Source organism: Cupressus sempervirens, chromosome 6, assembly GCF_028749045.1.
Source record: "Cupressus sempervirens isolate cs-2001-9-10 chromosome 6, ASM2874904v1, whole genome shotgun sequence".
In the NCBI taxonomy this organism is placed as follows: Eukaryota; Viridiplantae; Streptophyta; class Pinopsida; order Cupressales; family Cupressaceae; genus Cupressus; species Cupressus sempervirens.
This window is the reverse complement of record NC_143123.1, coordinates 201517217-201661395: the sequence shown is the minus strand read 5'-3', so window position 1 is coordinate 201661395 and position 144179 is coordinate 201517217. Positions and strand designations below refer to the sequence as shown.

Sequence of the window (144179 nt, the reverse complement as noted above, 5' to 3'; positions counted from 1 at the left end):
TTTTAGTTCTCAATTTAACTTTTAGTTGATTGTTCTTAGATCACAAATTTGCAATCTCTTCCACCTTCTTAGTAATATCATGATTGGCACTTAATAATTGATTGAACATGTCAAATTGATTGTGAGTCAGCCTTTATACTTCATTAATCCTTTCATCAAGACTTTTAGCCATTTACTTTTTATCTTCATAAACTATGACCTTGTCTTCTTCAACCTTTTTCTTTTGTTCAGTAACTTTACAAAGCCAATTGACTATGTTTCATGTTCTCTTTTTAGTGCTCTTACCTCTTCATTTAGGATGTTGTTCTTCTCTAATACATCTTCTATTATTGCATCGGTTTTACTAGATCTGTCTTCATCACAGAGGTCTTCAATACTTTCTTCTTTGTATTGTGTGTTATTTTGTTGGATTGCCATCTCCTTCCATCTATTTAAAGATTTCTCTCGTTCCTCCTTTGCATCCTTGACCTTCTCAAATGCAAGCTGCAAATCAAGCTTTTGATTTTCAATAACCTTTCCCAGTTTGTAGGCTTCCATCTCCAAGATCTTTGACTCTCAATTGGTCTTCTTTGTGCTTTTAGTTATTTAACAAGTTGTCTCATAGCCTCTTCTAGTCTATTCATCCTTTCAATGATCTCCTCTTTATTTCTCAATCCAATTTTTAGTTGATTGTTCTCAAATCGTATATTTGCAATCTCTTTCACCTTATTAGTAATATCATGATTGACACTTGATAATTAATTGACGATGTCAAATTGATTGTGAGTCAGCCTTTATACTTCATTAATCCTTCCATCAAGACTTGTAGCCATTTGCCTTTTATCTTCACAAACCATTACCTTCAACCTTTTTCTTTTGTTCAATAACTTGACATAGCCTTATTGACTATATTTCATGTTCTCTTTTTAGTGCTCTTACCTCTTTATTTAGGACGTTTTTCTTCTCCAATAAATTTACTATTGTTGCATCAATTTCACTAGATCTGTCTTCATCACATAAGTCTTCAGTACTTTCTTCTTTGTACTGAGTGGCATTTTGTTGGATTGCCATCTCCTTCCGCCTATTTAAGGATTTCTCCAGTTCCTCCTTTGCAGCCTTGACCTTCTCAAATGCAAGTTGAAAATCAAGAATTTTGATTTTCAATAACCTTCCTAGTTTGTAGGCTTCCATCTCCAAGATCTTTGACTCTCAAGTGGTTAGACTTATTGCATAAAGAAAACTACTTTGATACTAATTGTTGGAAATCTAGTGGAAAAGTAAGATACTGAGAGTGGGGGATGAATCAGGATCTATAAAACTTTTACCACTTCAAACACAAGCCATGTTCATACTTAATTCATGACACACATCTTTGCCTTAGCCTCAACATGCAACATCATATATAAATATGTAATATCAAATCTAACATCTAATAACATGAATAAAACATATAAGTAATAGATCAACACATGACACTAAATATGGTAACACAAAAACCCTCCAAGGTGAAGGCAAAGTTGCGGTGGGGATGACACCCACAAAGTCTTCACTATTGTGGCAATAAAGTGTGCCTGTTAGGGCTACAAATTTTGATCACTTCCCATGATCTACCCTATGAGGGGTCTATCTTATCAAGATCTTACAAGATTGTTAAGTCTACCTTGATTAAGTGTTTAGACTACACAATTACGTGAGCACTCTGTTAGGAGATTTACATAGGCCTGTTAGGACCACCTTGTTAAGAGATTCACCTTGATACACCTATTGAAATATAACATTATCTTGATCCTTCAGTTTGCACTTGAATGCTGATGATAAATCACCTCTTTCCAATATGTAATCACCTCTCTACGATAGATCTACAATAATTATTCTCTACACTGCTCGATCATCTCCCTTCACAACTTGCTAATTCACCTTAGCTTCACACATGCAATCCTTCAATTCTTAACAACAAAATACTGGCTTGAAATCGTGCTTAAATAGCCATCTTAGAAGTTTTTAGATCTCAAGCAATGGTTCAGATTCATCCTTTTTGTCATTTAGTCCTTCCAATTTTCTAATTGGTTGATCTTATTACATAGAGATTAATGATGCATAATTACAGGCATAGTTACCTCATTGATTAACTCCTCGATCATAAAAACATGCTTCCAACTCGACAAAATTGGTTTACATAATATTTTGTGTCATTCCAAACATATATACAAAAACTGTTTAACTCAACATATGTACCTTCCCAATGCTCGATCATGCTCAGTCTTCATGCTGTCCCTCGACACATATTGTCTTGCTCGACATCTATAGCACTTCGCTCATGTGTTGCCTCATGTAAAGCTCAACAACCATTGTATAGTCATCAACACTTGGTTTGCTCGATAGTCACAACTAATCAGCAACAACTGAATATATACACTTCTTCTTTACATAGCTTAGCCTGTATAGAGTGGCTCAGTCATAGTGTTGACTGACCCACTCTACCTTGTAAATGACTAAGTGTTTTTTGCTAACTCACTTTACTATCATTGCCTTTAGGGTCAACATATGTATGTGTACTTGTGTGTGTGTGTGTGTGTGTGTGTGTGTGTGCGCGCGTGTGTGTTTATGTAGGTATGTATGTATATATGTATGTATCTATATATACATGTATGTATATATACATACATATATGTATATGTATATATACATATATACATACACACATATACATATATACATGTATATACATATACATGTATATATGTATATGTATCTAAAAGTGTGTATGTACACACACACACACACACACACACACACACACACACACACACACACACACACACACACACACACACACACACACATACTAGAAATCATCAACTTTCTTTTTGTGAAAATATGAAATATTATATAATATCTAATGCTCTTTTTTCCTCTTGCTAACACATTCTTTTCCTTTTTTCAAAAAAATGTTAACAAACTTTAAGCAAATTTCAAATTTCAAATAAATATATCATGTATAATGCGCTCCAACTTTAATACCATTTCCAAATAGTTTTACTTAATGCATTATACAATTTTTTAAGGGCAACACACTTTTATTTTCAAGCATATTTAACTATTGCATGTAAATGATAGAAGTGAGACAAAACTTCCTTCTTTCAAATCTGAAACTAATTTTCACATGTATAAGTTTAAAATGCTTTCCTTTGTCAACATTCAAATTTAATACAACCAACAAAACTCATACCAACTCTTAATGGAGATATCATTACACTTAGATGATTTATAGAAAACTAACATTCAATCTTATCATACAAGATTATCTCTCTCTCTCTCTCACACACACACACAAACAAACAAAGAGGTAACTAATAGGATACTCGCCTATTTTAATTGTTCGTTTTGAGAAAAATTTAGTAACTTGGAAACATGATAAAAATGTCCTCCTTTTTCCTTCCTTTCCAACATGAGCCTAATGTACAAACTTGCATAAAAAAAATCAACACAACCATGGAGTGCTCACCTCCCAACCTAGGCCTCTAGGAGGTCACCCTCAACATAGGTTCAGTTCTAGAAGCCTATTCTTCTGCTTGTATCATTTCTTCTTCATTGTCTTTCCCATTTGGATCTTTAGAAACTTTCTCTATCGGTTGTACATGTACAATCCCTTTGTAGCCTTTTGATTCATTCTTCTTGGATTCATCATTCTATTAGAGAATTCATCAACTCTCACATTTGCACTCTATACTATATTGTTGGTTCTCTTGTTTAGACACTTATATCTCTTTCTTCTTGTAGACTATCCCCAAATTATCCCTTCATCACTCTTAGGATCAAAATTGTATGTACTCTCATCTTCTTTAATGTAGTCTACTCCCAAACACTTTGAAATAATTCACATTGGGTGAATCACCATACCACAACTCATAAGAACTTTTCTTTGGACCTTTATTTATCTGTACCCACTTTAGTGTGTACACTATAGTACTCACAACTTCTCTCCAAAATATTTGAGCCACACATTTTTCTTCATTAAATTCTTTGCGCACTCAACAACTAATTTGTTCAATTTTTCTGCAATATCGTCCTATCGTGGAGTCCTACGTATAGACATTTGCCTTTTGACCCCTTACTCTTCATATTGTGCAAAGAATGCATGTGAATTAAATTCACCTCTTTTTTTTGATCTCAAACACTTTAGATTCTTGCCACTCTCCTTCTCTACTCTTTCTTTATATATCTTGAAAATATGAAAAAATTCAAATCTATCCTTATGAAACACAAACCACATCATTCTAGAAAAGTCATTAATAAATAACATAAAATGTTTATCAACATGATAGCTTCGAGTTTTCATAGGACCATACAAATTAGTGTGTACTAGATCTAAATTACCTCCAAAAGAATATAATTTACTGATGAAACTAGAACTAGTTAACTTGCCCAACTGACAATCCTTACACATCACATAGCCTAGTTTGATTAAATATGGAAATCCCCTTACAAATTTCATCTTACTCACTTTAATCATAGCATGAAAGTTAATATGACATAAAAGCTTGTGTTATATCTAACTATCCTCAACCTTAGTAACTAGAAAACTTCTAATGACAATGTTAAGATGGAAGAAGTTACCTTTAGTTTGTCACTAGTAGCAATCAAATTTGCTAAGAATCTTGCACACACCTCTATTGAACTCTAGTGCATATCCTTTATTATTCAACTATGCAACATTCAACAAATCACTTCATACCTTCAACCCAATAAACATCTTTGTCTTTTTATTTAGTGCAATAGAACCCTTACCTTTTACCATATAGGGAACATTGTTACCAAATCTTATTGATCCTCCATCACGTTCCTCTATTTTAATGAACTTGATCTTGTCACTTGTTATGTGATGAGAACAACCACTATCAATTATCCAATCTCCACTATGATTCATGTTGGAAACTAAAGATTTCTCATCAATTGCAAAGGCATCCTCCTTACCTGGAAGAAACATAATCTCTTCTTCATCCTTACTATCAATCTCTTCATCAAGATCACCTTCTTCAACTAGATACAGTATCTTCTTGACCTTTTCTTTGTATTTATTTGGTTTATCTTTCTTGTTATTGTCAAGATGTCGTGAAGGAATAGGACCAATCTTTCTACATGAAAAACATTTCAAAGGTAGTTTACCCTTGTATTTCATCAAGGCAACCTTCTAGGAAGAGATGCATCCATCTCTTATTTTTCCTTTTCCTTAGACAAAATAGATTCATAATCATTAGAATAGTGTATCATTTTAGGAGAAATCACAACATCTCTTCCTTTCCTTGATAGAGAAAGAGTCAGTGATGACTCAAATGCATCTTCAACCTTAGACATATAATTTTCAAAATTGCTTAGCTCAAATGCATTCAACTTTCCCATCAATATATTGAGAATAACAACACCAGTTTCTAAAGATATGACTTCCTAAATAATTAAAACCCTAATAGTATACCAATGTAGCAAAGTTATTACATTTTTTCTTACCAAATTTTCTTCTTCAAGAGTTCCCCAGATCCTCTAATAGATACAACCACATCCTTGATCCTTTGACTATATTGCTCAATGTTCTCATTTTCCATCATCCTCATGCCATCCAAATTTATTTTCAACCTATCCATCTTAGCATTCTACACATGTGAATCACCATTGTAGATCATAAGAAAAATCCACATCTTGAACATTGATAAACTATTCTATAGAAAGAGTAATTAAAATGGATTCCATGGTAGAAGCATGCTCTTGTTGTATCCTCAGTTGACCAGTAGAGGGTTCATGTAGGGGAAACATATCTTATAAAAAAATGATTCTAATATTGCTCTCCCATACCTTTGAGATATATTTTCATCCTTCACACCATATTGGATAGTTCTCCCTTGTGAAATTAGTATCTTCCTTTCACGTCATCTTCGGTCTTTTAGTCAAGTTGTTAACCTTCACCGCCATAGAGGACCTATGATTTGATACCAATTATTATCCCTAAGGGATCAAATTATAGAGAGGGGGTGAATAAGTAATCAATAGATTAATCAACTTCTCAACCTCTTAAATGCTTATTATAATAATAACTTAATAACAAAAAATGAAAGCATCAAACACATCCATAAGATAATGGAACATTAACATAGACATTTTGGTCTTGTAGAAACCCAACTTGGAACATTGACGTAGACATTTTGGTCTCGTGGAAACCCAACTTGGGTGAAAACCATGGTGGGAATTAGTATTCACAAATTGTGCACTCTTCTAAAGTACACAATGTTAGGATGTTAACCTTGTTAAGAGTTTAAAAATACACTATTAGGTGCCACTTGGTCAAGGGATTTACCTCTAGCACTGTAAGGAGCTTTACCATGTCAAGAGTAACCTTATTAGAGGACTTATAATACTAATTAAAGTGCCACCCTATTAAAATATTTACAATAAAGGACCTGTTAAGATCCACTTGATTAAGGGATTTTAATATTATAACTGATAGGGAACAACATGTAAACTGATCTATAGAACATGACCTCCTTTGCATGATCAAATCCAATGTAGCACACATAAACACTTCACTTCGTGGCCAACTATCTTCAGGCTTGATTGTACCTTCACACTTAAAACCACCACATCATTGACACACAATTATTTCAACTTTATCAAATATATACTCTTCTTAAAACCCCAAAACGTTCCACCACCTTGAACTTTCTTTAACACATTTCACTTTTAATTTTAAACCTGTCAATCGCATACCATGTGCTCAAATACATGTCTCCATTCACAATTTTTTTTTACCTACACTGTGTCGTCCAATAATTAACTTTACATTCAAATTCATGAATGTTGGTCAAACATAATTTGACCAAACAAACTCTTCTTCTAGAATCTTAATGACACACTTGCATCGATAACTGGAATGTCAGATCATCACCTCTAATCATTAAGACATGTCACCACATCATGTCCATCTTGATCAAGTTCGCCACATTATCCATATTAGTCACTGATCCTCAATCTACCATCACTTACTCAAGAACACAAATACTTTGTCCAAAAAAATTGCTTATTACTACAATGCTTGCTTGCGGGTCATCTAGATGAGTTATGATAATGAAAACAACATCTACAAACCATGTTACACCTTCACTTCTAACCAATCTACTCAACTCTTCACATATTTGAAAATAAAAAATTAAATCATCTATCACTTGTCACTAATTATTCTAGCAGTTGCACTATCAATCCTTCATCCGATAAAAAAATATCAAACCTTTACATCAAGAGTAGCGATAATTTATTTGACTTACAAAGACACCCCTAGGTCTCCTATAAGGATAGAAACCACCGAGGCTCACTGTAACATCTTATTCATCACATTTATACTCAACAACATGCTAGGAACACCAGGTCAATACTTGACATCAATGTCAAAATAATAAATAATCATTATGTAAACAAATTTGTATCATGATAGCTCCACATATCTCCCACCGCAACTGTATCAGTTATGCTAACATAGGTTATGTCCTTGATCACCACCTATTCTTAATTGGTAAAAACTATGTTAATTATAAACATTTCCCCTTACTATGTGATTTAAAGTCTAACATACTTCATCCAGGGATTCATATTCCATCTAGACATAGGAGGCTAATAGGTGCATTCTTGTTCTCCCCAACTCTTATGTCTTGAATTTTTTTATCTTTCTTCTGAGACTCCTCTTGAAGGTAGATGTCTTGTCAACAAGTTCTCTCCCTTTCAAAGGTCTATTCTCATAAGTGACATATCCTTTCATAGTTGTCTTTTTTCTTTGCTTACAAAGAGTGATCGCTCTTCACTAAGTTTTTGACATACATTATTGCTTTGTAATATCTCCTTGTTACTAGTAGTTATCATTGATTCTCTTCCTTGAGATGTTTATGGTTTCATAGTAATCATAAGGAGGGAGACATACATACACCCTCCTTGTACTATATTTTATTTTTTATGCACTCGCACATTTATATTGCAACATGCCATTTAGTAACATGTATAAGAGACCCTTGTCCATAATAGGGAAATGCATTTACACACACAAACACATCTCTATGGATAATGAACCCTAGTCCATCCACAAAAAGAACTTACATATTTACACTATCTGGTGATACCAAGAAATTGATCCACGGGTGTCACATACATACACATATTTGCAAAAGACACCAATGAGTGCACAATACTGACTATCAAGAATACAAACATGCTAGACCATTCAATCCTATCTTTTTTCTTTTTGTGATTCATAATAAGGCACGCAAACCTTGTTGGAAAGATAACCACATCTCTCTCTCTCTCTCTCTCTCACACACACACACACACACACACACACACACATCAATCAAGAATTTTTTTTGAGGCATACATCAAAAATTCATCAAGATCTAGCGATTCCTTCTTGTGTCAAGCTTCTTCCATCAAGGTGGTAGAGGAGCTTGGATTCTAGGGAGGAGATCTTCCATTTATTCATTCAACTTCTCCCATTTTTCATCAATGCAAATCACAAGCATTCTCATTCATGAGGCTTTGACTTTTATAGTTTCCTTTTGTTTTTTATGTTGAGTCAGGGCTATTACATTAACATATTTGATTGCATACTAAATTCAAACAAAGGTAATTAGATCTCTCATTGTTAGATTCAATTCTACTACTTTCTAGCATTTCCTTTATCATTATCATCTCAATTTCAAGGTTTATTCCTAAATCTAGGGCTTGACAAAGGTAAGCCCTTCTCCCCAGTAAAAAAAAAAATTTCTTGTGCATAGGAACAAGTTATTAGAATTGCAAATTTAGATTTCGAAACCTATAGTCAAAAGCTTTTGGGAGACCTAAGGCCGACTATGTTTCTACCCTCCAAAAACACATCGATTTGGTACAACATATACTGATATAGGTAAACTATGCTGACCTATTCTTGAAGATTATATACTTCACATAGATTTATGGGTTTTCTATGCTGATTCTAAATCTGCTAGCAATTTTTGTTTTATGATTTCCCGTCATTAGTTTTCTAAGCAAAAAGTTGTCTCAAATATCATTTATTGCTTTATTTGGTTTGTACACATGTTTGAATCAATTAACCTTCGACAAGTTAATCAATTTAGCGCTTAATCAATCAATTCGATTTAGTCACATTACAAATTTAAAGGTTAATGAACATTATGTGAAAGAGGACTTGCTTACCTACTTCCTTGATATATTTTGGGTTTAGCATTGTCATCCATTCATCTTACTTGGGTTTTGCTAATCTAGCTTAAGTCATATTTAGAGTTATGTTTGGAAGCCCCTCTTTCTCTTGCATTGAATGACTTAGGGTGGAGATGTTTGACTAATAATCTCCTCTCATCTAATTTACATTAACAAATTCATGGCTTCCATTTCCCCCCTAAACAAACCAATTCTCAAATTTGGGGTTACTTGTAAGTGGCCTCTTATTTACTTTTTCATTTAGATCTCTTACTTAAAGAACACTTGACATTTTGTTCAATTTTTTCTAACAATTTTTTTTTCTTGTTTACCTGTTTATCTTATTGATGGATGACAAAATTTTAATCTTAAAAATTAATGCAAAACAAAGGTCACACAATTGAATCTCAAAATGCCACACTAATTATTATGGAAACGAAAAATAGACCCTTTTATAGTAATACATGATGACACATTCTCCTTGTGGGAGTCCACTAATTGTGCTACAAATGAGGTGTACACCACTTGCCTCCTTTAAGATTTGCATTTGTGACCTCGTTCATGACATTTTGATGTACTTAAGTCAATTCAAAACTTTGTTCATCGAGCAACTTTACCTATCTTGTCAAATTTGGAAGTTCTAATAGGTACACGAAGGTGGAATCGTATAATAGCCTATATAACAAATGATCTAAAATATAGATACAAATCATTATGGTAAAAACCATGATAAGAATAGAAATTCTCCACAACTAAACCAATTCGATGTTAAAATCTTTTATCTTTAGCAAATTGAAACTTTAAGTAATAATTGACTTATTTATCCTTTAAATGCTATATGGATTGTTTGAAAACAATTAAATTTTTTAAGCATGGAGTCTTACTGTAGTTGGCCATGTGACTACCCTAAAATGTTTAAACTTTCTCATTGAGATGTGCACCTAATGAGATGTTTGGAGACATGTTGTACAAGCAACGCTTTTAACTGTTATTTAAAGGTGTTTTAGGAGTTGTAATGGAGATTACTAAGCTGACCAGGGTGGTCTTCAAGGGGGAACATCTTTCCCCATAAAATCCCTCCTCCCAAAGAACACAAACCTAAAAGTCCTGTAAACCTCACAACTTAAAAACACTCTTTTACTCATATTCTTGTATTGGGTGCGAAATGTTGACTTCTTTGCCGGCGAAAAACACGCCTGCCCACCGGCGACCTTTTGTCGGGAAGAATTTCCCGACCGTCGCTTTTTCAAGTCCATATTTCATGAAAATAATAATTAGGTAGACTGGGCACATAAAATTTGTTCGAAAATCGCTCTCTGTAGAGTTGGGCTAGTCACTGCAGGTCTTGGGAAGTGTGAAAACCCACCCCATCGTACGGCGTAAGTGTGATTTAAATTGTTGGGTCGTTTGCCATACGTACGATCAGCGTAACATGCACGCGATTTAATCGTTTCGCTCGCTGGACTCTGCTTTGTTTTTTTCGTTTTTTGTTTTCCCGAGGTATAGAGGGGCAGAGAATAGGAGAACATGTACAGATGCTAAAATTCCTCTGCGATGATCTCTGACCCATCTGAATCTCTGCCCAAACAAGAATAAGAGACTCTGAGCATTTTGAGCTCCTGAATGCCTTTTATGGTGTAAAACTCAGAAGGATACTCTGCATTTTTCTGAAAGGTGGGGATGGGTTTCATCCCCTGAGTTTTTCTCTTCATTGTTATACAAAACCCGTTTACACTCTCACCTGGAATTTCGGCTAAGTGGTAGAAGAAACTGTAATGGAAAAGAAGAAGAAGCGGGAGAAGCCTTCATTGAACAATACTGCTGAGACCGAGGCTCCGGATAATCAGGTATTGTAACAGAAGCATTTCTAACATTTCTATTCAGCAACCAGCTTTGCTTTTTCCCATTTTGAAAAACGAGTGTGGGTTTGCACTGTTTGTAATGGGGTTATACATGAACAGTCTCTTGAGAGCCATGTTTTCTATCTGCAGGGTTTTTTTTAGAAGGAATTACAAGCGTTTGTTTTTTTGCCGCCTTTTGCAAAATGTTTGGGGAATAGCAGTTTGGACGTTTTCTGCATAGAACTGCTCTGCTACTCTCACTCATTTATTTGCTTTCTCTTTCTGAGAGATGGTTTTGAATAATATAACATTCCCAAATACAATTTTTTTAAAACCCACTACCCGATTATGCAGTTATAGTGTTGTTCTTGGTAGGTAAAGCTAGTCGAAAGTCACAGGGGAAGTACTACAACAATCGTTCTGGCGGATACAACCTGTTCAAAACTGGTTTCTTATGAGTTTCTGTCTATTTTATGTTAGTAGTCAGTTTAAACTGCATTCTATCTTTTTAATGAAGATGCAATGGGCAGTCCCTTTGCGTAGTTTTTCAGGCTTGTGCCCGACTTTAGTCGCATTGGGTACTCTTTAATGTTAAATAAATAAAAATCAAGTTTTGTTTTTGAGCCGAGCCATTTGAGCTAGGATGGAAATGAATGAGTTCATGTAAAATATTTGAAAAGATTGACTAGTATTGCTCTGTCTTATTGTTGAATGCTTATGCTGTAAGCCGCAAGTTTAATGATTTTGCAGTCTTGCTTGACTTCTCTGTTTATGAATGTAATGAAAATTATAACAAATTTTAGCGTTGAGAAATTTGGGCGGCAATTCGCCCTTCTCCTAAAAAAATGCATAATGTGAAAAAAGCGTATATTGTAATAATGAGGATAGGGCCGATAGGCTGACTTGTGGCAACGGTTATGGGCATCGCTATGGGCCAGGTTAGGGGTATTTTGATTAGCAATGTTATATCTATGTTTGGATTGAATCAAGCCAAGACAGGTTTCTGGGTCTGGATAAAATCAACAGTAAAAAACCCCTTATATTTTTTAAGTGCACATGACAATATAAATGGTTTTGTTAATGTTCATAAAATATATCCATATGTCATTATAATGTTGGAGACTATTTATTGCTTTGAACAGAAAACCAAATACCGTCTATATTTCTAATACATTTTATGCTGGACAATCGATCTGCTCTGACAAGATTGAACGTAAAAACAAAGTTAAAACTTGTTTTATTGAATTTTCTCAGTGTTGAATTGTTGGGATTATTAAACTGTGATAAGGTTTGTTTACAAATTTTAGACATTTTCGCACCTTAAGTAATGGCAGATGATACCCATATGTTTGTAAACTTTGAGATCTAGGGTCAAATAAGCTGAAATGGTTCATGGTTTAATGCATTGCGAACCAAATTAGCAAAGTGAGTTCACAAGGTGCTGTATATAGTTTACTTGAGTTCTGGAATCTGCAAACAGAGAATGTGTGGTTTTTTGTTCCTCGAGCGATTGGACGATTGATACTTTGCCCATTTCCTTGAAATAATTGTCATCCAACAGATTATATGAACAGTGGCCAAGACAGTGGGATAAAGGTTGCTTTCTCTTGTAGATAAGTGACAAAAGAAGCATGATTGTTGCTAGTTCTTGAAACATTAGGTCTCTGATGAATTCAAATAAATAATTTTGGAGATTTGGTTGTGGAAATAATTAGTTTAGTGCTTTTCATATTTTTATCAACAGCAAAAAGAAGGAGAAGGTGGAGTAACAGTTGCAAAAAGGTTTTATAGGGTGGAAAGTCCCATGCAAGAGAATGCTACAGGTGTACACCATCAAAGTCCTCAAATTTTACAGTGGCCATACACACCGCAGGTCCAACCAGAGCATTCCTTGCAATTCCCTGTTCATTCCTCTCAGGCACAGCAACCTCACCCTCTAGCTCGACATCAACCTCAGCTTCAACATCAACAGCAACAGCAAGTTCATGGACATCAGGGTGCATTGACCCAAGGGCAGCCGCAGCTGCAACCACAGGCACAGGCACAGGCACAGGCACAGGCACAGGCGCAGGCGCAGGCCCAGGCACAGGCACAACAGCAATCAGGACCATTTTGGCCACTTACAGAATATCCAGCAATAGCCCCACCACCGGGCCCGTTCTATCCTTTTCCTCCAGGATCCAATGATTCCAACTGGCAAACCACTGGATTTACGGGAGCTCATCCTGCAAATGACCATGGTGCACCATATGGCTACCAAGGTGGCTATGCTTATCCTGTAGGATATCCAGGTAATGTTAAATGGGATCTTTGTAGATTATAGCTTCTCATTTGAGCATTTTTTGAATTGGTTGTTTAATATGGACTGTTCCTTGTTTCCATTGCTCATTCTTTTTTTCTCTCAGAAAGTGCTAAGGATTCTTACCTAAATATTACACTCATTTTAGCTGTAGATGTACCACAAAAAGCATATATGGATCTTATTTTTATTGTTCTTCCAGTTAGATTTATGGTTGATTCTCACTGCAGGACCTTGGGATCCAGCGGCATGGTGGGCTCATTCACACCACCAGGCTCCATATCCCTATCCCTATCCACCATTTTCTGGTGGCTATGGATATATGGCACCCCCAGCTCCTCCTGCAGCAGGGATTGCTTCAGGTGGAGCCTATCAGAGAGGAATTATTAGGCCGCCAGCAGGACTTTCTCAGAAGCACCAACGACTTTGGGAAGCACAAGTGAGAAATTCCATAAAAATAAAAAGCAAAGTTGATTTTTTCTTTATTTTTTGACTTTTCATTTGGCAAGTATCCTTGAAATTGATCTTATGTTTTGTCATTACAATCCCCACGGGATTGCAGTCAATGGAAAATGTGCAACTTTGGGGTGCATTGGCTAGGGCAGAGTCAGAGATTGCTGCATATCGTGGTAAGCTTATGAAACTGGAGTCCGATCTTTTTGCAATTAAAACACAACATGATGCTGCTGTAGAAGGTTCTCCTGTAGTAAATGCTGTTCCACAGAATGCCAGGAAAGGTAGAAACAAAAGAGCCACTGTTATGACAACCTCTGCTTTACCTTCATCTGACAATGTCCAACCCAGATCTCGGGGAAGAAAGGTTGCAGCTTATAAGGCAGTAATTGAAGAGAAGGAGAAGAATGATGGTGATGAGAAAGAGAGCAAGCTTGAAGAAAAGGAGAAGATTAGTGCTTCTATAACAGTAGCCCCCCAACACATTCCTGCCCCTGAAGAGGAGCGAGAGAAGGTTGCACCCGTATTGATAAATTCCAATGAGTTTGAACTTGAGAAAAATAAATCTCGGCTTAGTTCAGATTTCCCAACTGCAGTGATATGCCCCAATCATGTTTTCTCAAGTGATACTGATAATCTACAATATAACAGTATGAACCAGATGAGCAGTTTTGGAACATCTCTTCCTCTCACAGGAAGAAAAGAAAATGGGAATGACCACACTACAGAGAGAAAAAGTCCTCTTGTAGGATCTACACAAAATCTCAATTTCATGGAAAGCAAAGCTTCAGAATCTGGTGAAGATGGTTCTGGCTCTTACAGAGGTGTCAATAATAGGATAAATGGATGGCCAGCTCCTCCTGCTGCAGGTGATAGTGTGAGGAACATGATGCTTGAGGGTCGAATGCACACTTTCTATGAACATGGAACCACCATGAGATCAGATCCAGTGCGTTCAGGGAAGCTTCTCTCTCCTTGGGGATATGTTTGTGAGGATGCCTCTGAGGACCAAGACGATGTAGTTCCCTCGGGAAAAGAGGAAGATGATGAGGAAATGGATGAGGATGCTGATTCAGCACTAGATGAAGTAAGGAGGCAGAAAGGAGAAAATATTCTAAGATTGGATTCATCCTCTGGGATCCCAAAAAGTTTGGCTCCAATGAATAGATGGTAGACCTGTGGGAATTGATTGCCTCTAGAGTTTGCCTGTCCTTCCTCCAACCACTTTTTGATCTGGTAGGATTACATGTATTCTTTCATTCACTCACCTGCATGCTCTGAACTTTCATCATTTCTTGGAAATAACTTCTCAGGAAGTCTGCCTCAAAATGCTGTATATGGAAGATATAGTTGATGTACTGTCCATAAAGTACTCAAGAGATTACTGACTGCAGAAATTGCTTCTTTGAGGTGGGCATAGCCTATTTTGACCTCTTTTGATATAGTAAACATACTTAGTTAACTGCCTTGACTTCTAATTTGAGGCCCCTTTTGGAAGATAGGAAGCAGTTGCCACTGAAGAATTTAAGACTATGGGGGTAATTCCTTTTTTGTCCTTACCCCTTTAGGTATTATTAGGAACACTTAGGGGCAAAGTTTTTGTCACTTACTGATACTGTACATTTGGATAACTATTCTATCTCTACAAATCAATTCAGTGCCTTTTTTCACTTGACAAAAATTCAGAGATGAAAGCAATACGGAAGACAGCGTTTTCAGTTTGTAATGGATTTTTAGGTACATAGTTTGGCTTTTATTATGATGACATGGGATTTCAACTTTTTATTCTCAAAATTTAGGGGCTTGTTATATGTTCAATAGACCCATAAAGTATCCAGATATTATTGGGTTTAAAAACCATACATTAAGAACTGTAAACAGTTATCCAACTAATAATGAAGTTTTGTTAAATCATGTCAACATTTTACCAACAGTATTCCCAAGAATTTAAAATGGGACTCTGAGATCCCACGGACATTCCAGATTTGACTACACACGAGACTTTAGATTAAAAAAAATGACAAGATAGTAATGATTAGTTGATACTTCTACTCTAATAAAATTAATTTCATAATGACTGAGTTTCTTAAGAGTGGATATGGTTTATTTGAATTAGACATGTTCTTTATTTGTTCAAATGCTAAACCATTTGGTGAATGTGCGTGCATGCTACGGGTAATTCCACAGAAAGATTCTATAAACGATGTACACACCAAGTTGGCGCAACTTGCTTGTGACAATTTCAACTTTGCATCGTATGCGAAATTTTAAAGAAAGTTGTCCACTAGAATAAACTTAATTGTTATGAACTTTTTGTATTCCTATTAATTCCAGATACACACACAGATTCATGCACAAGAGAAAGTCAATACTGAAAACTCGATTCAAATTGCAATCGGTCTGTCTTCTCTACACTCTTTAATATGAACACCAACCGTGTGCAGCCTGATGTTTGCAAGTGTCTTAAAATCATGTATACCTATATAAACCCAATTTGGGAAAATGAACAAAGCGAATCAGCTTTTCCGTCGAGGAAACCTGAAAGCTGATTAGCCCTAATATAAAATTGTAAGAATCAGACGATAAGCAAACCTTGACAGAAGGTGAGATTTTGCCGTATAATACTCTAATTTGATCATCGAATCAGAGGCACCTTCCCTAATCATGCACGCTAGACATAAAAACTACATTGAGTGCATACAATCTGACACCAAGATGCCTGTTTAAAACTTAATTTGACATATATGACGTGACGCACCTTTTGGATGAATACACACCCGAGGATGAGTCCTCAGAGCGTAGATGCCTACAAAATTTAAGGAGGCTGCCACGATTTAATATTAAAATAGGACGGCGCGCAGAACTGGCAATTGAAGAGTTATATGAAGTCTGACGATGTGACAGGGTTGGCGAAGATCACTTGAGATGTTAGGGCAGCTGGATTAGGTATGCCCGTTGGCCAAAAACCCCAATGACCTTTCCTTGAGAACTATGCTTATGACTGGTCATAATTGACTTACCCTTCTCGAGTACCTACAGTATACGAGCTCTATGATCCCACACCATCATGATGGCATTCAAAAACTGGTTGTGGTGATGCGGATTCCAAAATTTGGTCCTGAGGGTCTCAGGAGGGGGCTCTGTTTGATTTTTTTTTTTTGGGAAGAGAGGTCCAAGTATTTAGAATCTTTTCGGTCTTTGTTTTTTAGCCTTCTTGATTTGAGTGGGTGAAAAAGAGGGGGGCTAGAAAGAGCCCACCGCCTTGGAAAAAGTTCTGCCACATAATGATTGCTCGGTTTTTCCTATCTGATTTAAAAAAAAAAAGAAAATTGGTTTTAAATTTTTTTTTAAAAATATTGTAAAATTTGGAAATCTCCTTTACATCTATAAATTTAGATTTTTTATTTTTTGAATTGATCTATTAGATTCATACAACGATCATAGTATACCCATATCAGATGTTAAGTGGGTAGTGCTAAACATCCCTAGCATGATTCATGAGACCACTCACCTTTAAATATTCTTAAAAAATTCCAAGTGGCCATTCCTCTCCATGGGACCCCAACCTAAGCTTATTTTGGTAGTGTTCAAAATTTTAGTAGTTATTTGTGAGTTGGTGGTTATATGCGTATGACTTTTGATTTTTTTTTAATCGGTCATCTAAAAAATTATTTTAAAATAAAATCATTAATAAAAAAAGATTTAGAAAAAAAATGGAGACAAATAAAAGGAAGGAAAACAATTTGTGAAGCCACATGTTTTTTGTAATTAGTAGTAATTGCATATTTACAACCCCTTTTTTTTCCAATGCTTATTCTCATTTTGCAAACAACTGTTGCTCCACCAAAATAGGATAAGATTATGTTTTATCTTTTTCCTACCATTTAAAATATGCATGGGGATGCTATAGCTGGTTAAAACTAATTAGAAACTGGAGTGACACAGTTGCATGGGAACATGGGATTAGAGATTGTCAGAGATTGTCAGAGAAAAAAAGATTTCCATTTAAAAAATAATGCAACCACCACTTTTAAATTGCAAAGTCTATAGTAGGCAAGCAATTAGGACAAGGTGATAACAAAGGTAAAAATAAGGGTTCAAGCTATGCTCTCAAACATAATGCCCCATAATATAAAAATATTTGATATATTTTTCTTGAGAGATGTGAAAGCCTTACCATCTTTTTACAAAGTTTGTGTTGTTTTCTACCATGAATCCTATAGATCATGAAGAATTCATTCTAAAAAATTGATAAAAATTCTACATGTTTTCTGAAATTTGAAAATTAGTCAATTGTACATTTTGTCGAAACCAAAAAGAAGAGGTTTTTTTAATTTCGAAAGGTTTCTATGGCAAGGGAAAGCAAAATCAAAGTCATCGTTTCAGACAATGTAAAAGAGGAAGGGTTTTAAGACAATAAAGACCCATACAACCTCATGACATTCCATTGTAGTAATCAAAGCTTTTATGTTATGTAAATGAACTCATGAGCATGAAAAAGGAGGATCAAATATATAGAAGCAAAGGGACAACATGAAGATGTTAGGCTAAAGAAAATTATAATAACTAGAATCTTGAATGAGAAAATAAGTCGCTCAGAGAACAAATAAGAAGCTTAGTAGTATGGGAGAGGAAAAATGAATTGGTCAATCTGAAGCATAGATTAGGAGAAATAGGAAAAACAACAAAGAGATATTTGAATAAACTTATAGAGGACAATTAATGTTTTGAAGGGAAGGGCAACTTGCTCTTTCGATAAGATGGGTTGACCAATAGAAAGTATGAGTTAGAATAAACAAAAGCAATGGAAAACAAAAAGGAGAAGAGACATTGAAAATAAGTGGTACTATATAGTTAGAAGATATCATAAAAAACAATTGGAGCATGGAGAGGAGGGGAAAAAAACTGACTCAATAGAAGATGCTAAACTTTGTGCACAAGTTGTAGATGGGCTATCAATTGAGCTGAAGGAAATTATAAAGAAAAAAATCAAGAGGGTAAACAAGAGAAGAAAAGGATAATGAATACAAAGCTATGAATATCATCATTAAAGGTTAGAAGGAGTATGCAACGAAATAGAGAATCAATATTTTAACAAGAGATTTCTTTAAGTATTGTTTGATGTTGACAAGTTGTATTAAAAAAAGAAAACAATATTGGAAAGAAAACAAGAGGAGTAAGGAATAGATATGTATGTCACAAGAAACGTGGAAAAAGAGCATGTGATCCTAAAAACTAGGTGAATGCTTTAAGGTATTAATATTTACTTTGATAAAGACTAGACACTTTTCCAACAAGAAGAGCAATGAAAGGGGTGGAAGAAAGTAAAAGCAACAAGAGAACTAGGAAAGTGGGCATGGTTGAAAAGTGGGAATGCTCAAATCAATAAGTATTTATCACACAATAAATAGAAATACTTTAAGTAATAAGTATTGTATTCCTTGGTCAAACTAGAGGACTTACGTCAAGATTGCATTACTTTGCTCCAAAAATCTCACATTTCTACAAGAAGAGAAACATAGATAGTGAAGGCTTATGTGTGGCTTGGAAAAAGACATTTACAATTTAAACACCTTCGGATAAATAGTTTACATAGACAACTTCAGTAAGTGTGATCCCATGGTCACAAGGGTCCTCTGATCATCATCCAAACATCGCACCAATCTTAATCCTACTACCTCATGAGCCCTAATGAGCAATCCCATAATACCATCTGCATAACCAAAACACACCTATATGTTAGTACCTGTCACGATGAGGACCAAAGCAAGACTACAAATATCTCTAATCTGCTACCCAAGTGGGAAAACTGAGCAACGATGCAACTCTAGTTTATACATGCAAAATTGGCTGAACAAGTGTCATACGATATTTTCTCCAATAGATGACCAAGTATCGTATGATACTTTTTGGTTTATATATGAAATTTGGAGTATATTTGATGTTGACCTTGACTTGATTTTATGTTGTGTCTCGATTTTAAGCAACTTAAGACATCTTTGTCAAACGATTATCAAAGACAATACATATTGAGATTATTGACATATTGTTTGTAGGTTGCCAGTATATTACAAGAAAACATTTTGTCTTTTTTCATGCTTTAATTTCTAGGAACTTTAATAACTTGTTGATCATACTTCATTTATTGTGAGGTGATTATGGTTTTGGCCATCTTGGTCCAATCACAAACCCAAGAATAGTAAATCAAGTGTATAAGGAGAAATTCAACTATTCACTATATATATTAGTTTGGCGTGTTTGGGAAGATTCTAAGGATAGGAGAGTATGCTCTTGGCTTTCTTGATCTAATCAGAAATCCAGACCTCTGCAAGTTTTTCGAGTCTTGTGAGTCTCAATTAGTGGGCCTACTGATGAAAAAAATCTCACGGGAATGACCCAAGTGGAAACAAGTGAACTTGGCTAATCTGACCCACTATAAAAATACAACAATGTTTGAGACTAAAGCCTCAGGTGACATAAATTTTTTTCTTCTGCTTACTCTAGTGAATGTGTGGGGTCTTCAAGCTGTAATCTCAATTGTGAAACCACCGCCATCCTTGTACTCATAGGAAACTTTGGTGAAATACAATGAAATGCACCATTATTTGTGTGATGGCTAGCACTCTTAATATTGTTTGCAAGGCCACCTTATATTTGAGTTCTTGTGGGTGTATGAAAACCCTTCATCCTGCTAATGGGACCACGTAAGGTGATTGCAAACAAAACACTAATTAAAAACTCTAGAATATAAGATATCCACATCACCTTTAAAAGTTTCATAATCTATGTGCAAGAAGGATCCAGTGGATTACCCGAATCCTCCAAAGATTATTTAAACTCAACACCTATAGACCATGATACACAAACATGCATGGGGAATCTTTGGACCCGAGGGCCACTCATTCTCCAACATGTTAGTATTTGTGATTTACTTAGTGTGAGCAACTGTTTTGAGTCTATGCCAAATTGTCCTCAAGTATCTATTCTTGAAGTGTCTTCACTATTGTATAGTTGTGGAAATGATCTAGAAAATACATGGTTAAGTACCATCAGTCCTCAAGTTAGAATCCTCATATTTTAGTTCCATGAGATTGCTTTGTCTTTTGTGGAATTGCTTATGATTGTAATCACCCAAAAAATGGTCGCTTGGACTATAATCTTCCTTTCTAGCATTTTTGCTAAATTTATTAAATCACTTATCTTGATCAAATCTTCAAAAAATAATTTATTTGATTTTATCCTATAGTTTGATCACTATATCCTAAGTCATTATTTAATTGAAAGGAACTTGTCCCCTTTTAATTAAATAAAAGACCCCATTCCCCACTCATCCTAAGTTGTGCACACATAAAGTATTATTCTTACTTTAAAAATAAAGGAAAGGCCTTTTTTGTCTCACATGGAGCCCAAAAGTCAACCCTTGATTACAATTGGTGAAAACACTTGTGCACATGGATCACTTCACTTTCATCCTCCACCTTTGATTAGATCCACTTGCCTCATGATCTCCACTATTCGTTATTCTTTAAAAGGGAGAGCTCTTTCCTCATCTCACACCCACTCATTTTTGTACTAAACTTATGTTGTAGGAATTCTAGGTACTCTTGGGAGCTTTTGAAGACTTGTTGCATCACCTTATCTCTTGTATATCATAGTAGCATTAGCATAACTTCTTTTCTCATGCATTAGAATAATACATCTAGCTCAAATGGGAGGATTGTAATACTTCATACTTGCTAGTTAATCTTGCATTTCTCCTTTCCTTATTTTAGCTTCATTTGCATTGCATAGCATCTTTGGTTCTTGGACATTTTCACTCTTGCTCTTGTTCTTGAATCTCCCATTTCATGGTGCACCTTGCAAGGGGATGCATATCTAAGCTCATTTGAAGGCCACAACACTCCACTTGCACCCTTTGCATGTCATGGCTAGGGAGCTCTAGGTCAACATTCAAGCTTCTCAATCTATGAGATTCCTTGGATAGAAGGACTTAGAGAAGTATACATATTTTTGGTATACAATGACTACTACTATTCACCAATTTGTTGTTAAAGCTTTGTCCTAAACATTTGAGAACCAAAATTTCAAAGTTATGCTATCAATACTTGCATAAATTTTTGTCAAAGCTATCAAAATATATGAATCTATTTGTCATCCTATTTGCTGAAAAAATTCATATAAGTCAGAATATTAGGACTTGTCCTTATTTTAACATGTGGCGACCCCTGCATTATCATCTAGCAACTAGATATATGTCATATGAGTCAACACTAAAACCTATCAAAATATAAGAAACCTACAATTTGTCATCCCGTTCGTTGAGAAATTCCATACTAGTCAAGATTTTAGGACACTTTGTCTTTATTTTGTCATTTGGTGAGCCTTGTATTGTCACCTAACAACTAGATATATGTCATATGAGTTAACACTAAAAATTGCCAAAAATCTATCAAATTTTGCAATCTATAATCTGATATCATGTTTAGTCATATGGGCATGCATCGTGTCATATGAGTTGAGCATTTTGTCAGTTGGAAGAGCATTCTGTCATACAAGTTTGAAATAAAATTTAAAAAGAGTCAAAATTCAATAGTTTGGTCCTCTTTCTAACCTGACAACTTTTTGGATACTATATGTGCTATGTTGCATCTTGAACAACTATATCTGGATCTAAAACTATCAATTAAAAGTTGGTTTTTTATTTTGATTTGTGCAAAAACTTGTCTCATATCTTCAAGCCATCTGCTACTATCTACTATGTTGTCACACTTGTCATTGCAAGAGTCACCATCTAGGCTATTTATCCATTATTTTGACAACTCGTACCTTGTTGTTCTTTGCTCCATTGTTACCTTCATTCAAACTAAGATGAATCTGAAATGTGATCTTGATCCAAACTTATCATACTGCTATCAAACATCTTGAAACCTAACAATAACAATTAACCTTTTCAATGTATTCATAGTTTCCATATGGTCTACATAGCTAGGCAATGCAATAGACAAAGCATTATTTGTAATATGGTCTCATATCATTGGATTAACAACATATGAGACATGATGTATTGTACATTACTAGTTCTTGTGTACCATTTCTCACAACATACAGTAAACATAGAAAATATGCAAATGTCTACTAAGAGTTTCAATAACTATTTGTTAATCAATTTTGCCTGACACCTAAAATGACATGTATTCAATAATGTTGACATCATATTGCTTATGACAATCTTCATAATTTCTAACATTGGTAAATGAAATCTAAACTATATGTTCACAACAAAAACTATCTTTTCTATGGTGTCAAAAGGATAGAAATGTACCAATCAACACCAAAACCTCCATCTCCTTTCAGGTGCATCCATCAACAATAACACTATCCTTATCTCCACAAGCACAATGACCTAGGTGAGCCCAACCAACTTAAAGAATGTTTTTGGGCCAAGTGGGGATTTGAAACTGTGTTGCACCATTAAGAATGCAACCATGACACCACTATACCACAAGTTGTTCCTCATTCCACAAGCATTCTTGGGATAGATCTTTAACGCAAAATAAAAGAGTATTTATATTCCCATAATATCACATTATATTTTAGAGTCTATTTCCACTTGAAAAAATCATCAAAAAGATTACATTGGGGTCAATATCTCTTGGAGAGACAAAATTATCATTGCTTAGTTAAAGACAAGCTCTTGTCTACTCCGTTGTAAAAACCAGACATTAGAAACGACCAAAAGAAGTTTGGGAAGAGAGCATTTTCGATACTTCAAGTAAAGTAGAAACATGGAAAACATTTTATCTTAAAATGTGACGCATTCAAGGACACTAACTATTTTACTACTCTATTGACTATGAACTCTTAGATTAATCTTTTCATTAAGAAGATTATTAAGAGACAATCATCTTCAAGATACACAAAAAGAGTAGAAATGCAAAAATAAGTGTGTGAAATGTTAAAACTAATTTCTTTCTTTCTTACTACATTATGAAAGAATGTTATTAATTTTTTATAAAATAAAAATAAATTGATTCTAACAACTTTTAAGAGTTTTATCAATTTTCAAATGCATTTTGATATTAGCTCTTCTAATAAAAATAAGTACATTAAAAAATGCAGAGTAAAATTTATATAGAAAAATGTTATATGTAAGTTGAAGGGAGTTCTAATATTAATCATTATAAATTACTTATTCAATGACATTTCACAATAGAGTTTTCAACTTGCTAAAAAAAAATCTCCTTATGACCTTTTATTTATTCATTTATTAAGATCTATTTTTTCAAACTAAATCTAAATTGTAAGTTGTCAACAAAAGTTGTGCTTTTTTGTGAGCAGAAAAGGATGAAAGTATACCAGCCAATTCTCAATTGTTTTTGAGATGTTATTTCAATCTCACGACCCTCAATGTCTCTTTCACAACCTCTGCAATTGAAAAAAATAATAGAAGACAACAATTAATTAGATACTTCAAAAAATGATTCCTTACAAATCTATTACAATTTTTTTGATAAAGATTAATGAACCAAAAATTGTACAAAATATAAACAATAAGAAAATTTATATAAAGTATTCAATTATGGAATGCATTATACAATATGTGAAAATGAAGAGGAATATGTATTAAATAATATTAAATAAAGAACTAAAAAATCGTTGAAATATGGTTCATATTTCTTTACTAATATTCATTTGAAATGTTATACATGCCTGGTTTCTTTTTAATTTTTTCCTGACCATGCATCTCTTTATATTAAATTAAATTGTATCAAGTTGTGGATGTGCTTTTGTCAAATTTTAAATTATTTTAGTTTATGACTTATACATTGTGATAATCAAAATGAAAATAAACACTATGCATCGAAAACAAAATAATTATACGTATTTCTGTTGCGAAGGTTATGAAACATTTTTATTTATCCATTGCATATGTTCTTTACCATGTACATATATGTATAATATGCTCATCCATTTTAATTCACTATTGAAGAATATCTAATAGGTTATATAACATCCCCAGCAAGTGGAACTTTTGTTGAGCAAATGGTGCTTACATAAGACGAAAATACAGGAGGAGAAATATGTAGTTACAGAAGTATCATTGCATTTCAAACATCTGAGATTCTTGATGTGCTAAGCTCACAAAAATGACTTCAGTAAGCAAGTAATGCATGGTCCACCAGAGGTTTGTACTTACTACTTATTGCAATTTTCAAGGAATAATAGACACAAGTCGTAACATCACAAGAGCTCAAAGATTCAAGAGAGAACAAGCTGCCTATGAGGCTAGTACTCATCTCTATAACGTATGCATTAATGTATGCATCATAGTCCTCAATAGGTTTAAAGCATGGCTTCACATATACATTTTTTGGTTGCTTTACAATTTCATAATTTTCTAAAAGGTCCATACAATTAGTGATGAATTTAGAAACAATGTCTGCATAAACTATTGACCGAGATTTATTTTCCAAGAATTCTTCACCAAGTACATTGTGCAATGCTTTCTCAACATTTATGAATTCTATGACAAATACATGCTCCAAAGTTGTAGTTTCAATTGCACCAATGATTGGACAATCCCACTAAGGACTTGGACTTGGAATATAAATTCGTTCACACATTCTGCTAACACAATATCTATCACATATTCAAAATGAATAAATATTTTTTTTAAAAAGCCACAAGGCTGACCTAAAAGTTTAAAATTAAAACATAATTGTAAAATGTACCAAAGAACTGGTTAATATCGGTAGTCAAACAAACTAGTGATTAATTACAACTATTGTTGTTCAACTTGAAAGAAATGTCAACTTTTTGTCTCTTTTGTTATTGTTTTTGTCCCAAGTCAAGCATCCACTTTGATGGTATTCCCCGTTGCCTCATTGTATGTTCTCCTTGACAATTCAATTCAAGGTAGGCTAGTTTTAGTTTTAAACATTTTAATTTTTAAGGCATGACGAGGAGGATGGGAGAAGAGGGTTAAAAGCATGTCCATCAAATGCTACCTAATTGCTTTAAGGATTCTTTGTTTCCACTGCCGTGAGTTCATGTAGAACTTCAAATTGGAAGGATTAAAAATAAAAGTCCTATGCCTCTATATAATTTCGTCAATAGTGAGCGAACTCTCTATTTCATTATGAGATCTTCAGGCTCCCTTTAGAAGGGCTAGTTCTAATTTACATTAGAGTTTCATTGCATATCTTCGTTATACTGGAATATAAGGGATTTGTTGGATGGAATTTAAATAAGGTCTATTGAAGTTTATATGAATGGGTAAGTCTTTATAGTAATGATTCTATGGACATACAATATCAACCAAAACATCAAACTTTAACAAAACATTCTTATATTAAAGACCAACATGGAGGACGCATATCAATTAAATGGTGAAGACAAATAACACCAATGACAAATAAATTGAAACAATCTACTAGTAGAATTCAACATCACAATTCAATGACAATTATCAAGAAATACTAGACAATTTGAAAATCAATACTTTATGAATTCTTTATAAACAACAAGTTACCCAAATTTCCAACCACACCAACCAAAGTTTTGATTAGTGGAAAAGGCCACATACATATAAGAACTATTCTACTTGATCATTATTCACAAAGAATACTAAATGACAACAAGGATAAAGGACAAAACCATCAAAAGAAGCATAGTGGAACAAATTTGGGAGTTGAAGGCATCATACCACACAAAGCTATCAACAGGAACATGATTACAAAAGAGTAGATCACACAATTTCTATTCAAAGTTGTTGAAGTGCTACACAACAAAATCTAAAGAAAAGAGGCGATTCATAGGATAAATCCAATAAGAGCAAAAGGTACGTTCAAGAATGACTAAATACAAAGTACGTTCTTTTCAAGACTCTCCCAACTTTCTTTCCATAAGGTACATTCCACTCAAACAATAAGAATTAAATAATAGTTTTAAATATGCTCATCCTATGAAAGTGAAAAAGAAAATTGTATCTAGATCCTACGTTATAATGCACTTCTTCTTTTTGGGTTAAATAATGTTTTCTTCTCTATATTGTAAGAAGCATCCAAGTTCATGATTCTTCCTAATCCATGAATCTAGAGTAACTAAATCCACCCTTTTGGATACCATAAAAAAGCCAAAAAGATTGTAATGGGCATAGTGTGTTTGCCTTTCATTAATGAACAAGTCACTAGTTAACTAAAGAAAAAATTACATACATAATCCTCAAAGTTCATTTGCATACATAGAAGTCAGCCATAACATAGAGGGAATCACTGTAACTTGTTATGCCCATTACAATCTTTTTGATTTTTTTTCCCTTATTGATTTGACACTAAAATGGTATTCAAAGGGTTGCTGCGATTTTTTTTCCCTTATTGATTTGATGCTGAAATGGTATTCAAAAGGGCCACTTTGGTTTTTTTCCCTTATTGATTTGACACTAAAATGGTATTCAAAAGGGCCACTTTAGTTACCGTGGATTCATGGATCAGGAATAATCATGCCGTAGTGATTTTCAAAATCTAGTACAAGTTCATCAAGGCATTGTTTTTGAAAATCTCCTACAAGATTGTCAAGGCCTAATGGATATTTTGCAACATATAAACATCATTTTCTTTGTACTTTTTTTTATCTACTGCTACCACTATGGTTTTGTAATCTAACGAGATTTAGATGGGTGTAAGAAAGTTAAAAATAGCCCCTAAAAGCCCAACTTCAAGTAAGTTGGTGCACAGGCTAATATAATATTTTTCTTTTTAAAAACAAGGCATATAAAGTATTCGACACATAGTAAATTCATTAGTTCAGTTCCAAATATCATTTCCTCAAAAGTTAAAAATAAATTTCAGGTAAATTGTAACATCCCAATTTCTCGGGTCTTATTTAACAACTAACATCTCCAAGAAATACAATTATTACTTCAATTTCATAGGAAGACAGTTATAATAGTCATGCTCATGTGAAAGAGATTTACTATTAAAAATAGTTAAATTTTTTTTCTTAACTTAAAACATCATTAATGAATTTACTATAGAAAATAAAATCCACATACCATGGAATTCAAACCAAGAAATCATTGTAGGGATGCTTCTGCAACCACCCAAGTTAGTCCACATATACCACTATAACAATATCAAACAACAAATATCATTCAATACTACTATATCGAAATTTAATGATGATTACCATTAAATACCACTATATAAGATTAGGGCATCACATACCATTGTATCAATTAGGACTTCGATTACCATTGGATCATTTAGCGCTTCTGATACCATTGTATCAATTAGGGCTTTCGATACCATTGATTCAATCAGGGCTTTTGATACCACTGATTCGATTAGGGCTTCTGATACACTATATCATTTAGGGTTCCAGATATCACTGATTTAATTAAGACTTCTAATACCACTGTATCATTTAGGGTTCCAGATACCACTAAATCAAATTAGGGCTTCAGATACCACCATATCATTCCTTTTCTTCTGATTAGTTTAATGTGGCAATAACTCAAGATTAGAAAATATGCTCATATTCAATATTCATATAAATGAAAAACAATCCATAAATCTATCTCTCGCATCTAGGTGTAAAATATCTGTAATGATGAAATAACTCAACTAATCTTACCTTCTCATATATAAAAGAGATGATACCTATTTCCGACAAATATTTGAATGCATAACTTATCTTTGTTTGTTGCACGTTCGATAACTTGTGGAGAGGTGAGACATTGTCAGGGGCTTAACCACCCAACCTTAGACCTTAACTTTATCCTCACACAATCTCTAACGAGAAAAGGCCCTCCCTACCTGGAATAGACAGGGATCATCTAGTCATCTTCTGAGCATCTTGGTATTAACCACACCTCTCGACTTGACAGCAGGAGATGCATTAAACAGGATCTTGCATGAGCTATTAAATGTTTCCTTTAAAAAAATATTAAATCTTGTTATGTCATAACTGATACTGATTCATATTATTGTAGATTCCTTTCTCTCACTTGATCACCCATTTCCTTGGCTACACAATCGGGTGAGTCCCAGGTGGTCATAATTCTCAGCACAACCTGCTCTTTTGGTTGATTTCCCAACTTTTAACATATATTCCAACATATCACAATTTGTGATTACATGATAATGTTCTATCATAATTGGTTGTTTAATTCTAATATCCAATGACTAAAAGATTTATGGATCCATACTATGGATACTTGGCTTTCACTTACCAAGAACAAGGTTAAATTTAAAAAAAAAGTCAATCTGTAAATTCAAACAAGATATCATCACGTTAAATGTTGAGAATGTTGCTAAGAAATTTGATGTTATTGTACTTTTAATTTAGGTTTATTACATTGGAAAACTCTCCCATGAGAGATACTATTTGACTCCTTTTATGATGAATCATGAAAACTATGAAGTAAGAAGACTATTCATTAATCATATCATGGATTATTCAGCAAGCTTATAATGAAATCATGGGTAAGAAAGATAATCTTGAGCCTACTCGACTGCTATAGAAATAAATAAACACTATGGAATGATAATCCCATGACCTGATAGGAATTCAAAGTTGCTTGAGAATTTGCCAATTGAATGGATTCAGTTTTCCTCCATTCGCCTAAAGATGTCACTAAAGTGAATATGATCTTTTATCCTCAGCAAGTATACCTATACGACAGTTAGCTTTAACAAAAAATTACAAACTTATTGCAGGATGTCGTCACAAATAAAACTATGAAATCGATGTACCGAAGGCTAAAGTATCGAATGGCAAGGTTGTAAATCATTACAGGCAGAAAGTCAAGTATATGGAAAAGATTTAAAAGATGGCTCCCTCTCTCGAATCAAAATAACACTTGGGGGTCACAATAAAACCAAGACCTGGAGATACAAATGGAAGGCCATCCATTAAGAAAATACTAAATGTCAAACGCCATGTAAAAATATAAAACTCGAATGTCTAAAAAATTATATAAATCAAGTGTCAGGAAACAATAGAAGTAAGATATGAGAGTTTCTTGCATCTTCTAATCTCCATCTAACTCAAGATATAAAAAGGTCTTAAAAAAGCTCTTTGGCTTCCGTCGGTTTCAAAAGATTATAACCGATTCAAAATTCCAAATATAAAATTGAGTAAAAAAAGAAAATTTAAATGGTCGGAAGATAAAGTTGGAAGATCATAAGACTTTTTGAATTGCCAAATATTAAATTGATTTATCATGCCAAGTGTTAATCGATTAAAAAAAAGAATATTAAAATGGAAAGAATAGAATTGGAAGTTTATAGTTTGAATATTACAATAATTCGAATGTTATTATAATTTAAATATCATTATGATCTTATATTTATATATGTGCATGCAAACATCTCTTTATATTAAATTATTAAAATAAAATGGTGCCAAATCATTTTTATATCTATATGCACGTATATAGACATATAATATGATGAAAGATTATTTTAACTTCTTTTGAGGTATGTTTTATAATTCAATTATTTTGATTAAATTATTTATTTAAATAGCTCATGTGGGTCCCAGAGATGTATCATGTTTTTGAGTTGCTAGGTCCTCAACCCATTTGCTTAGTGATGGTGATGCTCCTGCCTAATTCTTTTCTGGCAATGCTTCCACCCCTTTGACATGCTTCCTACAAGGAAATTCTCCATAGTTAAATTATATTATCATAATAAATTATTTAATTAGAAATAACCACAACGGTTAACCATCTTCTCAATTCTATGAATTCATGATTAACGATCAACTAGCATGTTATCTTCACATAAAATCATAACGACTAACTATCTTACCATCTTGCCAAATTATAGCAATTTAAAATACCAATTGACTTCATGTGAACCTCAATGGCTATAGTTCAAATTAGGTCAAAAATTGGGATGTAACATTCCATTCCCCTTATGGTTCATCATCCTCAATGAACTTGTAATGAACATTAAAAGGAGTGTTTTAAAATTGGAATGTAAAGTACCATTCTCCTTTGTGTTTCATTGCCCTCGATGATCACTACAAATTAATCACTAAACGAATATTCCAAATACAAGATCTATATATAGCATCATGATCATCAAAATCATAATCAAAACTCAAGATTGATTTTTACTTCAAAGTTTCCAGAAAGATACTTGCATGGTAACATAAAATTAAACAGGTACTCACCTAAGTTCACTTTACCATACTTGTGGTCATCTTAGCATCAATTGAGTTGATTCTATTTCATATTCTTGTCATGCTCATGTAGACACTCACCATATCATTAGTTTGATCCCATATTGATATCTTTATTAAGAGATTTTCAAGGTTCAATAACTGAGAGTAAGATAAGTATTGAAATTCTTCAACTAGCAGGTTCTAGATCATAACTTGATCATAATTTAAATCACTTACACGTACCATTTGGCATATGGCACTCATTAATGGGTAGACCATCCTTGCAAACATACAGATCACCTGGAAAAGGTTAATAGATCCATGTTTTTTTCTTGTTTATGTAACCTTGGCCTCCTTGCCCATCTTGATCACAATGACATTTCATTAGAGTAATCATCTCATGATAGAATATACGCCTCATATCCAAAACAATATACAATAGTTCAACATGTAAAATCAACATCGCATTTGTATGATACATATATAGTAGTGTGTCAAAGGGTAAAAACATGATATACTATGCAAGATCATCATACATTCAACCAAGATCATAAGCATCTGAAACAATTCATAAGATTCTTGTTGAGTGGTTCATCATTCATATGTATTATCTAGAAGTTTATCTTTTCCATTTGTGTGACCTAGGCTTTCATGCCCATCTTGTTAGTGTAACTATTTAAAGGAATAACTTATGCCAATCAAAAGTTTACATCTGCAAACAAGCATTGATAGTTTCAATTATGCAAGTGTGTTTACTCCATACCAGAGAACAAAATGATCAACATCAAGAAAGGATCATGGTTCGCAGTTTTGTTTTCCTTCAATTCAAGTAAACAAATTAAAAAAAGGTAACAATTTATTTCTACCATTTCATAAGAATAGGAATTTAATTGCATAAAGTAAATTCTGGAAACACTCAATTAAAAGGTATTATTTGGCCATCATCAAGGATTTTGATAATATTTTATCAAGATTATAGAAACTATTTTGGATTGCGCAAGCCTCAGCTTTGGACCATGCTTATCCCTCCACATTCTAACATATTAGAATGGCTTCCGTAGGATGTTCATCAGTCCAACCATTCAAGCTACCCAATGGTATGAGTGCCCCATTAATTATACATATAGAACTGGCATTTATGGAGAAACAAAATGATCTCATGATTGGCAACATATGCCTATAAATTACCTTGGCCAAGGATTTCCCAATGGGTTCAACGACCCGATCACCACCATTTGACTTGCCAATCATTTCATCTTTTTAATTCTGTTTTATCTTTATGATTTTACAGTTTATACATTTGTCCATTTTATATCAGCTTAGCCCTCCCAAGCTATTTTGAGTGATTTTCCAGTTTTGATTGCAATATCCAGTTATGCAAAATAAATCTTTTTCGACATTTACATTTTTAGTTTCTCAAAAATAGTGTTGGACCTAAAGTTTCAGCGTTGAACCCATTGCTTTGATACCATATGTAACATCCTAATTTCCTAGGTCTTATTTAACAACTAACACCTCCAAGAAATATAGTTATTATTTCAATTTCATACGAAGATAGTTATAATAGTCATGTTCATCTGAAAGAGATTTACTGTTAAAAATAGTTAAACAACATTTCTTAACTTAAAACATCATCAATGAATTTGCTATAGAAAATAAAATCCACATACCATGGAATTCAAACCAAGAAATCATTGTAGGGATGCTTTTGCAACCACCCAAGTTAGTCCACATATACCACTATAATAATTTCAAATAACAAATACCATTCAATATCGCCATATCAAAATTAAACGACGATTACAATTAAATACCACTATATAAAATTAGGGATCACATACCATTGTATCAATTAGGACATCGATTACCATTGGATCATTTAGGGCTTCTAATACCACTATATCAATTAGGGCTTTCGATACCACTGATTCAATTAGGGCTTTCAATACCACTGATTCAATTAGGCCTTCTGATACCACTATATCATTTAGGGTTCCCGATACCACTGATTCAATTATGGCTTCTGATACCACTATATTATTTAGGGTTCTAGATGCCATCGAATCAAATTAGGGTTTCAGATACCACCGTATCATTCCTTTCCTTCCGATTAGTTTAACTATGGTAATAACTCAAGATTAGAAAATATGCTGATATTCAATATTCATATAAATGAAAAACAATCCATAAATCTATCTCTTGCATCTAGGTGTAAAATATCTGTAATGATGAAATAACTCAACTAATTTTACTTTCTCATATATAAAAGAGATGATACCTATTTCCGAAAAATGTTTGAATGCATAACTTATCTTTGTTTGTTGCACGTTCCATAACTTGTGGAGAGGTGAGACATTGTCAGGGGCTTAACCACCCAACCTCAGACCTTAACTTTATCCCCACACAATCTCTAATGAGAAAGGCACTCCCTACCTGGAATAGACAGGGATCATCTAGTTATCCTTTGAGCATCCTAGCAATAACCACACCTCTTGACTTGATAGCAGGAGATACATTAAACAAGATCTTGCATGAGCTATTAAATGTTTCCTTTTTAAAAATATTAAATCTCGTTATGTCATAACTGATACTGATTCATATTATTGCAAATTCCTTTCTCTCACCTCATCACCCATTTCCTTAGCTACACAGTTGGGTAAGTCCCAAGCGTTCAGAATTCTTAGAACAACTTGCTCTTTTGGTTGATTTCTCAACTGTTAACATATATCACAATCTGTGATTAGATGATTATGTTCTATCAGAATTGGTTGTTTAATTCTAATATCCAGTGACTGAAAGGTTTATGGATCCATACTATGGATACTTGGTTTTCACCTACCAAGAACAAGGTTAAATTTTAAAAAAAGTCAATCTGTAGATTCAAACAAGATATCATCACGTTAAATGCTAAGAATTGCTGCTAAGAAATTTGATGTTATTGCACTTTTAATTTAGGTTTCTTGCATTGGAAAACTCTCCCATGAGAGATACTATTTGACTCCTTTTTTGATGAATTAGGAAAACTATGAAGTGAGAAGAAGATTCATTAATGATATCATGGATTATTCAAAAGCTTATAATGAAATCATGGGTAAGAAAGATAATCTTGATTCTAGTCGGTTGCTATAGAAATAAATAAACAATATGGAATGATAATTCTATGACCTGATAAGAATTCAAAGTTGCTTGAGAATTTGTCAATTGAATGGATTCAGTTTTCCTCCATTTGCTTGAAGATGTCACCACAATGAATAGGAGCTTTTATCCTCAACAAGTATACCTGTACGACAGTTAGCTTTAACAAAACTTTACAAACATTATTGCAGGATTTCATCACAAATAAAACTATGAAATCAATGTGCTGAAGGCTAGAGTATTGAATGGCAAGGTTGTAAATCATTACAGGCAGGAAGTCAAGTATATGAAAAAGATTTAAACGATGGCTCCCTCTCTTGAATCAAAATAACACCTGGGGGTCATAATAAAACCAAGACCTGGCAATACAAATGGAAGGTCGTACATCAAGAAAATACTAAATTTTAGACACCATGTAAAAATATAAAACTCGGATGTCTGCAAAATTATATAAATTAGGTGTTAGGAACCAATAGAAGTTGGATATGAGAGTTTCTTGCATCTTTTAATCTCCATCCGATTTAAGATATAAAAAGGTCTTAAAAAGACTCTTTGGCTTCCATCAGTTTCAAAAAATTATAACCGATTCAAAATTCCAAATAAAAAAATTGAGTAAAACAAAGAAAATTTAAATGGTTGGAAGATAAAGTTGGAAGATCATAAGACAATTCGAATTGCCAAATATTAAATTGATTTATCATGCCAAGTGTTAATCGATTAAAAGAAAGAATATTAAAATGGAAAGAATAGAACTGGAAGTTTATAGTTTGAATATTACAATAATTTGAATGTTTTTGAATTAATAGCAGGCAAAACAAGGGGGCTAGCCGACAGTAGAAAAACTGGTCAACTACTAGTGGAAAACCATCAAAGCTAAACTAACCCCTATTGCTACTAGAAACAAAACAAAGTTCGCAACCATAATTAAGAGAGTATCAATAGGCTTAAACAAAATGCTTGTTATCAAACTTAAGAGACTAAAGAAAAATATTAACAAAGGCATAACAACCTTGCAAACTAATAAGTCTGATAACCAGCAGATTAACAACATTAAAAAGAAAAAGGAGGGAGCCCTTAAGATTTCTTGGCCTCTTTACTCCCCAAGAGGATGTTCACCTAGTCTTCTGCTAGGAAGTCAAATAACATCTTAGAGTCCTCTTTAGATAGGTCCCCTTTAGCATCCTTGAGCAGGCATAGAGTGGTAACAACCGCATGTGTCACTTTTACCGTGAACTTGGTCAGTAGGTGCATTCTCTCCTCTAGCGCATGAATTCTCTCCCAACGCCTCATTACCAGCCTTATGCAAACCACCCAGATGGCCATTAGTACTAGTCTTTGTAGTATCCTTCACAAATAGGGGGTTAGTAGCATTTTTAGAAACAACCTTAACAGGTGAGGAAATCGTTATGGGGGAAGGCATCTTGTCCACTGTATTAGGGAACTAAACCTTTGTTAGCTCCACACACCCCAAATCAACTATCAAAAAAACATGCAACACATCCTTATTCTCCTTTCCATCACTTGAATTTGACCTAGAGGAGTTCGAAGCCTCCTCCTCCCCAAAGTTAATTGCTTTTTCTTTCCTCCTCCATTTGGGGCAACCCAAATCCTCTGAATCCAACTCCTCCTCCTGCGAGGCTCCCTTCTTCAACTTCCTCTTAGCATTAGATTTGCTAACCTCCCTGACCTCCTCCTACCCCCTCTCCCCTTATCCTCTGACTCCACCACCTCCTTCTCCTTCCATTTATCCTGCTTCCCTCTTTTCCTCATGGGGGAGGGATTCACCAGGGACCCATTAGGTGAAGGTTGTGGAGTAGGGGCTCTGGGACCCATAATCCTAAGGGGAAGCATTTGGGGCCGGGGGTTCGGATGGGCAGGAATGTCAATTTCCACAATAATTTGAATGTTATTATAATTCAAATATTATTATGATCTTATATTTATATATGTGCATGCAAACATCACTTTATATTAAATTATTAAAATATAATGGTGCCAAATTATTTTTATATCTATATGCACGTATATAGACATATAATATGATGAAAGATTATTTAACTTCTTTTCTTTTCAAAGAGGGGTAAACGCTTTGACCTAGAGCTATGAACCAGTGAGGCCACAAACGGGGGACCTCATCCCCATGATATTTGAACCTTGATGGCAAGGATAACAACACAACAACTTAACCATCATAATATGCCACTATTGGCAATTTAACTTCTTTTGAGGTACATTTTATAATTCAATTATTTTGATTAAGTTATTTATTTAAATAGCTCATGCGGGTCCCACAGATGTATCTTTTTTTTTGAGTTGCTAGGTCCTCAACCCATTTGCTTAGTGATGATGATGCTCCTACCTAATTCTTTTCTGACAATGCTTCCACCCCTTCAACATGCTTCCTACAAGGAAATTCTCCAAAGTTAAATTATATTATCATTAAAAATTATTTAATTATAAATAACCACAATTGTTAACCATCTTCTCAATTCCATGAATTTGTGATTAACGATCAACTAGCATGTTATCTTCACTTAAAATCATAACAACTAACTATCTTACCATCTCGCCAGATTATAGCAATTTAAACTGCCAACCGACTTCATGTGAACCTCAACGACTATATTTCAAATTAGGTCAAAAATTGAGATGTAACATAAATGTACTCCCTAAGTATTGGGGCTCAGACCTTAGCTATGTTAAGTGCTCAACAAAATAAATGTTGCCATTTAAAGTGTTGATTATTTGCTAGTTGGCCTGAAAATGACAGACATGGTTCCACATGCCTTTAATTTTTGTTTGTGGTTAAAATGCCCACATGCCCTAGCTTTGCGTCCACAATTGTGCACAAAACCTTTAATGTCTCATTAACATGCTACATGACCTTTTTACCACTTGCCACCTCTAATAAATAACACTTCACTTTGAGACAAATCATAAACAAATACCAAAATTTGCAAACATATACATATGTGTGAGGGAAAAATCAATAAACAACAATTTTGTTAGTCCCCAAACTTTGTGCAAACATCCTACAATAACTCGTCATTGGTGAGCATCAAACAATGCCCTAGGGAAACTTAGCCCATGTGTCCTCTCAATTCATTGAGCAAAATCCATTTGGAGGAGAATTCGTTTCAGTATTGTTCTTGTTAGCTACCTCCCATTCAAACAAAATCCTCTAGGAACCAAGCCAGATATAACAGAACTAGAGAAGACTAGATTAGATCAATTTATATGTATAATTTTCAATCACAACATTGGAATCAACAAAACTAGATGCTTGCAAATTGGCATCATATAGGGTTTCTGCAAGGTACGTTAAGAGAGAATCAATTCAGGATTTCTAAATAATTGAAAAATAAATTTGTAGCATCAGAGGGCTCCGTTGAGGATTTAATTTGGCAATGTTTTTGAACTAGGAATAAATAATGTTCTAGTTACGATGAATTAGTGCAGATTTGGATTCTGTTGTGGTTGATTTTAGAGCATTCTTCAAGCTAGAAGGGAAAATTAGAGTTATTAGGGTTACTAGTCAAGCTGGAGCAGTTAAAGACAATAGGACGGGAGCTCGCTATGGGCTCCTAGGGCAGATGGGGATAGTCAAAGGAGTCTTTAGACCTAGTGAAGGCAATCAAAGAGGCTTGATCTAAAGTAGAGGAAGAAGGAAATATTTTGCGCTAGATTGAGACCCTCAATAAAAGGATAAATGAACCCGACGTGCTAGTGGATCCACTAACATAGCTGTTATTTGGGCAGCTTTAGAGGTAATGCTTAGATCTGACTCCTTATCATTTGGGTTAATTTTTTGGTTATGCAATCAAATTGACTAATCAATTTTCTATTGTAGGCTGCGTTAAATTTTTGGTTATGCAATCAAATTAATTAATCAATCTTCTATTGTAGGCTACGCTTTGGGATAAAAAATCAATCATGAAACGTGTGTTTATTTAAGCGGACATTGTTATTCTTCAAACTATATGTACAGAAGGCTGTCTTTTTGGACACAAATAAAAATCTATTTCTATTAGCCTCACACAAGCATTCTACTATGCATCCATAAATATATATACTTTCCTAAATGAAAGTCCTGGTTAGATAAATGAAGGAAAGATATTCCATGTGCAAGCAAACTCTTGTTTCTTTATAAAAAAAGCCAAACTTTCGAGCAGTTGCACAAAAGCGATCTTCTGAAAAATGGACTATAAAAAAGGAGCTAATTGGAATATTTAGAAAAGTCACATACAAAATGAAGCACTTAAAGAAGTAACAAATTCATAAGTTAAATTCATGGAAAAAATAAAGTATTACAGATTATTTTTAAAAAAGTGCAAAGGTGTGTCAAAGAGTCATCATAAGATAATTTAAACACAAGAGAGAAATCGTGAAGGTAAAATGCACAAAAATTTAAAAACTTATCAAAATAGATCATAACAATTTTGGGCTTCCTCGTTGCAACAACACTAAAAATCAGGGAAGAAACCACACAAACAATTAGCAAAAACAATTTTCTACGAAACACAATAGGTGAATTTAAACATTAAAAAAATTAACAATGTAAAAAAAAGAAGAATGAAATACCTATAGATCAATAAGATCAACAAACATAGTATGATGAAATCTCACAAGCACAAAGAAACAAGTTTGCAATTTTCCCACTACCTTCGAAAAAAAGAACTAATAAATAGAAATTGTCCTTGAGAAGATTTCAACATAACAATTCAATGCAATCGACAGACAACGATAAACACTCCCTAACATGATAAGTAAAAGACAAGTAGAAGAATTCAAACCACAATTTCTTCCTAAAGTGTCTTGTCCTTGACAACAACACAACGAAAGTTATAAATTCAGATTAGGATATGGTAGATTTTGGAAAGATACAGTGTAAATTATAAATCTAGATCATAATACAGTAGATTTTGGAAAGATTTTTCATTTGCAATTTTCATCGAGACATAGCAATTGATAAGACAAATGAGGAAAAAACAACCAAAGCATTAAAAAGGTAGCTCGCATACAACAATTATTGTATGGAAAAGACTGTGCATATTGTTCTAAATCAGCTGCATTAAAAACCATACAATAATTCAAATTTATAATAGTCATAACAAATAGTAAACAAAAAAACAAAAAAAAATCAATACAAGAAAACAAGGGAACCCTACTGTAGCTAACACCACCCAATTAGAATTAAGAAATTTTAAATTTTATAAAAATCAAAAAGTATGTTTTATTTTAAAGCCATATGATAAATAGTACAATTTGCAAAAATAAAAGTTTTCCATTCGATGAAACTAAAATCTTAAATTTTATAAAAATTAAAAAATATGTTTTATTTTAAAGCCATATATTACAAACAGTACAATTTACAAAAAATAAAATTTTCTTATTGGATGAAACTAAACTCTGTAAGGGCCCATTTGGCAGCCGAAAACAAGTGGAATAGGCATAGTAAATTTTTAAAATTTTGAAATCTTCGTTTGGATGCACTAAATCAGAATTGGAATACAAAATAAAATAAGAATATGTATTCCAATTTTGGCCCAAAAATGAGATTTTGCAATTCCACCTAAATAGGTGGAATTCGAATAAGTATTCCTATTCTAGTTTTATTTATTTTAGAAAACACAAATTTTTGGATCTATGAATTCCCTATCAAATTCTGGCTGAACCAAAAGAGAATAGGAATATGTATCCTCATTTTCTATAGAATAACTATTCCTATTCTCCTATTTCTATTCCCGCAGCGAAATGAACCCTAAAATCATTTCCTATTCTCCTATTCCTATTCCCGCAGCGAAATGAACCCTAAAATCATTTCCTATTCTCCTATTCCTATTCCCGCAGCGAAATGAACCCTAAAATCATCCATAAGAAGGCTATAGTATCCTGCAAGAACTAACAATACATTATACATTGTACTTGGCCATCTTTTGAAACCTGATATATACAAATAGTTTTCGATTAAAACTGTCCAAAACCCTCCTGATATTCACTACTGCTAGAACACCTCAAAATAAAAGCCAGTCCAAAATGCATCGTATCTAGCCCCTTTTTAGAATATCCTTTTGAGTTATTCTTTAAATAATTAATTTCTTCCGAAAGAGCGTGATTTTTGCATGTCGAAGAGATTGTGTTTCAGAACTGCTAGTGAACATGGGAGGCCAACCAGAAACCAAGTTAGATTTTGAGGAGAGCCGAATAGCACAAGAGAAGTTAGTTGAAGGTCATCAATTCCCAAAGGTGCTGCTTCCTGCTCGGTCTCAATCCTTCTCCTCAGCTGCTCAGGTGGGTGAGGCCATAAGAAGACATAAAACGTGGCTGGATTCTCTTCTCCATTCAAGTGGGTCTCTCTTACTCAGAGGTTTTCCAATCCACTCACCTGCGGACTTCAATCACGTGGTAGAAGCATTTGGGTATGAGGAATTGCCTTATGTTGGGGGAGCTGCTCCCAGAACAAATGTTACTGGAAGAGTTTTCACTGCAAATGAATCTCCTCCGGATCAAAAAATTCCATTCCATCATGAAATGGCTCAGGTTATCTTCACTTCATTTTTTAAATATTTACTTTCAATGAAGAATAGAGAAAATTAATTTTATAAATTTGTGGATCGATGCTATTTAATCCATTGATTTCTGGCATCCCTGTTTCATGAGTGTAGGTTGATCAGATCCCTATCAGAAGTTTGAGTTCTGATCAGTATCACTTCTAGTCTCTAATAACTTGGTAGTGAGCACTCCGTAGGTCCAGTTTGCAGATAAGTTCAAATGGTTAACAATTCATTAATCCTTTCCTCTGATTAGTGTTTAGAACTTTATACATTCTTTCTGGTAAGCTTGAGTAAACTGGAAATCTTTGAGACTCATTTTCAATCCAGTCAATGAGATGGTATATAGATGATTAGATTCGTTTTGGGCTGGCGAGGATCGGGGAAAAACACCTGCCCATGTTTATTTGGATCCTTGACGTTCTAATTGCATATGGATAAATTCTCTTACAGTGGATATGGACAGGTCACCCGAGGCCAAACCAATTCATTGTCTCTGAGATTGTACCCATTGGCAGAAACAATTAACTGTCCTATGAATGGAAAACTTCAGATTTTCCCTCTGCATACACAAATGGCACTATAATCAGGCGTATTCCTCCAAATATTTCCATTCTTTTAATCGGTAAATAGTAGCTAGACGTTGCACCCTTTGTATTGATAATAGAAAAGTATCACACAAGTGCATAATTCTGTTTGCATTTCCATCCTATACAATAACCAATCCATCCCACTACAACCAACCCAGACGGTCAACCTGTTAAATAAACCCACAAAAAGTCTGTGAGAGGAAATTGAAGACCGAAGAAAACCACAACGTCTATACCAGTTAGCTATGAGCAGTAGCAATATGCTATTGATATAACTATTATATATAAAAAGCAAGGAATGACAGAACACTGGAGCTCACTTGCCTGACTGTGCCCCTGTCAGAGATTGATTATTAACAAATAAGGGAAACGTTCTTATAGAGTGTACAAACAAGTTGTTTCTAAAAATAAACTGTCGTGAAATAGAAAGAACTTATTCACAAGGTAATCAAAAATCTAGAGTGGCCATTAATATAGAAACTAACTGAAGGAGAGATTTATTCTAATACACTCCCTTAATGGTCAATCGATTAACTAAACCAGAATATCAGAAGGTGTAAAAGGCAGACTTGCTTTGGTCAGTATGCTCTGCAGCTTGTGCTGTTGGCTGTGAAGCACTTTGCTTAGCATTGGCAGCCAAACGTTTCTGATGCTCGAATTTCAAATGGCCAAACTTGTGACAGTAATTGCACTGCACAACTTTTTTCTTCGAACCATCCGAGGACTGAGTAGGAGGTTGCTGCTGGAAAGGTTGAGAAGGCTGAGAGTTGCCTTCATCTTGTTGAAAGGATTTGGCTGCAAAGGCTTTCTCTGAGGAGGACGAGGTGGCACTGCTACCAAACTATTGTTTCCAACGATCCTGTTGCAGAAGTTTGGTGCACAACTTTGGAAATTTTAGATCAACATTAGTGGAAGTAATGTTGGTGGTCTCTATAAAGTTCTAATAAGATTTAGGTAGATTCTTCAAGGTGATGACCATATCTTCTTCCTCCATTTTCTGACCAATAGCTTCAAGTTGATCTTGAATGTCTTTAATCTTCGTGATATGTTCCTGTAAGCACGTGTTCATTCATTCTGATAGAGAACAACTAGTTCTTCATAAAGAATGCTTGATTCTTGTTGGAAGTCTCATCCTCATGCAACTCCTTCAGATGCTACCAGATGTCTGTTACAGACTTGTCAGAGGGAATCTAAGGTGGCTGATCATCTATGACAGAGAGCTTGAGAAGCATGATTGCTTCTCGATTTCAATAGTCAAACTTGTCTACATTTGTCTGTTTTGTAGTAGGACGAGTCTATGTGCCCAAAACAATTGTCTCAAGGTGATGATATTCAATGATTGTCAGCATGTGCTGCTTCCAAGTTTTATAATTCTTATCCTTAAATCTTTGATTTCCCTCCAACATTAAGTTGGTCAATAACGCCATCTTGCATGTTTCCCAATGCACAAAAAATGATAACTAAAGAAGAGCCAATAGCACATATTAAAAAATGCAAATCCCAATGCAAAAATTAGAGGCAATGTAGGTATATTCTTCAAAAAATGATGCTGTATGACTGGCATAGATTTCAAGAAAACTTTCTGGCTGACCTAGAAAATCCGATGAAGGTCTAGATGAGATTTAAAAAACTAGAAAGAATATGAAATTAGAATAAAATTCTGACAACTAGAATTTGAGCCATGGAAATCGAGGTACCCAAAAAAAATCTAATAATGACCCAGTCTTGCTCTCAGAAAACCCATCATGAAATTGAGATTTTTTTTTGAAACCAGCACATAAAACAAGTGTTTCGAAAGAAACTATAGTCGATTGAAGAAATGTTCAAAAAATGGTGGATTGTTGCTTGAAACTGCAAAAGAATAACAAAAGGATCCCAAAAAAGATGCCAAGCCAAAAAAACGAGCAAATGTATAGAAGAAAATGTCACAGGTTTGAGAAAAATGAGCACAGAAAGCGTTGAACTCTGAAAACGAGTCAGCAATTGAAGGAATACCCTTTATTTTTCTGCAAAAAAAAAGCAACTGAAACCCTATAGGGATGTTGATAAAACAAATTTGACAGATTTGCAGTTGTGAAAACCCTAAAACAAAACAAATTTCTCAAAAAGAAATTTGAAGATCCCACAGAAAAATAATTTTGAAAATATTTAGTGCTCAGATAATTTCGAAATGAAATTATAATTTTTTTCAAAAATAATTAAAAACTTAGCTTTGATACCATATTACACAAGCCACATGATAGAATAATGGGATGATTATTAACAAAGAATGAAAAGTTCTTCTAGAATGTACAAATAAGATGTTTCTAAAAAGAAACATTCGAGGAATAGAAAGAACATATTTACAAGATATTAACGACATCTAGAGTGACCACTAAAATATAAACTAACTGAAGGAGACATTTGTTCTAATAGTTTTCACTAGGCAATCCAATCCACATTTAGCATGTGCCACTAATTCAGGCACTTCAAAATCTGCACTTTCAGAGCCCATGTCTTATTCACTAATGCCCATGCCACATTCTTCATCCTCCTCTTCATCACTCACTAGCCCTTTAGACTTCAAGTAATTCTGCAGCCATACGACACTAAACCACTAGTTTCCTATGAGGGAGAAGAGAAGGCTTTGGAGAATGAATTAGAGGGAACTCCCCTCTGCCCCATTGCTGAAGAAAATAATAATCCTTTGGCAATAGCACCTCTTTATTTCAGTTTATACATTTTCTAGCATTATCTTCCAGCTCTCCCAAGTGGCATCTCCACTTTAGTTTCTGGCGCATAGTCTTTTTTGTGGCCTTTGATTCCCCAATGCATAATAATTAAGCATGCAAGAGACATCTGCATTGACTTTACATCTACGATCCATCTTAATAAAACTCATCTTTGAGAATCACCTTAACAAAATGTATGATAAGACCATGATTTGTTTTTAAAATGCAATTCAGATGCTTCTTTAGCACTTTTCCCAAGAAGAGATTTGACTTCTCCTACTTACCATTTGCAAGGGCGAGGCCATGGCTGTGACTCTTGCACTTTCTCCTAAACTTTGAGAATGCTGACTCATAACCTATTGGTGGATAAAATGAATAAAAACTTACAACTTGTCCTATTGCCTTTTACACACTCCACTCTCAAAAAAATCACACCCTTTATCCTCGTTGTATCATACCTCCCTGTATCTAAGGATGATAGAGTTTTAGATTTTGATGCAATTGTTCTTAGTTACCACCGCAAGTTTCCTATCAAAATGTTTTGGCCAGAGATTTGGGCAACATAGACTAGTCACCAATGATTTGGGCCAACAATCCCTTTTGCAAAACTTATTCAATTGGTTTCGTTACTATCATAAATGATTTGGATAATGCAAAATCAATTACAATAGTACATTGTCTAGTCTATTTGTGGCCTCAAATATAGATTACACACACAAGTTTGAGGATTCACACATCCATCTCATTTAACAAAACACCCTTGTTTCATCACTATTATCTGTTTTGAGCGAAAGAAATCTATGATCTCTTCTCGGGAAGAAATAATAGGACTAGGCAAGGATAATTTACCCCACTACCAACTTGGCTAGGTTATCTCCAAACATGTTTTTCTCTTGATACACATGGGATCTCCCATATAGGCTTGAGCAACTTTTAAGTTTCCAATTGGGGGTTGCATTTTGTTGAATTGCATTTTTATAATAGGGGAGTGAGCTTCCAAGTGTAGGCTATTTGCTTTCAACTCTAGACCGCATTTTACACCTAACAGGACAATATGAAATTTGGCAAGTTTATTTGTCGTTACACTTAACAAATCTGATTTCTCACTAAGAATAACACCATTATGGTCTCTCACCACACAACCTGCACCACTCAGACTTGTGTTACCTTTTGATACCCCATCAAAGTTGACCTTTACTAAACGCATGTCAGGTACCTTCTAGACTACTCCACTATGTTGATTGCTAGGAAGATCGACCTTGCAAGCTCCATCAATAGGGAAAATATTTCCAAATTTAACTAGTGGGGAATAATTTGAATAAATTTACTAAATATCTTAAGGTACTTCAAAGGAGATCTAAATGACATGTTCTACTCGAATGAATTTTGAGTTCTTTCAAGAGGCTGAATGGAAGATTTGTATGCAAAATGTGATAAGTTGGATTATATAATCTTGTTAGTTCCTGGAAAGTGGTTATCAATAAAATAAAAAGTATGTATTGAAGAGAGAGATGATAGACATAGATACACATATAAGAGTTCTAAGGATCAAGAATAGGAAAAAGAGATAATAAATGGTTGGCTAAATGAAAATATCTACTTTCCTCTCTGATTGAGTGGTATTACTAAATTAACTTATTGCTATCTTTGTTGTTTCTTTAAACACAAAATAATCAGAAACACAAAAGTCTTTCTAACAAGCACAAATTTCTTAATTGAAGCTGCAGCACAAAAATTACATTTTGCAGGCCATATTGTCAATGGCACAATAAGGCAGTTTTTAGAGAAGTTGCGGCCTCATGACATATATCATATCAACTGAATGAAATTAGAACATGTGATGCAGGAGCATCCTAGGGTAGTTATTAATCCTGCATGTTTGAGGGGGATTTGGAGTTGAGGACTCGGTAACCAAAGGAGTGGTGCTCGATCGTTACTGAGGGTATTGTTGGCCAAGGAGCTTGGTCGCTATGTTGCTCGACATTCACTGCAGTGCTTGGCATGTGTTGGTTGTTCATCACCTGGGAACTTGGCAATGCTTGTGAGAGCTCAACGATGCTTGTGGTTTTTGCTGATGCTCGACGGTGTGGCTTGCAGGATGGAGTTCTTGCGAATTCGCTTGGCTAACTTGGTGCATTTAATGCACATAGCATGTGATCGTGATGTGGAGTGATCGTGGGAGTTTGTGTGGACCTATTTGGGTCTTGGTTATATGTCATAGGTATATTTAATGGGTGTTGTAAGCCTTTTAAGACATCTGGTATCTAATATCTCTTGTAGGCCGACTTGAGGCTTAATTTGGTATTTAATATATGGGTTTATTTAATTTGTAACTTGCTAGGCCGACTTGTGGCTTAGTTGGGTATAAGTAGAGGGTCTTGTGGAGTCTTGAATCATTGTCATTCATCATGGAGGAAGTTAGCTAGAGAGGAGTAGCTAAGAGGAGCGAAGTTTGTTAGTAGAGCTAGTAGCTTCGACTTGGGAAACAAGAAGGTTTCTTGGTGACTTGTGAGCACAAGTTTAGATTCTTCTTGGGGTTTCTACCAGATTGTGGATCTGGTCTACCTAGGGTTTGGATCTTGCGAGATCTTGCAAAGTTGTTGCTGTATTTGCTTATGTATTTGGCCATAACTTGGAAGGCCTTATAGCCAAGCATCTTGGATGTAAATCTTATGATTATATAATGAGAATTGACATTATTTTGGATCTAAATCTCTACATTATTGTTATTCTTCCATTGTGTGGTTATTTACTTGGGGCTAGGACATCTCCTTTGGGGATTCTCCTACCTTGCATTGTATCAAGTGGTATTAGAGCAAGTTTCCTAGAGCATGTAGACAGATCACCGAAGTTGAGGTAGTTTGCACTAGGACCTGGGGTAAAGATTATCAGAGCGAAGGTTTGATTTGGTTGGAGATTTGTTACAAAGGGTTTGCGAAGAGCTTGAAAGATGCCTTCAAGAAGATTGGACCCTAGGGTGATTGAAGATCTCTGTGATGCTGTGGAAGCAAGGATCTTAGAGAAGGTCAAAACAAATTTCAGATCTAAGATGGAGTTGAAGAATGAGATCATGAGGGCCATAGCTGGTGTACCTTGGCATGTGGGTACTGAAGATGGTTATGAGGAAGTCACTGAGGACTTTGAGGTTTGCTAGATTGAGTGGTGAGGATAGAACTATTGTAGACGGTTTGCGAAGATCTTGAAAGATGCCTCCAAGAAGTTTGGACCCTAGGGCGATTGAAGATCTCTGTGATGCTGTGGAAGTGAGGATCTTAGCGAAGGTCCAAACAAATTTTAGATCTGAGATGGAGTTGATGAAGAATGAGATCATGAGGGTCATAGCTGGTGTACCTCGGCATGTGGGTACTGAAGATGGTTGTGAGGAAGTCACTGAGGACTTTGAGGTTGCCGGATCGAGTGGTGAGGATAGAACTGATCGTGTGGAGAGATCTATGGAAGAAAGAGTTGATCAGCCGGATAGATCTAAGACTCAGTTGAAGTTGAAGCACAAGATGGATGTTTCTAATTTCTCAGGTACTTTGAATCCTGAAGACCTGATTGATTGGATTGGTGAATTGGAAGACTACTTTGAGTTAGAGAGTATTAGTGATTTGCTTAGAGTGAGGTTGGCATAGACTAAGTTGAAAGGACATGCTGCTCTTTGGTGGAAAGAATTGCAAAGAGATAGAGAAGAGGAAGGTGAAAAGAAGATCACTTGTTGGAGATTGATGGTAACTAAGTTGAAGGCTAAGTTCATTCCTGTTGCTTATGAACTTGAATTGTTTAAGACGTTGCAAAATTTGAAACAAAAGGATTTGTCTGTGAAGGATTATACTGAGGAGTTCTACAAGTTGACTATTCGGTCTGGACATCGAGATTTGTCTAAGGAGAAGGTGGCTCGGTACATTAATGGTATGAGATTCAATATTAAGATGAGATTGGCATGTTGAATATTGTTTCTATTGAGGATGCTTATTAGTATGCTCCAAGGGCAGAAGAGAAATTGAAGAGAAGAAATCAAGGTAGTTCCCATGGAAAGGAGAAGCAAGATCACTCGACAAAGGATAAACCAAGTGTGGAAGGTGAACAAAAACCTATTGAATAGAGGAAGAGGACCGAAAGCCGTGAATTTAAGGGTACTTGCTACAGACGTGGTGAAGAGTGTCATAGATCTTTTGAGTGTTCACAAAAGGTTGGTGATAGGAGAATTACTATTGTGAATGAAGCTGAAGGTTCGGTCAATGAACCTGAGCAGGAAGAGAGCTTGCTAGCTCAGCAAGTACTATTTGGTAAGAAGGCACTGGAACCTTGTCAATGGAGTAATTTGTTCAGGTCTCGTTGTAATTCTGGAGGTAAACTTTGCAATGTGATTGTGTATGGTGGTAGTATAGATAACTTTGTTGCTAAGGAGATGGTTCAAAAGCTTAGTTTGAAGAGAATGAGCCATCCTTATCCTTATAGGATTGGTTGGATACAAGATGAACATGCTTTGGAAGTGAGGGAACAATGTCTTGTTGATTTTCAAATTGGGCAGCATAAGGATCACATATTGTGTGATATTGTAAACATGAATAATTGTCACATATTGCTTGGGAGACCTTGGCAGTATGATTGTAGGGCTATCCATGATTGTGTCAAGAATGTGATTACTGTTGAAAAAGGTGGCAGGAAGCATTCCTTGGTTCCTTTGCAAAATGAAGGACTTGGTAGAAGGAACCTGAGTGTTGGTAGCCGAGTTGAGATGAAGGATTCTAAGAGGGTTAGAGATTAGCGTAGAAAGCAAACCTGTAGCACATCGAGGATGGATCTGAAGAAGCAAGAGTGGAACAAGGGAAAGAGCATGCAAGTTGAAGACTTAGAGGATATGTATGCGAAGAACTAGTTCGGGATTTGTGTTGAATCCTAGAAGATGTTCTTCCAACTACTAAGAACATCTTTTCAGACCTGGGGTGTTTAATGTAGGAGCATCCTAGGGTAGTCATCAATCCTACATGTTGGAGGGATTTTGGCTTTGGAGTTGAGGACTCGGTCACCAAAGGAGTGGTGCTCGGTCATTATTGGCGGTATTGTTGGCCGAGGAGTTTGGTCACTATGTTACTCAACACTCACTGCAATGCTTAGCCTGTGTTGATTGTTTGACACTTGTGGAACTCGGCAATGCTTGTGGAAGCTCGACGATGCTTGTGGTTTGTGTTGACGCTCGGCAGTGTGGCTTGTGGGATGGAGTTCTTGTGGATTTGCTTGGCTAACTTGGTGCATTTAATGCACGTAGCATGTGATCGTGACGCGGAGCAGTTGTGGGAGTTTCTGTGGACCTATTTGGGTCTTGGTGATTTTTCCTAGGTGTATTTAATGGGTGTTGTAAGCCTTTTAAGGCATCCGGTATTCAATATCTGTTGTAGGCCGACTTGTGGCTTAATTTGGTATTTAATATAAGGGTTTATGTAATTTGTAACTTGCTAGGCCAACTTGTGGCTTAATTGGGTATAAGTAGAGGGTCTTGTGGAGTCTTGAATCATCGTCATTCAACATGGAGGAAGTCTACTAGAGAGGAGTAGTTAAGAGGAGCAAAGTTTGTTACTAGTAGCATCTGCTTGAGAAACAAGAAGGTTTCTTGGTGCCTTGTGAGCACAAGTTTATATTCTTCTTGGGGTTTCTACTAGATTATGGATCTAGGCTAGCTAGGGTTTGGATCTTGCGAGATCTTGCAGAGTTCTATTTGCTTATGTATTTGGCCATAACTAGTAAGGCCTTACAGTCAGGCATGTTGGATGTAAATCTTATGATTATATTATGAGAATTGATATTATTTTGGATCTAAATCTCTATGTTATCTTTATTCTTCCATTGTGTGGTTATTTGCTGGGGGTTAGGACATCTTCTCTGGGGATTCTCCTGCTTTGTACTGCATCAACATGCATTACTCCCACAACATGAAGACAGTCAGATCACTAAATCTAAATTGGTTGTCATAGCACGCATGGCTGTGAACATGAAAGCTAAGCTATTTGAATGGTCTTGTGCATGGAGATCTTTGACTGAAAGAATTAAATGAACAGAACTAGAAGGATTGTTGGGGGGCTGTTTTACTTACTTTTAAGCTTAGAAATTCACCAGGAATGAAACATGAGTAGTTAAAAAAAAAAATCAAGTTGAATCAATCTCCAACTTTTCACCTCAAATAAACAACTTACCTAATCCAACTTGTCATATATTCTTTTTGAAATAGGAGTAAATAATAAACAATAATAATTAAATATAAAATATAAAAGAATAATATTAAAAAATAATTAAATTTTAATCATGTTAAATGAAAGGTTAAAATGCATGAATGGAAAGTTGTCTCTCCCTCAATGAGTGGTCTAAAAGGGAGAGATGAGAACTTCATTGAAGGGAATGAGGAAGAAAGAGTAAAGCATAAGAATTAAGGAGGTATTAAGGGAAAAGAAATGGAAGAAAATAAGGAAGTGGGTTTCAAAAGCAAAGAGTTGTGACTCTTAGAATGGATTGTGATTATGAAGGGTTTTGACTCTTTATAAGGGTTGTAATTATGTAGGTTTGTGGATTTTCAAAAGGGTTGTAATAATGAAGGTTGTGACTCTTTGCAAGGGTTATGATTATGAAGCGTTGTGACTATTCTAAAGAGGAGAAATTATGAAGGGTCACAACTCTTGTCAAAAGGTAGACACATTAAAATGTATGACCTTTCCCTCACATTGGAGGATATAAAGGAGAAGAAAGATCAAATGGTATGGGAGAAAAAAGGAGTAGAGGAGATCTAGAGCTGATTAAGAGGAGAAGTGTAAGGAGGGATTTGAAATAAGAACTGAGAAGGAAAGAAGAATATAAGAAGAGGACATGTAGATCTTGAATGGGACATGCAGATTTGCAAAGTAGTAAAGATAGATTTGATAAATGAGAGATGAGTGAATGATTAAACAAGTGAGAGGCAATAGTTGTTATCAAATAGATGTATCTTTTCATAATCAAAGGGTTTGACCCTTTCCTAAGCACATTAGCAAATACAAGGGTGGGACGCCCTACAGTCAAAGGAGATATTAAAGAGGAGAAGGTTTTGAAAAAGAAATAAAAAAGGAGAGAACAATTGGGAGAATAATATATTATTTTCAAAGGCAACAATGAAAAGTCATATTAATACCTCTCAAGATAGGAAAGTCGTGGAGTGGATCATGCTACATCAACAAAGATAATAGATAAGACCTATAGTAGAATGGGCATGGATTATATCATACGATGGCACTATTTGTGAAGGATAGTCTTGAAAAGTGGTATTAATGGCTCACAAGATAGGTAAGCCCTATGGTGGACATAATACAATAATAGGGGGAGACCAAACAACACAAAGATAAAAAAGAAGTCAAAGTACAATTGGTTGAGTTTGAATTCGCCATTAAAGTAAGTGCCAAGACCAAGGTATGTGCTAAAAGTTAGATAAAATCCTAATTGATAGCATGGTGCCATGAATATTGGGATAGCTATAAATATAGGTTGAGTATATATTTATATGACAATACATTAAGAGATCAACATGAATTAAGATAATCGGTTTGATAAATAGATTTGTATAGACATACACACATTATATTTTTAAATGAGGGATAAATGACTACATTAAAAATAAGATAAAGAATATGTTTTAGATAGTTCAATTATAGATCATAGAACCTACCTCTTACCTATTATCGTATCCTAGCATAAAGAGTTTCTAGAAGGGACAGGGGGAGTAATTTCGGGCACATGATGGTTGTCACAATACTAGGGCTATGCCTTAAGGGAGACTTCTTGTAGTCTATTTCATGTGCCCTTGGTACAGTAAGTCTTCCACCTTATGATGGCATTGATAAGGAAAAGAGAGAATTCTTGCTATCCAAATGAAGAGATCCTCAAATATTAAATCTAGACTATGTTCATTAGTTTATGAATAATGATGGTTAATATGGAGTAAAATGCATACTTGATTAATAAGAATGATTCCCTAATTCAATAATCCTAACTTGCACTATTTATTGAATATAGATCAAGTGGTAGAAAAGGGGTCATTGTACATCTCATAATGACGTTCACCATAGCTACTCCTAGAGGGCAGAATGAGGGCTTTTACCTCAAACTTCTATCTCTCAAAGAAGAATGCATTAACAAGGGATTGCACCTCAAAATTCTCGGTCTCAAAGAAAAATGCTACAAGGGCTTTCACCTCAAATTTCTCTGTCTAAGAGAAAAATGTATTATAGTACATCTCAAGGAATCACTGATGCTAAGACTTCATTTCACCAAGGGCTTCATTCTCCACAATTCCAAGCTTGTCTTGAAGATGCACAAACTTTACTTTGGCAAGGGACTTATTGAGAATATTGACCATCTAATAATTAGTGCTAATCTACCTTAATTGAATGCCATATCTTTAATATAGTTATATTTGATCTCCATATGCTTTGACCTGTCATGAGATACAAGGTTTGGAGTCTGCATCATTCTTGATGAATCCCAAACTCATCAAGTAATATCACAACCAAGGTGTTAGCATAATGGCCTTCCATCCTACACACATGGAACTCTATCCCATGAATCATAGTCCTTTGACTGCTACAGTTTCCTGATCACCAGAGAAACCATCTCACTATGGTCTACTCCCTTTGAATGAATATGACCAAGATCCTCAGATGTCTACTGAAGCTGCTCCCTTTGACATGGAAGCATATCTTACTCCAAGAATGCAATCAGGTTTGAGTTGTCTCTAATGCCACTGCTTCTATAGAGAGTAACAATTTTCCTCATCATAGACACATGTTTATTACAATAAGTTATAATTTACTCTAATGACCAACAAGGAGCTTTTGAAGCCACACTACTTTACGAGCTTGTTGATCCTCAATAAAGGACTAAATCTGAAGCTCTTAACTCATGTCATGATTTCTTGGACTAAATAACTCCCTGTGAATGCAATCCCTTATCATTCTTATGCTTCTCTATTCTCCTGGAAGCATTTTAGAGAGATTACTAATTTACTCAACCTATGTCTTCACTAATGCTTGAAGCATACATGATTCACTATTTTGTATGTTATAGCATGAATTAATTGCAGAAAATGCATGATCAATATTCAAAGTTATAATCATAAAAGACTAATTCCTTGTAGTCAAAGGGTAAATTCCTCCAAGTGATACTTGAACCCCTTGAGAAATAGAGTCTTCAATTAAAATTGGGCTAGTCTTCTTGAAGATTAGAGAGTAGAGAGTCTTCCTTCACAATTTTGGTTTTGACCAAGAAATCGTCTCCCCCAATGTGAGGTTCCTCTCTCTCCCGCTCTATTCCATAATGTCACAAGCGACGCCACAGAGATGCAACGTTAGAAGCAATAAACCACTACAATAGTGTATTGATAGTAATATTAATGTCAAGTCTACTCACAAAACAAAAACGACAACCAAGACCATGATTCTACCAAATCAATGTTTGCATCTTTCCAATAATAGCCACTATTCCCAATGGCTCCTACCATTATCTAGTTGGCTGCCTGACTAAATAGTTGTGGCAATATATGCATTGATTCCATGGAACCATCCATCTTAACCACTACCGAAAGAAGGCAACATGACCCTAGACCAGCCGCAAAAAAAAAGAGTTGTGCTCAAAGGAATCCAAGGAGCATTTGCACCTGCAATGTCAGAGACCATTCATTCACAACATTCACACATCATTACAAGAATTCTTGGCCAAATATTATCTGCCCCTTATAATAGAACTCTTCCACCAAACTTGTTTTCCCAAATCTCGTAGTTCCCACAATTTGAACACAACCTTCACTTTGTTTGCCACACTAGAATTTGAATTTCTCGATCGCATTTTCCAATCCCACCAAAGCCTTATCAATAATGTTCAACCACTCTATCTGAACATTCTTTATAATATTTAGTACAATACTTTCCACGGGCTTTTGTTGGGCCACATTAAGTCTTTGAATTCAACTCCATCCCTAAAATATTGCACGCTTTTTGAGGAGCTTCTCTCCACTACACTACGGTGCGATGATCATATTTTCTTTTATTGTCATCTTCTTTAATAATTAATTTCCTCAATTCCTTGGCATAAATTCCCATACTAGTGTGCTGGTTGTTAGTATAATGTATTACATTGTTAAAAAATGTATTACATTAATTGCTCGGACAATTTTTTAAATTATTTTTCCCATCTCCACCATTTTATAAAATGGCTATCAAATGTAACATCTAATGACTCTGAAATAAAAGAATACTCAACATATTCTCTTAGCACTGATATCAGAGTAGAATGCAATTTAATGCATTGAAAAGGATATCGATCTGACAGTCACAACACAAACATGAAAAATGTTTTGGAATAAATTCATATGCCCATGATTGGTTGATATTGCATTATTCCTGTCAGCGCAACTAGATAAGGATGGCGATCTCTACGATAGGATGGATGCAAAGAAGGATAAGAAGTTGCTTGCGTTGACGCATGAGAACCCATTTAAAAAAATATTTGCATCTTTAAGTTTTTTTTATTGTCTACCATTAAGCGGCTAAATTGTTTATAACAGACATTCTAGTTTTCAAGTCTCCCAAATGGAGAAGAGTGAAGAATGTTTTCTATGAATGAAAATGTATAAGTGCCACTTTCAGCAGAACCACGAAAGAATTCAATTTTAAATAATTAAATTAAATCAAAGTTGGGAGATATATATTTTTATGCTGCTTTGACATTCTTCCTAGAAGGTATTCTCTTGGTTAAGATCCATGTGCCTGTACGAAGCAGAGTTGTTTTGATTTAGATTTTGGAAGTGCACAACTATGTGGTAGATCTCTTTCCTTTGATTGTATTCCTCAGACAAATTTGAACCATTTCTATTTCAACATTAGGAGATGCCTATTTCTGTAGATACATTAACATTCTTCACAAATGGATCTTAGGAATCTTGTGAGATCAGAAAGTTGTTGCGATTCTCCAAAATGGATCTCTAGGTTTTAGCAATGCATATATAGATAGAAGGTTTGGAAACTCTTGTGAAAAGGATTGATGTCGAAATCTTTGTTATGGGGACCCATTTTAAGGTTATTTTGTTTGATGATCTTGCAAAGGAACCTGTATAAAAGTGTTTCAATTGGATTCTCAGGGGTTCTATTATTTTCTCTAGTGCTGCTTTTAGAGAGTAATATATAACCTACATTTATTGGAGGTTGGTGACACATGAGGATGGAGGAATTCCATCATCTCAAGTTAGCTTCTCGCTTTGAGATGAGGTTTGATATGAGAAGCATTTTTGCTTTAACTTTGTGTTTTGTTCTTGGTAACATTTAAATCACATATGTTGTGAAGTTTGATTTGTGGAGGCAAGTAAGGGGTTTTGTGTAGAGTTTGAGATGGATGGTTGTTCATTAGCTTACTAGGCTGTGATTGGGGAGTTATGGAGGGAGAATTTGAGAATCTCAGATAGGGGCTACACCTTCTCGAGGCTTACGAGACAACTTGATGGAGCTCCACTTGATTTAGGGTCTATTTCTTCGGGAGAGTTTTTCACAAAGATGGTTTTACATCTTGTATTCAAAAAATTTCAAAATGTAAATCTTAAGGCGGGGTTTCTCAAAATACAAATATTAAAATGTAAACTTTTGGGGCGGGTGGGGTTGTGTTCTCAAAAGATGATCTCTATGGTTTTTATGAATATAGTTGTAGGAACAATGTAATAAGAAAGGATGATTACTATAATGGGTTACATTAATTATGATAGACAGTTAGAGAGTAGTTTCTACTCGATTAAATTATTTAACTATTTTTCCCATCCCCGCCATTTTATAAAATGGCTATCACATGTAACATCTAATGACATTGAAATAATAAAATGCATAATGTATTTTATTAACATAGGTATCTCCAATAAGGTGAAATCACTTTGTGATGTTATCAAACTAATCGAAGCTATCATGTTTGTAGATCTTCAACAACGATACATTGAGAATTACATCATCGTTGTCTTCAACCATCGATACTTGGAGATTAATCTCACTGGAAGCTTCAAGAGTGATTGTATCAGCAATTTGAAGTGGATGACATTCTGCTTGAAGACAGTTTATCCAATCTGTTGCAACTATCTTCCATATATTGCAACAAATTACCATCTGAAAATACTGTCATCAACGACAAATGACACCTCTCGTTGAGGAGTGATTGGTCTATATTCTCAATTTGGAAACAATGATATCCGCTTCCTGACGTCGTCATTATTGTTCATAAGGGAATCCATAAAATGTCTTGTTCATCACATGTAAGGCTTTATTGATTCCAATGTAAAATTGTTCCATTATTGTGAATGCAGATCATCAATTTCTATTTAATTTGATAACTACTCCAATCTTGGGTTATTTTTTTGGGTGATAATAAGTGTTGGACTTATGGATTCTTCTCTTGTATATATCAATAAACCTCAATACTTGTTTGTAGTCTTCCCTCTGTACCCCCGGTGACTTCATCAAGCAAAGAGTGACATACAATTTTGTCTTCTATAGTTGATCACCTATATGCTCTTTCACTATAATATGTGTTTTTCTAATCCTTTCAAAAACTTCTCGTCACCTCAGACTCTCCATTCTTATTGTGTTTTCTATTTCGTCATATGTTACATTGGGAGATATTCCTCCCTTCACGATCCTTTCACTATCTCCATCCCCATAACTATTCTCAAGACTCAGGAACGACTGGGAGCATCCCTTGGCCATCTTTATTTTGTAAGATTTTTTGGTATGTTCTCAATATGCCATTCAATAACTTGAAATCCTGCTAGGATCTTTCATTGTTTAGTCATCCTTAGAATAGTTAGAGATGTCTAAGACATCCCTGACCATCTTAGGGACATCTAGGCATTCTTGATACCAATTATTTTAATGTTTAATAAAATAAAATTTGAGACTTGGTTTATAGTTATAGTTTAAAGAAATGATCTTCCCATCAGATTAAGAGGGACCACTATATCATTATATTGGTATCCATAGCAAATAAGCATTGGAATTACAAGATTGGATTTTAAGGGCAGGGTCACATGAAAGATCCCAAAAGGATCCTTTCATTGAACTTTTGTAAATTTTAATTAAAATAACAAATTTTCCTGTACTTTCCTTGTGGCCTTAGAGAATTAGACAGAAGTTGCAAAAAAAGATCGTTTCTTCTTTTTTTGTATTTTCTTGATATAAGTAAAACAATAATAAAAATCAACAGTAGATAATATAATATTTAATCAACCAGAATAACTACAAATTGTACCAGGCAAGATGTGTAATCAGTATGTCAGCAAAGGTGTTTACAAACAAAGAATGATGATGCCAGCTACAAGAATGGACCAGTCACGCACCAAAAGGGTAGAGATGGCTGATGTAATCCAACCAACAAACCACGTGCCGGCTGAAAGGCAGCTGTATGACTGTTAACAAACAAAGAATGATGATGCCAGCTACAAGAATGGACCAGTCACGCACCAAAAGGGTAGAGATGGCTGATGTAATCCAACCAACAAACCACGTGCCGGCTGAAAGGCAGCTGTATGACTGTTAACAAACAAAGAATGATGATGCCAGCTACAAGAATGGACCAGTCACGCACCAAAAGGGTAGAGATGGCTGATGTAATCCAACCAACAAACCACGTGCCGGCTGAAAGGCAGCTGTATGACTGTTATAGTCATGCCAAGGCAACAAGAAGATCCCAACGTGCCAAACAAGACCCCCAACGTGCAATGCACAAGCACCCTCAATGCTGAACTTAACAATCTTTATCAATTGCTGAAACAATACTGTAGAATATTGCTGAAACCACCTATTGGGGTTTGTGTTTCAATAGCCAGGCTCTAGGGTTTGCATCCCAGACCTCTAGAATCACTCCTTAGTGAAAAATTGCAAATACCAAGAATGAAGATGTAAAATATGATCAAAGAATGAGCCAACATATCCTTTTATCTCCCTCTCAAAGCCAATCGAACCCTAAAGGGAGAATATGTCTTTCCCTTAATTATAAAATGGTATCTTCTTAATTAAAAGGCCTTTATGTATAGGAAAAACACCCCTTTCCTCAAATAACATAATTCTAGATGCCCGAAGGTCTCTAGATGGTGAAAATAAATATAGTCCTTCCCCTAAACTTGAGGAAGACCTGTAATGAAGTCCATAGATATCCCTATCCACTTTTGCTTCGGTATAGGTAGATGTCGCAACAATGCAATCAGAAAAGTATGCTCTGACTTGTTATGCTGACAAGTCATGCATTCACGAGCATGGCGTAAGACATCATCCACGAGCACGTGGTTTGTTGGTTGGATTACGTCAGCCATCTCTACCCTTTTGGTGCATGGCAGGGTCTACCTTGTTCCTGAATCACAATTTAAGGAGCACGTTTTTCATGGTTACCATGATACTCCTATAGCAGGATATTCGGGTTATGGTAAGACCTATACAGCAGTATGAGAGAGATTTTCTTGGAAGGGTCTCAAGGATGATGTCTTACGCCATGCTCGTGAATGCATGACTTGTCAGCATAACAAGTCAGAGCATACTTTTCTGATTGCATTGTTGCGACATCTACCTATACCGAAGCAAAAGTGGATAGGGATATCTATGGACTTCATTACAGGTCTTCCTCAAGTTTAGGGGAAGGACCACGTGCCATTTGAAAGGCAGCTGTGCTGCTATAATCACGCCAAGGCAGCAAGAAGATCCTAACGTGCCAAACAAGAGCCCCAACATGCAATGCACAAGCACCCTCAACACGGATCTTAACAATCTTTGTCAACTGCTGAAACAATACTGTAGAATGCTACTAAAACCACCTATTGGGGTTTGTGTCCCAATAGCCAGGCTCTAGGGTTTGTGTCCCAGATCTCTAGAATCGCTCCTTAGAGGAAAATTGCAAATACCAAGAATGATGATGTAAAAGATAATCAATGAATGAGCCAACATCTCCTTTTATCTCCCTCTCAAAGCCAATTGAACCCTAAAGGGAGAATATGCCTTTCCCTTTATTATAAAATGACATCTTGTCTATTAAAAGACCTTTATGTATAGGAAAAACACCTCTTTCCTCAAATAACATAAACTCTAGGTGTCTGAAGGTCTCCGGATGATGAAAATAAGTTATAATAATTCAAGACCTTTCCAACGAGCTATAACACTTAGGCATGCCTGACTAGATGAAGCCAAAAGTCCCCTTATTACTCCAATTAGCTATATAAATAGCTTTATTTTAATTTATTTAAACGCAAACTTAGGAAATATTAAAAATATTTCCTTTTATTCAACTGAAAAACCAAACCAACCAAATAATCAATGAACGGGTCCTGTCACCTACCTGTGACTGATGTTGGGCAATGTGGGCCAACTGGTAGTCCCATCCCTAAAAACTAGGGATGTCCTAAAAACTGGGGAATACACCCTATCACCCTGAAACTGAAACCGTATACTGGTCCCAAGGAGCCTCAAATCTGATCACTGCTGCAACCTCCTAAATTTTACGAAAATCCCTAAAATTAAGGAACTGCCCCAACTGGCTCTCAAAGTAACTGTAGAACCAACTTTGGTCACTAAGTATCCAGTATGAGTCTCTATCCACCACTGCTAGCCTACGAGACTCCAATAATAGGCCAACTCTCATGACTTTGCTAGTCAGATTAGAGAGGGAGCATGACATCACATGCAAAATAATTGGAGGGTAGTTGGGCATGTCTTGGAATTCCAAGCCACGACTGTTCTGTTTGACATTGTTTTTGGTTTTAATGACATATTAAGCAATTTTATTGCATTGCCCCTTCATCTCTTCTCAACAGTGAGCTGTTTCAGAATTATCCATTGAAGTTCCATTTATAACATGGATTTTGGTGAACATTACACATAAAATGGTAAGGTTGCAGAAAAAGATGAAGATGGGATCCATGGCCAGTAGGAATCGAAATTCAAAATTTGAACTTCAAAATTATGGATTTTTTTTTTCACAAGAACAAGTTTACTTAGAAAAAATGGGCTGAAGTAAATGGGAGAAAGATATTGAGTAGTAGTTCTGTCTATAAGCTATGTACTGCAGGTTGCTAAGGGATGGGGACAGGTTTCCGGGATGAATTTGTTTTCCTGGAGCAAGGGACAGCAGGGGAGAGCCATATTAGTTATAGGGAAAATTTAAAATATGGATGGAAATTTCAAATAACCACATGAAGACATGGATAAAGCATGATAGAACCTTAATATATAACATTTGTGTCAAATAATTTAAATTGAGAGTTCACATGTGAGTGGAAGTCAAACAAATTATCAAAACTCAAACAATAATTTTATGGGACAGCCAAAGGATGGGTTTCTGAAATTTTCTGAGCTTCCGGGATAGGTCAAATTATGCCACAGATGCTTCCCTAGGTAACACTGGATTTAAGTAAATGTGAATGTTCTCAATGACAATGTCAACAGAAGGAAGGCATTGGTTGCCTAATTTGTAGAGTAAATGGCTGTTGTTCTGTAAGGACTTTGAGCTAAGTTATAGCATACATACCTGTCATTCTGAGTTCCAAAACAGTCACATTCATATTTCTCGCCTCTTGTATCGAATTCCAGCATTTCAAATGCATTCCTCCACTGCAAGTGTAAATTGATTGGAAGCTGGAATATTACATCGGACGTTTCTGTGAATCACTGGCTATAATCCCATCTCAATTTCTAGCCATCCTTCTTCAGATGCAAGGAAGGCAAATCCTTGGGTAGTTTCATACAGAATTGATTGTGGATCTTAATTACACTTGCAAATAGCATGATTAGTTTCTAGGTTTTAATTAGTAAGCTCATTATCCTCATTGCCTCAGACTGTCCATTTATAACTTAGATAATGGCTGCGGTCCTATGATGTAGACATGCTATTGGTCATGTTGAGTTTCTTGATCAGGCACAAGAATTGTTAATGTGTCAAGCTGTTTTGGTAGTCAAATCGCCTGCATTTATTTATTAATTTGTGTGTGGAGTTATTAAAGTATGATTTGTCTCTCTGTATTTAAACATTATTAGAATAAGCTACCAGCTTGTGTATGCATTAAGAACATATTTATAAAGAAATATAATACAAACCCTCTTTCTATCTGATCAAAAGAATTTAAGAAAACTAAAAGTAATTTAAATGAATTTATGCTACAGAGATTTCTAATTAAGTTGTTTTTTTTCATCTCCATCCTTTACCACAACTTTCTTAGTTTAAATCCTATAATTTATTCGGTCTGGCTTCAATTGCTATTCACATTGAACATTACCAATTATTGTTGTCTTCTACAGGTACCAGAATATCCTGCAAAATTATTTTTCTATTGTGAAGTGGAGCCTGCAACTGGTGGAGAAACTCCAATTGTTCTGAGCCATCTTGTTTATAAAAAAATGGCATATCAATTCCCCGATTTTGTCAGGAAGTTGGAGGAGCATGGTTTGCTTTACATTCGTGTTTTAGGAGAAAGTGACGATCCCTCATCTCCAATTGGTCGTGGTTGGCATTCTACTTTTTTGACAAAGGACAAGGAAGAAGCTGAAAAAAGGTTTGAAATGCTATAATCCTCCCAGTATTTAATTTTTTGTCCATTGTGAATGTCTGTGAAGCAAGGTAAGAAGTAAGTTGCATCCTACCTTTCGAATTTGAACTGTCGCTTGCTATATTTAAACATATATGATCCGAATTACATCATAAAATACTGAAGCTATTGATAATCAGCTACACCACCATTGACATCCATTTAGTCAAAATGACTAAGATGTAACCTGCAATACTCTAACACAGTTACAAAATTCAGATTCAGCAGAAACGTGGTGGCTGATTTTGAACTCTGATTTGAACTTGGCATAAAAATCTGACCAACAGGGAAATTTGAATAAAAGACAAGTTAGAAATCTGGAGCTTAGCATTCTTTTAGTTCATGTTTGAGGAGAAGGTGATGATGCTCACCTTGAATTTTCTGTGGTTGTCATTCAATTTTTTTATACGAGGATAAGGATGAAACTGGCAGAGCCCAAAATCTCTGCAAGCCTGACTTGGCTCGGGATTCACAGAGTCATGTAACTATGGTTCTAATCCCCCCATTATTAATTTTTTGTTGCTTTAAAATGTTCGTTGAGCTAGTTTATAAGAAAGAAACAAATTCCATTTATAAAAGAACCATCAAATATGAACTATTATTTGTTATAGGAAGACTTGATATGATCCTAATTGGGTCACTGAATTCAGTAAAACCGTTAGGCTTTAATTCACATCCGGTCAGTCATTATGACAAAGGCGTAACTTGCAATAGTCTCTGGCATAGTTAGCAGACTTAGACTTGGAAGAACTGGGTGGCTGATTCTGGACTTGGACTCAACAGAGACTCGAAAATTTGAAAGAAAAAATGATACTAATTTTTCTCTAAATCAAATTTGAAGACAAAAAAAATTAATCAATCACAACCAACTTTGCTCAGTTTCTTTATTTTACATCAAACAAATGTGCACAAAAGGGAATTTTAGTCAAAGAAGCTTTCAAATATATAAAAATTATTCAGAAGTGCTTTTTATGTACAAAGCTCATTGACTAGGTTATCCACAGAAACAACAAAAATAACATCATTGAACTAAGAACTATATTAGAGAGGAGCACATGTCACCTAGCTATTACTGTATTGCTACAATTACCTTTAGTTCAAGATTAATTTGATAAAATCATGCATATTCATCCTTGGTAATTTTGGAGGTTCATCGTTGGTAATCAAATATGATAGTGGATCAACCTCCTCTGATTCAATGCGAGAGAAACAAAAGAATGTGTTTTTTCTCTGATGGAGGCAAAGGCTGTATTTAAACATAAACAAGGTAGTTCAACCTTTGCACCATTAGTCTATTGCTCTTCTTGAAGCGTATGAGCCCAAATGTACTCCAATTGTGATTGCATCCTTGAGTAGTGAATTGTTGGCTCAAGACTTATTTGACAATCCTCAAATGGTTTTTCACCTTAGCATCATACCTCTCTCAGCATGACTATGAAAAGAGACAAAAGGGTGAAACATAATTCAATCTCATTATTTAGCATTAATCTGAGAAATCTACATCTACTTGTACAACCTTAATAAACAATGTCACTAGAGTTTGTGTTACATGTATCTCATGAAGAGATCTATTTGAGCAAGTTTGAAGATCTTGAAATTTGAAAAGAATTGAAATGTTGGACTAAGAAAATACCTTGCCATATTAATGAACTACAAAGCTATTGGTGCCATCCTTGATTAATGACTTCTTATATGGGATGACATTTATTGTTACCCCCACCATAGATGACTCTAATGGCCACATTGACGTCCTCATACATCTAACAGCTTCTCCCTGTTAGCAACACAAAGGGGCCTGAGGGATAACTAAAGACTTTGTGGTTGAAAAAATTAACACAAATAAGTTAATAATTGATAGGATTCTGTAATGTCCCTGTTTAGGATATACAGAAATCTTGGGACATTTACTTTAATTCCTTAGAATTACAATATCTGATTTTGTAATAAACTAATGTAATTGATAATATGGATACACATATAGATTAAATGATAATAATTCAATCACTTGCTATCTCTGATTGGTAAAATTAAGAGTGTGCCTAAGTGAATCAATTATCTGCATTAAGTACAATGTATCACCTAGGATCTCTTTTCTGTCTGATGTAAACCTTTGAGGATAGGCAATGAGATATAATATGATATTGCTTATAGAAATATGGATTGATGTCTCTGATGTAATAACCTGTCAGGGATTCTTGTTTCAGGGTTTTAACTATTTTTTTCCCAAAAAAAGATGTTTATTAATCTTCAAATCACCATACCTTGCAATTTGGTTTGAGGTGTCGTACTCATCTGTAAAAGTTTGTCGGGTTTGCCAATTTTTTCTCAAAACCTTGGCGGTTGCTCTCAGTATGTGTCTTTGTCTAGAAGGAAGGACACTTGTTATCCGTCATCAAGTTGGATGTTTTGTGATGATTTCTCATCAGAGGTTTTGTAGATTCTAGGAGGCCTAGTGGTAGACTTATCTTAGTGGCAGAATCACTGGCAAGCTCTTGTCTCCTATTGTAGACCATCATGGAGAAGGGGACAACCTTCTTTCTTTTTCTAGGCTACTCTTTTAAATTGCCATTTTGCAAATCTAGGGAGGGTTTTAGTAGTAATGTAATGTTCCCATTTTGGACGAGTTAATTATTTATAAAGTTATCAAATTAAAAATATATATTACAAGGTAACTTCATATTTAATTAATTTAATAAAGTGATATATTTTATAAAGTCATTTAATAAAATAATGTTCTAGAGGTTGCTGGAAGAAGCGGAGAAAAAACTAAAAAGGAGGCTGACCTATCGAGGAAAAAAGAATAAATAGGCATTGAGGGCTTATTGTATATCATCCAAATTTATTGTTGATTGTTGATGTGCATTGTGGAGCCTAGGGTTTCTGCAAGTAGTCACCATTGGCCATTGAGAACGAAAACTCTCAATTGGTACGCAATTTTGAGGGTGTGAAAGATCACTTGAATTATTGCAAAGTTGAGGAAGTTGCTTCAGACTTTCTAGTTGTACTGTAAAGCAAAACATTGTGGTGGTATCAATTGGATGAATTGTTGGGGATATTTGTGTGATCAAAGTTTTCATCTACTGGCAATGTTAGGGTTTGATTTGCAGCATTCTTCATTTCCAGAGTCTTGGCTATTTGAAATCAGCATTTTGAGGTCAAATTTGAGTAGGTTCATTATAGTGGTATCAGAGCGGTTTCCTGCCAGCTTGACAGGGTTACCCAGCCACCATTTAATTTAGTTTACAAAAGAAAAAAAATCAAAAGGGCTCTATTTACACAGGGAACCAACATAACTGAAAACATGGCTGAAAGACATTCTCAAAGCCCACCCAGAATTATGCGAGATGATGAGACTTTACAGCATCAGGAGAGGCTTCTACAATCAATAGAGGCAAGTACGTAGGCAATGATGGTTATGATGCAACATTTGATTGGGAAAAATAGGAGAAATAATCATAATAATGACCAGGATGACAGGAGCATAGCAGGACCACAACATAGGACACAGTCTGGAACAGTTGATAGACCCACACGTCCTACATTCAGGGAAGAAACTCTAGCACGCACACCTGATGCTATGGTAACATATATTGTAGATGAACAACAAGCGAGGAATGAGTGGGATTCATTACCAGCATATGTACAGGATGGATGGACATTTGACAGGTACCTGAACTACAGAGCTGCCAGGCAGAAGCAGGCAGATAAACACAATGAGGTGCAACAGGTCACCAAAAAGTTGGTATTACCCACATTTGATGGCAGTGGAAAAATGACTGCTTGTGCTTGGATTCATAAGGTGGATACTTTCCTATCTCTGAAGACTATGACAGAATTGGAAGCACTCAAGTATGCCACTTTACACTTAGATGGGGCAGCACATGATTGGTGGACACATGGCATGATCACATTGCAACACAATCAGGTAACCACTTATCAGGAGTTCGAGGATAGATTGATAGAAAGGTTTGATAAAATAAATCCTGAAGTTTATTTTCGAGAGTTAGCCCAATTGAGACAGTCAGGAGGCTTAGAACAATTTATCAATGACTTCCAGAAGCTTGCAGTGATGGTGCCTGACATTTCAGAACGGAGGGATTAACTGAACCACTCAAGGGGTGGGTAAAGGCCTTTGATCCTCCTACATTACAGGAAGCCATGAAGAAAGCCCGCAGTATGGAACTTGCAGCTCCAGCAAACCGATTTAGTTCGAAGGGTTCATCATTTAGAGATAACAAAGGGGAATTCAGCAAGGGTAAAGAGAAGGTTAGTGACTCAAAAGGCAAGTCAGCTGCACCTTGGGATAAGGAAATGCTTAATGACTTGCGTAGGAAGAAGCTATGCTTCTTTTGCAAAGGTCCCTATGAGTTTGGTCATGATTTTCCTATGAGGCCTAAGGGGAAGGCTAACCGGGTGATGTGGGCTTATTACGAGGGTTCAGATTTAGATAGCTCAGAGCACCATGATGAGGATCCTGACGAGGCAAAGGGTGAACAGGAGGTAAATAGTGCTGAGAAAAAAGAGGCTCTAGAGCTACATTTACAGGAGGCACGTCTATCTAGTATTCAAAGAGAGGGATCTTTCAGACTTCGGGGAGTCTTGGTAGGACAGAAGGTTATTACTCTGTTGGATACAGGTGCCACGCATAATTTCATTGATGCACGATTTGTGGAGAGGTATGGACTCATTACTGAGGAGTTCGAGGGACTGAGAGTCAAGGTAGCTGATGGATATACTCTTCGTTGTGACAGGATGGTGTGAGACCTACCTTTGCGCCTGAACAACTATGAGTTTAAGGCGGACTATCATGTGGTCAACATGGGTGACATGGACATAGTACTTGGGATGCAGTGGCTACATTCTTTGAAGGAGGTTACCCTGAGACTGGAGGATATGGAGATATGATTTGAGTTGGATGGCAGGACTCATGTGCTGAAGGCTATCCGTAATGGTGATGTCAGGACTATCTCATTTAGGCGGTTGGAGAGATTAGCCAGGCATAATAATATAGAGTGGGCGGCAATATGCGCCTTGATGCCTACCCAGGAGGAGCAACATAAGATTGAATATCATCCAGATATTTAGAAATTGAGAATCAAGTATGAGAAGGTATTTAGTGAGATTCCACCAGGTAGGCCACCAGATAGAGGTATTGAGCACATTATCGAGCTAGAGGAAGGCACTAAGCCTGTCATGATCACACCATACCGGCACCCAAAATGACTCAAGGATGAGATCGAGAGGACCATCGAGGAATTGCTAGCAATGGGACACATCCGACTAAGTAAGTCACCTTTTGCATCTTCTGTTGTCTTGGTAAAAAAGGATGGTACTCTACGGATGTGTATTGATTATAGGGTGTTGAATAAGAGAACTATATAGAACAGGTATCCCATCCCACACATTGATGAGCTGATAGACGAATTGCATAGGGCTTGTTATTTCACAAAAAATGATTTGAGAACAGGCTATCACTAGATTAGAGTTCGAGAGCAGGATATTGAAAAAACTGCTTTCAAATGTCATTGTGGGCATTTCGAGTTTGTAGTCATGCCTTTTAGTTTGACTAATGCACCTGCCACTTTTTAGTCCACTATGAACAAGGTCTTCCACCATCAGTTGAGAAAATTTGTGCTGGTGTTCTTTGATGATATTTTGATCTATAGCAGGACATGGCAGGAACATTTAGAGCACTTGGAGACAGTATTGAGCATTTTACAAAGGGAGTCCTTGTATGCCAAAGAGTCCAAATTTGATTTGGGGATGATAGAACTGTTGTATCTTGGACACATCATTAGTGCAAAAGGAGTGCGAATGGATCCTGAAAAGATCCGTGCTATTGTTGATTGGCGACCACCAGAGAACCTTACACAGTTAAGGGGGTTCCTTGGTCTATGTGGATTCTATTGCAGGTTTGTTAGTGGCTACTCATTACATGCAGCACCCATGACAAATTTGCTGAAGGGGGATTTGTGTGGACTCGGAGGCACAAGACTGTTTTATGCGGTTCAAGGAAATAATGACTACATGCCTAGAATTAGCATTGCCTGATTTCACGAAGCCATTTGAGCTTCAGTGTGATGCTTCTGGAGAGGGAGTTGGTGTTGTACTCATGCAAGACAAGCATCCTATAGCTTATGAGAGCAGGAAACTTAGAGGGCCCGAGAGATCATTCAGCATATATGATAAGGAGATGTTGGCCATCATGCATGCCTTGGCCAAATTCAGATAGTATCTTGTGGGTAGCAAATTTTGTATTAAAACTGATCATAATAGTTTGAGGCACTTTTTGGGACAGGGAGACCTGAATGATCGTCAGCAAAAGTGGGTGAGTAAGTTACAGGCCCATGATTTTGATATCACCTATGTTAAGAGGACATAGAATATTGTTGTAGATGCCTTATCCTGTAGGCCACACCTCACTTCTATGATTCAGATATTAGAGGATTAGCGACACTTGATTGTAGTAGAATATGCCAGAGACACATGGGCCTCTAATATAGTGGAGGGAAAAGCGATCCACACCAGGTACACTCTCGTAGATGATTTGATCATTTACAAGAACAGGATTTACTTAGTCCCAGGATTGAAAGTGAAGCAGTTGATTTTGAGAGCACTCCATAATTCACCTACAACAGGCCATCCTGGGTATTTTAAGACTTACAGGTTAGTACGAGAGCGATTCACTTGGAAGGGGCTTAAGGCTGATGTTTTGCAGTATGTGCATGAGTGTCTTGTTTGCCAGCAAAACAAACAAGAGCACACTTATCCAATAGGGCTCCTACAGCCACTTCCTATTCCTGACAAGAAGTGGGAGTGCATCTCTATGGATTTTATCACGGGCTTGCCCAGGGCCCAGGGGCGCGATTGTATCTATGTGGTGGTGGATAGGTTGACAAATATGCTCACTTCTTCCCTATCGTTACTACATACTCAGCAACTCAGGTGGCAGAGGTCTTCTTCAAGGATGTTTTCAAATTACATGGTTTACCTCGGAGCATTGTGAGTGATAGGGACAGTGGCTTCATGAGTCACTTTTGGCAGGAGGTATTTCGGTTGTGTGGCACTAAGCTTACACCTAGCACTAGATATCACCCACAGATCGATGGTCAAACAGAGATTGTAAACAAATGGGTGGAAGGGTATTTGAGGAATTATGTGGCAGATCAACAGTGAGCTTGGGTCAGATGGATATATCTTTGTGAGTATTGTTACAATACTACATACCATATGACTATACAAATGGCACCCTTCATGGCACTTTATGGCTATGAGGCACCTAGTTTCTTAGATTTGTTGTTGGGAGATAGTTAGGTACCTCATGCAGGTGAGCTATTACAGGAGAGTAAGGATATAGTTGCTAGTCTCAGGGACAACATTGCTAGAGCTCAGAACCAACAAAAGCAGTATGCAGACAAGAAGAGGACTGAGCGTAGTTTTGAGGTAAATGATATGGTTTACCTCATGTTGCAGCTATATAGGGAGACCACTCTCAAGAAGAGTGGTGCAGAGAAACTCAAGCCACGCTATTATGGACCATTTAGGATCGTCAAGCGAGTTGGTGAGGTGGCTTATGAGTTGGGGCTTCCCACAGACAGTAGAGTGCATAATGTGTTTCATGTATGACGCCTCAAAAAGGCGTTGGGTCAGAATGTGATGCCTTCTGCAGTATTACCTCCCTTGGATGATGAGGGGAAATTGATCTTAGTGCCAGAATCCATTCTGGATAGTAGAGAGAAGCAGCTTCGCAGGAGAGTAATCAGAGAGTATCTGGTTAAGTGGAAAGATTTATCTGTTGAAGATGCTACTTGGGAGGGAGAAGTGATTTTGCAGCATCCAGCATTAAGATTGCTTGAGGCCAAGCAATTTTAGGAGGGGCGAACCTGTAATGTTCCCATTTTGGACGAGTTAATTATTTATAAAGTTATCAAATTAAAAATATATATTACAAGGTAACTTTATATTTAATTAATTTAATAAAGCGATATATTTTATAAAGTCATTTAATAAAATAATGTTCTAGAGGTTGCTGGAAGAAGCAGAGAAAAAACTAAAAAGGAGGCCGACCTATCGAGGAAAAAAGAATAAATAGGCATTGAGGACTCATTGTATATCATCCAAATTTATTGTTGATAATTGTTGATGTGCATTGTGGAGCCTAGGGTTTCTGCAAGTAGTCACCATTGGCCATTGAGAACAAAAACTCTCAATTGGTATGCAATTTTGAGGGTATGAAAGATCACTTGAATTATTGCAAAGTTGAGGAAGTTGCTTCAGACTTTCTACTTGTACTGTAAAGCAAAACATTGTGGTGGTATCAATTGGATGAATTGTCGGGGACATTTGTGTGATCAAAGTTTTCATCTATTGGCAATATTAGGATTTGATTTGCAGCATTCTTCATTTCCAGAGTCTTGGCTATTTGAAATCAACATTTTGAGGTCAGATTTGAGCAGGTTCATTATAAGTAACAAAATGTTTTGAATGCTTTATGACCATAAGACATATAGAGTCTTTTGTAAGGTAGTTGATTGAATGACCATTAAGGGAGGGTATTAGACTATTTTTAGTATCTTAGGTTCTTGCTATATTTAGCTTGTTATTCCAGAATCTTGGTTAATGGTCATTTAGGCTTTATTTTTAGTTGTTTTAATTTGTTCTATTTTTAGATGTATTTATTTAGATAACTTTTCTTTTTAGTTTATGCTTTTTATAACATTTCTAAGCTCTATTTATTTGTGTATTGTTTATGCAATTTTCCATTGTTTTACAATTTCATCTTTCTCATGCTTAATCACACCATTCCATAACAAGTATTAAGCATTAACTTAACAAAAGAATACCAAAACTAGTTGAACCTATTGGATGAAATGAATATGGCAGCTTTGCAAAATACAAAGTTAATTTAGAAACAAAGGAAAGCATAGCATGATAAAAACATAGTGAAAAAATAGTTCAAAAGAAGAAGATTGGGCATTGTTGTCCTGCATTTTGTCACCACAAAATGTAGGTAACAGTACGAAACTTTTTCAAATTAGTTTCACATTTTTCTGAGTTTATTTCATTATTTAATTGGTTAGTATTGATCAACCAATCGATACCAATTGATACAATGAATCTTTTTATTGAAGGCCTTCATCAAGTTTTTTTTGTTTTGCTTTTTGTTTAGCCTTTGCTTGATTTTTGAAGCCTTCAAAGTCTTTTTTTGCTTTTGAGTTTGTGTTTGTTTGTTTTTGGTCTTTTGAATTTTCTCATGTCATGCCTTTCATTTTTCTCTTCGATTCGGTCTAACCTAGAGGTCAATCAGAGTTGTTAGTCAAGAGATATGGTTATTTTAGTGCTTCAAAAGTGGACATTTTAGGTGCAACATCATGAATTAAAAATATGATGTTATATTTTCATTTTGACATTCACTTTTTGAAAATATAACATTTTATTCATTTTTTGTTATGTTTTGAAGTTTTGCACTTTATTTTATAATTTTAAGTTGAGTTACTTTTTAATTTTTCACTTAAAGTGACTATAGAACTATATAGTTACTTTTTAAATTTTTGATTTTTAAATCAAATACTTATATAAATGTCACTTTAATATAATGTTTATGTATTATATTGGTTAATATGATGCATAAATGTTATTTTTCACCAATATTGATGACATTTTTATAAAATTAAGTGAAATACATAATTTAAATGCCTCAAAATGGACTTTTTATGTGCAAATGCATATAAAAATCTATGAAAAGTGGAAACTTTTCATGCTAATGCATATACAAATTCATTTTGAGGACCTTTTTCATGCCATTACATCAAAAGCTTGTAAAAGTGGACCTTTTTGATGCAATGACATGAAAAGTTGAGTTTTCATGCTTGTGCACGAAAAAGGTGAGATATGTTTATAAAATATGAAGTGACTCCAAAAAGTGAGATTTTGTAGACTTGCACATTTTAAAATATGTGATGGGCTTCAAAAAGTGAAATTATATCTCAAGATATATTTTAAAACATGCAATTGCATCAAAAAGGTCCTATTTTGCCTTCTTACATGTTTTAAAATATGTAATGAACATAAAAATATCCTATTATGTGAAGAAAACATGTTCTTGCTCCAAAAATCTCTTATTTTGATCATAACTTTTGATTTTCTCCATGGATTTGAATGAAATAAGTTGCATTCATCATGTTTTGGAGAGGTGATCATTTTGCCCTTATCAAAAATTAAGTTATTGCACCCAAAAACGTGTTTGAAACTCTTAAGCTAGGGCACGTTGTTTGTATAAAACTCCATAAATCTTCAAAGTTTGATCACATTTTTGTATGGAATCAAATCGTTTTGGCCCTATTTGTTGATTACATCACATAGTGATCACCATTTTTGTGTTTAAACATCAAATCGTTTTGTTTGGAAGATCACGTTTTTTGCTTGGAGAAACACGTTTTTGCTTAAAATGCCCGAAAAATTGGAGTTTTAATCCACTTTTATGTGTTTTAAAGCAACTTTTTTGCATTTGGATCCATGTATATGCATTTGGGGAAGTCGTTTTTGCATTCACAAGTCAAAAATGACTTTAAAACATGCATTTTCTAGTCACGTTTTTGCAAAAACGGCCCAGATTTTTGAATAAAAAAATCATATTTTTGTTCAAAAAACTCAAAAAATTGCATTTTCAGCCCATACATTTGATCAAAAGGGATTGTTTTTGAGTTTTAAATGCATGATATTGTTTTTGGAGACCATTTATTTGGCACTTTCATGTCAAATCCGACCATTGAATGTCCATTACATGCAAGTGCGGAAAAAGTCAAAAGGTTGTTTGAAAATTCGGATTTAAAGGAGAATTGGTCTTAAGACTATAAAACTTGCTATTTTAGCTCTTTCTCCTTCATTTTTGGCACATATTCTTCATGTAAGTGGACCTCTTCTTTCATGTATTTTAATTCGTGCTTATCCTTGCTGATTTTATGCATGAAATCGTTGAATGGATGCCATTTGTAAGAATCTTTGTCTTTTAAAGTGCATTTTTCCTTTAAATATGAAGTTTTCCTTCATTTTGATGTTTTTGGTTCTTCCCCAAGTTCCAAATTCAAATTTCATCTTTGGAGTGCATTGCATCTTGACATGTTTTGAGTTGTTTTCAAAGGTATGTTTTTTTTTTGTTTTGGTTTTGTGTGCTTATTGCCGGTTTTTCTCCATTTTGGAGAAGTTGCAAATTTTTTCCCAAAAACCTGTTTTTCCTTCACTACATGCGAAAGCATTATCATGTCATCATTTTTCACATTCCATTTCCATGTCATTACATCTCACATCTCATCCGACAAATGCGATTATATGTTTTTCACCATCATTCGCCATTCACATATGCATGTAATTCCATTTTCCACTTCCGTTTTCACCCATCTCACGTTTCATTTCCATTCGCACGCACGATTACACTAAATGCTTTACATGTAATTGCATCCAAAAGGTCCAATTTTGACTAAAAGTCACTTTTTGTAAAGTCAAAAAGATGTCATTTTCTCCTCTCCATATGCATTCACACCTCCATGAGCAAATACATGTTTTTTTATCTTTCCATGCTTTCCATCTTAGCTTTCATTCGCATATGCATGTAAAGTGTATCTTTCACTCACACTTGCATCTCATTTCACCGTCCACTTTCCGTTACATGTTGCATTTACATGTAACCCATTTTCCATGCAGTGACATCTTGAAAGCCCAAGTCACTTTTTGAAAATCAGCAATTTCCATTTACACACATTCCCATGCGCCAAACACTTTACTTCAAAAAAAAAAAAAAAGAGTTAAAGGTGCTGATGGAAAGTTGTTCCAAGTGTACATCCGAACATTGTCAAGAAGGTTTTCAAAGTGTCAAAGACCTCAGTTTGTGCCGATCTACAAAGGAGAATTCACGACAACTTGAGCGAGAAAAGATGGATCACATCAAGTTTTCACATGATAATGGACAATTCATCAAAGAGAGCTAGAGGTTGTCAAAAGACGCAACACTATGGTTATCAATGTGAATGCAGCAGTACAAGGTACAGGAACTCCCAATCCTGTTATCATCTAGGATTGCATCGTCAAGTACAAGGCCTTTCAAAATTGTTCTTTTCTCTTCCGTCTTCTTTCTTCTTCTTTCATGTTTGTAGTTGGAGAAGATCCATTACATGAAAAAGTGTAATTACATGTAATGCGAGTTACATGTGTATGTAAACAATGTAATGTGAGTTGCACGTACAGTTGCATGTAATCCTTTAGTTTTTGGAGTTAGACTTGGTCAAAGTTGGTTGAGTTGCTTCCACTTTTTCCTCCCCCTTTTCTCAACTTCTTTGCCTATATAAAGGAGTACCCCCCTCATTGTAAAATCATCATTATCTTTATACAAGAGAGCTCTGGAGAAATTGTGTCAGCAGAACTTTGTTTGTGTAGCACTATTTTGAGAGAAAGTGAATACAAAGGAGCATTTGAGACTTAACTTTGGTTAAGTGAAATTGTTATTTGTGTGAATTGTAAGCTGTGTCTATAATTCATTCAAGTTACCTTTGATTCATACTAGCTTTTGTTATTGATATTGTATCTTGTGATTGATAGAAAAGAGTTAAGAAACAATTGAATCCTGAGCTTTGACCAAGAACAACTGTGAAAATCCATAGCTAGAAGCTTTGTCTGTAGCTTGTATTTTCGTCTTAATTCGCAAAATAGTTAGATTGTTATTACTTTTAGGAGCCTTCGTGCCCTAATTGTAAAGATTTTACCACATAGAAGTACAACAGGACTTAGAGCCAAACTGGTACATTTTGGCTAGCCTTTGAGTTAGTTAAAATTTATCGGTATCACTGTTTCTAGCTCATGATAGAAGTGTAATTAGAGATTCACCTTGCCCATTATTCGCCTTACGAATAAGTGGATCCTTTCTTGAAAGTTAAGAAGAAAGGATAATAGTAACACCCAGTTTATAAATCTCTCAATTTCTTGCTTACCTTGAGTTGATCCAAGGAACAGTGAGAAGGGGGAGCCTTCCCTTTAAGGTAGGAGAGACTCTGTCTCATACGCTGTGGCTGGTCATCTTATTTTGCGACTGAATTTTTACCCAAAATTGTCGGTTGCAAAATATCCACCCAACTTGCATTATTGTTCAACTCCAGATTCCAAGAATTTAAAGAAAAATTTCATACAAGATGGTTAGGACCTTATGAATTGAACAAGTTTTTGATAATGGAGCTATACTGTTAATACCAATTGATGGAGAAAAGAGAACTATGCCAGTCAATGATCATCGTCTAAAGTTATATCATAAATCAGTATCAAAAGAAGTATTTCTTAAAGATTTGTCAAAAATAATAGTCCCCAAATAACAGAGCAAGAACAAAGATGTAGCTCTGTTTTGCCCAACAAAGGGGAATGCACATCGAAATCAAACAAATGGAGACACTAACAGAATGACTGGAGACATGCAAAATTCATTCTTGCTTTCCTATTAAACTCTGAAAATAAACGATTACAAATCTGAAAACTTCTTCTACAACTTCATAAAAATAAAACTAAAAACTATTACTGATGTTCACAAACTAACAAACTTAGGGTTACATACAAACTTAGTGCTGCTCACAGCTTACACAAAATATCCGGAGCAATCACTGCTCACCCAGGCAAACATACAGGTGCTGCTGCAATAAAAATCTATGCAACATACAGAGAATAAAATCTGAAACTTTCCTTTTGCTGCTGCTCACAAACTAACTGACAGGAAGAATGAAAAAACATTCCCTCCTTTTTGTCTTTCTGCTGTCCACAAATCTTTCCCATAAAAATTCCAATTTCAAACTCACCTACCAGAAATAAATGCATATGGTTGTTATTGCCTGCACTTTCCTTGGAATGTGAGAAGCCAGTTGTATAACCCAAAAAATTAGCAAAATGTAAATTTTTACTTCTGACAGTCCGCAAAAATAGATATACATTGGGGGCTCAAGGACAAGAATATTTAATTTTAAAATTCCAACACTGCCCTTGTCTTGAGCCAATAAACAAGATCACTGTTGCTCCAAATCAATTACACCTAAATTTTTTACTAGGCGTACAAAACTCCCTATGCAAATGAGTTGGTGAATATGTCTGCTAGCTGCTACTCAGACTTGCAATACCCTATTTTAATTTTACCATTTTCAACCAGCTCTCTAATGAAATGATACCTTATTTCAATGTGCTTGCATCTTCCATGAAACACTAGATTCTTTGTCAAAGCTATTGAGGAAATATTGTCACAATAAATTGTGGTTCCATCCTCTTGTTCTGCCTTCAAATCTACCAAGATTCTTCTTAGTCAAATAGTTTGACATGTTGCTATATATTCAACCTCTATTGTAGATTGAACGACGAGTTGTTGCTTCTTAGATGCCCATAAGATTGCCTCCGAATCCATATGAAATACATAACTAGAAGTGCTCTTCCTATCATCCAAACTTCCAGTCCAATCACTTTTCGTGTAACCAATCAGCCCAAAATCATTTTTAGCAGTATACAAATACCAAATCCTTTGGTACCAATCACATACCTTAGGATCTTCTTTCCCGCTTGCCAATGGGAGTCTTTTGAAATTTTCATAAATCTGGAAATCAAACTTATTGCATGCATTATATCAGGCTGAGTTGCTGTCAAATACATCAGACTTCCAACCAAACTTTTGTGCAATGTTGGATTTACATTGCTACTGCAATCTTCCTTACTCAACTTCAAACCTACTGTTGCTGGTGTTGGGGCTGCCTTCTTTTTTTCATATTTAATCTCTCTAAGATTTGATTTGGATACTTATCTTGAAAGATAAAAATACCATCATGCATTTGTTTTACTTCTATGCCTAGAAAATACTTCAAGAGACCCAAGTCTGTCATTTCAAACTCACTTTTCATGGCTTTTTTGAAATCAGCAATAAGAAAATCATCACTCTCAATAAAAATTAAATCATCTACATACAAGACAACAATTAAAACTTTACCATCAGCGGCCTTAATGTAAAGAGTGGGCTCACCATTGCTTTTTAAATATGAGTCAATCTTGTTGTACTATGCCCATGGATCTTATTTCAGCCCATAAAGAGCTATTTTCAGCCTATACACTTTGTTTCTTCACCCGGAACTTCATAACAAGGTGGTTGCTCTACATCACCTCTTTCTTCACACTCCATTCAAGAAGGCAGAGTACACATCTATTTGAAATACTTTTAATTTTTGGTGGGATGCAATTGCTATGACAGCACACACGGTTTCCATTCTTGCAACAGGGGTATATGTCTCATCATAGTCTCTACCATACTGTTGTTTGTACCCCTTGACCACCAATCGTGCCTTATGCCTATCAATTTTTCCTTGAGGATTGCACTTGGTCTTATAAACCTATTTTATTCTAATAACTTGTATTTTGGGAGGTAAATCAATGAGCTCCCGTGTTTCATTTCTCTCTATTGCATCTATTTCCTCATCCACGGCCTTATACAATTTTTCTTCTTTCACAACTTCAACAAAATAAATTGGATCACTATGAGAAAATAATGTAAAATTTACACTCATCAAAATCTTCTCCTTTACCTTTCATCTTGGTATATTTCCCTTAAACTTTTGGTATTTCTTGGCAATAGGAAGGCAAGAATAGGATCTGAACTCTCACTACTATTGTTGTTGTTCTGTCCAAGCTGTACACCAATCCAAAGTTGTGGGGAGCTTCCAGGAACTGATTCTCTGGTTGTCTATGGTTGCTTTCCTTTCTACTTGTTTTTGTCAAGAGCTACCCGGAGCTGTCTGGAGCTATCTATATTTGTTGCTCCTTCATCTTGCTGATCGCCAACCTCCTCTTATTCATCAATAATGGGCACTTTACTTGAAGTGCTTGAAGATTTATCCACTGAACCATCTCATGACTCATTTTCGATGAACTCTACATCTCTTGAAATGATGATCTTCTTGGTGAGCGGGTTATACAATCTATATGTCTTTGATTTTGAACTATAATCAGTGAAGATGCACTTCACACCCTTGTCATCTAGCTTTTTCCTTTGCTCCTTTGGCACGTGTGCATATGCTACACACTTAAACACTCTCAAGTGTCCAACCGTCCATTTATGTTTTGACCATGCCTCAAGAGGAATCTTGTCTCAGACTGCTTTTGTTGGACACCTATTTGTCATGTCCCCGAATTATGGAAATAGAGATAAATAGATATATGAGGTAAAATACTTATAACAATTATTTTAATGAATATACAAAGAGATTCTATATCTAATTATATACTAAATTTTAGTAGGAATGAATTACTATACATAAATCATATTATAAGTTCATTGTCAATAAATATAATTATTCCAATAAAGAATAATATATAAATAATATGATCTAATAAATAATATACTAAGGTTGATAATTTATAATAGTAAGAAAAGATAAAATATAGTAAAGATTACCATTATTGTCCATATGGTAATAATATTTAAATCTTATTAAAAGAACCATATATTAATATAGTAAATAAACTTAATTGATAATAAGTATAGTGTCAAAGATACTAATTAAATCACGAGGAGTCATGATTCGTGGGGTTGAAAAATATAAGTACCAGGAGTAGATTACACATTAGGATGAAAAGGAGGAAAAAGGAAAAATTTTAAGTAGGAAAGACATGAAGGCAAAAATAAAATAAAATCTTTTCAAGTCCAGATCCAATCAACATCATAGATATACAGATTCAAATGAGAAGACATATTCATGAATTCATTATAAAATGACTGTTTGAGTAAGAAGAAGAAATCCAAATTAACTAGGGACATTACAGTGGTATCAAAGCTGTGATCTTGCCATCCTATAGGGTAAGAACAACAAGAATAATATGAAGCAAACAATAAGAAGGTTACATAGACAGTAGACCATCGATCGACCAAGGAATCAGTAAAAGTGCCAAAGAAGGGATATACAATGATAAATATTAGGCATGGACGGTTCTGTAGTAGTGTCAAAGGAAGAAAAATATCACATAGTATAGAGCATCATGAACAGGTCAGAATTTATAAAGAGAAGATTAAAAGAAGAGGCGGTCATTCCACTTGGCTCGACCCGTTAACCAAAACCATATAAAACACAAATGAAAAAAAACATATACATCGAAGAGGTCAGACAAAGTCAGAAACACAATGTCAAAACAAGGAGAACGAACTAGAAGCTCAATCGATCCTGAACACCTGTGATTCTAATTTACAAACAAAAGATTGGCATTGGTATTCAAAGTTTGTTTTACAGAAGTCGTTTAAGCTTTCTTGATAATCAACATTTTGTATTTAGAAATATGTTGGACACAAAATGCGTACAGAGGGAATTGACCCAAATACAGAAAGATGATGAGAGTTCATCAAGAATAAGTATTGAAGTTCGTGATGAGAATGATATCTGACATTTGTATGGAACAATTGCAAGTCCCATGGACAACTCATACGAAGATGGTTCCTTCCAAATTGACATCCGTTTGCTAGATGGGTATCCATTTGATCCTCCCAAAATGAAATTCAAAACAAAAGTGTGGCATCCAAATATCAACAGCCAAAATAGTGCAATATGTTTGGATATCTTGAAGAACTAGTGGACCCCTGCTCTCTCCTTGAAAACCACGTTAATCTCTTTGCAAGCCTTGATGTCGACACCGGAGCTCCGTGATCCTCAGGATGCCATTGTAGCAAAGCAGTACTTGAATGACTACCCTACATTCCTCCTCACTGCGCGCCATTGGACACGGTCTTTTGCAAAGAGGTTAGAGCTTTTGATGGAAGAAAAGGGGGTAATTCTAACATTGAATCATTCTAGATTCCATTCATCACAAGATTCATCTTTCTGACTCGCCACTTTGCACTCAAATAAAACTGTAGGGTTTGAACAATCCTCAGGATATTCCCCAAAATGGTGGCTGCCGCCTCTCGTTATTGAAATCCAGCCATATTGCCTACTACTTTAATCTCTTCATCAAATATCTTCTCACACCACATCTTTAGAAATAATGGCGACTGTTGAATTGTAGCACAGGCACTGTATTAGTATAATATTAACATGGACAACAAGTAATATCTCATCAAAAGGCGACAATACCAATATTGCAGTCATTGACAAATCACAAACAAACAATATAGAGATATATGCAGATAGAGCTCAAAAACAGACAATAAGGCAAAGATGTGATTAGAAGTGATGAGGAAGACCTATCACATATCCAACATGGACAGTAGATAATGGAAAATATAGAGATTACTAACAATTGCAGCCTTAGATGAGGTGCCAATATTAGGAAAACACTCCCACCGTAGATATGGATATTTAGATTGTGGAAGAGCATTTTTGATCCGTGCATTCTTAGTAGGTAGAGCATTGTCTAGGATTTGGAAGAAGGGAAGTGACTTCTCCTCAACCATTACGTATGCCACAAGGTGGATATATAGAAAAGTACAACATCAACGTTGCATTCTAATAAACAATAAGACAAAGAAACAACGAATGAGATCAATTCACACCATATTAGAAACGCTGCAGCCAAAGGGCCAAAATATGACGTGGAAAAAGGTTTATATATCCATCCCGCACATTATTTAAAGATCCAAACTAATGTGGAAAATGATATAAGATAGAAAGGGCAGTGATCATTAATAATGGTCATTGATAATCATTCAATATAAGCTGGTAACGATAAACCATTTTTAATATGTATAACAATCGATACAAAACCTATTAAATACGCATATGGAAGAAGCATAAAAATAGATTGGAAGACAAGGAGTACCATCCTTAATAAGGGTGAATCCCCATTGGCCATCACTTCTATGAATGCCCATGTCATTAGTTAAAGAAGTCAACAAAGAATGTAGCATGAGGTAGGTAAAGGTGAGTGCATTCCTTATATCATTCAATTCATAATTTTATTTATGATTAATAAAAGAGAAACTATTTAGAGGGGAGAGATTAAGAATATAATGAAACTTATAAAATATAAATGATAATGATTAGAAGTAGTACTATAATGGAATCATATCAAACTATTTCTTTAATCATTAATTATCAAAACAAAATGATTCAAGATAAATTGGAAATGCATGTTAATGAGGAAAGAACAAGGTAGGCAAGAGGGTAGGGCTGATCCCTAAGGCAAGAGAGGGATGTATTCCACTCTTGGGTTTAGGCTTATCGAGCTATGGGACCCCACTACAATACCCGAGTACTCTAGTAAAGCAATCATTAAGAAGTAATGATTCTAAATTGATCCCAAGATTATGTTAACTAGTAAGAGACTAGGAGTGTAAGAGGGTAGAGTTGAATCCTAAGGCAAGAGAGGTATATACCAACTCTTGGGTTTAGGTTTAGCGAGCTATGGGACCCCACCACGATGTTTCGAGGACTGTGGTATGGTATAGTATCTAGGCATGGTGAGGATGGAAGGTATCCATTTGAAAGGCAAGGACCAAGATCTTGTCAAGCCTTTAATGTGATTTCCTTGTCCAATCCCTGGGTAACCTAGCCTATACATACAATGTAATCGATAGGATATGAATATATACATATATGAAGAATTATTTTGATTAAATAATGTAATGATTGATTCCTTGGAAAATCAGGACAATATTATAAACCCTTACAAGTAGGAACAATGGAGCTATTTTTCCTAATTAAAACTATTAGCTTCTTTTGAAAGTATACTTATATATGTACTAACTTGTTTTCCTTTGGTACATGTATATGAATGTGTACTAATGATTTTGTGGTTGCAGGTTCATAATCAACGAATTGCATAACATGTGTATTGTGTGTTTACTTCATGTATGTTTCGTGTCTTCATGCATCAATGTGTCTTCTTCATGTATGCTTCGTGTCTTCAAGCTCTTATATAATTACGCTGTGAACACTTTCAAGTTTTCATGCATTAATATATAGACTCCATCCATAGTTGATATATTTTTGCGTCCTATTCTACACCTTGTATGTGACTTTAGTGTAAATAGTCATTGCTTGAAGACAAGCAAATTGAGGAAGGGTGGATTGTCATGTCCCCGAATTATGGCAATATAGATAAATAGATATATGAAGTAAAATACTTATAACAATCATTTTAATGAATATACAAAGAGATTCTATATCTAATAATATACTAAATTTTAGTAGGAATGAATAACTATACATAAATCATTTTGTAAGTTCATTGTCAATAAATATAATTATTCCAATAAAGAATAATATATATATATAATATGATCTAATAAATAATATACTAAGGTTGATAATTAATAATAGTAAGAAAAGATAAAATATGGTAAAGATTACCATTATTGTCCATATGGTAATAATATTTAAATCTTAGTAAAAGAACTATATATTAATATAGTAAATAAACTTAATTGATAATAAGTATAGTGTCAAATATATTAATTAAATCATGAGTAGTCATGACTCATGGGGTTGAAAAATATAAGTGCCAAGAGTAGATTACACATTAGGATGAAAAGGAGGAAAAAGGAAAAATTTGAAGAAGGAAAGACATGAAGGCAAAAATAAAATAAAATCTTTTCAAGCTTAGATCCAATCAACATCATACATATACAGATTCAAATGAGAAGACATATTCATGAATTCATTATAAAATGACTATTTGAATAAGAAGAAGAAATCCAAATTAACCAGGGACATTACACTATTTATCAAATATACTATTGTTTCTACAACCTCTCCCCTATATTCAGTTGGGAGTCCTTTGGCTTTCATCATGCTCCTTGTCATTTTAAGAATGGTTATATTTTTTTCTTTCAGCCACTCCATTTTTTTGTGGAGTATAGCTGGCTGTAAGCTCCTTGATGTCTAGAATTGGAGGTATACTCCCCTCCTCTATCTGACCTTAGGACTTTGACATAATGTCCACTTTCTTTTTTAGCTTTACCTTTAAACTTTAAAAACTTATCAAATGCATTAGATTTGCTTTTCAAAAAATACACCCATGTCCATCACTGAAATCATCTATAATTGTCATAAAATAAGTACTCCCCCAATAGAAGTGGTTTGCATAGGGCCAACTAAATCAATATGCACCAACTCTAATGCTACCCTTGCCCTTCTAGAATTACCAGAATTAAAGGGAAGCCTATGTTGCTTACCTACAATACAAGTCTCACACTTGCTACATGACTCTACAATCTTTGGCAAACCATCTACCATTCTTTTCTTGGACAATAAATTCAAACCAGCATAACCAAGATGTCCATACCTGAGATGCTAGAGCTTGGAAGGGTCTTCAATCACACTCTTTAGAGCTGGTTGTTGATGTACTGTTGTATATGCATTCTTGGGAGGTGCAACAATGGATTGAGAAGAGAAATATGTCCCTAACCCCAAAGGAAACATCTGGATCTTTGTCATTTGAACTGCTACAACTATTTTCTTACTCCCATCTTTCTCGTAAATGACATTTGTCATTTTCCATCAGTACTTTGTGACCATTTTGAATGAGTTGTCCAACACTCATCAAATTATGCTTCATAGCCAGGGCAAAGTAAACATTTTGAATTTCCTTCTTCTCACCTTGTTTGGTGTGGATCATGATAGATCCCTTGCCCATAATAGGAATTGTTATTGCTCTCCATTCTAATTTTAGACTTGAAATTTTTATCAATAAGTGAATATAAATTTTCATTACCACTCATGTGGTTGCAACAACCGTTGTCAAAATACCACACCTTAGGGCTGCCTTCTTCATCAATGTTGCACATGATGAAGGTTGTGGGATTATTTATTTCACCCACGTTTACATCAGTCACATTTGTACTTCGCCTTGACTGATGACGTTGCTTGTTTGAGCATTCACTTGCATAATGCCCAAATTTATTAAAATAATAACACTCTACATTGCTCTTATTAGAGCTGTAATTTTTCTTGCCTCCCTTGAGCTATTTTGTTAGCTACTTACTCCCTCTTGGGTGCTTTCTCCTCCTAAGCTTTCTACATTAGCATTTCTTTGCCCAAAGTTACCATGACCTCTACCTCTAGAGCCTCACCCAGAGCTATTTCTTTCTCTCCCCTAGCCTCTTGCATTGGCTTGTGCTTTAAAAGCTTGCTCTTGGGAAGAAGTTGCAGATCTATTAATCTGTTGCTCATGGGTTTGAAGAGGATCCATCAAATCATCCACAATCAAGTAATCACAAGAGTATCATACTTTTGGGGCAAACTTCTTTAAATTTTCTCCACTATTCTTTGCTCCTAGTATTCTTCTCCATTTGACTTCAACTGGTTAATCAAACCAGAGACTCTTGAACTGAAATCTGAAACAGACTCATTATCCTTCATTTGAAGTTTCTCAAACTCCCTTCGAATCATATGTAGCTTCACTACACGGACTTTATCAATCCCTTTTAAATTTGTTTCAAGTATATCCCATGCTTCCTTTGAAAAGTTAACCGCTGCTATTATGGGAAAAATCATCTCAATCATGGCTACTTCAATCAGGCTTAATGCTTTTATATCTTTCCTCCTTGACTCCTTTAACATACTGATTTGGGTTTGTCACATCATTGAATCCATTGACCACAAACTCCTACAAATTATTTGCAACCATAATGGTTTTCATCTTCTTTGCCCGAGTATCATAGTTTTGTCCATTAAAGAATGGTGACTACCGCCAGCTCTTTCATTCATCTCCAGCTGTGTCTCCTACACAAAAAAATTCAATACCCAGAAAAACAAATGCCCAAACTCACAAGGATCTAGGGTAAAATAGCTCTGATACCATGCCAAATATATTAGTCCCCAAATAATAGAGCAAGAACAGAGATGTAAGTCTGTTTTGCCCAACAAAGGGGAATGCACATTGAAATCAAACAAATGGAGACACTAACAGAATGACTGAAGGCATGCAAGATTCATTTATGCTTTTCTATTAAACCTTGAAAATAAACTATTACAAATCTGAAAACTTCTTCTACAACTTCATAAAAATAAAAATAAAAATTATAACTGTTGTTCACAAACTTAATTTGTAGCTATTTAGGGCTGCATATAATCTACCTAGAGCTGCTCACAGCTCACACAAAATACCCGGAGCAATCACTACTCACCCAGGCAAACATATAGCTGTTGCTGCAATAAAAATCTCTGCAACATACAGAGGATAAAATTTGAAACTTTTGTTTGCTGCCACTTACAAGCTAACTCAAATGAGGAATGAAAAAAATTCCCTCCTTTTTGTCTTTCTGCTTTCCACAATTCTTTCCCACAAAAATTCCAATTTCAAACTCACCTACCGGAAATAAATGCACACGGTTGTTATTGCTGCACTTTCCTTGGAATGTGAGAAGCCAGCTGTACACACCAAAAAATCAGCAACATGTAAATATTTACTTCTGACAGTCCACAAAAATAGATGTACGTTGGAGGGTCAAGCACGACAATATTTTATTTTAAAATTCCAACAAGATTTCCAATCCATAGTTAAACATTTCATCATGAAGACATCACTTCCATGAAGAAATGCAATCCTCTTAGATCACTGCATATGTAATCCAGATCGGTTTTGTACATAATAAACATCATACCTTTACTTGATATTGTAATCACTGTTTCTTCTTTCTATCATTGATGTTAGGGATGCTTGCTCAATTGCTAACAAACCTATGGTATTCTTAATCAATTACTAACAATCTCTTAATGTAATATCCCTTTTTTGAAATAAGATTTAATAATAATTAATAACTAAATTAAGATATAAAAATCAAGAAATAATAATGAATTATAGTATAGTTTGATTACGAGATAACTAAGCATCTCAATCTGTGAAGTCTCTGAAGAGACAAAATTGAGATAACAAATAAAAAATATTTAACACAGTAGTGAGAGGAAGATTGAGACCAGTCATCAGGAATTCCTAGAAGACGACGATATTCAGAGGGATGCCTGATCCCAACGAATATTGCTACCAAAGGATATTTATTAACCGAATATGAATCGGCCAATTAAATATTAAACAATATCACAAGCATATCAATATCATAACAGAAAAACGGCATATTAAAGCCAATTCTTCAAGTAAAGGCCTATCATATGAACCAGCAGTTATAAGGATATACTAATCACAATAGAAAGGATGTGATCATCCTGAAAGACCCAATGGGCCAAATACTACATGACAGCGACAACTCAGCAAAGTATGTTTTATAATTACATAACTTTGTGAACAATTGTCTGTACTTTCTGAATATTTGCTAACTGTGAAAAGAATTATTTAGGCATGTACTGGTAAAATAATGCAGAAGATTCATTTTAATAAAAGATCTTGCATTATATAGTTTGGGCATGTGAAAAAAAAGGTGTTTTCTGAAAACTGATTTTTACATAAAAGAAAATGAAAGCTACATTTTGGGGCCTCATCTTTGTCTCCTGTCTTCTCCTCTATTGTGCTTGGAATTTTGAATTGGCTGCTCAGAATAAGTATTGGTGATTAGTTGGCAAAGGCAACTGGATTTAAATTCAAGTTTTATGAATGTTGTTGTCTTGATTTGGCCATGCCCACCTTATGCATCTGTATACGGGGTGAAAATCAATTTAACAATTCAAACACTGTCAACAACTGAGTCAATACATTTTGTACTGAAACTTTTGCAACAACCTTTTTTTTTGTGATTCTGCTATCTTCCATGCCATTAGCTTCAAAGATGTATGCTTGGGATTTTGAAAATCCATTTTAAATTTTGGGTGGGTTTTGAGCTTCCATCACTGAAATTTTGAAATTGCAAAATCATGCATGTTGATGAAAAATGAAAAATTGAATTCCAAGTCTATTTCTTTGTATAATTTTGTGGGAATTAAATTCCTTCATGGAATTGAGATGGAGAATCATATGGCCATAGGTGCACTATTGGTGTTAGAGAAGTGTACTTTCAGTTGGATTACTCTAACTGATGAGATCAAATGCATAGATGGTCTATTGACCTTGAACACTTAATCTCTATCCTTTCTGTAATCTGAGAATTTGATTATCATTATGCATGGTCTATAATTTATAATCATGCATCTATATATATAGATGTATGTATATATATGTATGTATGTATGTATGTATTCATCTATGACCGGGTTTAATAAAATAATCATAAATCATGTTTTGCATTGCTAATTTATATCAATGTTAATTATGGTTATCATAACATACTTATCAGTCAAATTAAGATCACTTAAGACTGTTATTGGGCAGATTAATATAAACATGTCTGTACGGGAGACATGTCTATTACCACGTTATATATATGAAGACTGATCACCATGCCTTGATCAAGTTTAGAAATTAATCAGCGCAAAGTCGAGATACAGCAGCAATACTTATCTCAATGGCATTACATTGTCTCAGTTTAATATTAACTCATAAACATATCACAGTGACATTGTGCTTCAATATTGATTGATATTGTCATTGCATATATTAGATTGATATCGATATTAAGATCATAGCAGATCGATATCAACTTGTATCACATTGGTTTTGATATTGTTATTGTTGTCATATCGTCAACAACAGAGAATATTAAAAGGATTGTTCGATCTGCATATATACCTGCAAAACTGTGATAAAAAATAAAGATTCATTAGCATATAAATCTGATAAAACTTTAAACAGTTGGACCTTGGTTTCTATGCCATACATTTTATGTGCTTTGACTGTGGCTATAGGATGTGAGGGCTCTAGACTACAGTTTTAATTGGTTTAATTATTGTTCGGGGTTGCTGTGGGGTTCTTAAATTTTTGCTGCAGCAGTATGGAAGCTTTTGCCTAGTTTCCTATAAGGCATATCTGTTTGTAGTTCCTCCTGTTCTTGTTGTGCCTGTTAGAAAAGGGTTTGGGCCCCTTTCAAAAACCATCTTTACCCTTAATCGAAACAAGAAAGAAGACGTCTACCTTTGAAAACTTAGAAATTTGCTCTAGGAACGAAGTGATAGAAGCTTAAATCAACACGAACAAAAGAAAACATTGGGAGGATTCTACAGTCAAAACATTTTGTATATTGAGTATTAATGAACAAAACCAAACAAACATTTATTAGCAACCTCATTTTAGAAACAACAACTACCCTGCTAGAAATAATCTTACAGAATCCATTTCCACGAGTCCTGAATTTCAATATCATTACATCAATATACTTCTATCTTTTTCTGTCAAAATAATCTGCACAAAATCTGTATAGACAATGATATGCAATGGTATACATTTCCGTTCTTGTCTATATCGTATCTGTAAGAGGCCTCTTTGAGGAGCATATTCTTTCTTGTAACAGTGTATATGAGTAAACTATCCTCTATAAGTGAGAACTTTTTATCTTAATTTCTTATGAGATAATTAGGACACAGTTCCTCAAACCAAAAATAATGGCATTTTAAACTATGGAAACATGTTGGATCAGATATCTCTCAACCCTTAACCATTTATTTTGATCAATAACAATTTAGATGGTGCCTTGACACTGCCATGTTACTCTTTTGTTGGGTGATTATTTACAACCTCTGTGTTTGTTTTCTTATATTCATGATTTCTTTTGCTTTAGGCTTTAAATACTGACATTTGTGTCAGTTTTTGTGGTTGGACTGGATCGGTCTGGCCTTACTTTCTAGTTCTTCTGTCTTGTTTTGCGACTTTTGGGATCAGGACCCTTTCCTTGCTTACATAGTAAAAAAAATTACATTCATTGAAAAAATGTATAAATAATTTTGCACTTATCATACTGTGATATCTTCACCTTTTTAATGATTAGTGCTTAACAATTTCTTTAGAAAGCTTAATTTTTTATATTAGCAACTGCAAAAGTAGGAAGCCAGTCTATTCCTCTTTTTTAACAATTCTCGATATAATTTTGTCAGGTGATTTTTAACCCCAGTCGAGATGTATCCAAACATAACATTCTGGACAATTTCAATCTGAAGCTCAATGGCTTGTGCATTTAATAACTAGCATTTGATCAGACGTCTTGTAGGATTTATTCATTTGAGATGGATTTACTCACATTAATTTCATGGCATCCAGAGCAGCAAGGCTTGGCATGAAGTTAGAATGGCTTGAAGATGGCGGTGTTAAAACTACAATGGGACCCATTCCGGCAGTAAAATTTGAGGAATCAAGGGGTCGAAAGATCTGGTTTAACAGTATGGCGGCTGCTTATACTGGGTGGAAAGATGCCCGTAATGATCCAGAGAAGGCAGTGACATTTGGAGATGGGACTCCTTTGCCCAAAGATGTGATCCACGAATGCCTCAAGATCTTGGAGGAGGAATCTGTTGCCTTCCCTTGGCAGAAAGGCGATGTTCTGTTACTGGACAACCTCGCTGTTCTTCACTCTCGCCGCTCATTTGAACCTCCTCGTCGAATCTTAGCTTCTCTCTGTAAATAAATGTAAAATTGTAAAATTGCCAATTCAAGAACGTGACAAACCTGTAATTGATGGATTCAATCCTCTACATGGCTTGAGAGTAGAGTTAGTGGAGATATGTATAAAAGCTTCCAATAAATGGAGTCCAAAGCATGTGGAAAACTTAAAGGCGCCTCTAGAAATTTTTATATTGGAGTCTAATAAGTACTAATTTAATGTTCAAGGATGTGTTATGGTGTAAATATAATAATTTGATAAATGTTCATAAAGGATAAAGGATAAATGTTAGTGTGAGTATAATATTTCTATTTTACTATTTGATGTAGTCTAAATAGTTACACTTTGTTTGAAGTGCAAAATGATCTAGGTAAGATTTCTCTTTTTTCATATAACTAAGATGAATTATTTTGCATTTTAGAGCCTTTGTTAAAGGTGAAAGTAGAGGAGCCTATCTAATGATTTCAGTTTAGATATAGCTATAAAAGTCAGTATTTATCTCTCAATTGTGCCAATATCTACCATATCTTTCCGTAACATGAGCCCTACTACCCAAATTAATAAGTACTATTAGTTCACTTTTAGGATTTGCACAATTCCATTGTTGTCCATTATAATTCTCAAAATGCATTACACCTACAACCTAGTCCATAAATGATATCAATAATCTCACCAAGAACTCCATTAACAAGTCTTGCTTCTAAAAAATGTTTGTTGTAAGCATAATGTGTTACAATTTGCAAAGAAATATATGTTTTTCTAGTTGTTCATCTTGCATTTGAGTGTTGTCTTTCCTTCACAATTTATCAATGTACTTATTGTGCTCAGGTAAATAAAAAAATTTAGCATCTTTTTATTGTGTATTATTTTTCTTATTTAGTAGAAAACAAATGCATAGAGATATCAAATTCATTGCTTTCATTTGCACTTGAGTGTATGTTTCATTAAAAGCCCACAATCATGTTGTGTTGGGTTTGCATCTCATATGTTTTACGGTAGTTGGAAGAATTTTGGTTGCATTGTGCTCTCACCTTCTTGTGAAAAAGTTGTTTGTAATGTAACAACTGCAACTCTAAATTTAATATTTTTAAAAGTTTATAAATAATAAATGTTAAATATAAATAAATAAACAACACTAATCATACCTTTTGTTTTTGAATTAAAAGGTAGCCAAAACAAGGGGACCAACCCTTATAAAAGACAAACTGCCAAACAACCAACAGATTATTGCCTGACAAAATTACCCCCTACCGTTGCTAATCCAATAAAAAGCAACATCCAAAGGATTATTATAAAAGTTTTACCAGGCAACAAATTACAATTGCCAACAATAGTACTACTTAAACTATAAAAGTTTATAAACAAAGGTAGAACCGCCTTAAACCATATTAAGTTTAGTAACTAGGAAACCATAAAACACAAGAAACCAAGGAGAAACATGCCCCTATTAGGCTTCTTCTCATCCTTCCCTTTAAGAAGGATGTTGGCCCAGTCCTCCACCAAGAAGTCAAACAAAATTTTGGAGTTTTCGTGGGTGAGGTCCCCCTCCTAGTTATCCTTCAGCAGGTGCAGAGTAGTGGCTATTGCATGTGTCACCTTGATGGTGAACTTTGCCAAAAGTCTTACTCTTTCCTCCAAGGCATGCACTCTCTCCCTTGACTTTTTGTCAGCTAGCTTGGACGTCTCCTCGAGGACCTCCAGCTTATCACTCAGATTACCATCCACAATGTCCTTGTCAATTTCCTACAAATTTGAGGGGTTAATGATAATCTTATCTTTATTATGTATAACCCTAGTTGGTGAAGACATTGTCATAGGGGAGGGGGCTCTTTCCCTCGTATTAGGGAATTGGTCTTGCATGAGGTCCACATACCCCATAGTAATTGAGGCCAAGACATGGGTCCTCTCCTTACTACCTTTAGTCACGCCACCCAAGCCAAACTTTGAAGAGTCTAAGACCTCCACCTCCCATTCCTCATTATTCCCCACACCATATTTAAAAGTCTTCTGTTTAATTTGTTGTTTGGGGTAGGTCTTTTCCTCAAAATTTGAATCCTCCTCCTATGAGGTTTTGAACCTCAACTTCCTTTTATCATTAGTTTTTGCAATTCTTCCAGATCTTCACCTACCACCTCTCACCTCATCCTCGAGTCTTCCAACATCTTCTCCTTCCCTTTCTCCAATGTTATTTTTTTACCGGGGGGAGGGAATCTTCCTCTCCACTAGGGACCCACTAGGTGAAGGTTATGGAGGACTATGGTGGGGGCGGGGGTTATGGAGAGTTGGGCTATCAACCTCCACAATCCTAAGGGGTAACAGGGCCAGGTGGAATTGATAAAGACAAAACATCAACCCCTGATGAAGGATAATATAATTAACCCCCTTTTTCATTTTCTCCTTAACATCAGAAATCGTATCCTCTAAATCATGTAACAGGAAGAACATAAGAGAAATATAATCACGATAATGGAAGTCATTTAGAAGAGGAAAATGACAATAGTAACAAACACCATACCTCCCTTCAAGGGTTAAATACTTCATCAGAACCAAGCAAACTTCATTCCAAGGCTTTGGAAGTTTCTCTTGCAAAAACCCTCTGTGGTGGCGACTGGGTTCTTCACCCTCCAGAAAGAAGTGATTTAAGCTAGCTTCATTTGCAACTCTAGTCACCTTCTGCCACTTTCTCCCTTTCATCGCCAGACCCGTTGCCAAGGAGATAATTTCCTTAGAAATCTGGAACATAATACCATTAACAGTGACTTTCCTATCCTCCCAAGAGTTAACAAATTGTTGGGAACCATTCTCATCAAAGCCATTCAACGCCTCCATTAACGGGATCAAACGACCCTCTTCAAGCATGTACCAAATTAGTGGTTTATGGGCACTTTCCTCGATCATCGTAGGCTCAATATGCAAAAGATCTCCCCCCATATCTTTAACCTTCACTGGAATTCTCTCTTCTTTTAAAACTATAAACTAGAGGCAAATATTAATCTAGTCACACTTATGCAAAAAAATGGGTTGCACTAAGTACTCATAAAGACCTTTTCTCTCATGAATGCTTCGATCACATCTTGGCTTGGTTATCATGTCCCAACTGTTGTTACCCGAAATCCATTCTTTTCCATCATGCCCAATAACCCGAAACCTTTTAAAATTTGAATTTTAACTCAACACCAAGCACAAAGATATGCACAAGAAAATCATAAAAAATACACCCATATCGTCCTTCGATATACTTTCCCTTTTGAACCATGTGAATATATTATTGTAAGTACCTATTTCATCATTCCCTACCATCTATCCATAGTGAACTGACCCCATTAGTCTACTCATCACCGAGTTGTCACTGGGATACAAAAAATCTCTCCTATTGTACTTCATCATGAGACAATATCCTTTTTCACTAAAAGTCTTACCAAATTTGGCAACACTCTAAAATCCCTCCAGTAACGTAGGCCATGAACACTCATACCTAATGCCACCATCTCGTCTACCACCCTATAACCCTCCTGAAAAATATGCTTAAGCTCCAATCTTTGCAGGATGAGTAATAAATGTCTTATATCTTGTATCACCCTTTTGATCGCCCATCCCTCTTTCATGATGCCTTGTACAATTTCGATAATGGTTTTCGAATCACCTTCTATCTCCACATTCTCCCATCCCACATTGATAACCAAATTCAAACCCCAAAAGAGTGTCATGGCTTCTGCAACATTATTAGAAACTTTCCCTAGATTACCAACATAGGTTAGAAGCATTCTACCCTCACTATCTCTAACCATACCCCCTCCAGCCACCCCCTCCTTTCTTGCAGTGCCATCAAAATTAAGTTTAACCCAGTTCTCCTTAGGGGGTCTCCATCTTGTTCTTTTTCTAGCAAGTTGCTAAGAATTGTCAACCTCCATAAATCCTTCTTCAAGGTTCCAGTTCTTGGCAATCCTCTATTCAGTCATATTAGGGTGAACTATCAGTTTCCTCCACTTGCAACTCTTCATATTCTCCACTATTAGCTTGAATATAATGTCTATAACAATCTCCTCACTCCTCTCTTCATTTTTGAAAGCTTTGTTGTTTCTCTCATTCCAAATGCCCTAATAGAAATGGGGAGGGATCACTATCCACATTTGGATAAGGAGGGGGTGGAGGAACGGGCATTGCCAATTCTTGACAAATTGATCTATCCCCTTATCGAACACCTGAACCATTTCAAGTTTCTGTAACAACCTACCCTATATATTAATAGCATAGCTACAATTTAAAAATAGATGGGGGATGTTCTCTTTCTCCCTTTTACAAAGGTAGCATCTGTTAGATAATTGGAATCCATTTTTTCTTAAGTTATAAATGGTAAGGATTTTCCCATGCATGGATATCCACCAAAAAATATTTACCTTCGGGATCAAATGACTAAACCATATTCTCCTCCAACATTTGGGTTCCATTTCTTTCTCCAAAATCATCCTGTAGGCAGAACCAACTAAAAACTCCCCAGACATGGTCTCCTTCCAGATAAAGGCGTCATTCTGACTCGCCCCTGGGATTCTGTAATCTTTAAGGAGCTCTTCCATGATGTTGTTAAATACCTTTTGTTATTACATAATGTTGTTAAATACTTTTTATGATATAATAATTATAAAATATAAAATTTTAATTAATTTTATTATATATATTGGAATCGATATACCATAAAAATCAACTCATCATAACATGGGAATACCCATAAAATCTTCAATGTATCCAATCTTTGTAAAAAATCTATGAAATGGGTACACCTGACAAAAACTATAAACTCGTTACTATTCTTACCAAATCTAAAAAAAGTCAAATTAATGTAGATTTTTAAAAAATTAGAGGACTCTCATACAAATGATGCAATATTTTTTTTGGTTCGAATAATTGTGAGCATCAAATGGTTTGATTATAAGCATTGAATAATTAAGAGATATATAATTTTAACCTAATGGTTTTTGTCAACTCTATATATCATGTATAGTTTATTATTTTTGTCTTGGTAAATTTGTAAATTTATAAATAAACTAGAAACAACTTTGTTTTTTTTAATATCTCTTCAATATATGCATGTTTTAGTGCACTTTCAAGGTCAAAATGTTTGTGTCTGTGACTGCTCCCGTTTTTGCTTCCACCTCTGCGCTGGCCTCTGCGAGTGCTTCATCTATGCAGGCCTCTTCCAAGGGTGGGGTTGATGCTGGTTTTGGCTTGGTGTCTCTCACAATTACTTCTTTCACTCTAGACTCCATCTTTCGCAGTGATGCCCTAGCTGGGATTCAATTTTCGTCTTCTCTCGCCCTTTCTCAAGTGGCCTATGGGGTTGGGTTTCATCCAGCCTTGGCTTTTGGTGGCCAGTCTATGGTTTTTTCACCCGTGGTTCTTGTTGGGGCATTTTTTGCTTTGCCTTGTGGTGTTGTGTGTAGATTTTCCATCTCTTACACTGATGTGGCCACTTATGAGGCCGGTATTGGAGGTCAAGCTGTGCGTTTGGGGCTTTGTGATGCTATGCTTGTCACTATAAGTAACCCGATAATGATTGATTTGGAGTTTGATATCGTTGATGAGATCTCCACTTATGTGGATGACTTCTCTTCCACCATTGCTATCTTTCATTTTAAGGGTTTCTAACCCTATCTGTTAGATCTGCACACTTGGATTACCCGAGTTTGGGAGCCCATCATTTTGAAAATAGCTTAGATTTACCCAGTGGCAAGGGGTTTTTTCATTATGAAGTTTGCTACTATTGAAGATAGAAATGCCATCCTGCACCACGGTTTCTCATGGGGGGAGAAGTTCCCCTCGATGGCTAAACCTTGGTATAAGGATTTTGATCCGTTGACAAAATCTTTTAATAAGATCCCTCTATGGGTCAAGTTGCCACATCTCCCCCTTCACCTATGGTTGGATTCAGTCCTGAAGGCGATGGGGGAGGCCCTCGAGGACTTCTTGCTAGTTGATATTACATCTTCCAATGTGTTTTAGATGATGTATGCTTGCATTGTGGTGGAGATTGACAACTCCAAGGAACTCCCTAAAAAGATTAAGTTAGCCTCCCCTCTTAGCTCTTGGATTCAACTTCTTGATTATGAGAGTATCCCCTTCCGATACAGAAAATGCCACAAGACCAGGCACCTTTCTGCCCGCTACTCCTCTGAAAAATCTAGATTGAAGAAATCACTTTCTTGGTGGAAGGGGGTTTCAGATGATCACTACACGGTTTAGAAAGCCCCCTCTATTGGGGGTGGTGACTCTTCTCAGGACACTTTGGTGGTAGAGTCGATTGTTGTCTTTGATGGTATGATTGCTGCCCCAATGGTGGTGAACTCTTTTGTTCTCCCTCCTTTAGATTTTGTCATTGGCGATTCGACTGTTGGCCCTCTTGTGGCTCCGTCTCTAGATGTTGTTGTTGTCCCTTCTTTTGTTGTGATCCTGTCTTCCTCGGCCATGGGGGTTTTGAGGGCTAGTTGTGGTGTTACTAACTTTGTGTAGCAGAAGGCTACTGGTATGGTGGAGGATGGATGGACGATAGTAAAAGGAAAAAAGGTCAATCCCTCTACTTCTTTTGATATGGCATTACGTTCTCAAAAGATGGGACTGAAAGGGAAATCATGAGACCCTACCTATTTGCGACTATCCCGTTTTTGGCTATGTTGGCTCTTTTGGCCTATTATTCTTTGTAGTTTGACATGGTTAGGGACTTATTTTCTATTTCTTTTTTAGGGTTTTAGGTTCTCGTTTAAAACCTGTTTTAGTGGCTAAAGTGTACTGCGTTATCTGTGATGCCACCCTGGTCACCTTGTTTTGGTTGGTGACCTATTTCACCTTTGGGTTGTAGTTTTGTTTGGTTTGGGCTTCATTGAATTTTTTTTTATTTGTAAAGGGTTTCAAGCACCCTTCAAAACATGTTTTCCTTAATCAAAAACTTAGTTTGTTTTAACATATTTCACTTATAAACATTCAATGATCAACTGTGGACTGGTCAATGATTCAAATAGATTGTTCATATGATTTTATTGGATAATTTTTATTATTTTAATTTTGCATTTGTTATGGTTCTATTTTTTCATTCAACTTTTGAATGAGTGCTCCACTTGTACATGATTGCTTAAATTCTTTTAACCCAATATTCTTATATGTAAAGTACGGGCATATGCAACAACACAATTCTATTTCATATCTTAATGTTATGCAACAACAATGAACCACTTATCATCCAATGACTCATTTGGTTACTTAAGTATTGTTGCATATAATTTGAGTTTAGTACCAACGTGTCCAATGAACCACATGTCTTATTATCTTTGTATTTATTCTACTAATATCTTTATTTATTTTGTTTGAATTATTCTATATATAATTTTAAAAATAATCTTATTAGATTAGTTTTATTATTTATAAATCATTTTAATTTTAAAAATACTTTAATTAATTGTATTCACATGTATTCTCAATGTTATTAAATTCGTTAAAAATTGTAGATATACAAAATAATTCATACATAACAAGTCTATAATCTGATTTTTTATAAAATATTTAGCCAATAATTAAGCTAATAAACTTTGTGTGGGAGTGTCATGACTCAAATTTTGGGATGCTTTTTATTTAGACTTATTATGTTGTTTGACTTTTTGACTAAGACTATGTATGACTCGACTTGAGTCAAATGCTTTTATATTTTTGTTTAGACATTATTAGTCGATGATATTAGATGGATAAATTTTACTTGTTAGTCATTATCGTGAGGTTATTTTACATTCGACTTTAGAAATTGCAATATAATTTATAAAATTGTGGTTGCACTTATGTTTATATTTAAAGTTGTATGTTTAAAATTCATATTTAAGATGTTATTTAATTATTGTGACGATGACATTACTGAAACAATGGGTGATGTCGAGTTGTGAGTGTGCATGTATTGAGGGCATAAGAGTGGTTTACGTAGAGAAGTTTAGCTCCTCGGTAGGGTTGGCCCTGAATTTTCATGGTGTATGCACACACACGTAGATATTTTTATTCATATTAAATGTATTATCTTTGTTTTTTTAGTTAGTTTGATTTTGAAATAAATAAATAAATGTGTAGATTGTTTATTTACAAATTTCGTAGATTTGTCTATTGTTTTTAAAATATTATAGTTTAGATTTTAAAATTAATACTATGCTTTTAATTTCTATATAAGTCATTATTATGCTCCAATTCAAAATAAAAATTTGAATGTTGAGGAATTTAGTCTAAATAAATAGAACTGAAAGTGAATTTTTCATCCATTTTTCATCCACATGTCTAACTGGAGTTATTTTCCAAGATTGGTGGGAATGGAATTTAAAAACTAACAAATTAAATTAATGTTCATTATGTTTTGGCTAGAGAAAAGGAACCACAATTAATTTAGGGGACATGGAAACTAATTGGGGCATGAATCTGCATTAAATTAAGGAAGATTTCTTAATAAAAGGAGGGGGAGTTGTGTTGTTGCAGGAAGGGAGAATTTGGTGCAAAAAAAAGAGAGGACCTTTATGCTTTGAAGATTTTAAAACAAATTATACAGATTGTAGGAAGGGAGGAAGACAATAGCGCTAGAGGAAGGAAGAGGAGGGTCGGCAAGAAGAGACCATAAGTTTTGAGCCTTAAATCAATGCCACCCATCAATGTATGGAGAGATCTGTGTGCAAAATGAATTCTTTAGGTTTGATTAAACATTATGATTTGGAAGAAGCTTTATCAGTAATTAGCAGAGTACGACAGAAATGGAGTATAGTATTATGTAAATCAAATATTAATTAACAAGAGTAGTAGTTTTAGTGCCCATAAATAGAAGTTTTACAGAATTCTCATAAGAGGTGTCAATTTGGTTAGAAGATGTGAGGATATCGGCCCCTTTAACTCATTTCTTTATTAGTTCCTACCAAGGCAAGAATACTTATGCATTCATGTCAATCCAAATATGACATTAACACTAACTAATCGAATCCAAGAATTTAAAAGATTATATGAGATTTCAAATGTTTATATCTTTTTCTAATTTTTCATTATTTTATAAATCGTATTTTTCATCTATTCTATTGGTCCATACTATTTTTGGTGGGGGAGAAAATTAATTTTCTTCAACAAAAAATACAAATATTCATCTTGCATTAATGAATGTATTAATTATAACTTTATCTTTTCCACATTTGTGACAAGTTGATAAGATTTTATTTTTAATCTTCCACCTCACACAACATGTCTAATCAATATTAATTATCACAATCTATTAAATATTTTTAATTTCTTCTTTTAAATATATTTATTATTAGTTTTACATTGATGTTTATTTTTGACTATTTGATATAAATTGTTCCTAAAACTTCATGTAATGCATAAATTCAAATTATACTTATATATAATTTCAATATGTTATATCTTTGTATTTGAATTTTTTTTTTAATTTTTTTTTTTTGCATTTTTAATAAAAGTAGTTAAATTATTACTATTATTTTACTTTTATAAAAATAAACTAAAAAATATTATTTTTAAATTATATTTTATAATAGTGTTTGTCATATGTATAATTGATAATGTTACAATTTTTAAATTAAATTATTTATTATTATTAATATTTTTAATTTAAACAATTTATCATTTAGTTTAAATACATTTAAAACTTAAATATATATTTTAATATTAAATTAATAATTATATTTTATATCAAGAAACATACTAAAGAGATAACCACAAAATAGAAATAATTCAATTCTAAAAGATATATAAATTATTATTATATTTTTATAAACTATATATTAAAATTAAATAGTTATATTTTATTTCTTATTTATTACATCATATTATTCATCAACATCAAATTCATATGTATTACATCTATTTATTATTTACAAATGTACATATTAAATTATATAGATATTATTTCATAATTAAAAATTACTTAAACATTAAATAGTAAACCTTCTCTAATTGTGTAAAATTAAACAATTAGTTTTACTTATAAAATATTTTTATATTTCAATACATTTCATTTTTTCTTATAGAAATGTGAGTTTTAATATAAGAATTAAATACTTATTTTCATTAATTAAAATATAATATATTTTAATTCTTTATTATAACCATGATTTTATTTTGACTATTTGTTTTATTAAGAAAAATAATTATATTTAATTCTCTCTCACACACAATTTATGTTCGTATCACTCTATCTTACTATTTTATCTCTCTTCCTCTTCCTCCTCTATATTATCTATCCTTTTTTCCTTTGCATATATGTTTATGTTGTTATTGTTGTATATTGCTATTTATCTCTATCAGATCACAAGCGCATTTCGAGGACGAGAATTTAACAACAAAATATGAGCAATCCTATCAGATCAAAAGTGCATTTCTAGGCAAAAATTAATGCATTCATAATGTTAATTTAGATTCTCACTCATCTACACCTCTACAACCATTATGCGTTAGGCAGCAACTATGACGCATTGCGTCTCTTGTTATAAGTATGTTTTGCAAATCCTTAAGCTTGAGGAGGAAATTAATATTTTTTTTGCGTCCATGCCTACCCAAATACTGCTTGATACTAGAAGGCTTACAACAGATGTTAAAAGAGATTTAAATATATTTTTATGAATTAGTCTCTCCTTAATGTAGTAAATATGATTTTTAGTTTTGGAATCCTTTGGAATTGAATGTCTGAATTTTGCCACAAAAGTGTAGTATTTAAAATGTTTTTATTATGAGGATTGTAGCGGAAATGGATTTGTTTATAATATACAATATTAGAGGTTTTGAAGAAGATATGGAATTAAAAAAATTAAACTAATATGTGTGTTTTATATGTATATATATTAAAGACAAATCAGAACACTCATTATTCATCATGTGAGAAACTTATAGACATTACAGTTAGAAAATGTTCAGTATAGATAAAACAATTGCACATAGGAGTTATATATGTTTTATTTAGATCTGAAACCCAATATGGCACAAACTACTTATTGTATCTATTTTATAAAACAATAGGATGAATAATAAAAAGGTTTTATAAAACAATAGGATGAATGATAAAAAGGTTTAAGTACTCAAATATTGTTCTTAAATAAAAGACATGTTTGAAATAATTCTTGTATGATGAATCAATGTGAATTACAGGAATACCATTTTAGGAATGGGTGCTAAATGTGGATTCAAAGAGGAGGGTAGAGATGCTCATTATGGAAACTTGTGTTGTTTCTTCTCATTTTCTACTTGCCAGTCTTTTACATTTTAACTGGTTCATGATGCTTGGCCAAGCTCGGTAAAATATTTATACATATGATTGAAATGCATTAGTTATTTTATATTGTTTTCCCTCTTCCATATCCTTGTGAATGTATCTACTAGACATAGGTGTAAGTAGATTAGATCACTTGGCTGCACTTGATTTTTCCAATCCAATTGTGCCGAGTTGCTAGCCTACTCGTGCCAAGGTCAGGTAGTTCTTCTTAACCAAAGAACCTCAAGGAGCTAACCACTCCATGGTTGGGCAGTAAAAACACTTGGACCACTCTTTTGTCTCATGATAGTAGATGGACAATGATCTATTGGCTTGGAGATAGGACTACGTGTAGATGGACTCTCAAATCTGATAACATATTTCTTTATATGTTTATGTTATCATATGCTTTATATCATATGATGTATTGATGCTATGCTTATGTTTGGTATGCAGGTCGACATAGTTGTGACTTAAGATTGACTTGATTATGTATATATTTCAGCTTCTTATGCATTGTAGTACTAACATGTGATCGACTTATATTGGATTTAAACCACATTAATTATGTTCAAGTTATGATATTAATGATGACATGTTTCATCTTTGTAACTCGTTTGAATGTCATTGTAAATTATATTCAACTTTGATGAAATGGAAATAAGTGCCTATATATAGTTGACATTTGACTTTTCAAATTTTAAATTCCGCATTTTGGGTTTGTTTGTGTATGTGGCATGTGTTGTGGATTTCGGTTTTTACAGGGAGTCCCTTAATTCAAAATTTTTTGGAAAATTTTGTCAAGACTCCTCAATTTTTGGATTTTTGGGTGCTTTTCCAATGATTTGTTTAAAATTAAATTAATTGTTAAAAAATAAGATTTATTCTTAAATTTACCTTATCTTATTTTATCTTCACTAATCAAATCTTAGTTTCCTTATGGGAGATTTATTCCTCATGACAACCCAAACAACTTCTAATTTTTGTTTAATATTTTCTAATGGGACACACACTAGATCACTCAAAGCTTGTCTAAACATTTTTTGACATTTAAATAATTAGTATGCAAATAAAATTTATATCTTACTTGTCCATGACTATAATATAAAATATTCTATCTTAAATTAGTTTGATCAAACACGTATTCTTATGGTGTTGCCACTTATTTATTTACTGCATTTTCTATAATATCATCGATTTAATCATAGTTAAGCACCCACCTTTTATAGATTAAGTTTTTATTACCCTTAAAATAGTAGCATTGCATTGTTTATATTTATGTTTGTGAAGATAGACTAAATGTAAGAAAAATATTTAATTTTAGTTCAAATTAAGGATAACAACAATATTTTAGCATTGTTTTATAGCTATCATATAGTGATGACATTTGATCTTACTTATAAATTTCAAGAGCTATCATATAGTGATGATAAACTTTTAGTACTAGTTTATAGCTATCATATAGTGGTGACATTTGATCTTAATTAGAAGCTTCTTATTTCTTATTTGCAATTTTATGCTTACTTAAATGTTGATAGGTTTTTAGTGTCTCAAAGTGTAACGAGTCGTGTTTATTTTTTGAGAAATATTCTAGTGATTCTAGAAGTCCAATAAAAATATTGTATGCTACTCAAAGTCAAGCTATATTATTATTTTTAGACTATGGTCCATTTTTTTGTCTTTTATGTATGGTTTATTATCATTGCATCATCAAAGAAATGCATTTTATTGTTACTGCATTTAGCTTCGATTCTAGATGCAAACAACTACTATACATAGTCAAATATAGAAGAGATAACAATAAAATATCATGGATTGTGTAAATCTATTGACATCAACATGATGTATGTTGAAAATTCAAAGGGTAAATAATTTTTAAAAATTTATTGTAATAGGAGTGCATGCTCAATAGTACTTGACACTCCTTATGAGAATCTCAGATCAAGAGGGTTAGTATATATTATCTCCTCACAACTAATAAAAAGATATTTAAAAGAAAAATGTGTATTGTTCCAACCCATGCAACGATTCTAACAATCTCTTTTTGCGATCCTAGAAGGCATTACGTTGAGATGGTATGGATGTATGGGTGCCAATTGAAGGCCATACGATGTCTAGATGACAGGGTGGAGTGAGAATGTGGAGATGGCAGGTGGCCATACACCAAGGGTAGAATTGTCCATACAACATGATGAAGGTGAAGCCCATACAAGAGATAGGTCGTACGCAGGATCTGGCACAATGGTCGTATGATGGAAGCCATATGATAGGGAGAGAAGGCCGTACATTAAGACTAGTGGTCCATACGGTAGGACTATGTATTCATATAGTAGGGGGGATTATGAAGTCGTACGATGGACACAATGGAAAGTGGGAAGCCGTACAAGAAGGTTGTATGGTGGGACAAAGAGGGTCGTACAATTAATGAATATTGCACAGGAAGAGGTGAATATGGAATGAAAGACAAAGTTTGCAAACAATATAATGTAAGGTAAAATGCAAGGAAAAAACACAGAACGTTTTATGAAATACCTTTTTCATTCAACACAAGAAAATTTGATAATAATGACTACATCAATTCGCAAATGATAGTGCTTCAATTTTCTGAATTCGAGTGAAGTGCTACAGGCCACGGAATAGGGTGAGGGTTGAATCCCATCGAAATTGGAAGAGCCAAGGAGGGAAGATCTTTCACTTTTGAAATGACGGACAACATAGAATCCCAACTAGAATTTGCAGTACAAAGAAATAATCCAAATCGCATACCCTAAAGACTTCCTACAAGCTATGCTTAAATACCCATCGGGAAACCATTTTGAGGGTGTACAAAAATAGACGATGGTGACACAAACTTCAAACACAAAAATAAAAATGGGTCCAAGACACATTAAATCAATCAGCCCATTACAAAGGTTTTATTTATTATTTATTTTATAATGGGAACATTACAGTCCTCTTGTCCCAAAGTTTTCTTGTCCTCAAGAAAATGCAATACAGGGTGCTAGAGAATGTGCTCACCTTCCCATGTTGTGTCATCCAACAGTAGGTGTTGATAGCGTATCAAATATTCCTTCATAGTGTAGTTCTGTAGGGTCTTTTCACATACTTGGAGGATCTTGATAGGTTCCAAAATGAGCTTTCCTTCTTCATTGAGTGGTGGAAGGTCAGTAGCAACTATGACATTTTGCCCTATTGCTTTCTTCAGGCAAGAAACATGGAAGACATTATAAATGCGATTCCCCTCCAAAAGTTCTAGTTTGTACGCGACTTCACCAATGCGGCAAACCATGCAATAGGGACCATAAATTAGAGGCTTCAATTTTTCCTTTCCTGTTCCCTTTAATGAAGACTGTTGGTATGGCTGGAGCCAGAGATAGACCCAATCCCCCACTTTGAAACTCCTCTCTGTCCTGTGTTTATCAGCGTACATCTTTTGTTGATTTTGTGCCGTTGTAGGTTTTCTTTCAAACACCTCAATATGTCCTGTCCCTTCTAAAGCCAATCCCTCACCCTTGGAGCACAACTATCACCTAAAATTGTGTCGATGAAGGAGAGGGGTTTGTACCCGTACAGATCTTTGAATGGTGCCATCCCAATAGACATGTGATACGTGGTATTGTAGCAATACTTCCCCAAATGAATCCATTTTACCCACACTCATTATTGTCTCAAGACATAGTTTTAAAGGTAGCCTTCAAGCTATTTGTTCACAATCTTGGTTTTTCTGTTCGTCTATGGGTGGTAACTTGTACTTGGCAATAATTCTATCCTTGCTATCCAAAACAGTTTTGTCCAAAAGATACTGACGAATTGCCGATCCCGATCACTGACAATGTTTTGGGGTAACTCGTGCAGACGAAAGACTTCTCTAAAAAACATATCGACAACTTGTGAAGCCTGAAGGTTCGAGGGGATGGTGAAGCAATGTGCATACTTTGTCAATCTATCAAGCACCATTAAGATACAATCCTTTTTGTTCACCTTGGGAAGACTTGTTATGAAGTCCATTGATATACTTTCCCACTTATGTTTGGGAATTAGCAAAGGTTGTAGTAGCCCACTAGGAAGAGTATGTTTAGACTTGTTCTGTTGGTAGACTATACATTCTCTTACATACTGCAACATGTCCCCTTTAAGCCCTTTCCATGAAAACCTCTCCCGAAGACTTCTATAAGTTTTGAGAAAACTTGGGTGTCTAGCCAGAGGTGAGTCATGTACTTCCTTCAAGATCTTCTGCTTTAATTTGGATTCTGGCACCGGGTATATCCAGTGATGTCATCCACCTCTTTGTACTAATCATTGTGAGTGTGGCCATCCATTATTTCACAGGAAAATGTATTCTTAGAATATTCCTCTAACAGATGTGCCTTCCAGTAAGCTAAAATCTGGTCTAGTGAGTAGATGGTGGGTTTCCTAGACAATGCATCTGTAACTAAATTTTTCTTCCCTTTCACATACTCAATGTCAAAATTAGAAGCTTGAACTTTGCTCACCCATTTTTGTTGCCATTTGCTCAAGTCCTGTTGCTCTAGAAAATATCTTAGATTGTTGTGATCCGTTCGAATGACAAACTTGGCACCTACCAGATACTGCTAGAACTTGGTTAGTGCATGTACGATGGCCAACATTTCTTTGTCATAGATAGAATATAGGCATTCTTCTGGTGCAAGCTTCCTGCTCTCATAAGTGATGGGGTGTCTATCTTCCATTAAAGGTGCACTGAGCTGAGAGAATCCTTTAACAAATCTCCTGTAGTAACTGCACAGTCTGAAGAATCCTCGAAAATTCATGAGTGATTTTGGGGAGGCCAGTCGAGGATAGCATAAATCTTCTCCTAATGCACTTGAACTCCATATTTACTGACAACATGCCCCAAGTACAATATTTTTGTCATACCAAATTCACATTTGGACTACTTGGTGAACAAGGACTATTCCTCCATGATACTGAGAACTTCATTCATATGCTTTAGGTGCTCCTCCCATGTCCTACTATAAATAAGAAGATCATCAAAGAATACCAATAAATACTTACACATTTTTTTGTTGAAGGTGTGGTTCATGCATGATTGAAATGTAGCAGGTGCATTGGTCAATTTGAACGACATGACCAAAAACTCATAATGTCCATAGTGACAAAGGAAAGCCATTTTCTCCATATTTTCTTCCCTCATGTGGATCTGATGGTATCCGGAACAGAGATCTATTTTTGAAAAATAGACCATGCCATGCAATTCATCCAGCAACTCATCTATCCTTGGAATGGGATATCTATTCTTTATTTTTTTTGTTTAACACGCGGTAGTCCATACACATGCACATTGTCTTGTCCTTCTTTTTGACCAACACCAGAGATGATGTGAATGGGCTAGAACTGGGATTGATCCATCCTTTCTCTAGCAATTCTTGAATCATCATTTCGATCTCATCTTTGAATTTCTTGGGGTGGCGGTATGGTGTGGTTATGACTGGCTTTGCTCTTGATTCCAACTCGATAGTTTGTTCAAACCCCTGATGAGGTGGTATGCCAGGAGGAATATCCATGAAAAATTTATCATGTCTACTTAAAATATCCTGAATTTTATCATCCTGTGGAGGTGTACGATTCGCCTTTATAGGTTTTGCCGAGATAAAACAATGTGTAGCCCATGCAACATCATTGTGCTGAAAGATTGCCTCCATCTGATGCACAACAACTTCCTGTGGACCTTCATTTGTCATTCCTCAGAGCACAACCTTCTTTCTGTCAACCACAAACATGAAGTCCATCTGTTTGAAACTCTAGGTTTATTCATCAAGGGTCTCCTTCCACTGAATGCCAAGAAAAACTTCCATGTCAATCAGGTCCACTATGAAGAAGTCCTAAGTCACGATGTGATTCACCATTGTGATACTCAACTGAGGAACAAGGTGTGTGTAGGGTAGGAAAATCCCTTCGACTACCTTGACTTTAAAGCCTACATGTGCCTTCGTAGGGAGACTTCTTCATTTTACCAAGGATGAGTTTATGAAATTTAGAGTAGCTCTGCTATCCAACATCACCGTAACCCTTTGTCCTTGAAGGGTACCCATACACAAAAAACTATGCACCTCAGGCTACTGGCCAAGGAAATGGTTCCTCCACATTGTACCAAAGTGGAAATTCTCTCCATATGGTTTAAACTGACTATGTTGGTGTCATTGTGGGGTTGGTTATCTTCGACTGACATTTCTTCCTATTTGTGTTCGTCCTCATCATCAGATATGACCTCAATGTAATGGATCTTCCCCTTCTCGAGGCATTGGTGGCTAGGCTCCCAAGGTCCCTTACCATTGAAACATAATTTCTTCCTACAGAGTTCCTGTCTGGTAGCTTCATCCAATGAGGGCTTCTTGGGCGGAGGTTTGTCCCTTGGAAATGTCGACGGTTTAGAATAACTTCGAGAAGATGAGGATGATGTCAATGATGTTGCCATACTCTGTGCTTTATTGATTGCTTCTAACAGGGTGGCAAGATTGAACCCCTTCACCCAACCTTTTAGAGGTTCTGTCAGTCCATCCATGAAGAGCACTACCCACTTTCTTTCAAAAATGTCCGTGACCAAAATAAAAAGTTTATGAAATTCTGCAGTGAATTGATCTACCGATCTAGTTTGTCTCAGTTTTGCCAAATCTTTGAAATTGAGCTCCAAATCTTTACCATCAAATCATTCTATCAATCTCTCTATGAATTATACATAAGTATTTATTTGATCATGCCCTAATGTGATGGTGTCGTGGTGCCACCATTCATGTGCAACTCCCTCCAAGTGCAACGCAACAAATTTGATTGCTTCTTCTTCTAGCATAGGATTTAGCTAGAAGTAGGTATCAACTTTCATTACCCACACTTGCATTGATATGGAACCCGATCTATCAAATGGAGACAAATTTACCTTACTCAACTTCCTTCTAAGATCATCATTAAAGTATCCTCTATTTTCACCTTCCAAATATCTCATTCTTAGATTTGCATAATCTTTGTAGGATATTTGTTCTTCAAGGTTTGCATTCTTCCAATCTTCTCTCATCTCTTCAAAGGTTGGTTGTCTCCCTCCATGTTGTGCCTCTGTTTGTGGTGGAAAAGTCAGCATGGAAGGTTGAGACCATGCTAGCTGAGGGTTTGATTTACCCGACATCAAGTTTGCACTATGACCATTTTGTTCTCCAAATATTTTGTTCTTTTCCAACTTCTTGAGAGTTTCTTCCATGAGTTACTACGTATCAGTGATCTGTGCCTGATTCCTGGTAAGTTCCCTCAGTAGTGTCACAATTTGGTAGTGATCGGTTCTCATTCGTTAGCCATTCGATTAACAGAATGTGTCCTTCTCTTCCAACTATAAACTCTCATTCACTATCCACATGAGGCTGGCAGGATCGAAGTGCTCTGATACCATTGTAGTGTTCCAACCCACACAAGGATTCTAACAATCTCTTTCTACGATCGTGGAAGGCAATATAGCGAGATGGTATGGATGTATAGGTGCCAATTAAAGGCCGTACAATGTCTAGATGATAGGGTGGAGTGATAATGTGGAGATGGCAGGTGGCGATACACCAAGGGAAAAATTGTCTGTACGACATGATGAAGGTGAAGTTCGTATGGGAGATAGGCCGTATGTAGGAGCTGGCACAATGGTCATACGATGGAAGCCGTACAACAGGAAGAGTAGGTCGTATGGTAAGACTAGTGGTCTATACTGTGAGACTAGGTATCTGTACAATAGGGGGATTATGAAGTCGTATGGTGAACACAATGGAAAGTGGAAAGCCGTACAAGAAGGTCATACAGTGGGACAAAGAGGGCCGTATGGTTAATGAATATTGCACAAGAAGAGGGTGAATACGAAAAGAAAGACAGAGTTTGCAAATAATAGAATGGAAGGTAAAATGCAAAGAAAAAACACAGAACGTTTTGTGAAATACCTTATTCATTCAACACGAGAATTTGATAATAATGACTACATCAATTCACAAATGATAGTGCTCCGATTTGCCAGATCCGAGCGAAGTGCTATAGGTGATGGAATAGGGTGGGGGTTGAATTCCATCGAAATTGGAAGAGCCAAGTAGGGAAGATCTTTCACTTTTGAAATGGCAGACAATAGAGAATCCCAACTGGAATTTACAGTACAAAGAAATAATCCAAATCGCATACCCTAAAGACTTCCTACAATCCATGCTTAAATACCCATCGGGAAACCATTTTGAGGGTGTACAAAGATAGTCAACGACGACACAAACTTTGAACACAAAAATAAAAATGGGTCCGAGACACATTAAATCAATCGGTTCGTTACAAAGGTTTAATTGATTATTTATTTTATAATGGGAACATTACAAAATGTTATAAGGAAGTAGCAATTTTATTGGAGAATGGAGGCATAGTAGTTTGGAAGATACTCAATGACTTCTCATTGATGACTACAGAAAAGAGAAAAAAATTATTTGTGTCAAAATGACTAAGCCAATATTGGTTTCTAAGTGGCAACAACAATTGTCTTATATCATTTGTGAAAAAAGATAATGTTCTACAATGGTGGTTGCATATGCAACAAGGAGGACTCATTTCTTTAAAAAAATATATTTTGATTGGATGTATATGTCCCCAATCAAATTTATTGGTTTCTAGTGAATGGACATGTTTACCCCAATTCATGAGGTGATGCAATGCTTGGTATTTTTTTTCCTTAGTCACTTGAGTTGGCAATTATGATAGGATGTGTGTATGTTCTCAATCATAACTATTGTGAAAAAAAGTGTATGCCCATTTTCATAACCTTGATCTTGGATATATGATTTCTTCCCCATCCAAATCTATTTGTTTGACTTTGGATAGATGTGTTAGTCCCTATCCTTGATTTCATGGGTAGAAGTGTTTTCCATATCCATGTATGAGAGCATAGTATGCATAGTGAGGCTACTTCCGCTATTGCCACTCATACCATATATTGTTTGGTGAGTTATTATTGGTGGTCATCAAGTATTTTGATGTACTTGCACCCCATATTCAAAATAAGGGGCATGCAAGGAATTATTATTAACATAGGTGTTGGAAATATTGCATCATAGATAGTTTTTTAGACATGTCATTATATTAATGGTACAAATATATTGAGTCATTAAAACAACTCAATGTATTCAAGTAATTTATTTTGGGATTTTCTTATAATTTAAGAGATTAAAATCCTATATATGTAATCTATTTGAGCATAATGGGATAAAAATAATATATATTAAATTGTGTAAAATATTTGTAACTTCTCCCCGTCTATATTTATACAAAAGCCAACAAACCTTATTGACGAACATTTCCAAGCTAGTTATTGAACCTAATGGATTCCTAGCTAGTTCTTTTAGAAATGTTGGTATTTTCTAGGAGAATAAATGGTAGAGGCCTTATAATAAAAGAAGAAACTCAAGAAGATTCTTGAGAGAGACAAGAAACACCTTTATCACCTTTATCCCCAATAAAGAATGCATCAATTCTAGATGAGTTCAAGCCTATATCCTTATCCAATACCATATACAAGATCATGGAAAAAAGTGATGGAAAGCAAGCTTAAAATTATTTTACCAATCATTATCCCTAAGAAATAGACTATTTTTATGCTAGGTAAAGCCATCTTAGCCAACCTAATAATAGCCTAGGAAAGTAATCATTCTATTTAGAGTAATAAATAACCAAGCATGTTGACCAATATAGACCTTAATGTGACATACAATAAGGTTGATTGAATAGTCCTATGTAAATATATGGAGATATAACCGGCTTTTGTAGATGTACAATAAGAAAAGTGTGGTTAGGAAAACAATAAGGGGTGAACTATATATGATCCCTAGTCCAACACCTGACCAATTCATTGTTATTGCATAATTGGAGGGAAGATGATACTCAAGATCAAGTAGAACTCAAGCACTAAGAGATTGCAATTATCCTTTTCTTTTTTGTGCAATGCATAAATTGATTGGGGAAAAATTGATTGACTTATAAAAGATAGAAGGAAACATATGCAAAAATTAAAAATTTCAAATTCATAGACTGAAAAAAATAAACAATCACCTACAAGTAAAAAAATCAATAGTCAAATAACACCATTGACACATGATTTCAATTTCACATTGTTTTACAAGGAAGAGGTCACCAAAGGTGTCCTATTCCTAGGAAGAGGGGGGGAAATGCATCATATTCCCAACAATTTTGAATGAACTAAGTTGTAGACTATCCATTAAATCTTACATTTTCTAGATCTAGGATAATGTGTTTGCCACCCACTCTTGCACAAATAAAATTGGGGAAAGTGTTGGGTTAAAAAGGGTTGCTTTGGTCAAGCCTTGAATGAGGAATTAACCTTGCAATAGAAATGAAATTACATGTAAGGAAAATATGTAAATGAAAGGTAAATATTAGATCTACCCCTTTAAATGTGTATACGTCCATAACTCAGTATTGGGATCATGATCTTTATAAAGATTCATGTATGTTACTTAAATGTAGTTGTATGTTGACCTTGAATCTTAGAATGTAGAGAAGAATGAAATATATATTACACAAATTCATAGATCTCAAATACTTCTCAAAGATCTCCAATATAGTTATGATAATGTGCTCTTTCCTTGAAGAATGGGTGGATGAATGAATATAGATGGATAAAGGACATTCTTTCTTGATTAAAAAATCCTCTACTTGGCCATCATATGAGAGAATATTTCTATAGTGGAGAAGATTATCTTCAAAGATGTTTTAGATTCTTATCAAATTCTTAAAAATACAATCTTGAATTTTTAGATGCAAATTGTAGGAGAGAACTTGAATTTCAAATTTCCTTATGTCCAAATGAGATGATATAGTTTTCCTATATAACTCTCAAACCATTTTGGATCTCAAAAATCAAAGGAACATGGCCTGAATTTAAAAATTGTACTAACTCCACAAGGCATTCCCTAAATCAAATTTTGTGAAAGGTATTAGGGAAGAGGATATCTAGGACATTCCCTTCACATGAAAAGTGGATAAAATTTAATTTGGAAGTGGGAAAAGAGGAAAGACAACAAAAAAATAGGCGGTGGATAGTTGGATCAAGCATAACGAACATGAAATCTTGAGAGTATAAGAATGGGGCCTAGTTGAGCATCTAATCATAGTTTCTTACAATTTAAAATGTTGCAATATGCAATCGATAAATCAAGTGTCCTATTACATCTCCAACCCAAGATTCTTGGTATTGATAAATTTATCCTAAAGGATTCTCTAAAGTCTCTAAAGGATTAACACAAGGGGATCCAATTTCCCCCTTTCTTTTTATAATAATGGTTGAAGCTCTTGCAAAATTGCTAAGAAACTCTTAGATGGGGGGAACTGATATTTATATTAAAGACACCATCTCATTTTTGGCCCTACTCCTCAATAATTTATTGATGATAACATGCTCTTCAAGGCAAACAAGAAAATATTAAGTATAAAGTTCAAGAAGATCCTAAAATTGTATGCATTGGCTATTGGAATAAGTATATGGGAAACACGATACTAAGAGTGGGGATGAATTAGGATCTTAAACATTTTATTTGCAAAACCAATAATATAAATTCATACCTAATTCATCTCACATAACTATCAATAAAAGTGAAATGTTGTAACATAAATGAAATACATTAAATCCATAAGAGTTCAACACATAACACAATGATTTGGTAACCCATAAACACTTCAAGATGAAGGTAAAATTAGGGTGGGGATGAAACCCACAAATCTCCATTGTTGCAACAATAAAGTTAACCGGTTAAGGTTACAATATTGGATCATAAAATATGATCTACCCTATGAAAGGTCTTCCTTATTAAAAGCTTAAGAGACTGTTAGGTCTCATCTTGTTAAAGGATTTTACACTCACAATAAAGTAAGGACTATGTTAGGAGATTTTCATAGGCCTGTTAGGATCACTCTATTAAGAGATTTACCCTATCTCAATTACAAAATAATTGATTCAATACCTAACCCTCGGTATGCCCTGCATCTCTTATATGATTCTCCTAATCTTATAACTCTAGTCAATCCTTCACTGCTCTAATTTCCCTATGCTTTTTATGTCTCTAAAACTTCTCTTTACTCCTTGACATGTGTATAAATCCTTATGCATTCTAACACACTTGTAATCTCCTTCTCTTTTTCTATATGATTCTAGGATTAGAATCCTCCTTAAATAGATGTCTTGTGAAGTTTCCAGATCTTGATCGATGGTTTAAACTTCATCATCTTTTGTCGTTTACATCCCTTTGTCTAATTGGTTGAATTCTCTATGCCTTGGGACCATTAACTTCTATAATGATGCATAATCAACATTTAATTTGGCTCTACAGATATTAAATACCATATAAATGTTGGCCAAAAGAGTTTACATATGAGTTTGTGCCTTTACAAACTCTCATATCAAAACTAAACTGCTCGGTACTTGAATGCTCTGACACTCAATCATGCATAAATCTTTATGTTGTTACTCGAATTCTATATGTCTATTTTCTCAACTCTTGATAAATTTTCAATATGCCTAGTCTTCATTATATTGCTCGGTTCGTACTTCTTCTAAACTTGCATATCTACTTGGTCTCTACTGAATGCTTGGAAATCATTGTCTTTCTCAGTATAAGTGTTGTATGCTTGGCCTTTACTAGATAACTTGGTCAGAGTGATGACCTTGTAATCTTTCCTAGTAAATGACTAAGTGTTTGGACATTAATCATCAACATAGGATTAGAGATCAATAATCCCCCTCCCTTTGACATTAGTGGCAAAAACATTTTGTCATGAAATCATTTTTTTCAAAATTTGTATTCTCCCTGGAAGACCAAAATTTGATTCTATTCAACCTGATATCTGCTTCATATCTCCTTCTTTATTGCTTATCTCCCCCTTTCTCATCAATATCCCCCTTGTTTTTGTCATTGATGGAACTTGGGGCTTTTGGGGTGAGTTGAAACTTCTCAAAGAATTGTTGATGACTTTCGATAATATTGGCACAACCAGTATTCTATCTTTCTTTTATCTATTCCAAAATCTAAGATTGAATCTCTAGCTCGATAGCTAAGTCAATAAATTGTGCAATATTTGAAAAATTTGTTCATTTCTTCAAAATATCTCTAGCTATAGAGATTACCTTATGAATTATCTCTATATAATGTGGCAATAGCTGAATTTGAATTAATTCCAACTTATTCCTTATCTCTACATCTCTAGCCATGAGCTCGGCTAACCTCTTTTGACTGAATGTTAGTTCACTATAAGAGGATGAGCTTGAACTTGCATTCTTGCCCAATTTGATAAAATTAGATCTCATGCCTACATACAACAACTCTAATGAGCATGTAGTATATGTTGTAAAGAAATATATATCACACAATTTCAAGTATAAATAATTGATGGTCTGCAAAGTTGTTTCCAATTGTGTAATAAATGTAGAAAGCTCGACTTGTCTCTATACAAGTTCCTGTAAGACTTTCTATAGTACTTTATGCTCCATTCTTCTTTTAGGCCATTGTAATAACTTTTCATTTGCATCTATCTCATATGTCTAAATTCTATCAACTATATACACTAGTTGATCCAATATTGTATATTGATTATTCCAATTTGTGATTCCAAATGCATCTGTAAAAATATCCTTGACAGTATGTAATACCTATCTTCTCTTTTGCTCTATTTTCAATCATTCTTGTTTTTACTTTCAGCTCCACAAGATTTTCAATTCTTTCATTTTCTCTAGTGTAAGATTATTCAAGTCATATTTAGGTAATGTGATTACCTCAACAGGATTCACCGACTCATCATCATTCTCCTCTTCTCCATGAGTCACATCTTGATATCTGGAGGGTGTATCACTGGGTAGTGATAGTTGAAAGTGCTTCCCTTTCTCACTTGATGTCTCCTTTAGCTGTTGCACTAGTGTAGATATCACCTATTGTACAAGTGTCACTTATTTTGGTTCTACAACCTTTGCACTTGGCAATTGAATAAGATCTTGAGTAGCCTCTTTCTCTTTCTGTGTTACTTCAACTTCTACCATATTAGTGCATGAATCTTTGTCAAAATTTGCATAAGAGTTGGTAATGAATATATAATTAATGCCTTACCAAGTTACTTGACACTTGTATCCTCTATAATTGGTGTGATCGTAACATCATCAATCTTCTTGACTTCAAGCTTTGGATATTCAACCACATGTAACAAAATTTGGTTTGTATAGAGTTTTCTTGAGTCTTTCATTTAACCTTAAATTTATTCTTCAGTCAATACATTAGGATTAGGTGGAGGGTTGTTAGTATCATCTTCAATTGTGCTAGTGTCCTTCTATTCATACCCACTAACAAGTTGTTGAATTTTTGTTGTCATCTTGGCCACTTCTTGCTTATATTCATCTTCAAATTATATAGCATCTCGATATTCCCTCTCCTCTATTTTTGGAGTAAGCACTCCAAATTCTTCTTTCCATACTCTTATATTTTCTTGCTCAACTTCATCAGCTTTATTCTTCAATACTTTATATGCCATATCCCTTGGCATAAACTTCTTAACAAAATTCTTCCCTAAATATGCCATAACTTGTGCCAATATTGTTTCTCTTATTTTCTTCTCAATAGACAATGCCCATTTCCACTTAGCATCCACTCTTTTGTACAATCCTACTATAAATCCAATTCCCAATTTGAGGGGTGTGCACTTGAATTTGATCATCATATCAATTATTCTGACCTCAAGTTTAACTTGTTCATCATTGTTCAAAGAATTGTATTGAATTTCTTTGAATCCCATTATGCTTTTTGATTCTATCAATTTTGCACATACCTGATCAACAGTCATTGGAGAGATTCTATTTACCACTTTTAGTTTTTTGGTCTCATAAGACTCATTCTTTTCTTCATCTTTCTCCTCCTCTTATGTAACAATCAATTTCCTCTTCTTTGATGGAATACTTGTTAATAGCTCAGTAGGAGTTTGTGTTGACCTCTTTCTAGTGATGATCACCTTTTCTTACATGTTCTTCTGGAGATCTTTCTTCAACTTAGGTTCTATAATAACAACCTTTCTTTGTATAGTGGCCTTTGTCTTCACAACTAAAGCTCTTTTTTTTTTTTTCTCCGAGACCTCTGAGGGTTGTCCTGACCCTTCTCCTTGTTCCTATAATACTGGCCTCAAAGGAATTTCTCTTTATTTTCCTTCCTACCTTTAGTGTGCCAGATTCTGTAGATAGCTCGTCAATAACAATTTCATACGTGCCAAACTACTCGGCACTAGCATCAATATCTTCTGCCAACAATGCAGTAACTATTGTCATTACCTCATCTACATTTACCTCATAGGGAATTGGCCTTAACCATACTACCATCAATAATACTGCCAGTGCATACACAAAATCTATGTTCACAATCAAACATATTTCATCATAATATTGGTCTACAATAGACTTTGGAATCCTCATCCTATTCTTAATTTTTGCTTTGAATTCCTCAAAGTAGTTGTCCATTACTGCTTTAAATTTTCTCCTAACTTATTTATTAGGTCGTTTAACTATTCCACAACATTCCTATTTCTGTCCCATGTAATCCTTCCAATGGTAGGAAAATAGTTCTATATATTGGAAAATATAGAAACTAGTAGGGAACCAAACTTACAAGAGGTGTTCTTTGCTTTTCTTCCTACCTCTAGGTTCTCTATAAGTTGATGCAACTATATCTTGGAAAGATTGTATGAATGATCTTTCTTCACAATTTTGTAGCCCAAATCAACTACTACACACGACATGTTGTTCAATCTTTTTGATTGATAAGACTCATGTGCAATCACATGAACAAAAAACTCAATTAGTGGATCCTCAATGTTGTCTATTGACATTCCATGACCATTCCACTTTTCCTTGGTCAAGTTCTCAATCTCATTCTTGGTTTTTCTCCTTATGCTCTTTGGTTGATCCAATATAGGGTACCTAGTTACCATTCGAATGATTGCCTTGTTGATCTTTATTGGTCCACCTTTCAGCTAAAATTTCATGTCATGAACTCGGCTACTTAGCACAATTCTGATCCATTTGACCTTGAAAACTTTTGGAAATCCAAGGGCATGGGTAAGCCCTTTATCAACAATGATTATGAATTCATCTTTTAGAATTCCAACAATTCATAGCTTGTTATATGCTGCCCTAATTCTAAAATATTCAATCTCTCCAATCTTATATTGATAGCATGATCTGATGTTTTGCATAGTCAATACTCTGGGTGGAATAGATGACAAAGCTCCAACATTATCAACATGGGTTTCAATATTAACTATATTTCTAAAATTTGGTAGAGGTCTCTAATCATTCCTAATGATTTTTACATTGCCATCCTTTATCATTTTACTTTTAGATGCCATGGTGAACTAGGGTTTTGAATAATTTTTTTAAAACATACCTTCATTGAATACTTTACTTGACACTGAGAGTAATACTTACTTTAGTTCACAAATTCATTGATAACATGCTAAGACTCTTTTCTCTAGTCATTGAAATCGCTTCTATCACATTTAATTCTTCTTGTGATCTCTTTGATTGATTGGTGAGTAAAAATGAATGTTCAAATTCAATAAATACCTTTGATATTTCATTTTAGGTTTTCAATTAATGTCTTCATACTTAGATAGTGTATGACAGCTAACTTGGTCTTTACTTTAGTTCAATCAAAGTTATTCACTCAGTCATAACCATTTCACTAAGTCTATACTACATGGCTCAGTCAACATAGACTATACCATTGATGCTCGGTAATTTCTAATTTTCTATTCCTAACAGATCTTAATGCATCTCTATTTATGCAGATATAACTTTTCATCAATTTTATGTTAGGAACTAATGTAAAATATAACTTTGAGTATACAGTTCCTACATACCTTCTTTCTTTAGTGAGATGTGGTGTGATCACCTGATCCATCAGATTGGGTGGCCACCGTGTCTTCTACTCCATTGCTTCTAGCTCTATCTTTATCCATGTCTTCTTCCCTTCAGGTTTGTCATTTACATTCCTTGGTATTGGTGTTGGTGTCCTGGTTTTGCAGTTCTTACTATTGTGCCCAACTTTGAGACAACTGAAACATATTATCTCTCCATTGGACCATTTCTTGTAATTTCCTCTAAAATGTGTTTTGATGCAATTCTCTAGAATGTGTCCATACTCTCCATAATAGTGACAACTGTACCATCTGTTGTAATCCCAATCATAGGTATTACCTTTTTTTTTGTATGGGTTTGTCTCTCAGGTAACCAGTGTGACTTCTTCTTAAGTCTACACTCATAAGCTCTATGTCCATACTTTTGATAATTTTAGCAATGACCTTGGAATCTAGATACCTTTCTGGTTGAGTCATTGTTCTTTGATTTACATTCATGTGTTTGATGTCCTTCTTTCATTCATTTAAAACAATTACCATTTGACTTAGGTTTAGGAATTTGCTTACCATTTTTGTTTTTGCAAATATTGGTTGTGTTCAATTTTCCCACAATGATAACATGTAGGTTTTCCTTTTGATTTTGCATTCCTTTGTTCTCCACTTTTAGATGATTCTCCTTCTTCAGTAGTTGAAAATTGCTTTTTGTATCCAAGTCCAGAGGTGTCTTTTTCTCTAGGTGACTTCACCATGTTTTCAAAGTGCTTGATTGCTTCATTTGGTTTTTCCATCCTCTCTATGATCTCCTTTTCATGCCTTAACTCATTTTTTAATTGTTCATTTTGTAACCTTAGATTTGTGATCTCCAAATCTTTTTTGTTTGTTTTCTAGTTTCCAATCATAGATTGATTTATCACTTCCGACTGATTGTTTGTAATCTTCTAAACTTCAAATGATGTTTCTTCAAGTCTATTAGCCATATGCCTTTTTTCTTCTTTACCTCCGTTCTTATCTTCTATTGCTTTCTTTTTTTGTTCAATTGCTTCACAAAGTGTAACATATTGAATTTATTGTTCTATCTTGAGATCTTTCACTTCTTTCACTAGGGCACTATTCTTCTCTAGCAATTATGTCATTGCTTCATTATTGTTACCAGTATTTCCATTGTCCAGAAGTCCTTCTATGTACTGAGTGTCATTTAGGTGAATAGTTAACTATCTTCTTCTCTTTAGGGTTTTCCTTAATTCCTCTTTTGTTGTCTCTAATTATTGCAACATAATCTAGATTTCAATCATCTGATTCTCAATGATCTTTCTCATCTTGTACACTTCCATCTCCATGATCTTATACTCTCAAGATGTTAGGCTTCTTAACAAGAGAACTAAGCTCTGATAAATTTTTTTGGAATAGGTATATGGGAGACAAGATACTGAGAGGGTGGGGGTGGGGGTGAATCAGGATCTTAAATGTTTTATCTTCAAAACCAATAATATAAATTCACACCTAATTCATCGCACAGATCTATCAATAAAATTGAAATGCTATAACATAAATGAAATACATCACATCTATAAGAGTTCAACACATAACACAATGATTTGGTAACCTAGAAACACTTCAAGATTAAGGTAAAAGTGGGGTGGTGATAAAACCCACAAATCTTCACTACTGCAACAATAAAGTTAACCAATTAAGGTTAGAATGTTTGATCATAAAATATGATCTACCCTATGAAAGGTTTTCCATGTTAAAAGATTAAGATATTGTTAGGTCTCACCTTGTCAAAGGATTTTACACTCACAATAAAGTAAGGACTCTATTAGGAGATTTACATAGGCCTGTTAGGACCACTCTGCTAAGAGATTTACCCTGTCTCAATTACAAAATAATTGATTCAACACCTAACCCTGAATATTCTTTGCAAGCTGATCTTGGGTCTCCTCTTTCCTATATCTCTGATATGATTCTCGTAATCTGATAAATTTTGTTAGTACTTCACTGCTCTGATTTCCCTCTACTTGATCTGTGTCTAAAACTTCACTTTACTCCTTCACATGCACATACATCCTTATGCATTTCAACATGCTTGCAATCTCCTTCTCTTTTTCTATATGATTCTAGGGTTATAATCCTCCTTAAATAGACATCATGTGAAGTTTCTAGCTCTTGATCAACGATTTAAACTTCATCATCTTTTGTCATTTACATCCTTTTTGTAATTAGTTGAATTGTATGCCTTGGGATCATTACCTTCTATAATGACGCATAACCAAAAATTGATCTAGATCTACAAATATTAAATACCATATAAATGTCGGCCAAAATGGTTTACATATGAGTTTGTGTCATTACAAACTCTCATATCAAAACTAAACTACTTGAAACTTGAATGCTCTGACGCTTGGTCATGCATAAACCTTCATGTTGTTACTTGGCTTCTATATGTCTATTTGTTTGGCTCTTGATAAATTTTCAATATGCTTAGTATTCATTATATTGCTCATCTCGTACTTCTACTTGGTTCACATATCTTCTTGGTCTCTACTGAATGCTCAACAATCATTGTCTTGTTCAGTTTAAGTATTGTATGCTCGTCCTTTACTAGATAACTCAGTCGTAGTGGTGATCTTGTAATCTTGCCTAGCAAATGACTTGCAAATTACTAAGTGTTTGGACACTAATCAACAACACAGACTTAGAGATCAACATTGGCTTTAGGGAAATAGACAAATTAGAGGCAAAATTTGAAGTCTTCTTCTCTTAGTAAACACACTAGAATCGAGAGGGTGATTAAACACACTAGGCTTCAAACTAAGTTAACTACCATGCATGTATACTTGGTACTTATCTTAGATATAAGGAATCAAAACCTCCAAATAATGAAATTCACTTGGGAAATTGATAGACTTGAAAGATTGTCCTCTTGGAGGGGACAATGGTTGTCTAGGCTAGGAGGATAGTGATGTTGAAGGAAGTCATAAAATCTAAAATCTAAAAGAATTGGGTGAAGTGGCCTGTTATTGAATCAACTATGGAAGAGTAAGGCATTGGTTGCAAAATTGGTCAAGAAAATGCACAATAAACCTAATTTGAAATGTGTAAGAATATCTAATCAAATACCTATATATAAATTACCAACATAATATATTCAGAAATTCAAACCTATTAAAAGGATTTCAAGTATGGAACTTCATGATGAATTGTAGAAAGATAATAACAAATCATTTTTTATGGGATATTGTAGACCAAAACAATGCATCATTTTGGGAAGACCATTGGGGTGGGTATCCAACACTAATTCAAAAAATGAAAACTAACTAGATAAGGGATAATCTTAAGCAACACTAGGTTATTAAAAATAAAATATTGGCATTCAAAACTAGACAAGTAAGGTTAGTATGGGGCACTTCCCTAAGGTGACTATGTTTTCATGGGTAGCCCTTCAAGGAATAACTCTTAGAATGGAATGGTTTTGAAAAAAAAGATTTGAGAGTCCATTAAAGTGTGTTATGTGTGAATACAATGAAGAATTAGTGGACCATTTTCTATCAAATAGTCTTCTCTTTTCCTAAGTCCCTTGGAAATACTTTTGTGTCAAATTGGATTGTATCATGGTGGTAGAAAATGACAATATTAAAATTCTATTTGAAAGCTAGATACATTTGAAAAAACCAAGTATCTTTGGAGGTTTGTGGATTAGAAGTCTTTCATTATTATTATTATGGGAACTTTAGAATGAACATAGCCCAAGAATCTTCCAAGACATGAAGATGGAGTATGGAATGCTACTAAATAAGATTGAAGTAACGTACTAAAAGCGAACAACTTATCTTCCAAAGGACACCCAATTGGCCACTTTAAATGGAAAAATCTGAAATCATTGACATTGATTAAAGGTCCCTCACTTTTTTTTTTTGCAAAGGAGGCTCAGAAAGTTTAAAAGCCACTAATCAAAGTGCTTGGACATCATCTTGAGTTTTGGGAGCAAGAAAAGACATGGCCTATAATTAAATATTGTTTATAGTAAGAACAATTAGAAATCTTACTAGATGTTGCAGGAAAAAATGTCTAAACAACAAATTAATTTCTTCTTCTTAAGAAAACCCTATACATTATACTAAATGCAGATAACTAAATGATAAATCACTTTAATATATTATTTGTAACATTTATATTCAATTTATTTATCTTCTACATATTTTTATAATAAAAATATGTAACATTTACATATTTTTATTCAAAATGTTAGTTATATGTTGGTATATACAATATAGACACAACTGACTTGAACTAGTAGTAGGATAATAGATTAAGCTAGCATCCAAAAGTTTTTGAACTTTCTACTTGTAACCAAATATCCTCCCAAGTTCCTACTCTTCTTTCTCACTGCCACTGTCATGCACTCTGCATTGTTAATGCAATATTCCACAATATCCATCTTAGAAATACTTCTCCTTAACAGAACCCTGCATTACAAAACACAGATACTTCATATTATCTACCAACATACAAGAAATCATTTGTCGTAATGGCTACACAATTTACACTACAAAACAAAAATACTTCACATTATCTACCTACATACAAGAAATCATTCGTCATAATGACTACATAATTTACACTACCTGTATAGGAAAGAAGACCTGGGTTGGCCCAATACAAGCAGAGAGGCTTGAAGCTTTTTGGCTTGACTAACTATCAAACAGCCCATATCATCATTCCTTCCATCTATAACCACACTTTCTACAATCACCTGAAATTAAAAAATTTGCACATTCACAATAGCTTTCCCATATAAACAACAATAGCTTTCATATATAGTTCTATAAAAGTTATTTTCTTGGAGTTTAGATTTCATTGTGTAAGTTTTGTTTTTAATATTATATCTCTTCATTCTCAAAATGAATTATAGAGTAAATAAAAATTTATGCAATAAAATTGAAAAACTAAGCAAATCATAGTAATAAATTATAGAAATCTGGTCTCTCTTATCAATAGGAATTTCATCAACCAATCTCATAGTAATACCAACCTCTGGTCTATATTGCTTGCAGAGAGCCATGAAAGAATTGGCAAAGCAGCAAGCTTTCATGTCCACAAGCCTTCTTGGTTCCTCAGGATCTCTGGCTGCAAACAGAACTCCTGTAAAAGAAAAACAAGGATTATTGAAGAAAAAACAATTATCAAATATCCTTGGCCAATGAAACTTCCATTATTGTAATTGCAGCAACCTTTGGCTTGAAGAGGAGGCAGAATATGAAGGAGAATGAGAGTATCAGAGTGAGAAAGTGCCCACAACATGGCCGATTCAGCTTCATTGGAATCATCTATAACCACCATCACTTTCCTCATACCATTATTATTAATAAGACTACCATTATTAATGATATTTTCACCATGATTATGGCGTTTCTTGTCCTCCTCCATGGAATTTGAAACTGAGTTAGTGGGCACAACTAAATTTGATGATACCATAGCTTTCTCCATTGGGCAACTTAATATATATCTGAGTACAGCAGGCTGCAGAAAAATGTCAACTATGTAACCAACAAACTTAACCACCTTGTCTTAAAGTCAAATTGATCCTTATAAGTCATTTGTAAATTTCCTTTCTGAATTTGGAAAGTTCCAGGGATTTTGACTTTGTTATAAAGCTATTTTTCAAATGCATTGACTTTCATCCCAGATCATAAGGCTCAACTCAACTAATCTTAATGCACATCAAGTGCAATACATAATGTACTGTCAAACACTGATATGCCGCAGATGGTGAACGTGTGGCTTCCTTTTAGGTTGGCAGATTGAAGTTTTAAAACTTATAACGAATTTGGAAGTATAATGTGTCAAAAGTTTAAAACCTAATTTCCCTTTATTTAATTTTTCTTTCTTTTGTTTGATCCTTTTTTTAATCAATGTTTAGTTTTTTCATAATAATAAAGATATAATCAATAATGTTCTTATAAAATTTGTAAATATAATTTTTAATATATTTTAATAATAATTGATTTAGGTTTAATTATATTTGTACATTTTATATTGTTTTCAAATTTAAAGAAAAGTACTAATAAATAAATATAGATTTATTTATTTTTCAGTGAAACTGTTTATTTATATTAATCATAAAAATGGATTCAAAAAGGATTCTAAAATAGAAGAACCAATGAAGAAAAATTCTGATTATTATCCAATACAAAAAAGAAATGCAGAAGAAAAAACATTGCATTCTGAGAGTATTAATCAGTATCAAAAAATCATGTTGTTGTGAGCCCCAAATCTAGATCCAAAAACCCTTAAATCTCGTTGCATCACAGGGGGAATAACAAAATCATCAACAAAATGCAAGTCTTCAGAGAAACTATCGGAAGACTGATATCCTTACCAAGCTGCATTTAGTGTGAAATCATTACTTGCAAGATATGGTAATGCAATGACAAATGGCATTTGGAGTACAAAATATGAAACGACCCCTGTGAAATTGGAAGCAGATGGTTATTTTAAGAGAATTTATTAGGGCATGATAAGAACCACGCGGGTCTTCCAAATTTCATAACCCAAAAGTAGGACAAAGAGCAAGTGATTGGTAATGACCATAGTACGATCCTAAAAAAATGTTGATGAAAAATGCAATCCATTTAAAATCTTCAAATCACCAAGCTGGAAAGTCCAAATGCTCGACATACTATAAATCAATTTATTTAAGAGTAATCTCATGAATTAAGTACCTATTACAATTCTCACTGCTTTTCAAAGTGATCTGAGTAGATGGATCACGCACTTAGTAAATAATAACATATTCAGCATGAGTTGGCAAGAACAAAAGCAGAGATTATGGATATCACCATAAAGTTTCTGTCACCTTAAGTAATTATTAGCATTCAAAAGCTACGAGCAAATTATTTTTATGGCCAATACCAATTTATGATCACTGATGGTTCAATAAAGATTATTAAATCAAAATTGCATAAAGGTTGTCTTGTGGCTTAAATTCTCCAAAATTAGTGACAAGTAACTTGGGGAAGTCAACAGGAGTAAGTGGGGAAACTAAAGAATTAATACTAACTTCATCAGTATCCAGATTAGCCAAACAATCATCTAATAGATTGCCTTTTCTATAAGTATGCGTAATGTAGCATTCAAAGATTGAGTCAAGAAGGCACTAGACTTGTGCATTATATACTGAATGGACTAGTTATACACACGAAGTTTTATACATGCATTAATAATAATGGTTGAGTCCCTTTCCACATGCAAACAAGATGTAGACATTGATTTTGCAAGTTCCAAACCAAAGAGTAGGGCTACGACTTTGGTTTTGTTATTGGTACCCAGAGGGAGAGAAGATGATTTTGCTGCAATCACTTGACCTTTACAATCTCCAATGACTATACCATAGCCAGATTTCCCCTAGAAGCCCCATCAAATTGACTTTATAATAACACTCACTTGGGGCAATCCACTTAGTTTGTGCTCAAATCAAAGGTAACTTAGATGGGTATAATGGAGCTGGTAGATGAGGAAAGACCAAGCCTTTCCAATGTTGAATAACATAGTTATCCCAAGAAGAAGAAATATGATTACCCTTGTACTTACTTATTGTAGCATTAACAAGCTCAACAATTGATCTTTTTAATCCTTCTAGAACTTGGGAGATTGAAGATGAAATTTGTCTAAAAATTCTCTTATTTCTCTCCCACTAAATGGCCCAGACTATAGAGGCAAGGATAGATTTCCAAAGACATGAAGAAATTGATTCGGTGTGTAGAATCAGTCATACTTGAAAGAGATCCTACAGAGAATTAGGTAGTGACATAGAAAAATTAAGCTTACTAAGAACAAAATGTCAACAATCTTGGGAAAAAGGGAAATTCAAGAGGAGTGATATGTTCTTTCCACATCTTGGTAACAAAGTACAAATTAAAGTTATTAGAGATGTTTAGTCTGTGAAGATGATCGCTTGTTAAGATCTGATGTTTTAATGCAAGCCATATAAAAAATCCTTCTTTTGGAAGAAATGAATTGTTCCAATAAAATTTAAAAGGATGATACGTGGTCTGATCATATGTTGACTTTGTTGAAGGGCTAAATATCCTAGTTTAACATAGTATTTACCATCTTTGGATGAAGCCAAAAAGAGGCAATCTGGCTGATTAGACATAAATACATTTCTTTCAGCTAATAATTGTTTCAAAGAGGTAGCGTAATTGTGAGATATAGGGAGAGTTGATAGGTCTTTCCAAGTAACCAATCCTATAAATCTATGTACAACTGAGACATCATTAGAAAAAGATGTTTTCCAAGCTTGCATCATTATATTTGAAAAGTACTTTATTTCCCATTATGCACTTCCTAAGAAATGAATGAAGTAATAACTTCCCTAGAGGCCATCATGTAATTTTGGAGGGTTCCATGTTGTCCAAATATTTTTCTTGTAGAAGTCGACATCGTTTGGAAAAAGGTTTGTCATACATTTGTAAAACTAATTTAGCACCAAAAGCCCTATTCCTATTAGTAATGTTGTGAAGTCCTACACCTCCAATTTTCAAAGGGGTTGACATGGAAATAATAGAAATAAGGTGTATTTTCTTTTGTCCATTCATATTTGTTGACCAAAAAAATGAGTAGATTAAAGTTGCAATTTGAGAGATGATGCCTTTAGGAGCTTGCAAAATGGAGAAATAATAATTTGTTAAAGACACAACTTTTTGATTTAGCTACTAATACATTGCCCTTAAACTTGCATATATAAATCAATGGCTTTCGTCACATTTTGTGCTTCTTGATACATAGATGAACCAAAGAGTAAAACCGTGAATAGAGATAATATTTTTTATATTGTCTGATTTATTTTGATGTCTTAAATTTCAATTTATAAAGCACTCACAACCAACCAAAATTAGTGATATTTTTCTCTTTATTTATTTCTTACAATTTTATCATTTTCTTTAAAAATTTAAAAATTATTATGAAGTACATTTTTCATGAATATTTTTTTTTATTAACATATTTTTATGAAATAAATAGTTAAAGTAAAGATATTTTATAATAGTTCAAATATTTTATAATATGATGAAATAATATAAATATACAAATAGTAAAATGAATTCATTATCACTTTTTATTCTTTTTCAAGAAAATGGTAAACATATACAATATTTGTTTAAATTGAATGCATTGTATTTTTCCTTACTATTGTCAAATATATCTTTATCCTTATTTAACTTTTATTTTTTCAAAATATTTACTTAGAATGCTTTTCAAAGTATAAGGTGGCAAATTATATTTTCTTAATGGTAGTTTTAAGAATACTATCAATTTTTTTAGTTGATAATATCATTCTATTTTTATATATGTCTAAACGATATTATAATTTTTTTATTTTTTTATAATGTTGTGATCTTTTATATAATTTTAGATTTAATTGTGATAAATAGTAGATAAGTAAACAATTATTAGTTTCTTAGAAAAAATATTTTTTTAGATTCTAGAAAAACACACACCATGGTGGATGGGATCTTTAACACAGTAGTAGAATGACCAATCAGATTTATAGATACTCATTCCTTTATCAGACAAGGAAAATGGCACAGAGACATCCCTGGAATATACAGAAAGAAAACAAAATCGAGAAGACAGAATTCACTCGAAGTATGCAAGCATCTAGAAGATGATGGTTGGAACTTCACCTTGATTTAAACGCAATGGAAAAAATGATTCAAAATAGGGAAAAGAACTGGGTGTTTGGAGGAATAAATCCTTACCTTATTCCTATTCTCCCAAACATGAAGGTGGGAAGACCCTTTGACCCTTTATTGCCAAAAGTGCTTAGTCTCGGTTGCATTGGGAAATTCATAATCAAAGCCAAAGAATCCTACGTGGTAATTTTTCATCAATATACAAAAATGTTGGACAGAGAAACCCTCAAATTCAATAAAGAGATTTAAGGCTTGCCTTAAAATGGAAAGAGAGGGATCCAAATGTAGAGAAAAAGGAACATGGACAAGAAAAAACCAAGAACTAGGTGAGATGCCTCTGATGATAGAGGTAGAGGCTAGGGAAGGCCAAGAACTAAGTGTGATTCCTGTGATGGAAAAGGCTGAGGTTAATGCAAAAGTGAGAGAGAACGAGGATGAAGATTTGCCAAGGTCTATGTCTTAGGAAAGTAAAAGACAAACCTTACTACCCTTAGGTCTAACCCCATGTCCCCATGCGACTATTTAAGGGTACTTTGTGCTTAAATTTTAGCAACAACAGTGTCCCCATCTCATTTTTTAATCATGGGAAATGGATAATTTAGAATATATCCCTATTGTTTTGGAGTAGCAACTGCTTTACATTTAAAAATAAGTTTTGAAATAAATAATGGGCTAGAATAAGAAATTGATGCTTATTGAGAAAAAAAACACAAGCTGCACACGATTTTTTCCTATTTTTTATTGTCTCCTATTTTTTCTCAAGTAATTTATCTATAAAATTTATTATTAGAATTTTTATTTAAACACTTTGTTTTGGATGTTTGTTGAGAAATAAGTAGGAAACATCACTAACCATGGGGCCACCAGCTTAACATATTATTGCTAAAATAGTAGCAGCGACTGCTAGCCAAAATAAGCTTAGTAGCCACATGGGGACCTCCTCTAAGCATCTCATTCTCATAGGAAACTTTGAATAAAAGGAAACATCTTCTTCAACAACAATCAAGCATCTGTAAGTTTTGGGAAACTAATATCTCCTTCTATGAATTCAATAAATGGGTCTTTCATAATTAGAAGGATATTTTGCACACTGAATCCATAGATGAAGCTCTAAAATTTTATGTAGTTATCTTTTAAACAAAGGAATCTAGGATAAAACATTTAAACAACAATGACAGTTTTTGGGAAACCCAGGTCTCCATATGCAAGCTTGGATTCTCAACTTTGACAACATAAATCACTCAATTAAATTTATTTCAATGTGGATTTCTTTGAAATATATTCGCATAGAATATAAGGAGGAAGAAATCTTAAAAATACTCAAGAGAAAAAAGGCATATATCACAACCATGCTATAGAATGTGGCTCTAATACCCTAAAGATCTATCTGCTAATGAACATAGAAAAAGAACTACCAAACCCGTTCAAATTTACCTCTAAATTCAAGGTTTAGATTCAACAGATTTCTTATGATCACCTATACACAAAACATGAATCAGGCACTTGGGAACAATCTAGTCTCTTGATTGGAAATATAGAGTATGGAAACCCAAACTAGTGTTAGGATTAACCTCATACATAATTAATAGTTACATGCAAATATAACCAATATCAAAAAATAATAGATCACACAAAAGAGAACATAAGACACCAAGATTTAACATGGTTCACCCAATCCCTGGGCTACATCCACCAACAACAAGTCCAATATTATTATTATCTAGTGATTACAATCCACAATCCCTTATAGCTCAATACTGCTGCAAGAAGCCACAATATCACCATTACATTATGAAACCCCTAACCCTAAGCCATTTTATACAAGCTTTTTATCGCTTACAAAATTAGAGCTAGAATAAGTTGTCCAATAGAAAAATAGCAGTTGATGCCTTTATAGTATAAAGTCATTTTTGGCTTTATGGGTGTCACCCCCAAAAACCCTCATGGGAGCATTGCCCCTTGACCCCACTCTATACTGCAATAGGGAGCGCACCTGGGGTTTTGCCCCAGGACCCCACAAGGGCACTACCCCCATAGAAAAATAATATGGGGATAATATTATGCCAAATAAACCTTCGAGTCTAATTAGGATCCACATCACAACAATCTCCCACTTGGAGACTGATCAGACTCCACAACAATAACCTACCACTTGGAAACTGATCATAGCACTGCTAAACTCATAGCTCCCACTAGAATATCAAACCACCCAGGACTATGTTGTTCAGACTAGAAGACCAATCGGCTGAAGCTGAAGAGGAATTCAACTTCTCCCTTGTCACTATCTTTGTAAACATATCCACCAGATTGTCATCTGTATGTTTCTTGTCCATATTTAACTGTCCATCATCCAAAACTAACTAAATGAAATGGTACTACAAGTGTATGTATTTTGTCTTTGAATGAAAAGCTAAATTCTTTGCAAGATGAGTGGCACTCTGGCTATTTGTGAATAAATAGTTATCCCTCTATGGATGTCCCAACTCGTCCATGAAGAACTGAAGCCATATCATCTCATTGGCTACCTCTATAGTAGCAACATACTCTACCTCTATAGTGGTTAAAGCATTAACCTTATGCAACCTAGAAACCCAACTCACTATTGCTCCACCAACAGTAAATACATAACCTGTAGTACTCTGCTTGGATCTCCTGACAAATCTGAGTCAAAATAACCTTGTAAATTAGTAGTAGAGCCCCCAAAGTGAAAAAACTTACTAGATGTACCACTCAAATATCTGAGAATCCATTAAACTGCATTCCAATGCTCAATTCCTAGATGACTCATATGCCTGCTAACGACTCCCATTGCATGTACAATATCTGGCCTTGTACATACCATAACATACATTAAGCTTCCTACAACTGAAGCATAAGGTACCTTTGACATCTTATCCTCCTCTTCATGTGTCTTTGGACACATCTCCTTATTCAACTTCAAATGACCAGGTAAGGGTGTGCTGACAACTTTAGCATTCTCCATAGAGAAATATTGCAACACCTGCACAATATAATCAACCTGAGATAATGTCAATTTCCTATTCTTTCTATCTCTACAAATCTTCATACCAAGGATTTATTTTTCTACCCCCAAATCCTTCATAGAAAATGAACATGCTAACTATTCTTTTAACCCCTTAATGTGATCCATGTTAGACCTAGCTACACACATATCATCAACATATAAACATAAAATAATGTATCTGTCTTCATATAACCTCTTAAAGTAAATGAAATGATTTGAATAACACCTACTATATCCATGCTAATGCATAAAACTGTCAAATTTGAGATACTATTGTCGAGTGCTTACTTCTAGGCATATAAACTTTTCTTCAATTTGCACACTAAGTTCTCCTTATCTTTGACCTCAAATCCCTATGGCTGAGCCATATATATCTCTTCATCCAAATCATTATGCAGAAAGGTTGTTTTAACATCAAGCTACTCCAAATGAAAATCTTTAGTAGCCACAATACTTAAAACAGTGCGAATAGAAGTCATTTTAACAACAGGAGAAAATATCTCATCAAAAGCAATGCCTTATTTCTTTGCAAATCCTTTTACCACTAACCTAGCTTTAAATATTTTCTTACCTCCATCCTCTTCTTTGAACTTGTAAACCCATTTATTTTGTAAAGCCCTTTGACCTACAAGCAACTTGTATAAATCCCATGTCTTATTTTTCAGCAAAGAGTCAATTTCTTCTTTCATTGTAGACTCCCATTAAATCTTTGTATCCACTTGCACAACTTCATCATAACGTTTAGGTTCACTAGCATCAGTAAGTAACATAGAATACAAGGAATGATAAAATATTTCTAGAGGTCTACTTAGCCTTGTTGACCATCTAAAATTCACTGGGGTGTGTCATATTTGTTTTTGCAGTTGTTACACATCACGAGGAATTGTTGGAACAACATATTTTGGAGTATTATTCAACACTATATAATCATCTTCTTTCTTCTCATGTTGCTGCAATAGATCTTTATACACCACTTTATCATTGAATATGACATCCTTGCTTCTTACAATTTTACGATTTTCAAAATTCCAAAGCCTATAACCAAATTCGTCAATGCCATATCCAAAAAATACACACTGCTTTGACTTAGCTTTCAACTTGGTTCTATTTTTAGAATTTATATGAGCACATGCTTCACAATCAAAGGTTTTGAGAAAAATATAACTCACCTTCTTACTAGTCCATGCTTCCTCTGGAATACCACAACCCAAAGGGATAGAGGGACCTCTATTAATCAAATATACAATAGTATTAACATCCTCTACCCACATGTTTAAGGGTAACCCTACATGCAACCTCATGCTCCTTGCATGCTCCATTATAGTCATGTTCATGCGTTCAGCCACTCCATTTTCCCTTGGAGTCCTTGGAACAATTTTATGTCTATGAATACCATTAGTGGAGCAATAATCTTCAAATTCATGACTACAATATTCACCACCATTATAAGATCTGAGACATTTTAATTTCTTACCAGTCTCATTTTCAACCAAGCTTTTCCATTTCTTAAAAGTTTTAAATACATCATATTAATGTCTAAGGAAATAAACCCATACTTTTCTAGTTGCATCATCAATAAATGTAACATAATAATGAGAACCACCAAGGGAAGATACCCAAGCTGGTCCCCATACATCTGTATGCACAAGCTCTAATCTCTCACTTTTATTTTCCTTACCAATCTTCACAAAACTCACCTTCTTTTGTTTTCCATACACACAATTTTCACAAAAATCCATATTGACACATTTTAGACCTAGTAAAAATTTCTTTTAATGAAGTACTTTCATACCTTTCTCACTCATGTGCCCAAGTCTATAGTGCCATAGCGTTGTATCAGAATCTACAGTAGTCATTTGATCTCCTTGCTCAACTGCAACAATTGTTCTTGAACATTCATTTTTCTCTGAAACAATCAAAGTAGAAGGAACAATATGACCTATACAAAGATATAAGGTGCCTACTTTCATACCTTTTGCTACTACAAGGGAACCTTTTGAAACATTCAAATTTTTATCAGTAAAAGTACCGACACAACCCTCATCACTGAGTTGCCCTGCTAAAATTAAATTCCTACTCAGCCTTGGAACATGTCTTACCTCATGTATTAGGAAATGGTTACCATTCTGTAACTTAATCTTAACTTTTCCCTTGGACATAATCAATAAAATAACCTCGATGAGGTGTAGCATGAAATGAAGCATCAAAATGTAAAACCCATAAATCATCAATACTTTCCAAAGAAAGAAGAAAAGTATCCTCTTTAGATTTGTCAATTACCACAATTGCCTCCTTCTTCTCATTTGGTTTGTCTCCTTCATTGTTATTTCTTCTTCTTATGCCCTGGTTTGCCACAATTTTAACAATCTCTTGGGCCTTTGGATTGAGACTTCTTCCCCTTTGACTTTTCTCTTGATTTCCCATGATTTCCAAAATTATTTCCTCTTTTAGTTGTTCTACCTCTGCTTTGTGCATTCAAAGCACTTCTTGATGTAGATCCACTTGAGGTTTTCCTAGGAGTTTCCTCACTCAGAATAACACCAATCACATCATCAAATTTTAGGGTATTAGATCTAGGAAAATAATTGCTCACAACCATTACCAAGCCATTCCAACTTTCAAGCAAAGAACACAAAATCAAGAGAGCCATAATTTCTTCATCAAAATTAATACCCATAGAAGATAACTGACTAGTAATAGTATTAAACTCATTTAAATGATCTACAATAGATCGACCTTCTATCATCTTCATATTAAATATACACTTCATGAGAAATACCTTGTTTGAAGCAAAGGGCTTTTCATATAGTTCCACTAGGGTTTGCGTCAACTCTTCCATCATCTTCTCTTTTTTAATGTTAAATGTCACTGATGGTGCCAAGCATAATCTAATGCTTCCAAGCTCCTTTCTGTATAAAATCTCCCAGTCATCATCTGTCATAGTTCCTTGTTTCTTGGATTTTCCTTCTAATGGCTTCCATAAGTCCTTTTGATAAAGATAGTCCTCCATTTGCATCTTCCATAACTAAAAGTTTTTCCCATTAAACTTCTCCACCTTTAGCTTACCCTCATTTGTCATCGCTCCCACTCAACCATGAGACCTTCCTGCAAAGGATCGCTAAAAAAAATGATGACGATGGTCTAGATAAAAAGAAAATGACAACCCTCTAGCTTTGATACCACTTGTTTGGATTAACCTTAGACAAAAATAATAGTTACATGCAAATCTAACTAATATTAGAAAATAATAGATTGCATAGAAGAGAACACAAGACACCAAGATCTAATGTGGTTCACCCAATCCCTGGGATACGTCTACCAATAGCAAGTCCAATATTATTATTATTTTGTGATTACAATCTGCAATCCCTTACAAGTCAATACCATCGCAAGAAGTTACAATATCACCATTACATTATGAAGTCCCTAACCCTAAGCCATTTTATACAAGCTTATTACCACTTACAAAATTAGGGCTAGAATAAGTCATCCAATAAGAAAATACTAGCCGATGCCTTTTACAATATAAGGTCATTTTTGGTTTTGGGGGCACTGCCCTTGAAAACCCTCATGGGGGCATTGCCCCTTGACCCCACCCTGTACTACAATAGAGAGTACACCTAGGTTGCTACCCCCAAACCCCTGTAGAAAAATAATATGGGGAGAAAACTGTGTTGAATAAACCTTCAAGTCTGATTAGGCTCCACATCGCAACAACTAGGACATGTGTTGCAAGAAAATGGAAATTAGCACACAAGATCAGAACAAAGAATTTATTGGAAACTAATGGAATTCATCTACACTATTCCTAGAACAAGATAGGAATGTATTGACATTTCAAAGTGTTAGCAGACCAAAAAAAGGAATGGTTACTTGAATGGATCATTATGCTACTATGGATTCTCTACATGAAGTTGACCCACTTTACAATAGTAAAAAATTGAAATAAATATTATTATCATATCATAACATTACTAATATTTTCTTTAAAGAAGTTAGGGGGAGATTTCTTTTAATGAGAACAAACTACGAAACATGATAAAGGTTCAAAATCACCCCTTAAATCTACAAATGATGGTAAGGTTTAGTGGGATACCTTTAGCTAAATCAAGTAAAGTATCCAAATTAAAATCAATTGAGATAAAACAAATCACTAGCTATCTAAAAATGCCACAAGCTCCAAAGAGTCAAAATAGAATGACACCTCAAACCTATCCTCTTCAAAATTGAGGGGGCTATGTGGTAGAGAAAAAATCATCTAGATTTAATCATAGGAAAATGGAAAGCTTTATGTTATGATGTTTGAGGGAAGTCCAAGAGAACATGATAATCGAGGTTGTTGATAAAGTTTTGATAGAAGAACCGAGGATGGGATCAATTACTTAAATAATGGGACCTCGCATCAATAGTGAACATGAGGAGTAGATGGACAAAAATAACCAACAAAATAATGGAGATATGGAGGTTGCAAGGGGCAATATAGACATGGTGACCAAAAAGGTTATCCCCATGGTTACGCTAAATAATGGGGAGAGCAAGTGAGAGAGGTTTAATCAAAATGCTTGCCAAGACTGAATAATTATGAGCTTTGAAACCCCTAAGGTCCTAGGAAAAAATAATGAGTAAGATGTCATCCTAAAAATAAATCTAAAATGAAGCTAGCCAAGGATAATGTAGAGGGTGAGTTTCATCTAAATGAACTCGTAGGACATGGAAATTTACAAGAATCCTCTCCATATAGGGAAATAGAGAAGAAACGAATAACAACAAAATATCAACCCCTTAAAGAGAACTAATAAAGGTTGCAAGTAATTAGAAAGCCTAATATAGAAAGAGATGGAAATAATATCCCACTGAATCCCTATCAAAGGCCTTCCTCAAGGCCCAAAAGAAAACCAAGGGGCCTAGAGTTTGAATATAGACCTTGCAATAACCAAAATCAAAGTAAAAATCTCCTCACTCAACCAATAAGCAAGGAGAAAGAAAAGGAAAAGGATGAGAAGGAGAATTCCCAAATATTCCACTTAGGGGTAGAAGACAAAAGGAACTGTCTCACCCAAGTTATAGGTAGTTTATGAGTTATTTGGAATCTTAGAGAGATCCAATAGATAAAGAGAAGATCAAATTGAGGGTTATAGAACCTTAACCTTCATGGAGATACTTTTAGAATAAGAATACATGGAGGAAGAAGAATTATTGAAGGGTTAGAAAGTCTATTTTTTCTAACCACATTGGGCAAGACTCATTAATGGTTAACTTTTTAGAGAAAAATCCAAACATTTTACAACCTACTCACAACCAACACAACATCTCATATGATAACCTCCACATACAAATATCTAACACACAAAAAAATGTCCACACTACGAGGAGCAAAAAAGAGAAGAAAAAGGTCATAGATATTTGAGAGCACTAAGAGTTGAAGTTGGGGAGGAGATTTAACAACCCAAAATAACATCCCATATGCAAGTAGGGAAGGGGAACTTCCTTCCAAAGTTTTAATGAAGATCATCTCTTAGAACTTTAGGTGCCTAAGTTCCCTAACAAGAAATGTTTAGTCAAATGTTGCATCTCTACCTTTAGGGTCCTTTTGGTTCATAAGTAGACCGAAATTGACTTTTGCAAAAACTAAATTTTAATTATTTTTTATTTGTGTCCAAAATTTCAAAATGGAATTAGAATTGTAGAAATCTAATTTTACCTCAAAATCAAGTTATCAAACTTCCCACTAGCTACCTAGAATTTAAAATCAAAACCCGGTTACACTTTTTTGATGAATGTAAAAAAAAAAATAGATTAGATTATTTTTTGGAGTCTTCCCCAACTACAACATTGTTTATCTAAAAAAATTCTTACTAATTTCCAGATGGCCAAAGATCTGATCATTTTTGCAATTTACATCATAGGAGAACTCTCTGTACCATTTGATTATGAGACATTTAGATTGACATTTGATCATGTCACTTTCCTTCCAAACATAAAAATGATCCAAGTTTCCCATTGATCTATTGCCAAGTTAGACATTAGAGATCTGACTTCAATCTCTTTGCTTGCATCTAACTTCAAGCACAAACTCATCAAGAGACAAGCATAGAGAAAGCCCCTAGTCTAATCCAGATCACATCTTCTAGCTCCAAACATAAGATCCAAATTTTTGAGCTCACACAGGTTGGGTAGCTTCATCTTATTAAGACAAGAATTCTCTCATCGAACTAGCAACGATCCAATCTAGCGCATATCCAATAGTGCCTCTTGGTTCATCTCGATCAACATCATCGATTAGTAGCTCTACAGAGGTTGTTGAATCCCTCTGATCATCTTGCAACTTTATTTTGGGAATTATTTTTATAATTAGTGCCTTATAGACCACCATGCGACCCAAGTATTGAAGCCTCCCAATATGCCACAGTCTATTGAAGTGTGGGTCATATCTCAAGTTAATCCAATCAGACATCAAGCCATGTTATTTCTCTTACACACCCACAAGATCCAACTTTGGATAATTAACATTACTCCTCCATCAACACATAGAGAATTTTAGAGCTCATTGATCTATGAGATCCTACTTCCAACATCTAGACACATCTATACATGTAGATCGAAGCACCTACATTGCAGGCTCAGAGCCCCACAAAGCTTAGATAATCATATCTTTTGTGATCTAGAATTGTTTACCAGTGCTCATGCCAAAAAAAATCCAATTCCAATTCTCAGTTGAAGAACTAAACACAGAAACATAAGCTTCCCACTCATCTTCAAGATGAACCAAACAATTCTATTAAAAATTGCAAAAATCATTTTCAAGATTTGCAAAACCTTGATTTGGATAAATCTCAATTTCTATAATTCCATGAATCAAACACATCCTTAAAGTAGATTTAGACATCTTACAAGAAATAAAAATGAGCACATAGAGCTTGCAAAAATTCTCAAAGAGCTAAGATTATTGGTTAGTTAAATCAAATGATGCAATAGGAACCTTGGGGGATATATCTATTTTTAACAATCCAAGAAGGGTGGCATTCAAAAAGATAAGAGGAAGATCCAATTGGTTAGCAAGAGACATCAAAATATTGCATTCCAAACACTTCACTACCCTTAATGTATATGGACCAATCACTACCAAGAAGAAGTTTGAGTATGGGAATAAACCAATAACTTTCTCAATTCATGGGAAAATAGGAACTATGTGATAGGGGTGAATTCAATGCAATTGTCCACTAATCATATAAGAGCAGTGGGCTACAAAGAGAATATCAACCTCAAATGGATTTTAAGTACTGGATTACTAGAGAGAACCTTCTTGAAATAGAATTAGACAATGGGACCTATACATGGAATAATAGGAGAGAGGGTTTCAACAATATTGCAAAAAAAGAGACATATTTTTTTATAAAGGAGATTTGGCAACCTTTCTATTTGACCTCAAAGCCTCAATATTGACCACCTCAGGGTCTAGCCAGTTCCCCATTCAAGACATTTGGAAGAAGATAAACCATTATTGTCCTCATTCAAATTCAAGATTTTTGGATGAAAGATAAGAAATTTACATCACTAATTGACTCATGGTGGAAGGGGTGTCATGTTGATGGATCAAAACTTTTATGCTTCGTATGAAAACTTAAAGAAATGAAATTCAATCTCTTTGATTGGAATCAAACACATTTTTTAAAGATTAAGTTAGTTTATAAAAAGATCATAACCAAGAGAATATAAACAAAGATACCTTTACAATAGGGTTAGCCAGACTTTAAAATTGTTGACCACTACCAAGATGATTAATAGTTCTATATCATCACCTATACTAGAATATATCACTACAACATAGTCATAGTAACCTGAAACAAAAAAGTACCTATAAAATTAGTGACTTCAAAACTAGCTTAGCAGCCTAGGATATTTCCTAAGGTGTCAAATGTAGGCACGTGATCATCAAAGTTATCATTAGTTTGGTTGATGGCTTCTCTAATTTTAGGTCCCATGTAAGTTTCCTAGTTCATTTTTAACTTTTCATCATAGTAAACATCAGTGACAAAGTCTTCCTATGTTGTGTGTTCCAAATCATTCAATAACAACTCTCAGTCCATCCTTGAGATTACTAAAGTGATATGCCTCATTTCAATATGTCCTAAGGAATCTTGTCCAACATTCTCCAAACCATCGTAAGTTTGAATGACCTTTTTGAAAATGACTAAGGCTCCATCTTTCAAAAGGGAATAAAATCTGTCTCTTAAAATTTTCAAAGTAATAGTGACCTGTGACATAATATTGAAATATGTGAGTTTTACACTAAACTTAGAAAGGTCCTGCTTCTTCTTTTAGAAAATATCCTCATTCCTTTGTTTCCAAATATAAAATATGATCAGTGAGAACAAACCAAAAAAAAATCAGCTTATCATCAAATACATCCACAAAGCTAGCAAGAATTTCATGCCAATATATATTGTTCCTACTACTCTAGGTCAAGGACTAGTAAAAAAATAGAGTCCAATTATTTCAAGCAAAATGACAATAAAAATAGAGGTGTTCAAAAGACTCTTGGAATTTTTTAATAGAAAAAATAATAGGTTTTTGAATGCCATTAGAAAAAAAACACCCCACAACAAGTTTCTTGAGTAGGGGGCACCATCTAAAATAAACTAGTTTTGGATCCACGGTTGAATGTCAACATAGCTCAAAGATAAAGTGTCATCTAGAGATTATCTATTTAAATCCCCATTTTTTATTAATGTGATCAATGATTCTGACATCTTTTTTTAGCATATTATAGATGTGTTTACTTTTGCACTCACTCAATTTTCTACCATCTTCACATTTGATATAATCAAGCATTTGTTGAGAGTTCAACTTTTTACCTGGAAAGAACTTGCTAATAGATTTAGAAATCAGATTATAAGTCTTCTTTTAAGCCAAAAGGATATTGTATTTATTATTTATAACCTCATAGGACCCCATTTTCTTGTCAACCAGTAAATCCTAAATTAGAGAAATGTAAATATTATGTCATTTTTTAGTTGAGCAACATTGATTAAGAGAAAGAGGTTTATTGTTAAGGTAAATGCCCCACTAGATAGATTTGTCTTCAACATAATAATAGGGATTTTCTCCATAGCATACCTAGAATAGACCATAGGCTTAACCTAACACCATGCCTTCCATATAGATGAAAATACATTAGAGCCAAACACTTTGATATCAAAATCCCCAAAAACCAAATCAACTAGAAGGATATTTTTCCACTGTCTCCCCTTTCTTGGAATAGAGTTTGAAATATTATTCCTAATCAAAAATTTCCAAGGCTCATTACCATATAGGACCTTAATAGTCCATTTTGAGGCAAGATCCATACCTTGTTCGTAAAGATCTCTCAGCCTTAGGCCCCCTAGGTTATTAAGAGAGCAACATCATTCCCACTTCACATAATGTCTTTTCCTATTACCAATGCCATCTGACCACAAAAACTCCCTTAAGATCTTTTCTAGCTTATTAGTATGAGTTTTAGCAAAAAGCTAGGTTAAAGCATAATAGATGGCATGAGAGGATAACACTTTCTACACCACTTGAGCTCTACCAACAATAGAAATAAAATGAGTTTTCTAGTTGAGGTGTTTGTTCTCAGTTTTCTTAAATATCCAAGACCACATTTTTTTGGTAGATGGTTTCATAGCTAATAGAATCCCCAAATATCTAACTGTTCTATCAAGCCTAGTCCATTTCCATTTCTTCATTCTAAGCCACTGAGGGGTCTCATTATTCTATCCCAACACTATTGATTTGATAGAGCAATTTTTGCCTCAAAATCATAGCAGTACAATTGGGGCCTATTAAGAGTGTTATTGAGGTTATCCTCATCCAACTCACAAATAAATAAATATCATCTATAATTTGTTCAATAAATAACTCAACATTATTGGGGAGGGTAATACCTTTAATAGGAGGCCCCATATTTGCACTCTTGAGGATATGAGATAAAGCAGTTGCTACTAAGACAAAAAGAGTCAGAGCCACCTTATCTTAAAGATCTACCCAATGGGATTGGCTTAGAGAATTCTTCATTTTCCTCAATAATAGTAGAGGAATCCTTGAACAAAATTTTATCCCAATTAAAAAAGTAAGGAGGGAAACCTATGGCATAAATAATTTTGGTAATAAACTACCATTCAATTCTATCATAAGATTTTTCAAGGACTAGCAAGATAATTGCCATATTTTTCCCACTCATCTTAGCCCAATGCATGCCTTCCCATCTAGTAATGAGATTGTCAACAATATAAATTCCTTCAATAAAACTTGATTGAGTAGGTTTGACTATGTGCTTAAGATAGTTTGATAACCTTCTAGCCAATATCTTGGCAATGATCTTGTAAGAAATATTCAGTAAAGTAATAGGCCTCCAATTCTAAGCTAGAGACTTGTCACCACTTTTGGGAAGAAATTTGATAATCCCCTTCTTGACATTATTCCCTAGATTTCTTGTGTCATATGCATAATCATACAAGTCCTTAAGTTCTGTTGCTATCCAATATTTAATGTGCTTGTAAAATTCATTTCAGTGGCTCCAATTTGTCATTTTCTAGAGATCCAATAGCTCCATCAATCTCACTGATATCAATGTTCTTTTGAAGTTCCTTGAATTGATCCTTAGACTCTTTTTTTGGAATTAAATTGAAAAATTTCTCATTATGGAACAATTAGAAGAGATAGGATGCTGAGAGGGGGGGGTAAATCAGTATCCTCTAAAACTTTATCCTTAAACAAATTTAGAACCTTCCTTTTCCCTTCATCAATTTAGTAATCACTAATCTTATAACACAATACTTTGTAAAAGAAAATAGAATAAATAATTTAACATTCATCAATTAAAACATGTAAGCTCATGAAAAATAATGTATAATAGAGGGAATACTGCAGTGGGGATGGTATCCACAAATTCATCACTACTACAATAAGAGGGTGCATTGTTAGGGATATAATGGGAAAAACCACCAGTAACAATGAAACTTTTATCTGATAAAGTAAAACTCACTTTGCAAATTTAGATCTCTATTTGGCTCATCTATGGTTCATTATATGGACTCCATCATTCTCATCATCTAAGATCTTCTTTACAACTCTTCAAGCAATTCTTCACCTCACAAACTTTGCACCAACTCCTTACAAGCCTATCTTCCACTTATCTTTGCAAGTTTCCATTTCAATGAAACCCAAAACAAAACCAAATGCCTCCTTAAATAGGTAGACTTGATATTTTTCTTCTTAATCACAATTCTAGATCTTAGGGTTTACGATCAGATCCAAAACATTCAATGAATTTGGCCATCTTCTTGCTTGTCTTCTCTTCTCAACACTTCTTGAAACATCTCCTCAAATATTATTCTTTGAGCAATCAACTAATCCTTTCCTTGTATTAAATAATACAACTCATCAATCCTTATCATCAACACACTTTTCTTATTCCAAGATTTTAACTATGGCGACTATAAATCTTGATTCTCTCATAAACTATTTTTTTGTTGTCACTTAGCCACCATTGTGCCTTTTCGCTCAATCTTCACTAGATTACTCAATCATTACTAAAATGTCTCACTTATTCATCACTATTCAACTCAATTGATACTATCACTCGACAATCTTTGATACTTGCCCAACACTACTTTTATCGACAATGCTTAAGTTCCTTAATCTTCTGCTTCAACTCCATTGCTTGTACAACATTGATACTCAATCAGGCTTATCATTATGACTTATTTCAACTCTTATCTTCATTCAAATGTCTCCTACACTTCATGTATTGATTTGATCAACACATTATGTTTCCAAGTACTAACTTATCAAGTGTCGATTATAATTTGAATTCACTTACACATCTTAGCTCAACCTTTCACTAGGTCATCTCATGATCTCTTCTTTTCAAATCCTCTCCATCAATCAAATGATATGGCACTCTACACTATTATTGAGTGTCTCTCTCGTAGGTTTGACACTTGTCTCTCCAATAGGCTTGACATCAATGACAATATAGAAATTGTTCCAATTAAGCTCTTAACAATTGCAACTCCAACAATCTCCCTCTTTGGCATTCAGGGCAACACCCTCAAGTGGAAACACCCTTCCACCTTACATAAAATATACAATATCATCAAGTTACCATGAAATCAAAAAAGAAACACAAAATCTTAAGTGTTCAACTACATTGCATTGCTCCCTCTATGTTCAATAGGTATATCTTCAGTAATATCCTTAGTTTTATTCTAAATCTCATCTAGTTAGCTTTAGTGATAACAATAGTCTTCAATTTTTTACAAATGATCTTTCATAATTGTATATAGTCTTCATCATCTCTCTCTTTCTATATCATCACCTTGTCTAATTTATTCTCCCTCTAAGGTAACTGTCTACAAAAATATCATCTCACTCTTTCTGTATCATCTACCTCTTTGACAATAATGCCAGAGACATCTCAATCACCATAGAAACATCAAATATTTTGTCATACATCTTCTTCTTGTAGATATCATATGTCTTTCTTATAAATTTTCTCCCTCTATCATTGGGTTCATCTTCAAGATCATTTCTTCACATCATTTCACACCTTCAGGCATATCCTAAAGCGTGATCTTCTGCATCAATGTGCATGATATTTTGATTTTAACATTTGATTCTATGCCACATTTCCTTAGTTAGTAGAAGAGATGGGAATTCTACTTAGATTTTCTCTCAAGTACTCATGTACTTCCTTAGGTAATGCCTTAATAAATATGTTAGCTAACTATTCCTTTGTGGTCACTTGTTCAATTCTCACTTATTTGTCTTGAACCAACTCTCTCAAGTAATGGTTCTTGATCTCAATATGTTTTATCTTAGTATGCATCATAAGATTCTTTGAAATGTTTATGGAACTTTTATTATCACAATAGATTATTATAGGATCAGTAATCTCTGCCTTCATAACTTTCAACAATTTTTTGATCCAAACAATGTTAGAACAATTAACTACAACAACAACATATTTAACTTTTGGTATAGATTGAGAAATTTAGTTATACTTCTTGTTTGTCCAATAAATTAGTCTCTTTCGAAGAAAGAAAGAGCCTCCACTAGTGCTTTTTCTATCATCAACATTTCCAGCTCAATCTACATCAATATAGGCCTTCAACTCAAATTTATCATTCTTCTTATACCATAGCCCATAATCCAATGTCTCTTTCATATTTCTAAGTATCCTTTTCACAATCATCATGTGGTTCTCCTTAGGATTAGTAGAGAATCTTTCAACTATTCCAACTGCTAATGCAATGTTAGGTCTTCTATGAACTACATACTACAATTTTTAGAATCATTGTCCTATGCAATACCCAATTCACCTCTTTAGAATCATCATTCTTTGAAAGTTTATGTCTAGTGACCATAGGTGTTCCAACTTGTCTTGAGTCTTCCATAACAAAAAAAAATTAGTATCACCTTGATATATTTTGATTTTGTAATGTACATACCTTTCTTCATATGATATACTTGTAGGACGACAAAAAAATTGATCTCTCCAAACATAAACATTTTAAACTCTCTCTTCATGTCATCAAAAAATTATTTACACAATTCATCTTTTCCTCCAAATATGATATCATCTAGAAAAATTTCAGATATACCATTTTGTGGTGGTGTCCTAAGTGCAGACAACTGCCCTTTGATTCCTTTATCATTGCAAAATATATTAAACTCTCCAGATATGAACTCTCCACCTCTATTTGATCTCAAGCACTTTAGATTCTTACTCATTTCCTTCTCCACTCTAGCCAGATACCACTTAAACATTTGAAAGGCATCAGATTTTTCTTTAAGAAATATTACAATCATCATTATAGAAAACTTATTAAAAAATAAGATAAAGTATTTATCTCCATAGTAACTTTGCACTCCAATAGGACCACATAGATCAATATGAACTAATTCCAAAATATCATTAGGAAGAAAAAAAAAAAGTTTTCTCTTGAAACTAAACTTAGTCATTTTTCCCAATTGACATTGTTTGCACATCACCTATCCGATTTATTTAGTCTTGGCAATTCTCTTACTCTTCTTTCTTACTAATCTCAACCATATTGTCAAAATTTACATGACACAACCTCTTATACCAAAGCCAAACATCTTCGTATTGTGCTAATAAGCATGTATCTTTAGATAAGTCTAAATTGAAAAAATTACCTCTTGTTTTCTCTCCACTTCCAAGTAGTTCACCAATAGCATCATAGATCTTTGCCTTCTTGTTTAGAAATTCAACCTTGTAGCAACAACTAATCAATTGTACCACA

General features: G+C 34.5%; 3 protein-coding genes and 1 pseudogene across 3 annotated transcripts; 3 read left to right on the top strand and 1 right to left on the bottom strand.

The window, feature by feature from the left end:
- The first annotated feature begins 10524 nt into the window (after positions 1-10524).
- Positions 10525-15478, top strand: LOC149551935 (uncharacterized). Its single transcript, XM_089787431.1, has 4 exons — positions 10525-11051; positions 12790-13336; positions 13575-13783; positions 13907-15478. Exons 1-4 carry the CDS (start codon positions 10980-10982, stop codon positions 14969-14971), a joined length of 1893 nt encoding a protein of 630 aa, XP_089643557.1. The 5' UTR covers positions 10525-10979; the 3' UTR covers positions 14972-15478.
- Positions 15479-40217: 24739 nt separating this feature from the next.
- Positions 40218-89196, top strand: LOC149551933 (2-oxoglutarate (2OG) and Fe(II)-dependent oxygenase superfamily protein). Its single transcript, XM_089787430.1, has 3 exons — positions 40218-40644; positions 61281-61534; positions 88631-89196. Exons 1-3 carry the CDS (start codon positions 40264-40266, stop codon positions 88992-88994), a joined length of 999 nt encoding a protein of 332 aa, XP_089643556.1. The 5' UTR covers positions 40218-40263; the 3' UTR covers positions 88995-89196.
- Positions 78804-79669, top strand: LOC149551934 (ubiquitin-conjugating enzyme E2 27 pseudogene; annotated as a pseudogene).
- A 32199-nt stretch (positions 89197-121395) lies between the features above and the next one.
- LOC149551932 (uncharacterized) lies at positions 121396-122596 on the bottom strand. The gene is made up of 4 exons (XM_089789750.1): positions 122385-122596; positions 122186-122295; positions 121779-121906; positions 121396-121619 (listed from the first exon to the last, which is right to left on the bottom strand). The coding sequence occupies exons 1-4, from the start codon at positions 122578-122580 to the stop codon at positions 121463-121465; spliced, it is 591 nt and encodes a 196-aa protein (XP_089645876.1). The 5' UTR covers positions 122581-122596; the 3' UTR covers positions 121396-121462.
- Between the last annotated feature and the right edge of the window lie 21583 nt (positions 122597-144179).

Bases quoted from the DNA above. Each gene is read 5' to 3' on its own strand.
- LOC149551933 (XM_089787430.1), top strand. From the start codon at position 40,264: ATGGGAGGCCAACCAGAAACCAAGTTAGATTTTGAGGAGAGCCGAATA. The intron at 40,645-61,280 runs GTTATCTTCACT...TGTCTTCTACAG, and splicing joins TCCATCATGAAATGGCTCAG to GTACCAGAATATCCTGCAAA. The intron at 61,535-88,630 runs GTTTGAAATGCT...CATGGCATCCAG, and splicing joins AAGGAAGAAGCTGAAAAAAG to AGCAGCAAGGCTTGGCATGA.
- LOC149551935 (XM_089787431.1), top strand. From the start codon at position 10,980: ATGGAAAAGAAGAAGAAGCGGGAGAAGCCTTCATTGAACAATACTGCT. The intron at 11,052-12,789 runs GTATTGTAACAG...TTTTATCAACAG, and splicing joins CCGAGGCTCCGGATAATCAG to CAAAAAGAAGGAGAAGGTGG. The intron at 13,337-13,574 runs GTAATGTTAAAT...TTCTCACTGCAG, and splicing joins TTATCCTGTAGGATATCCAG to GACCTTGGGATCCAGCGGCA.
- LOC149551932 (XM_089789750.1), bottom strand. From the start codon at position 122,580: ATGGAGGAGGACAAGAAACGCCATAATCATGGTGAAAATATCATTAAT. The intron at 122,296-122,384 runs GTTGCTGCAATT...TTTCTTTTACAG, and splicing joins GCCTCCTCTTCAAGCCAAAG to GAGTTCTGTTTGCAGCCAGA. The intron at 121,620-121,778 runs GTAGTGTAAATT...TTTGTAATGCAG, and splicing joins AGGTCTTCTTTCCTATACAG to GGTTCTGTTAAGGAGAAGTA.